The following is a 144,179-nucleotide window of genomic DNA, read 5'->3' as shown; positions in this document are numbered from 1 at the left end:
GACCAGATCTTTAGCTTACGGCAAATAATGGAGAAGTGTTATGACTGGAACAGGGAATTGTATCTATGCTTTATAGATCTAGAAAAGGCATATGACCGGGTTCCTAGGAGGAAGTTATTGTCTGTTCTACAGACAATGGAGGAATAGGAGGCAAACTTTTGCAAGCAATTAAAGGTCTTTACATGGATAGTCAGGCAGCAGTTAGAGTTGACGATAAATTGAGTTCATGGTTCAGAGTAGTTTCAGGGGTAACACAAGGCTGCAACCTGTCTCCACTGTTGTTCATATTATTTATGGATCATATATTGAAAACAATAGACTGGCTGGGTGAGATTAAGATATATGAACACAAAATAAGCAGTCTTGCATATGCGGATGACTTAGCTGTGATGGCAGATTCGATTGAAAGTTTGCAAAGTAATATTTCAGAGCTCGATCAGAAATGTAAGGACTATAGTATGAAGATTAGCATCTCCAAAACGAAAGTAATGTCAGTGGGAAAAAATATAAACGGATTGAGTGCCAAATAGGAGGAACAAAGTTAGAACAGGTGGACGGTTTCAAGTACTTAGGATGCATATTCTCACAGGATGGCAACATAGTGAAAGAACTGGAAGCGAGGTGTAGCAAAGCTAATGCAGTGAGCGCTCAGCTACGATCTACTCTCTTCTGCAAGAAGGAAGTCAGTACCAAGACTAAGTTATCTGTGCACCGTTCAATCTTTCGACCAACCTTGTTGTATGGGAGTGAAAGCTGGGTGGATTCAGGTTACCTTATCAACAAGGTTGAGGTTACGGATATGAAAGTAGCTAGGATGATTGCAGGTACTAGTAGATGGGAACAATGGCAGGAGGGTGTCCACAATGAGGAAATCAAAGAAAAACTGGGAATGAACTCTATAGATGTAGCAGTCAGGGCGAACAGGTTTAGATGGTGGGGTCATGTTACACGCATGGGACAAGCAAGGTTACCCAAGAGACTCATGGGTTCAGCAGTAGAGGGTAGGAGGAGTCGGGGCAGACCAAGGAGAAGGTACCTGGATTCGGTTAAGAATGATTTTGAAGTAATAGGTTTAACATCAGAAGAGGCACCGATGTTAGCACTGAATAGGGGTTCATGGAGGAATTTTATAAGGGAGGCTATGCTCCAGACTGAACGCTGAAAGGCATAATCAGTCTTAAATGATGATGATGATGATAATGATGATGTATTAATAATCAATTTTGTAACTATTTACAGCAGGGAATATGTTTAGCACGTTGACAACTTTCAGAACTGTTTCATTCTTCCATATAACCTAAGCTGCAGACTTATTGTAAAGATGTTTCTACACCGAACAATCGATCACTGCTAGTATCTCAGGCTTTCACGAAGTTATAAGGGGTATGCAAGATGAAACACTTGGCGAACTGTAGCGCTAGCCACTGGGAGGCGCGTGTTTTGCTGGGAATTGGATGTTTATTTTATTTATTTTTATTAACTTGACCTGATCTGATTGGGGCTATCAAGCGCTCTCTTACATCGGACGAGGGTTTCACTCGTACAGTACCTTTTTTCCCATTATAGTTTTCTAAACAATAACAATTTTAAGAACATCAGACTCTGAAAATTAAAATGATTTGAGTGTCTGAAATGGCACTTTGAGTAAAGGACGCTGACTATGAACTAATAAAGTTAATGCAGGCAGTAGATGTACTACTGCAGCTGCTGCTACTAATAGTGATAGTAGTAATAATAATAATAATAATAGTAATAATAATAAGAAAGCCAAAAATAACAATAATGATAGTGGCAAATACAAAAAGAATTTATTAGTTTACAAGATAGATATTCTCTGATATAGCGAGTTCTGGGGAAAGGATGAGCTAAGAATACTGAGAGTTGAGGAAGATCTGGTTGAAAAGAAGGATGTACGGGGTGTTCAAAAAGTCTCTCCGCAGTGTCGTATGATTGTTAGCCGCGTGTGCCGTATGCCGCAGTGAATATACCGAAATGAAACTCAGTGAAATGCAAGTTATTAATTTACTGAATATTCATTTTTACTTATAAATTTACACAATAAAAGTTGAAAGTGTTCTCCCTGTTGTTGAATACACAGGTCAATTCGTCTAATCCTGCTTCCAAACACAAGCTGTAACATTTCTTCTGTAACAGAAGCAGTGAAAGTGGATATTGCAGTTTTCAATTCATCGATGGATATTGGACTGTTTTTATAGGCAGTTGCTTTCGCTGCACCCCAGAAGAAAAAGACAGGTGGTGTTAGGTCAGGCGATCGTGGATGCCAAAGTCCCTGTGAAATTATGCGATCACCAAAAACATCAGCAAGCAGTGACATTGAAACGCGAGCTGTATGCGCGGTTTCACCATCTTGTTGAAAATAACCGTTCAGTATTTCACTTAACACAAGTTCTCCTATGAGTGGGTACAGAATATCACTGCAGTATCGTTGTGCGTTTATTGTTTCGTTGAAAAATATGGGACCCACAATCCGACTTCTAGAAATTCCTATTTTCACAGAATGAAGTGATTCCTCATGAATACACAATGGATTTGCAGTACTCCACATACGAGCATTTTGCGAGTTGATGTACCAGGATAAATGAAACCACGCCTCATCAGTGAAAAACGTTTCATTAAGAATATCCCTTCCATTTTGTTGAACGAAATTTTTGAACCATTGACAATAATGCAGTAGTCTCTTGCCATGATCAGTATTTTTCAGTTCTTGCACGACTGTCACTTTGTATGAGTAAAGTTCTAATTTTTTCCCTACAGCTGTTTGGGCAGTCCCGACACTAACATCGATTTTTTGGGCAAGTTTTCTTACTGACTTGTTCGGACTCATGAACATTTTGTCGGAAATATCGAGTAGTTTATCCTCAGACAAAACGCTAGGACGACCACTTCTCGGTGCATCTGTCACTACACCCGTACTTAGAAATTTGTTAATCAAATCTCGCACAGTATCGCGATGTGGGAGTGTTATCTCCGGGAAAACTGAATTAAATGTTTGACGAACTGAAACTGTGTATTTACAGCCAGCTTTGAACACTTGTTCGACTAAAAACACACGTTGTTCAATGTTTAGCATTTTATCAGTGACTAAAACGAAACAAACGAACAAAGGAACTAAACTTAAACGTTGACAGCAACACGGAACGACACACGCCAACGATACTACTGACGCTGGCTGAGATAAACGAAACAGTGGAATGTTGAGAGAGTCCACTTGAAGGGAAGTAACCCAGGCAGGCGATCAATCATAAGGCACTGCGGAGAGACTTTTTGAACATCCCGTACAAGGATAACGAGTGCTTGCAGGGACAATGGTAATCCTTATTGCTGCTTTAGCAGATATGTCATTAACTATCTTCAGAAGGGGGAGATGTTCTTCAGTTCTCTAATACTCGTATAATGCCTGAACTTATTCCTAAGTTAGGCTCCTGCTATTGAGAAGGACACCGTGAAAGTAGCTGAACGATGGAGTGGGATACAAAGGATTTTGCTCTGATGAGAACGAATGTATCTGCCATTCTGGTCAGAAAAGCATATTAAGGACGAGGAGGAACTTGGGGGACATTGTTCGTTGAGAAGCGGGTAATAGACAGAGGGTATGAAAATCTCTGCTCGTGTCTGCACACAGCCAAGATAACTGCGCGTATGACTGTGAAATATGATCAGATATTCGAACATCACAGATATAACGAACACAGACATTCATAACTACACTCCTGGAAATTGAAATAAGAACACCGTGAATTCATTGTCCCAGGAAGGGGAAACTTTATTGACACATTCCTGGGGTCAGATACATCACATGATCACACTGACGAACCACAGGCACATAGACACAGGCAACAGAGCATGCACAATGTCGGCACTAGTACAGTGTATATCCACCTTTCGCAGCAATGCAGGCTGCTATTCTCCCATGGAGACGATCGTAGAGATGCTGGATGTAGTCCTGTGGAACGGCTTGCCATGCCATTTCCACCTGGCGCCTCAGTTGGACCAGCGTTCGTGCTGGACGTGCAGACCGCGTGAGACGACGCTTCATCCAGTCCCAAACATTCTCAATGGGGGACAGATCCGGAGATCTTGCTGGCCAGGGTAGTTGACTTACACCTTCTAGAGCACGTTGGGTGGCACGGGATACATGCGGACGTGCATTGTCCTGTTGGAACAGCAAGTTCCCTTGCCGGTCTAGGAATGGTAGAACGATGGGTTCGATGACGGTTTGGATGTACCGTGCACTATTCAGTGTCCCCTCGACGATCACCAGTGGTGTACGGCCAGTGTAGGAGATCGCTGCCCACACCATGATGCCAGGTGTTGGCCCTGTGTGCCTCGGTCGTATGCAGTCCTGATTGTGGCGCTCACCTGCACGGCGCCAAACACGCATACGACCATCATTGGCACCAAGGCAGATGCGACTCTCATCGCTGAAGACGACACGTCTCCATTCGTCCCTCCATTCACGCCTGTCGCGACACCACTGGAGGCGGGCTGCACGATGTTGGGGCGTGAGCGGAAGACGGCCTAACGGTGTGCGGGACCGTAGCCCAGCTTCATGGAGACGGTTGCGAATGGTCCTCGCTGATACCCCAGGAGCAACAGTGTCCCTAATTTGCTGGGAAGTGGCGGTGCGGTCCCCTACGGCACTGCGTAGGATCCTACGGTCTTGGCGTGCATCCGTGCGTCGCTGCGGTCCGGTCCCAGGTCGACGGGCACGTGCACCTTCCGCCGACCACTGGCGACAACATCGATGTACTGTGGAAACCTCACGCCCCACGTGTTGAGCAATTCGGCGGTACGTCCACCCGGCCTCCCGCATGCCCACTATACGCCCTCGCTCAAAGTCCGTCAACTGCACATACGGTTCACGTCCACGCTGTCGCGGCGTGCTACCAGTGTTAAAGACTGCGATGGAGCTCCGTATGCCAAGGCAAACTGGCTGACACTGACGGCGGCGGTGCACAAATGCTGCGCAGCTAGCGCCATTCGACGGCCAACACCGCGGTTCCTGGCGTGTCCGCTGTGCCGTGCGTGTGATCATTGCTTGTACAGCCCTCTCGCAGTGTCCGGAGCAAGTATGGTGGGTCTGACACACCGGTGTCAATGTGTTCTTTTTTCCATTTCCAGGAGTGTAGTTCCAGGTGCTGTGAACTTTTCTGAGAAAGGTCTTGCAAGGTAGCCCCGCTGTAATAACTAATAGAAACTACAACTGTTTCTACTAGGTTCTTTTTCTGGTGATGTAGGACTTGGTGACATGCTGATGCCTTCTTGCACATTGCAGTTTGGCGCTCAGCCCAATTTAGATGTTCATATATTATCACTGCTAGACTCATTTCTGAGGGAGAAAATTTGATACTTGTGTCATGTAGGCTTAAAGATGGTAGATGTTTAAGATATTTGGGGCTAATGAGCCTAGAATGACCAACCAGTTCCATTGGGGTTTTGAATCAATTGAGCTTAAGCCTCCTATCCTGTACCCATCTTGATAGTGCACACAGATCGGTATTCAGATTACCTATAGCTATTTTCAGGTTTATTGGTTTTGCATTTAGATGCAACTGGAGGTCATCAGTGTACATGTGGTATTTACTCCAGGACAAATCTTATGGTAAATAATTTACGTACACCGAAAAGAGTGCAGCACCTAATACCGAAACGACACAGAGCAACTGTAGTCTGTCTGCGTCTTCCTGTCGGCACGTTCTGGATGCAACGACCCTGCGCTGGATGATTAAACGTATTGCACAGGTTGCTATCACCTTGCTACTGCCATTTCTTTTACAGGAAGATGACACTCTTTTTCAGCAGGTCAACGCACGACGTCTGCTGCGACGCAACGAGAGTTTCTGGGTGTGCGGCAACTACCCTGGCTAGCAAGGCCGCCAGACCTCTTGCCAGTGTATGGAAAAGGATGAAGTGGGAACTTACTCGTTCTTGGAAGCTGCAAGAAAAGGGTCGAATTGCAACAAAAGACGTAAGATACTTGGGACAATGTATAGTATGGTGCCATTCGGCAGCTTTATGATCATTTGCGTGTGAGAAAACACAACTGCTCTGCCACAAGACGGGTGTACTCGGGGTATTGATGCGACTGTCTGGCCCCCTTTACTGTGACATGTGTGTTTCATGTGGTCTGTATTTGTTACCGTATAGTACTACAATGATGAACTACCAGTCTCCTCACTTGTCAATAAAATGACTTTGCCCTCGAGGGTGTTGCATTTTTTTTTCTGGCACTGTATATACGTGTATGACATCTCTTTTTTACAGGGACTGATCTGTTTTTTCCAATACTGCAGTCAGATTTTGTGTAGCTCTAATAGTTTTGAAAATAACGGCAAAATTTACAAAATAATAAACAATTAATTGAAAATGACAATCATGTAAGTCTTATAAAATAAATGTTATTAGTGATGAGCATGTGTTTATTTTAATCAGACGTTCAGTTAAAATGTCCCCCACAGGTTAATTACTTAAATAACTTTAACTAGCTCAGTAAATGTGTGTAAATGAACGCTGCTATATAGATCGATCTCTTTTGTGCAATTAAATTTACAAACGTTATAAATTGTAACTTCTTTCACACATTATCTACATAGTAAATCTAGAAATGCACAGATTATCCCTTCTCTCCTCTTTGAAACGATGTATCATGCTATTTTTAAATAATAACAACAGTTTGCGCCGTACGTGCACAAATGTTTACAAAGCCAGTATCTCTTTGTGGCTACCTCTGGGCGAACATGACGTAACATCCTAGTAGCGTGCAGAAGTTGTACATGACAAGTAAGTGTCCCTCTTGATAAGTATGGAGGTGTGATTATACATGTCAATCACATCGCGATTACGGGCAGCATGGGGTTCACGCCAGAGCCTCAGGACGTGCGCTAGCAGCGCATGTCGGGTGTTTCAAGCGTCAACTTCGCGTCTCAATATCTCGGGATGTAATGGGAATTTGCGATGCAATGAACGCCATTGTGTATGTGTTTTGTCATGCTATGGTTTGCTGAAGAAAAAATATAGGAGGTCCATTTCAAAAAATCATAAGTTTGTGTTAAAAAACACATATGCTTTCGTTTTAGAATGTTTCCAAATATGTACATTCATGGGCCCCAGCCCTACATTGGTACCGGTGAAAGTCGTTTTCCAATAGATGTTATTGTTCCAGAGATATTTTGGGTGGACAAGATAGCTGGGACACCCTGTATAATCCGATGATGACCTGGTTACTACACTGCCTGACAAAAAAGTGAAGCACTCAAAATGAATGGTCGGATGTCGATGTGACTTATACATATACACACCATCAGCGGGCATGTAAATTAGTTCAGTTGTCTCTAGATCAGTTCTTTGTAACAGGTAGAACAGCATCCAGAGTATTGTTGGTGTTTAGTGTTGTTGCTAGGCCTGGTAGGGTATACACGGGCTTGAGGCCGTCAAATGTTGAGTGATCACTGAGAAGGACACGGAAATATCGCATACTCGTATGAGATAACGTTATTAAGACCTGACAGAATTTGAAATGGACCTCATTGTGGGTCCCCTGTTGGACAGCTGGTCGAATCGTCCAATATCCAGATTCGTGGGGCATTCGGATGTGACAGTGGCTCTGTGTTGGACAGCACGGGAACATGAGGGCGGGAATGCTCGTCCTCAAAGTTGCGGTTGACGATGGGTGAGCAGCCCAAGGGTGGAACGCCGTACAGCGCACCAAACGCATCGTAACTCCTCCGCATCTGCGCCTTTCATCCAAGAACACGTAACTGACTCACTGCACCCTTCTGTTTTATCCTACACCACTGGTGGACATTAGCGGCAGCTGGACGACGGAATGATCGCTCCACACGTAGGCTGCTGTTGCAGTACAACACAAACGGCTGCATTTCTATTGGTGTTGTGACTGGAAAAACTGGACTGATGATGACTGGCGTCGCATTGTGTTTAGCAAAGAATCGCCATTCTGCACTACCTCGGATGAGCGTTGTCGGCGATTGTGGCGACGACATAGGCAGAGGTCCAGTCCTTCCAATCGTTTGGAGAGGTGTAGTTGTGTTACTCCCGATGCGGTGTGGGGAACCATCGGACACATCAGGTCACGTCTGATAGTGACTGAACCAACTCTGATGGGACAGCAGGATGTCACAGGCAGCCTGTGTCCTCACGTGTTACCCGTGATGTGAAAGCACAAAGCTCGTCCAGACGTGGAATGTGTCTCTATGAACTGTCTGCGTGGCGTTGAGTTAATCCTGCCTCCTGATATGTCCCAGAGAGAACACATTCAGGGGACAGGCCGGCCGTCAACTCCGTCCCAGTGACAGTATACGTGAAATGAAGGACCAGTTACAACAGTTTGGGGTCGGTTCGCCTCAGGAGAGGATACAGCGGTTTTATGATACCGTTTCCAACCGAATCAGTGCATACATCTAGGCCAGAGGAGTAAAATGTTATACCGATAAGTGGGTTCTTTCTGCCACGTTCTTTGTAAATTTGATTCGATTTTGTAGTCACTGAAATACACTCCTGGAAATTGAAATAAGAACACCGTGAATTCATTGTCCCAGGAAGGGGAAACTTTATTGACACATTCCTGGGGTCAGATACATCACATGATCACACTGACAGAACCACAGGCACATAGACACAGGCAACAGAGCATGCACAATGTCGGCACTAGTACAGTGTATATCCACCTTTCGCAGCAATGCAGGCTGCTATTCTCCCATGGAGACGATCGTAGAGATGCTGGATGTAGTCCTGTGGAACGGCTTGCCATGCCATTTCCACCTGGCGCCTCAGTTGGACCAGCGTTCACGCTGGACGTGCAGACCGCGTGAGACGACGCTTCATCCAGTCCCAAACATGCTCAATGGGGGACAGATCCGGAGATCTTGCTGGCCAGGGTAGTTGACTTACACCTTCTAGAGCACGTTGGGTGGCACGGGATACACGCGGACGTGCATTGTCCTGTTGGAACAGCAAGTTCCCTTGCCGGTCTAGGAATGGTAGAACGATGGGTTCGATGACGGTTTGGATGTACCATGCACTATTCAGTGTCCCCTCGACGATCACCAGTGGTGTACGGCCAGTGTAGGAGATCGCTCCCCACACCATGATGCCGGGTGTTGGCCCTGTGTGCCTCGGTCGTATGCAGTCCTGATTGTGGCGCTCACCTGCACGGCGCCAAACACGCATACGACCATCATTGGCACCAAGGCAGAAGCGACTCTCATCGCTGAAGACGACACGTCTCCATTCGTCCCTCCATTCACGCCTGTCGCGACACCACTGGAGGCGGGCTGCACGATGTTGGGGCGTGAGCGGAAGACGGCCTAACGGTGTGCGGGACCGTAGCCCAGCTTCATGGAGACGGTTGCGAATGGTCCTCGCCGATACCCCAGGAGCAACAGTGTCCCTAATTTGCTGGGAGTGGCGGTGCGGTCCCCTACGGCACTGCGTAGGATCCTACGGTCTTGGCGTGCATCCGTGCGTCGCTGCGGTCCGGTCCCAGGTCGACGGGCACGTGCACCTTCCGCCGACCACTGGCGACAACATCGATGTACTGTGGAGACCTCACGCCCCACGTGTTGAGCAATTCGGCGGTACGTCCACCCGGCCTCCCGCATGCCCACTATACGCCCTCGCTCAAAGTCCGTCAACTGCACATACGGTTCACGTCCACGCTGTCGCGGCATGCTACCAGTGTTAAAGACTGCGATGGAGCTCCGTATGCCACGGCAAACTGGCTGACGCTGACGGCGGCGGTGCACAAATGCTGCGCAGCTAGCGCCATTCGACGGCCAACACCGCGGTTCCTGGTGTGTCCGCTGTGCCGTGCGTGTGATCATTGCTTGTGCAGCCCTCTCGCAGTGTCCGGAGCAAGTATGGTGGTTCTGACACACCGGTGTCAATGTGTTCTTTTTTCCATTTCCAGGAGTGTAACATGACATACCCTCTCAAACTGTGAATTTCATTTCGTTGCCTCCTCCTCTTAGAAGGGGAGGTGCTTCACTTTTTGTGTTAGGCAGTGTAAGTGGAAACCGGTAATGATACCTTTTGAACTACCTCATGCTGAAATATACAACAAATTTTTTACATGACTGTCACTGTTTAACTAAGACAGTACCTGCTCTATGTATAAAGTAAATGGTCTAGCATATTCTGCATTGAATGGTAACGGTTCATGACACTTTTTCGTTTCTGACGTTTCGTCCAGAGCTGCAGTGGACATCTTCAGGAGCTTTCCTCGTTCCGCCGAGTATTGCTGACTGACGAGTAGAATGTTCGATGTCTACGGCGCTTTTTATGTGGCAGACGTTCGTTTCACAAGATAATTGTTTTCAGAATCGATGGGCCACCTACAGAGGTAATTTTCGTTCACTGAATGGGTCATAAGACCAAAGCGTGAATTGTGTTCCATAACTTTTAATGACATAAAACTTAAAAGACGGTAATGTACCAGAATGCTGCTATAACTGTTAACTGCTAGACGTTTTACATTAGCAATAGGTCTATTACGGCATTATCGCCTTTGCTAATGTAAAACGTCTAGCAATTAACAGTCATAGCAGCATTCAGGTGCATTACCGTCTTTTATTTTATTATGTCATTACAAGATATCTACCGTGCTGCGGGCCTAAGAGAAAATAAAAATAAATTGTTCCATAACTCCTCAACAGATTGACGTCCGTGATATAGGCCTACAACTATCTGCATCTTTCGGACGCCCCGTTTTAAAAACTAGAGAGAAATGCACTTCTTCTTAATCTCATGATATCCTCAGTTACTCCAGTGAGTTCTGATAAATTCTGCCAGATGTGTAGCGAGTTCTTTCGTGTAATCTATCTAGAATCGCACAAACATCTCATGAAGACTAGGTGATTTTTCCCTGTTGATCAGGGAGGTCCACAGTAAACAGTTGTAGCCCATAGTATTTTACATCGATTTCATGGATTCTTCGACAGTACAAATAAAACACGACATCTGTTATTACAGTAATTCCAAATTAATTGCAAAACATACAAACCAAGTCAGTGTTAAATATAAAAGTGGTTCAACGCTGTGAATCACTACGTAAGTCAGAATTTACGAATTAAATCGTGCGGAGCACCACTGTCACATCCTTAATGTTTAATACTTCTAATCCTTACGGCATATAACACCTTGAACAATCAGGTTGCCCTCCATGGGGTGGGTGCACGCAACGACTGTGGTTATATTGGGTTAGATAGAGCAGCAATCAGCCGTAGAATTAAGTTGCTTTAATATGACATTTATAGTCACAATGTGATTTGCAAAAGTTATAAGTCCATCACACCGTTGTGTTTTAATGTTAACATTACATACCAGTGCGGAATTGCAGCAGTTTTTCTTGATCAAGTGAATGCTTACACAGTTCAACCATTCTTCTTCTTCTGTAGTGGTCAATCCAAGGATTGGGTTGCAACAGCTACAATGGCAGCTTGTCTCTATTCTGTGCGTCTTTCAGCTTTTCTCTTCATTTCTTTATAGGTGTATTACTGTCGTAAAATTATACGAGGGCAGTTCAATAAGTAATGCAACACATTTTTTTTCTGAAACAGGGGTTGTTTTATTCAGCATTGAAATACACCAGGTTATTCCCCAATCTTTTAGCTACACAACACTATTTTTCAACGTAATCTCCATTCAATTCTACGGCCTTACGCCACCTTGAAATGAGGGCCTGTATGCCTGCACGGTACCATTCCACTGGTCGATGTCGGAGCCAACGTCGTACTGCATCAATAACTTCTTCATCATCCGCGTAGTGCATCCCACGGATTGCGTCCTTCATTGGACCAAACATATGGAAATCCGACGGCGCGAGATCGGGGCTGTAGGGTGCATGAGGAAGAACAGTCCACTGAAGTTTTGTGAGCTCCTCACGGGTGCGAAGACTTGTGTGAGGTCTGGCGTTGTCATGAAGAAGGAGAAGTTCGTTCAGATTTTTGTGCCTACGAACACGCTGAAGTCGTTTCTTCAATTTCTGAAGAGTAGCACAATACTCTTCAGAGTTGATCGTTTGACCATGGGGAAGGACATCGAACAGAATAAACCCTTCAGCGTCCCAGAAGACTGTAACCATGACTTTACCGGCTGAGGGTATGGCTTTAAACTTTTTCTTGGTAGGGGAGTGGGTGTGGCGCCACTCCATTGATTGCCGTTTTGTTTCAGGTTCGAATTGATGAACCCATGTTTCATCGCCTGTAACAATCTTTGACAAGAAATTGTCACCCTCAGCCACATGACGAGCAAGCAATTCCGCACAGATGGTTCTCCTTTGCTCTTTATGGTGTTCGGTTAGACAACGAGGGACCCAGCAGGAACAAACCTTTGAATATCCCAACTGGTGAACAATTGTAACAGCACTACCAACAGAGATGTCAAGTTGAGCACTGAGTTGTTTGCTGGTGATCCGTCGATCATCTCGAACGAGTGTGTTCGCACGCTCCGCCATTGTGGAATATTTTCAAACATTCCCGCTTCGTCTCGTATAGTTTCATTGACTTCCGACAGGTGGCAGGGATGTACGGAGCTGTTAAAATGGCGTCTGTAACGGATGTGCGTTGCAAACAACGGGCAGTGATCGAGTTTCTTTTGGCGGAAAACCAGGGCATCTCAGATATTCATAGGCGCTTGCAGAATGTCTACGGTGATCTGGCAGTGGACAAAAGCACGGCGAGTCGTTGGGCAAAGCGTGTATCATCATCGCCGCAAGGTCAAGCAAGACTGTCTGATCTCCCGCGTGCGGGAGTAAATCAGCATACATTGCACCATTTAGATTGCCATCGATAAAATGGGGCCAATTATCCTTCCTCCCATAATGCCGCATCATACATTAACCCGCCAAAGTCGCTAATGTTCCACTTGTCGCAGCCATCGTGGAGTTTCCGTTGCCCAAAAGTGCATATTATGCAACTTTTAAGTTACTGCTGTTGGTGAATAACGCTTCGTTGCTAAATAGAACGCGTGCAAAAAATCTGTCATCGTCTCGTAATGTCTCTTGTGCCCAGTGGCAAAACTGTATACGACGTTGAAAGTCGTCGCCATGCAATTCCTGGTGCATAGAAATATGGAGAAGAAGTAAAAACTTTGAGGTTCGCCGATGACATTGTAATTCTGTCAGAGACAGCAAAGGACTTGGAAGAGCAGTTGAACGGAATGGACAGTGTCTTGAAAAGAGGATATAAGATGAACATCAACAAAGGCAAAACGAGGATAATGGAATGTAGTCAGATTAAGTCGGGTGATGCTGAGGGAATTAGATTAGGAAATGAGACACTTAAAGTAGTAAAGGAGTTTTGCTATTTAGGGAGTAAAATAACCGATGATGGTCGAAGTAGAGAGGATATAAAATTTAGACTGGCAATGGCAAGGAAAGCGTTTCTGAAGAAGAGAAATTTGTTAACATCGAGTATAGATTTAAGTGTCAGGAAGTCGTATCTGAAAGTATTTGTATGGAGTGTAGCCATGTATGGAAGTGAAACATGGACGATAACTAGTTTGGACAAGAAGAGAATAGAAGCTTTCGAAATGTGGTGCTACAGAAGAATGCTGAAGATAAGGTGGGTAGATCACGTAACTAATGAGGAGGTATTGAATAGGATTGGGGAGAAGAGAAGTTTGTGGCACAACTTGACTAGAAGAGGGGATCGGTTGGTAGGACATGTTCTGAGGCATCGAGGGATCACAAATTTAGCATTGGAGGCAGCGTGGAGGGTAAAAATCGTAGAGGGAGACCAAGAGATCAATACACTAAGCAGATTCAGAAGGATGTAGGTTGCAGTAGGTACTGGGAGATGAAGAAGCTTGCACAGGATCGAGTAGCATGGAGAGCTGCATCAAACCAGTCTCAGGACTGAAGACCACAACAACAACAACAGAAATATGGTACGGGTGCAATCGATGTTGATGTAGCATTCTCAACACCGACGTTTTTGAGATTCCCGATTCTCGAGCAATTTGTCTGATACTGATGTGCGGATTAGCCACGACAGCAGCAAAAACACCTACTTGGGAATCACCATTTGTTGCAGGTCGTGGTTGACGTTTCACATGCAGCTGAAAACTTCCAGTTTCCTTAAATGCCGTAACTATCCGGCGAACGGTTGGGACACTTGGATGATGTCGTCCAGGATACCGAGCAGCATACATAGCACACGCCCGATGGGAATTTTGATCACAATAGCCATAGATCAACACGATGTCGACCTTTTCCGCAATTGGTAAACGGTCCATTTTAACACGGGTAATGTATCACGAAGCAAATACCGTCCGCACTGGCGGAATGTTACGTGATACCACGTACTTGTACGTTTGTGACTATTACAGCGCCATCTACCACAAAGCGAAAAAAGTGGTCCAACTAAAACATTCATATTTCTTTACGTAGTACACGAATCTGTAATAAAAATGGGGGTTCCTATTTAAAAAAAAAAAGCAGTTGATATCCTTTCGACCTATGGCAGCGCCATCTAACGGGCCAATCATAGCGCCATCTGGTTTCCCCCCCTCAAGCTAGACGAGTTTCGTTCTTTGTAGTTTTTTCGTTTGATGCTTATTTCGTGAGATATTTGGCCCGGTCACTATCAATGGACCACCCTGTATAATCACGCAATGTAGCTACTGTTTCATTCTGCGAGGCCTTCGGAGTTCAATATTATCAGTACAGATCAGTCCTATTAAGTGACATCTTCGCTCATTCCAGTCCTTCAGTAGACTGAAACTGAAATTCATTCTGCATTAGTTAGTATATCAGTTCAGTTCTTTTTGCAGTTGCAATTCTCTCCTATTTTGTGTGACATAGTTCTTAGTTTCTTTAGATACCTCAGGTTGTCTACCATAACTCTGTCTTTTTACAGAATTACCATTGCTGCTTGATACTGGATATTTCATTTTCAATCAAAACGCAGACAGCAGCAGGCCATTATATGAAATTCAATTCCACCACACCACAAAGAAAAGAAGCTAATCTCAAGTCTGTTCTGTGTTAGCAGATCCCACGAACTTCGGCAATACAAAAGAAAAATCAACAATGACATTAAATTTAACAACACCAGCAACGGAACTTTTATAAAACCAGATAAAAAAGTCAATAAAACTCAGAAATTGACACCTGTCCCCGTTTCGGATGGACTTCACCTATTTTCCCAGTGTAAACCAAATTTCAAATTTTTATCTGGCCATAATTCTGAGACTAAACATTTAGCTAACTTGGTCCAACTGAAAGTATGACTCCGCATAATGACGCCAATTACTCATTTCCGTCAAATTTGGACCTGACCCCTTCTTCCCGTGTGGCCCTCAATTTGTTTTCTAAATCAACAGACTTTTTTTCAAATTCGGCCAAAGATTTCCACGGAGACTGAAGTAAAAGTTCCTTTTGTTTCGTAGATTTTGTCCGTGATTGCTGCTGTCACCGCATCCGTGATTACTTGTACAATGTCTAGCGTGCCATGGTTGGGCAGCATCCCACTTACGTGGGATCGGACGGGCAGCCCGGTTTCAGGTAGAGATGACTCACTTGCCTCAACCAAACTCGCGTCCGCAATGCCAGTATCCTTTCTTCCACTTGGCTTTTCATTCTGTTGCTGTTGACACTCGTCATATGTAGTTAAACGCGATACAAGTAGTAGGAAGAACTGTCGCTTATTACACACATACTGAACGACAGAACTCGACTGAGACACCATCAATATTGGCAAAAATTCACAAAACAAAGAAACGCACGTCACTCTATGGCCCCTGTGACTGTTTAAAAATGACAGAGTCACCTCATAATATTCACAAAATGATATACATCTGAAAGCTGCTCAAAGTATCATTAATTTTCGAGTTCCAGTTTCAGCAGACCCCAACGAGGGATAAATATTGTCTACGTAAGACTCCACCTACTAAATAAGCGTTTCCACAGCAGTGACAGATTGACAGCACTTCCCCGCAGCATGTTGCCGTTACAGTACAATTTTCAGCAGGCGCCACACAACTCTCGTGTCCTTTGTTCTCTCATAAGTCCCTTAGACGACATATTACGTTCCCTAGCAGTCGCGCCCGTGCGGATCCCGAAGACTGTAGCTTCGTCTGATCTGAGGGGCGGAAAATGAGATTTGCTTTGTCAGACATCTGCAAGGCACGACAGAAATGCGACATATTCCCAGCTCGGTTTCGCCACACGTGGCAACTCTGAGCGGGCTCGCAATATTGATGCGGTGTTGGGGATGATCCATATCAGTTTCTCATCAGCACATGTGGTAAACGAGCTCTTTGGTGTTATAGAATGTTCAATCGGTACCCAGAGACCTGTTTCATTTGGTGTAATCACAGAAACAAAAAATCACTACCAATGAAGAAACTTTATGACTAACCGCGAAATAACTGCAGCAGCAGCATTGTTCTGATTCGAAAGAAGTGCAAGATGTCCCAGGTAATAAAAATGCCTTATTACAGATATTAAGTATCTGCGTGGTGTCATTAATAACATGGTGCCAACTTAAAATCAAAACTAGTTTTTCACTCCAAAACGGGTGTCTGTTTCCGCACAAATTTTGTATTTAGGCCTATGCCTCCTTAACGCCTTACAGAAAACATCGATGTACACTACTGGCCATTAAAATTGCTACACCAAGAAGAAATGCAGATGACAAACGGATATTCATTGGACAAATATATTATACTAGAACTGACATGTGATTACACTTTCATGCAATTTGGGTGCATAGATCCTGAGAAATCAGTACCCAGAACAACCACCTCTGGCCGTAATAACAGCCTTGATACGCCTGGGCATTGAGTCAAACAGAGCTTGGATGGCGTGTACAGGTACAGCTGCCCATGCAGCTTCAACACGTTACCACAGTTCATCAAGAGTAGTGACTGGCGTATTGTGACGAGCCAGTTGCTCGGCCACCATTGACCAGACGTTTCCAATTGGTTAGAGACCTGTAGAATGTGCTGGCCAGGGCAGCAGTCGAACATTTTCTGTATCCAGAAAGGCCCGTACAGGACCTGCAACCTGCGGTCGTGCATTATCCTGCTGAAATGTTGGGTTTCGCATGGTTCGAATGAAGGGTCGTAACACATCTGAAATGTAGCGTCCACTGTTGAAAGTACCGTCAATGCGAACAAGAGGTGACAGAGACGTGTAACCAATGGCGCCCCATACCATCACGCCGGGTGATACGCCAGTATGGCAATGACGAATACACGCTTCCAATGTGCGTTCACCTCGACGACGCCAAACACGGATGCGACCATCATGATGCTGTAAACAGAACCTGGATTCATCCAAAAAATGACACTTTGCCATTCGTGCACTCAGGTTCGTCGTTGAGTCTGTGACAACAGTCTGGAACCGTGCGACCGCTACGGTTGTACGGGGACTGATGAACTCAGCAGTTAAGTCCCATAGTGCTCAGAGCCATTTGAACCATTTTTGAACTTCAAGTCGGCGTATCCCTTGAGAGTAGGAAGTAGGATACATTATGCCTAGAAAGGTAGGTCAGAATCGACTGGAAGCCATCATTCCATCATTACTGGTGATGAGTCAAGCATACATGCATACGTCAAATGCAAAAGATGAAGTGATAAAGAGAGTATATGAGGGCATAGAACAAGTAACTCAGTCCGTAAAGAGAGATACTGTATACTAATAACAAAACTGTAAAACCGTCGTGTCTGCCTGTTTCAGCACGCTAATCTCAAAAACTACCAGACGACTTGTCACAGGGTGTTCGCAGATGACTTGGGCGTAGCTAGTTGCAACGTACAGGCTTCATTTCATCAAATTTTGATCACGGAGAAAAAGATATCACAATTCAAAGTTTCATCTAAAACTGTCGTGTGTCTGTGTGCGTGTTTGAACACACTAATCTGCAAAACTAAACTATGGAAGCTCTAGGTTGGAATATCAACAATGTAAGGGAATTATAGATTGCTACTTACCGTAAAGCTGACAATTTAAGTTGTTGACATGTGCAACTAAAAAACATTCACACGTTAGCTTTCGGCCACAACCTTCGTTAGAAAAGGAAACACACACAAATTCATTCACACAAGCACACCTCTGGCATACATGACCGCCTTCTCCGGCGGCTTGGACCAGAATGGCTGAAAGCTCATGTGTAAGTGGGTTTTAGTTGTGCCTGTTAACAACTTAATGTATCATTCCAGACCGAGCTGCCGGAGACGGCGGCAACGTGTGCGTGAGGTGTGCTTACTTGTGAGTGTTTGTGTGTGCGCTACCTTTTCTGGTGAACGCTGGGGCCGAAAGACAATATGAACGTGTCTTCTAGTTGTGACTATCAGCCACTTAATGCGTTATCCTCACAGTAAGTAGCAAACTATCTTTACCTTCATTTTGAATGTACAGAACTACTAGAGAATTTCCTTGGCGTTTTCACTGGTAACTTGAACGTAGCTTGGGGAAAGGTATAGGCTTTATTTTATCAAAATCGGATCACGGAAAAAATCTTAAAAAATGTTTCAAATGTCTCTGCGCACTATGGGACTTAACTTCTGAGGTCATCAGTCCCCTAGAACTTAGAACTACTTAAACCTAACTAACCTAAGGACATCACACACATCCATGCCCGAGGCAGGATTCGAACCTGCGACCGTAGCGGTCGCGCGGTTCCAGACTGTAGCGCCTAGAACCGCTCGCGCACTTCGGCCGGCAAAAATATCTTAATTTAAGGTTTTAAGAGTCTTATTATCTTAGTAGTACACCAAAGAACCAATAGAGGGTGTTGCAAGTTATGCAGTACATCGAAGAACTAATAGATGTCACTGATAGTTTTTTATCTCAATGACAGAAGTATTTTCGAAAGTCAGTGACAGAAATAAGCGCCACAATCTTACGTTTACGAATATGAACATTGAATTAATTGGCCTGGATATACAGATTGCTGACATCGCATTGTGTATTAAAAACGTAACTAACCTGCCTTGCTACTTTCGATATGTTTAATTAATATTTGACTCCTTGGATAGGAAAAAAACGACTTTTTCCCCGCCTACCCTATCTCTGACTCCCTTCTCTCCCCTGAGTCCTTTTGCTTACCCCTCCACTGCCTTCCCCAATCCTTCTGCATCCGCCCTGCCCCCCTTTTTTGTATGTCCTCTCCCTCCATCGCCCCCCCTTTTCCTCGCCTTCCCCCTCATCCCCTCATCGGTCCGGGTCCTCCCCCCGCCCCCATCTGCCACTATACTGTCGCTAGTTGCGTTTTTTATCTAGTGCGAACAGAAACCAGACTGTCGCCGTGTTTTTTTAATTGTGCTTGCCTGTTAACTGTGTCTTTTCATCCGCATCGTCAGCGCAGTGTTTTTATATATTAAATTTCACATCTTTCCACCACTTTAGTTTTTTACTACATCACCTGTTTTTATTCTCATTATGTTTTTCAATTTTTCTGGAAGCTGTAGAGTGGCCTATTACGCTGCTGCCCCCTCGGGGGAATCGAAATGCAATATGCAATAAAGAAAAAAAAAAAGAGGTAAGGTTACTGAGAAAATGATCCTATAAAAGTTCTGTTTTTAGCACTGGAGGTGCGGAACCCTAAAAAGCGACAGTATGCAAAGACACGCACTTATAGCTAATAATCTAATAAACATGGGGGATTAGAATGGTGTCATGGTGTCGTAAGGGAAGAAGTTGAAGGTGGTGTTACCGGAGAGTATGAAATCGATAGTAAGAATGAGAGAGGAGAAAGAATAATAGGGTTCTACTGTAAACTTGAACTGGTAATAGTAAAAACACTGTTAAAAATCACAAGCAGAGGAGGTATACATGGAGAAGGCAGACAAATATTCTCAAATCAGGTACTGGGTTGTAAGGCGTACCAAGGAGCAGACATAGACTACCACCCCAACTTAGTAATGATGAAGAGTGGACTGATGTTTAAGATAATCATCCGGAACAATCAATGTGGAAAGAAGTGCGATACTGATGTGATGAGAAATGGTGATGTGCCTACGCAGTTCAGAGTTTGAAGTATTGCGACAAAATGAATGCAAGAGTAAGCAGCTCACTTGACGAGGAATGAGAATCTCTAAAAAGGGCAATCACAGAAGACGGACAGACATATATATGTGCAAGGAAGGCAACTGCAAAAAATCTTGGGTATCAAAAGATAAACTTCACTTGATCGACAGTAGAAGGAAGTACAAAAATGCTCAGGAAATGACAAGCCTACAGCAATGTAAGTCACTTAGAAATGAAATAAGTAGAAAGTGCAGGGAAGTTAAGGCAAAATACCTGCAGGAAGAAGGAGAAGAGATCGAAAAAGAAATGGTCTTCGGAAGGACAGATTCAGCATATAGGAAAGTTAAAACAATCTTTGGTGAAATGAAAAGCAAAAGTGTCAACATCAAGAGTGCAGGAGGAATTCCACTGTTAAACATAGAGGAAAAAGCATGTAGATGGAAAGAGTACTGCGAAAACCTCTACAAGAAGGAGAAACTGACTGCTGAAGTCAGAGCAAGAAAAGGATGGCGATTTGGAAGACATATGGCACCCAGTATTACAGTCGGAGTTTGACAGAGCTGTGGAAGACTCCAAACCAAGTAAGGTAGAAGGCATACATAAACCTTCCCCCAAAATTTCTAAAAACATTGAGGCACAAGCAACCAAATGACTATTCAAATTGGTGTATAGAATTTATGAGACAGAGACACTCCATCAAAGTTTCGGAAAACCATGATCCACAACAGAGCAAGAGCCGATAAGTGCAAGAATTAACGCAAAATCAGCTGAAAAGGTCATGCATGCACGTTGTTGACGAGAATCATGTCCAGAATAATGGAAAAGAAAACTGAGGGCCTCTTAGGTGACAATATGCTTCGCTTTAGGAAAAGTAAAAGTATCAGAGAGACAGTTCGAACATTCTTGATAATGGAAGCAAGACTTGAGTAAAATGAAAACACTTCCATAGGATTTGTCGACCTAGAAAAGCGCTCAACAGTGTAAAATGTTGCTAGATGTTCCAAGTTCTCAGAAAATTTCACGTTGTAGGCAAAAATGCTGAGGTCGCGAGGTTGAGCATAATTAAAAATCATTCGTTAAATTTTAGCGTTATTTTCTTAGGCGTGTCAGCCAACTAATTTTGCAGTAGTGATAATTGTTAGACCAATATCAGTATGTATAGTTACGGAAATCCTCTCTTCTTATATGATCACAGTTTCAACTAGTTGTTTCAACAGGTTGTTTCCGGATTCACCTGCCACCATCCCACGTCTTTCCTCTTCCAAACAAATCTTTACATAAACCCGAAACATTATTTATGTTCGACACCCGGCCTTCAAAATCTACAAAACTTTGTACGTTTTCCATTTTTATTTCCAGATACTTCCCACAAAAATTGTTGACTTGCGAAATCTACATAAATAAGCAGTTTTATAACTACACTCCTGGAAATGGAAAAAAGAACACATTGACACCGGTGTGTCAGACCCACCATACTTGCTCCGGACACTGCGAGAGGGCTGTACAAGCAATGATCACACGCACGGCACAGCGGACACACCAGGAACCGCGGTGTTGGCCGTCGAATGGCGCTAGCTGCGCAGCATTTGTGCACCGCCGCCGTCAGTGTCGACCAGTTTGCCGTGGCATACGGAGCTCCATCGCAGTCTTTAACACTGGTAGCATGCCGTGACAGCGTGGACGTGAACCGTATGTGCAGTTGACGGACTTTGAGCGAGGGCGTATAGGGGGCATGCGGGAGGCCGGGTGGACGTACCGCCGAATTGCTCAACACGTGGGGCGTGAGGTCTCCACAGTACATCGATGTTGTCGCCAGTGGTCGGCGGAAGGTGCACGTGCCCGTCGACCTGGGACCGGACCGCAGCGACGCACGGATGCACGCCAAGACCGTAGGATCCTACGCAGTGCCGTAGGGGACCGCACCGCCACTTCCCAGCAAATTAGGGACACTGTTGCTCCTGGGGTATCGGCGAGGACCATTCGCAACCGTCTCCATGAAGCTGGGCTACGGTCCCGCACACCGTTAGGCCGTCTTCCGCTCACGCCCCAACATCGTGCAGCCCGCCTCCAGTGGTGTCGCGACAGGCGTGAATGGAGGGACGAATGGAGACGTGTCGTCTTCAGCGATGAGAGTCGCTTCTGCCTTGGTGCCAATGATGGTCGTTTGCGTGTTTGGCGCCGTGCAGGTGAGCGCCACAATCAGGACTGCATACGACCGAGGCACACAGGGCCAACACCCGGCATCATGGTGTGGGGAGCGATCTCCTACACTGGCCGTACACCACTGGTGATCGTCGAGGGGACACTGAATAGTGCACGGTACATCCAAACCGTCATCGAACCCATCGTTCTACCATTCCTAGACCGGCAAGGGAACTTGCTGTTCCAACAGGACAATGCACGTCCGCATGTATCCCGTGCCACCCAACGTGCTCTAGAAGGTGTAAGTCAACTACCCTGGCCAGCAAGATCTCCGGATCTGTCCCCCATTGAGCATGTTTGGGACTGGATGAAGCGTCGTCTCACGCGGTCTGCACGTCCAGCACGAACGCTGGTCCAACTGAGGCGCCAGGTGGAAATGGCATGGCAAGCCGTTCCACAGGACTACATCCAGCATCTCTACGATCGTCTCCATGGGAGAATAGCAGCCTGCATTGCTGCGAAAGGTGGATATACACTGTACTAGTGCCGACATTGTGCATGCTCTGTTGCCTGTGTCTATGTGCCTGTGGTTCTGTCAGTGTGATCATGTGATGTATCTGACCCCAGGAATGTGTCAATAAAGTTTCCCCTTCCTGGGACAATGAATTTACGGTGTTCTTATTTCAATTTCCAGGAGTGTATATAAACTGAAAGAATCTGCCCAGCTCATTCTGGGTGGTAAGGATTAGATGACAAATAAGAAAACAGAAAAAGACTGAAACATTCAGGAAGTTTGTAAACGGGCCAAAAAATTCATCAATAATCAACTGAACTTAGCAACAGAACACACTCAGGTGTGTATTGTCTGCCTAAAAATGTATGGGACCGTGTGACTGAGAATTTCCAGAAACTTCTTAAGTATTATTTAGTGCAAAAAGAATTTTGCATTGTAGAGGACTTTACATGTAAATAATGGGGAATGTTTTAACATCATTACGTACCTATTATAATTACCCTATAATAAAGTGTATGGAAATAATATTTATACGTAAATATAAAATTAAAACTGAAGGAAAATTACTGTATCATATGTTTATGGACATCTTTGCTGTAGATTTGAAGAGTATTTAAATAACTTTAAGACCTGAATATAAGTATGGAGGTAAATATATGTACAAAATAACTATACATTTGGCGAAGTTTTGTGTTAAATTATAACATGTAAGTTAACTATTTTAAGACATTAGGTTAAGCTGTCTTGTTTTTTATTACAATCAACAGTGTTCAAACAAGAAGTTCACACGCACACTCTCGAGAAACTAAACCAAACTTTATTACGGTCAGATTTTACCACCGACGATTGCAGGTAAAACAACAGAACAAACGACAGTTAACTGCGCATGAATAATACAAAGTGCAATGAAATGAGGTAAGAAATTTGGTTGTCAAGCGAGTAACAGCTAGAGTCGGGAACAAATGAGAAGAAAACGTAAATGACTGCCGCTACATCTCTACATTAAAATAACTAACTATCATAAGAAATATACATACACAGAATTCCACACAAAATATGAAATGGTCAAAATTCTTTTAGCACTGATACGCACATCAACCATTTCCCTAAGCCGACAGTCTATTTCTGCAAACGTTTCCTGTCGCGGCAAGTTCATTCTGAATATCTCTCTCGCCATAAAAGTCTACCGGCATATAAACTACTGTACGCTATTTCATAGATCAAATGAACAGTTTTCTCCATACTCATGTGTGCTGCCATTTCATTGTACCAGAAGTCAACTACATAAACATCATTAGTCAACAGTTATGTGAGAGCCAAACCGTAATATTCACTTCAACAGTTTAACTACAAATACAAGAAATGATGTTAGTTGTATTTGAGCATTACCTTCTCTGAAAAGGAACCAAAACACTGCATTTGCACCTAATGGCTACAGATTACAGCTTAACCAGATGTTGGAAAAGAGTTTCGAATAGTACACTGGCGCTTTTGGATCCTGCGTATTCCACATGGTTGACGTACTGTGAATAGTTTTAGAACATGAATTAAAACCTGTAAATAAAGCGGTTCCAGAATCATGTCCAGCTAATGAATTTTTTTTTCTAGGTGTGGGAGATGTGTCCTGATGTCTAGTTGTACCTTTTTTATCTCTGTATTCGTGCCACGTCGCGTACCATGTAATGTTGATTGCAGTTAACTATCAGTTGGTAACCGTATCACGCAGTGTTTAATTTCTGGAAAAATGTCCGACGCACCTGCTTTTAGAGCTTATCATAAATATCAGTGAAGATTTAATGGCGTGATGGCATGCAGATTGCAATAATGTTCGACGTTCTTCATTAGTAGTCAATTCAAATGAGATATAATGTCCATTTGCACTTATTACTCTAATAATGCAACGCAACGTTTTGCGTGCTTTCAAATAATAAAAATTTCGAGTGTGCGCTGAAATTATACAGCAAACTGCCTCTCAACTGTTGTAAAAGTTACTGGTATCCTGTCGGTTAATTATGATTGTTCATATTTATAGCGCACGTGTAGCAGCCAGTGACAATGTGGAATACAACCATGGTCACAGCTCAGGAAGCAGTGGGGAAACCATACAGTCACAGTTGCGAGCAGAGGCATCCGAGCCTGGTGTTCGAAGTTGTGACTGTAGTCATAGGATCGAAATTAAATCACTGTAAACGTGGCGAAAGGCCTCATCTAACCAAAAGAAGAAATAATGCAATTGTTACGTAAGTCGCTATTCTGTATGTGAAAATTCACCTAAACTCTTCACTTAAAATACTCTCTGAACCTATAAATAAGGGAAGGAAATTCCGTAAAAAGATTCCTCACAGCTACAGCTCGTAAACTTCTTTACAATTCACAGTAGTAACCTTTATTTTACGAGTACGAAGTTTTGATCTGATGACGGGAGTAGTCGAAACGTAGTCAATAATGGGAACGTATTAAGCGATTCAAAATGACTTTATTCGCAAAAGAAAAAGAAAGTTCATTTCGGAGTGACTGTAGGGCCTGGAATAAGATATTTTACAAGTAGTGGAACTGTGATACTGAAGCAAGCACTGTCTTTGTTAAACTGAACTTCTTTTAATCGCTTACTATTTCGCATGATTATTCTAGCGCCTAAACCATAGGTATACAGCCAGGTGTGTGGCATTTATTTTGAACAGATCTGTCACCTCCAAGAACTATTGTGAATGTACAGCCGAGAAAATTACAGCAAGAAATAAAATTCTTAAAAAAATCATGTGCGGGAACTGGTCTCGGCACAATATATGGGTAGTGTTATCCTTAATGAAACTTGCCACGTATTGATTAACTGCATGAAAGATACACCTCTGGACAATCTGGACGAGCAGAATGCACGTCTCCCATAATATGACAAGCTGCTCATGGTTAGGCCTGGTTCGAGACATTCAGACAGACATTTGACGGACGGTATGTCATGTATGGAACTGAGAACACCTTCAGTGAACCGCAACAACTAAAGTGAAGGAGGACTCTCCATGCCACAGCTCCAGTTGGCGGACACTTCAAGACGATCGGTCTACTAAATATAAGTTTACACGGAAAACTTGGAGAATGCTTAGTCGGCTACGACGAGGGTGGCGTATTGCGTCAGGTCTGACTAATTAAGTATTTTTTGGAGTACCCTGATTCTCATTTTCACTGTAATTTACGGGAGGCAAATAAATATGCCAATGTTGAAAAACTGTGAATAGTTAATTTAAGGACATAAAAACAGAAAAATGATTTTTAATGATATTAGAGAGCCTTTGAAACTTGTACTATAGTGATTTGGCACTTGTTGTGGCTTGTGGTTAAGCACATCAGAAAAACAAATGTAGATGCACTAAGTATCAAGTCCAGTGCTACGATCACAGTGCAGTTTCAACAGTTTCGCCACTAACAAGCGGACCGTACGACCTTCCCCTCACCTATTTGATTAATATTGAGGTGTGTACGGCACGAATAGGAATTCAACATACATATGTAAACGGGAAGACACAACTCTTAACTGTTTTCGAGAAAATCGAGTTTGAAACTTTTGGGCATTCTTATGCACTTCTTATCAGTGCTAGCATTTAAAGAATTCGCAGCTGATTGAGTAAGCGCTTAGTTTTATGAGCACAGGGTCCGTGGACAAATCTGGATACCGATACTGCCAACGTGCAATATTTACATAATCCCTCGAAAACTTACTACGTGGTGCAACACGTACTCCGTGGTGCAACCCTGCGACGTTTATTTTTACATGCAGCCGAGGAATCTTATAAAACGATGACAAATGCACTTTACGTCATCGATCAGAGAGTACTTTGATATGCTTGGCAAGCTGCTTAACTATGTGATGACAGAGATCCGGTTATGAATGATAACCAAGTTTGTTTAGCAATAGTCACATCGAAAAATCATGCACACACAAAAATTCGGCTTTCATCACACGTCCTGCACGTATTATTTTCTATGTTTCTACGATCAGTATCATCCTGGTTTGTGCAGTGTTCAGTGGGTTACATATTATATTTACCACAAATGTAGATACAATGACATAACTGAAATGATACCCCACGCGGTCTGAGGCACCTTGTCACGGTCGGCGCGGCTTCCTCCATCGAAGGTTCGAGTCCTCCCTCAGGCATGGGTGCGTATGTTGTCCATAGCGTAAGTTAGTTTAAGTTACATTAAGTAGTGCGTAAGCTTAGGGACCGATGATGTAAGCAGTTTGGTTCCATAAGATCTTACCACAAATTTACACTGGCTTGATCGAAAGTTCTCGTGTGTCCCCTTTTATTTCCACTCTTCTTACCAAAAAAGTTTTTCTCCTCTTTTCAGGATAAATACAATGCAAATAATAAATGAATCATTAAATATCCATACCGAGCGAGGTGGTGCAATGGTTACCACATTGGACTCGCATTCGGGAGGACGACGGTTCAAACCTGATTTAGTTTTCCGTGATTTGCGTAAATCACTTTAGGCAAATGCTGGGATGGTTCCTTTAAAAGGACACAGCCGACTTCCCTCCCCATCCTTCCCTAATCTGATGGGACCGATGACTTCGCTGTTTGGTCCCCTTCCCCAAATAAACCAACCAACCAAATATTGATAATTTGCAGTCATACAATTAAATCTACTGTTAGAATTAAGTGGGAATAAAAAAAAAAAGAAAAAATATGGCAGCAGCGAGATTCTCTTCAGAAACCTCGCTCTTATGGATCCTACACACTTACTCTCTCGCCTGCGCGCTGTTTGAATGTTTTCGAGTTTATAATGTATAATCACGCCAAAAAATTCCAACTTCGATCTTCTCGAAAACGCTTTGGAGTTGCCTCTTCCTGTTTACCGGTTGAAGCGCTGTTCGTGCCCAAGGCACACTGCCAATACGAATAAAATCGGTGAGGTTGTGACACAACAAATCTGTGGGTCACAAATTTTTCCTTGCAATTTTTTCTTTTCGGTGGATTTTTCTATGACTCAGAATTTGTAAATAAATGTATTAATGTTTGTGTGATGAAATGGAAAATTTTCTCATTGTAAAGTTGAATAAATGTTAGTTTTAAGCAAGTGTAAGCAGACACACTGGCTTAGTCAGGACTATGGGATATTGTCAGTGAGTATAGTGAACTTGCAGTTGCATTATCGCTGAGCACTCAAGCACGCCACCAGTTGAGTTGATCCGGCCGCGGTGGTCTAGCGGTTCTGGCGCTGCAGTCCGGAACCGCGGGACTGCTACGGTCGCAGGTTCGAACCCTACCTCGGGAATGGGTGTGTGTGCTGTCCTTAGGTTAGTTAGGTTTAAGTAGTTCTAAGTTCTAGGGGGCTTATGACCTAAGATGTTGAGTCCCATAGTGCTCAGAGCCATTTTAGTTGAGTTGAGTGCAGAGAACGTAGGCGAGTATGGAGAGAGAGAGTCGGGACGAGTTGAGAAATGATCGTATTGTAGCGGTGCTGAAGTACGTAATGATTCGACGAATATTTTGTGTGAAGGAGTGACTTGTACGGCATTAGGTAGGTAGACTACAATTACTGTAAGAGGATGCTAACTAACATGAAGAGTACTATGGGCCCAATTGTATTTATTACGGAGCTAGAAAAAGAAGAGGCCACACATTGTCAAAGAACAATGCTTTACATTGAAAGGAAGACATGTCAACCTAAAGTAAGATCCATCTAATTACTTGGTCAGACTTGCATGCGTCTAGCCAGCGTCGTAGTTTATTTTTGTGTTTGAATACCACCGGGTTATTCCAAGTGTAGACTATAAATTTTCCCCAAGGCAAAATTCCTAAGTAGGATCCATTCTATCCATTACTGACGATGCGAGAAAGTCCTAATGATAGAGCAACTATTTCAGTGTTTTATGGAAGAAATAATAGTAATTAAACGTTCAATAATTTGCAAGATTAAAATTAACAGAAGTGTTCAAGTCTAGTAACCATCAATTTCAGAGACAAAGCAAAATTCAGTAAAAGATATTTTTGTGCATGTTTTCACGAATAAATAAGCTTTCATTTCACGCAACTACAATCAGTCAGAAACATATATTAACGTCTTGAGCCAATAATGGTAATTACTGCAGCGAAGTGATAAGTGTTAGCGCATAATAATGAAGGCTGAAGTTACAAGAGACAAATACGTCAGTTAAATCATATCACGATCTTTGACGATTTTTTAGAGTGGAAATTTTGACTTTGCAGATTATGTAACTGTAACTCACACGAAAGTGATTACTGAATGACTTTATATCATTACAATATTTTTCAAGCTAAATGACAACATTTAGTACTGAGCAGGTATAATTAACACCTTGATTAAAATTTCAGAAAGTAAGCATTACAGTGGGTGACGTCGCAACATTTTTGTAATTACGTAACCATCTATTCCTGATAAGATTTTGTTGTTCTTTGATTATTACTAATTGGTTTCTAAGAGCTGCTACCTGTCTGAAAGGTATTGGTTCACTGTGACGTAGCCAACTGAATTCACGCTAGAGCAATATTTATCAGTTTTGTGCTGTTTTCACCTTGCAACAAAACTAAGCATTCTTACATATGTTTTTCTACATTAACAGGCAGTGAGTGCAACGACAACAATTTTGCTCACGTAGTGAGCTGGAGACCGTTAATTTTCTTTAATTCATTGACTGAACTGATAACATTTTCGAAATTCAAGTAACTACTGTAATTCCAATCAGCCCATTTTATATTCATTAATCTTAACCTAGTTTTATTTCTTGTCATTACTACAGACAGTACTGAGCATCGGCGACGTCCTTTGGAGTAGATGCCTTTGCCACACAACAGGGAACTTCAGGTACAAAGTGCATTTAAGTCCTAATTAACTGGAAGTGTAGGGTTTGGTTATAAGGGAAAGTTCGAACGATTCCTTTGTAAGAATTGTATGAATTGTTTGATGTCTGATGGCCCCTGTTGATTACTTTGTTTACATAAATGAAGTACCTACATTTCATTACATTGCAACGTATTAAAATTGCAACAAGTGGCAAGAAGCGCACTGCATGCTTGGATATGGAAATGAGAAGGGCGTGTAGCACTCTCATGAGAGTGAGAAACGTCTACCAGTATGAGCCGAATTACATATTGGGAGTATCGAGGCGTTTTGAGATTGCAGTTTGTTGTTCTGTTATATTGTCACGTATTTTTTTTTTTACTTTATTGTTATTTTAAACCTGTATAACAGGCAGGCTGTTAGCAGCACACTACGCTGCTCTTCAGCCATAGAATATACAAGGAGCAAAAACAGTGAGAAGTCACATAAGTGACAGAACGGTGGGCAATGAAACAGGAGACACATAGAGACAGACATGGAGCCGTTCACAGTCGTCGATAATCCACACTGCTAACTGATGAGACGACACACAAACACTGAAGATGACGATGGCACTGGTGAACGATAGAGTGTGACGGTGAACACTGAGCACGAAACACGACGGCACACACGAAACACTGATGGCGGTGATCTCCGGCGAGCGAATGTCCACTTAGCGTGTGCGAGTCCGGGGACCTGCCAAGAGTGGAACAGGGGTGAGGTGGGGGAGAGGGGAGAAAAAGGATGCCAATGGCCGAGGAGACGGGGGCAGGAGGAGAGGGACAGGGGAGGAGAAGCCCGGGGGGAGGAGGGGGGAGAAAAGGAGGAGGGAGGGAAAAGGGAGAGAAGGGAGGGATGGTGCCCAGAGGAGCAAGCACAGGAGGAGGGCGGGAGGATCAAAGTTGGTAGGAGGGGTAGATGGAGGGGAGGAGGGCATCATCAGGGAGGGGGAGCTGGCGGAAGCCACCTTGGGAGAGGGTAAGGAGGGTGGAGAGATGGAGACCGGGTGGGACGTGCGAATACAGGCGCGGCAGCGGGCGGGGGTGGGAGAGGATCGGGGAGACGAGCGGGTGAGGAGGATCAAGTTTACGGGAGGTGTACAGGATCCGTATCCTTTCAAGGAAAAGGAGGAGGTGGGGGAAGGTGATGAGATCATACAGGATCCCCGTGGGGGAGGGGAGACGGATGCGATAGGCAAGGCGGAGAGCATGGCGTTCAAGGATTTGGAGGGATTTATAAAAAGGTAGGGGGGGCGGAGATCCAGGCTGCATGGGCGTAACAAAGGATAGGGCGGGTGAGGGATTTATAGGTGTGGAGGATTGTGGAGGGGTCCAGATCCCACGTACGGCCGGAAAGGAGCTTGAGGAGACGGAGGCGGGAACGTGCCTTGGCTTGGATTGTCCGAAGATGGGGAGTCCAGGAGAGGCGACGGTCGAGGGTGACGCCAAGGTACTTAAGGGTGGGAGTGAGGGCAATAGGACGGCCATAGATGGTGAGATAGAATATTGTCACGTAGAAGAAGGTGTAATTAGATGAATGACGAACACAAACTTCACTTAAGGAACGTTTATTCAGCACTTGCACATACAAGAGCGCGGAGCGAACTGCCTCCGGCCAGAACACATACAGTACATACAGGGTGGTTCATTGACCGTGACTGGGCCAAATATCTCACCAAATAAGCGTCAAACGAAGAAGCTACAAAGAATGAAACTTGTCTAGCTTGAAGGAGGAAATCAGATGGCGCTATGGTTGGCCCGCTAGATGGCGCTGCCATAGGTCAAACGGATATCAACTGCGTTTTTTTAAAAATAGGAACCCCCATTTTTTATTACATATTCGTGTAGTACGTAAAGAAATATGAATGTTTTAGTTGGACCACTTTTTTCGCTTTGTGATAGATGGCGCTGTAATAGTCACAAACATACGGCTCACAATTTTAGACGAACAAATTTTTTAAATTAAAGTACAGAATGTAGGTACCGGTACGTTTGAACATTTTATTTCGGTTGTTCCAATGTGATACATGTACCTTTGTGAACTTATCATTTCCGGGAACGCATGATGTTACAACGTGATTACTTGTAATTACCACATTAATGCAATAAGTGCTCAAAATGATGTCCACCAACCTCAATGCATTTGGCAATACGAGTAACGACATTCCTCTCAACAGCGAATAGTTCGCCTTCCGTTCGCACATGCATTGAAAATGAGCTAACGCATGTTGTCAGGCGTTGTCGGTGGATCACGATAGCAAATATCCTTCAACTTCCTCCGCAGAAAGAAATCCGGGGACTTCAGATCCGGTGAACGTGCGGGCCATGGTGTGGTGCTTCGACGATCAATCCACGTGTCATTAAATATGCTATTCAATACCGCTTCAACCGCACGCGAGCTATGTGCTGGACATCCATCGTGTTGGAAGTACATCCCCATTCTGTCATGCAGTGAAACATCTTGTAACGTCGGTAGAACATTACGTAGGAAATCAGCACACATTGCACCATTTAGATTGCCATCGATAAAATGGGGTCAATTATCCTTCCTCCCATAATGCCGCACCATATATTAACCCGCCAAGGTCGCTGATGTTCCACTTGTCGCAGCCATCGTGGATTTTCCGTTGCCCAATAGCGCATATTATGCTGGTTTACGTTACCGCTGTTGGTGAATGACGCTTCGTCGCTAAATAGGTCGTGTGCAAAATATTTGCCATCGTCCCGTAATGTCTCTTGTGCCCAGTGGCAGACTGTACACGACGTTGAAAGTCGTCGCCATGCAATTCCTGGTGCATAGAAATATGGTACAGGTGCAATAGATGCTGATGTAGCATTCTCAACACCGACGTTTTTGAGATTCCCGATTCTCGCGCAATTTGTCTGCTACTGATGTGCGGATTAGCCGCGATAGCAGCTAAAACACCTACTTGGGCATCATCATTTGTTGCAGGTCGTGGTTGACGTTTCACATGTGGCTGAACACTTCCTGTTTCCTTAAATGAGGTAACTATCTGGCGAACGGTCGGGACACTTGGATGATGTCGTCCAGGATACCGAGCAGCATACATAGCACACGCTCGTTGTGATATCGAACCTATTCTGCAATTGTTATACGGTCCATTTTGACACGGGTAATGTATCACGAAGCAAATACCGTCCGCACTGGCGGAATGTTGCGTGATACCAAGTACTTATGCGAGTGTGACTATTACAGCGCCATCTATCACAAAGCGAAAAACGTGGTTCAACTAAAACATTTATATTTCTTTACGTACTACACGAATATGTAATAAAAATGGGGGTTCATATTAAAAAAAATACGGTTGATATCAGTCTGACCTATGACAGCGCCATCTAGCGGGCTAACCATAGCGCCATCTGGTCTCCCCCTTCAAGCTACACGAGTTTCGTTCTTTGTAGTTTTTTCGTTTGATGCTTATTTCGTGAGATATTTGGCCTGTCAATTATCAATGGACCACCCTGTATACAGCTGCAGGACACTCCAGTGCAGTGATTCTTGACATTTGTGGATACTTCTAGAATGTGCTCGAACGGAATATAGAAATTAAGATTGTACAGTCCATGTGAGTTCTGAAATCACGACCCTCCATGCAACAGCTTTGTATCATAACGACTACACCACGGTGGTACTCAGCTTCTTCTGCGACAATATTAATGCTTGCTTCGGTGGCAACACAACGACTGCCATGCAAATATACAGTAGATGGCATCAGAAGTGCCATACTCGACGCCATGTATGCCCTTAACGAGGCCATGCAAATAGCGCCGAGAGGAAAGACAAATTGTTCGCAGTAAAAAATAAACTCATATGGTATGCATGGCTAGAGGGTAGGTTCAACTGCCTAATTGGAAAGACTTTGCTTATTTTTCCCGCCTGCAGCCACCCTTCTTCCTCTGAAGTATGAGATCTGTCTGGGTAAATGCATCTGTTAAGTGTGTGTGTGTGTGTGTGTGTGGAGTATTGTGTCAAATTTATGTTGGAGACAAAGAAGAAGGGAGAGGTGAAACATCGTGTCAACACACAGTGTACCGCTCTCGAATAGCACCAAGGGGGTGCCAAGGGTTAAGTGTGTGTGTGTGTGTGTGTGTGTGTGTGTGTGTGTGTGGAGTATTGTGTCAAATTTATGTTGGAGACAAAGAAGAAGGGAGAGGTGAAACATCGTGTCAACACACAGTGTACCGCTCTCGAATAGCACCAAGGGGGTGCCAAGGTTAACGTCTCTATCCACCATCAACAGTGCTGCATGTCCTCAGTTTATGGGAACTGCAGACAGGTTTGGAATTTGATCCTGGTCTTTGGCGCAAAGACTAGTGATCAGGGACGACGACACCACACCTCCTGAACCGCGAGACTGGTACGGTCGCAGGTTCGAATCCTGCCTCGGGCATGGATGTGTGTGATATCCTTAGGTTAGTTAGGGTTAAGTAGTTCTAAGTTCTAGGGGACTGACGACCACAGATGTTAAGTCCCATAGTGCTCAGAGCCATTTGAACCATTTTGAACCACTCCTCCTAACCCCTCTGATGTAAAGGCAAAGGAAAATTTGCCCACAGCGTACCTGGACACTCTCCCCATCCAAGTGCTGGCCACACTCGACGGTTCATAACTGACGAGAACCGTCGTATCCACCTCAGCCAGTCGTCGACTATGCAGCAAGACAAGTATCCACACGCATCGAGCACCACCGACTGTCTGCACGGGGACAACATTGTTGCAGCTTCCCCAAGTGAGCCAGCAGGGACACTGGGACAAGGACTGACGCCATGCTGTCTTTTCAGATCACTCCAGGTTCTGCGTACAACATCACTATAGACATATCCATGCGTGGAAATCCAAGGACAACGAACGGTATTAGATTGCATTCATCAACATCATATGGACACAGCATCTGATGTAATGGTATAGGATACAATTACGTCTACAACACTGTCACCTGCGATTCACATAGGTAGTAATTTGGGTAGCACCCATTAAATTTATGATGTGTTCATCTATCTACATGGATATTGTACACATCCCATTTAAGTGCCTGGCCGAGGGTTCATCAAACCACCTTCACCATCTAATATGGAAATTTCGTATAGCGCGTGGAAAGAAAGAACACTTATATCTTTCCGTAAGAGCTCTGATTTCCCTTAGTTTATCATGATGATCGTTTCTCCCTATAGTTCGGTGTCAACAAAACATTTTTGCATTCCGAGCAGAAAGTTGGTTCAAAATGGCTCTGAGCACTATGGGACTTAACAGCTGTGGTCATAAGTCCCCTAGAACTTAGAACTATTAGAAATACTTAAACCTAACTAACCTAAGGACATCACACACACCCATGCCCGAGGCAGGATACGAACCTGCGACCGTAGTAGTCCCGCGGTTCCGGACTGCAGCGCCAGAACCGCTAGACCACCGCGGCCGGCAGAAAGTTGGTGATTGGTATTTCGTGAGAAGATTCCGCTGCAACGAAAAACGCCTTTGTTTTAATGATGTCCATTCCAAATCCTGTATCATTTCAGTGACACTCTCACCCCTATTTCGCGATAATACAAAACGTGCTGTCCTTCTTTGAACTTTTTCTATGTACTTCGTCAATCCTATCCGGTAAGGACCCCACACCACGCAGCCGTATTCTAAAAGAGGACGGACTAGTGTAGACAGTCTCCTTAGTAGATCTTTTACATTTTAGAACTGTTACATTTTCTAAGTGTCCTGCTAATAAAACGTCTTTGGTTAGTCTTCCCCACAACGTTTTCTATGCATTCCTTCCAATTTAAAATATTAATAATTGTAATTGCTATCCATGAAGCCGAGTGGCTGTACCCTACCTTTGAGGTATCCTGGCGCCACCTTTCAATACGATAATGCAAGACTACATGTCTCCAGATGATATGCAAGACAACATGTTAGCTGTGTTGTGCTGTCTACCTCGATACGAACTGTGTTCGAGTGTTTCCGTGGCCAACACGTTCGCAATACCTCTCTCTAACTGAAAACATCAGGTCTTAGGTCGCCCAGACAAAGGGATGCCATCCATTACGATTGATGAACTATGTTATAGAGCTGAAACAGCATGGAATTGACGCACCCGTAACTGTCATCCAAGCTCAAATGGACTCTGCGGCCAGCCTTCTTAGAGCCGTTGTTGCTGGCATAGGTGAAAACTTTGTTGACTGAATTTCGTACTCAGTATACACATGTATCACCTACAAATGTAATCATATATTCGTTCTACTATACTGTGCATGCACAGTGAGAAAAATATCGTTCCTATTGCTCCAATTTTAATGGACAACTGTGTACTCTGTGATTCCGTGATGTTACAACTTTCAGAGATGATGGGGAAAGGTAAATGTGTCAACGTGAAGAAAGGGACCCTGGTCTGGAAGCGACCGGGTCAAAAATTATGAGCGAAGTTCATTTTGATACCTCTGTCAATGGGCCTCTTCTACTACAATCTCTATGCTCTCAAAATTTTGGACTGATGTAATACGAACCAATAAAAGAAAAATCGCGTAGTAAACATCGGCTCTGATTTACATACCTTAAGAGCTACGAGAATTTCTTCAGTAGAAGAGATGTGTTTCACAGAAGCAAAGATGAACAATTGCTAATGACGTACGCACTTTAGAGCCCATACTGACTGGATGTTGTTTTCTTGTTTTGTTACATACTATACTAATGGCCATTAAAATTGCTACACCAAGAAGAAATGCAGATGATAAACGGATATTCATTGGACAAATATATTATACTAGAACTGACATGTGATTACACTTTCACGCAATTTGGGTGAATAGATCATGAGAAATCAGTACCCAGAACAACCACCTCTGGCCGTAATAACGGCCTTGATACGCCTGGGCATTGAGTCAAACAGAGCTTGGATGGCGTGTACAGGTACAGCTGCCCATGCAGCTTCAACACGATACCACAGTTCATCAAGAGTAGTGACTGGCGTATTGTGACGAGCCAGTTGCTCGGCCACCATTGACCAGGCGTTCTCAATTGGTTAGAGATCTGGAGAATGTGCTGGCCAGGGCAGCAGTCGAACATTTTCTGTATCCCGAAAGGCACGTACAGGACTTGCAACATGCGGTCGTGCATTATCCTGCTGAAATGTAGGGTTTCGCAGGGATCGAATGAAGGGTAGAGCCACGGGTCGTAACATATCTGAAATGTAACGTCCACTGTTCAAAGTGCCGGGTGATACGCCAGTAAGGCGATGACGAATACAAGCTTCCAATGTGCGTACACCGCGATGTCACCAAACACGGATGCGACTATCATGATGCCGTAAACAGAACCTGGATTCATCCGAAAAAATGACGTTTTGCCATTCGTGCACCCAGGTTCGTCGTTGAGTACACCACCGACGGCGCTCCTCTTTGTGATGCAGCGTCAGCGGTAACCGCAGCCACGGTCTCCCAGCTGATAGTCCATGCTGCTGCAAACGTCGTCGAACTGTTCGTGCAGATGGTTGTTGTCTTGCAAACGTCCCCATCTGTTGACTCAGGGATCGAGACGTGGCTGCACGATAAGATGCCTGTCATCTCGAGTGCTAGTGATACGAGGCCGTTGGGATCCAGCACTGCGTTCCGTATTACCCTCCCGAACCCACCGATTCCATATTCTGCTAATAGTCATTGGACCCCGACCAACGCAAGCACCAACGTCGCGATACGATAAACCACAATCGCGGTAGCCTACAATCCGACCTTTACCAAAGTCGGAAACGTGATGGTACGCATTTCTCCTCCTTACACGAGGCATCACAACAACGTTTCAGCAGGCAACGCCGGTTAACTGCTGTTTGTGTATGAGAAATCGGTCGGAAACTTTCCTCATGTCAGCACGTTGTAGGTGTCGCCACCGGCGCCAACCTTGTGTGAATGCTCTGAAAAGCTAATCATTTGCATATCACAGCATGTTCTTCCTGTCGGTTAAATTTCGCGTCTGTAGCATGTCATCTACGTGGTGTAGCAATTTTAATGGCCGGTAGTGTACTTCCTCCTGAAAATGGGAAGTTAAGAGCTTGAAGAGGTCTAATGTCAGAGGTATCAGGAGGAGTTTTGCTTATAATGTTCGACTTGGTCTTTTGTGGGCGAATGTTCCTTACCGCAAGTTGATACGTTTACTCTGCATCATCCCTGAACGTCTGTAGTACCATCTCATAATCATTCTGTTAGCTAAGAAAGTACCCGTTGACCATCGAGTGTAGACTACATGTGCGCGGAGTATGCCTACACTGATTCTGCGTGCTATTTTCTTGCCCGGCTCTGGAAAATTAATGTAGTAATTAGAAATTAATTAGTTACTTTAAGACTGTATTTGCAAATTAATCACGGGACTAATGAATTTGTAGGCAGAGGTCACAAACCACAAAGCGGGGACTCGCGCCCCCATTAGCGCAGCTTGTAGGTCGCCACGCTGCTCTCGCCCCGGTCATTGTGTCGGCGTCACTCGCTGACAGCGACAACCGTGCAACACACCCGCCTGATGCGTTCGCCTGCTCGTGACAGTCGCAGGTAGCCCAAGTACGAGCTCAGTGGAACAGGTTTAATTACATCCATCGAACTGAAAATTTTCAACAAAATCTGGTACTTTACTTTTTCATTTACATTTTTTATTGCGTGTAGTTACCAAATTGTTTCTTTTGCAAACGTCATATTGTATACAAAGTCAATACGTATAACTTGTGTAGAACAATTCGCGTCATATTTGTGCTTAAATGCTTAAACATGTGTGGCTTCGAACCATTTCAGTGAATAAAGTCATTTATTTACAAGACAAGTTTTAATTTTGTTGCAAAGGAATCACAGCCACTGACTGTGATTTGTCATTGATTTAAATCGATTCCGGCATGCAGCCAATGTCTGTGATTCCTTTGTGTCTTTATTCATTGATCTGCTGAATCAAAAATGGTGTCTCTTCTTCTGGACATGTCCGAAGAAACAGACATTACATAAATTTTAACTTGGTTTTAAATGCATCACCAGTAAGTGCTTTTCTGATCTTGGATATTTGTTGTACCACATTGAGCCACTGATAATGGGCAGTGGTATAATATTTTTAATTTTTCCCTTTGTCTGAAGAACTATATTTATTTCTTGTATTATAATGATGGACATAATAAAATTTATCCGTGTCGCTCCTATGATTTACAAAAACTGAGCATACAGTTAGATATTTATTTTCGATGAGATTATCACGTCACGTCTCCCTGAACCCCAAACCATGTATCATACTAAGAATTGCCTTTTATAGCACAAATATTCTGTTCAAGTGGATATCAGCATCACAGCCAAACAGTTCCACCCCAAAATTTATAAACAGAAATATAGTTCCACAGTTACAGTCTTCAAGAGTTCTGTTACATCCTATTTTTGACAGATGGATAAGCAAGTATAATGTCTTGTGTATTTTATTGCATAAACACTTAACATGGTTTTCTCATCAAGGTGTGGCCGAGCAGTTCTAGGCGCTACAGTATGGACCGCTACGGTCGCAGGTTCGAATCCTGCCTCGGGCGTGGATGTTTGTGATGTCCTTAGTTAGGTTTAAGTAGTTCTAAGTTCTAGGGGACTGATGACCTCAGATGTCAAGTCCCATAGTGCTCAGAGCCATTTGAACCATTTTCTCATCGAAGATTGTCATCCGAGTGCTGACCAAGTACGAGTAATTTACAGTTTTCATTGTCTGTATACGAAATTCTACGAATATTTCCTATACATCTGTGGCATGAACTGCCTGCTTTGAACTCCGGTAACTGTGATTTTGAGGTATTAACTTTTAGGTCCGGGTTACTAAAATGTTTAGTCACTTATGATGTTTCAAGTGTTGCAAAATATATTAGCTCCTTTTAACGTCACCATAAAGCATCAGAGAGGTGTCATTAGCGTAAGTAATTATTTGGAATTAGAAGAAATAGATACGGTTCTAGCACTGACTCCTATGGCACATCTTGATTTTTTTTTTTTTATCCATGAGTCCTCACCGATAGCTGAATGGTCAGCGTGACCGAGTGCCGTCCTAGGTGCCCGGGTTTGAATCCCGTCTGTGTCGGGGATTTTCTCCGCTTAGGGACTGGGTGTTGTGTTGTCTTCATCATAATTTCATCCCCATCCGGCGCGCAGGTCGCCCAATGTTGCGTCGAATGTAATGAGACCTGCACCAAGGGGGCCGGACCTGCCCTGCAAGGGGCCTCCCGGCCAATGACGCCAAACGTTCATTTCCAATTACCAGGTGTTCGAGAGAGGTGTGTCTGATACTGAATGCCCCCAGTTCGTCTAACAGCAGTCCACGGTTGACATGATTGAATGCATTTGTTAGATCCAAAGTATGACCACAGTATTTTTCCCTTCATACAGATATCTACAAAAAAATTATGTCACAGCTGTTCTGGTATTGTGATCTTTTCGAAATTCATATTGAGTTTCTGCGTGGAGATTATTTTTAGTGAAAATGGCACTAATCAGCTCTAGCATCACTCACTCAAAAATCTTACTAAATGTACGAAATAGTAATATTGGTCTGCCGTTTAATGCTTCTTCCTTTGATTCTTTTTTATGTGTTCGTCTGTCTGTGCTTCTTTTCACTGAACTATGCAACGTGCATTCTTTGATGCTACAATTGATGAGTCGTGTAACTGGTTTAACCAAAGCGTCTGTACAATTTTGATTACTTTGTTAGAAAGAACGTCCTAACCACTTGAGCGTTTGTTTATTTTTAGCTGTCACATTATTGTGCTTATCTCTTGTTCCTTTACTTTCTCAAATCCAAACCCTTCATCTTTCGTGTAGCATGTATCGAGATGCTGTTGGATCTGACCTGAAATTATGGGTCGATAGGGAAACTAAATACTTGTAAAGATCGCTGCAAATAGTTTTTTCGTCTTGTATCAGAAGACGTTCGTGTCTGATATTTGTTACTTCACCTTTTGTGTTTGTATATGTTTTACACCGTTTGTTAATTAGTTTCCAAGAGGTATGGCTTACATTTGCTGACTGAGTCACTGATTCACTGTGGACATGTTTCCTAGGATTTAGTTCTGAATTGAAACTTTGCTTTGCCCTCATATATATTTCTATTTGAAAACATTCAGCCTAGAAGACTTTGACAGTACATGTAGGTCAGGATCGACTAATCTAGCTGGTAGTTTTTACCTGACTCTTTGCCTCACTGATTGGAAGTCAAGTACGTTATTATTGTTGTAATTAGACCACAAGAGTCAATGGAGACCGCCGTGGTAGCCACGCGGTCTCGGGAGCCTTGCCACGGTTCGCGCGCCTCCCCCAGTCGGAGGTTCGAGTCCTCCTTCCGGCATAGGTGTGTGTGTGTGTGTGTGTTGACCATAGCGTAACTTAATTTAAATCAGATTAAGTAGTGTGTAAGCCTAGGGACCGATGATGGTTCAAATGGCTCTGAGCACTATGGGACTTAACTTCTGAGGTCATCAGTCCCCCAGAACTTAGAACTACTTAAACCTAACTACCATAAGGACATCACACACATCCATGCCCGAGGCAGGATTCGAACCTGCGACCGTAGCGGTCGCACGGTTCCAGACTGTAGCGCCTAGAACCGCTCGTCCACCCCGGCCGACCTAGGGACCGATGACCTCAGCAGTTTGGGCCCATAGGAACTTAACACAAATTTCCAAATTTCCAGACTTGAATGGGATTCGCCTGTTTGTTATTTGATCTTTATAACTGGTAGACACTATAAAAATTCCCTCCAGCTACGATATTTTTGGGTGCGATTATATTCTTAGAGGTTAGGATTCACTTACGCTGGATTATTTTTGACATTTTTGTTCGACTGGAAGCGCCTGCATTGCGCCTGTGCTGGCTACACGACGTACTAATATGGGTATTTCAGCATGGGTCGATATCTATTATCTCAGAACCGCCTGTTCTACTGATCTGTAAATGTGATCATTTTATGTACTGCACATGTACCGTTGCAGCAATAAATTTTTAGTGACTTGAAAACCTGTAAAAGGGTGTACTATTTTTTGTTTACTGCAATGTATTTGACACCACATCGACAGTGATTTATTCCTTTCGTGGGTGACAACATTCGTCTCTCTGGAGATCCAGAAGTGTAGGGGTTCATGTTCACTGAGGGTATCGCTGGAATAATGTGGCTAACGTATATTTGGGGTCTTAGTCCCACCGAACACATTAGCTGTGTTGTAACTATGTGTTATAGCTAAAGCCTATACTTCAAACACCCTGACAGAACTGAAAAGTGTCTTCAGCAAAAGTGTCACAACATAAGCAAAGAATTCGCAGAGTAGCGAACCAAGTCTATGTGATGTCTCTGTTCAGCAAAGTTGCATTCAAAGTAATTAACCACTTATTCTTCTAACCTACTTCACTTACGATCTTTTCCGCTGGTATAAATATGTCTTTTTACGTCTTGTATCAAGCCGAACTGAACTGCAGAGTTCCCACTTCATATGAAGCCATATTCGCTTGTATATATCGATCCGTAACATGGTCATTGGTAGCCAAAAATAATGCGGACACAAACAAGTATTCAAAGGCTCTGATTACGTCGGCCAGTTTCATGTACGCTCCACTACAGTCAAGAATATGTACTAAGAATAAATCCACTTGGTGCAGATACTTCAGTTCCTCGTCAGTCACGTTTCACAAGGCGCTGTTTTCTGAAACATATACAGAATAAGACAGGATAATTAGCGGATGTGTAGAGACAGAAAGCGCTTTCACGGCTGCATGTCCCAAAATTGCTTCACCGAACATTTATGGCAGCTTAGGCGATCACATCTGTACAAGGCTGCCAGATTCTAATTCGTCTCCACTCCAGTTCCTCATGAATAAATGACGGTGTAGAAACCAACAGAAGAGAGGAGAATAACTCAGTTTTTCTGGTCTTCAAAATCACAGACATTCCAGTAATTATGAACAATCGTATACATTATACTCACACAAACCTTCACCTAAGGACGGTTGACCAAACGACTGGCGTGCAGTTTTCATATATTTTCATTTGTTCGCTGTCAAATCCAGCAAGTGGACGAGGTACGTTATTCTGAGTACAGTAAAATGGGGCTAATAGAAATAATGGGATGAATAGTAACGAAGCCTCCAAAACAGGTTCTATCGTATCGAAAGACAAATAGGAATATCATTCGAAGATTTATTTGTCTAGGTTGGCAGTAAATCAGTCTAATTCGGAAATTATGAAATCCAAAGTTGGCGACACTATCAGTTGATGTTTTGTTCCCTCTTTGACAAACATGAGATATAGTCCAGTTTATGACTACTTCGAATTTTATTTGAAAGTATCAAATGAACACCCACAATGAAATCCCTTTGGACCTCTGTCAAGTGTTGATAAGAGTATGTGGCATTGTGTCCTTCACAGTGATCAGTCGACATCTGACTCTGTTCATCCTCCTTATTTTTCCTCCAAGGTCTCGGAGCAATACGAATCCTCTGTGGTGTGCGTTCTATCAGGAAATTACTACTCTATGTTTATTTGCATTTGAATCATGGCATCATTATGAGGGTTTGGGCGGGTGGAAATAAGAGCACTTTTTTAAATTTTTGATTTAAATATATATATTTGACCCCGATTGTGTTGAGCAATATTTTCCGAACAAATGTCTTCTATAAGCCTTAAATTCAGCTTGTATAACATTCAGTCCAACAAGCGCCTCAGGATACGTAGGAATACCGTCCTTGAATTCTGCTTCAACGGACTTGGTACTTGTAGCGTCCACAAGAGGGAATACGTGCATTTAGACATTGCCCTAACTGATTAATATTTACACTATTCCCGCGCAAATACTTTGCAGAATCATAGTATGGAGATCGTACATACAGACGACAATCGCGTCTGAATAGCAATTGGTGTATGAGATTGCTTGTAATCCGTCGTTTTCTTCTTCTCTATGCACTCCTTCATGCTGCACAGTTAGTCCCATTCATACGAAGAATACTGCACTTTAGCCCCAACCTGTTGAACGTTTTTTACTTCTATAGCTACTTCAAAGTCACTGTTAGGTTCTAGGCGAGCATTCATGCTGTTAGATCCACTGGCAGCCAAATTATATGTCTTGGCGAATAACAGTACTCTTGTGGGACTTTACTGAGGTTCCTTGAGTTGAGGAACGTCCAGTGATTGTGACTACAGTACAGTATAGTAGAACGACAGCAGGTACAGGTGCACTGAATTTCAGCTGGCTATCTGCATTTCAGATGGAGCTCTTGCGCTCCTGAAAAGATACATAAGTATAATCGAAAATATTAGTAAAATACGAGGGTTGTCCAGAAAGTAAGTTCCGATCACTCGCGAAATGGACACCACAGTGAAAACCCAATGAAGCTTTGCACAGATGTGTTGGGTAGTGTCTCTAGTATGACCGTCGATTGCATCGATAAGCTCTTTTCAGATATGAGCGCACTGTGAGCGAGGAAAGGTGCCTAGAACAACGATGTCTGCCGCCAAGTAGGAGAGCCCGCTCAGAGGCTTCGCCTTAATGAATGCAGCCCACCTAACACAACTGCCACGCACTTCATTCTTCATGGCAATTCTCAGCCATACTCTGCAGGGGCAGTGAAGACGCTCCTACCGCCTTTTCGAGGGGAAGTGTTCGATCACCCACAACACTGCCTTAATTGGCTCGTCCTGAGTATCATCTCTGTTCACATGAAACGCTGGATCCGAAGACAACACTTGGGCGCAGGCTACACGCTGAAGACCAGCGTAGAGAATTATCGGAAAGCACAGGCGGCTGCCTTCTATGACGATGCTGTTCGAAATTGGTATAACGCTCCGACAAATGTCTAGGTCGGAGTGGCGACTATGTAGAGAAGTATCTGGAAAGTGTAGCAAACTCTGGAAAGTAAAATGTTTCTGATTTTCACTGTGGTTCCCATTTAGCGACCAATCGGAACTTACTTTCTGGACAACTCTAGTAATAGCAATAATAATAGTAACTGATGGATAAATACACTCCTGGAAATTGAAATAAGAACACCGTGAATTCATTGTCCCAGGAAGGGGAAACTTTATTGACACATTCCTGGGGTCAGATACATCACATGATCACACTGACAGAACCACAGGCACATAGACACAGGCAACAGAGCATGCACAATGTCGGCACTAGTACAGTGTATATCCACCTTTCGCAGCAATGCAGGCTGCTATTCTCCCATGGAGACGATCGTAGAGATGCTGGATGTAGTCCTGTGGAACGGCTTGCCATGCCATTTCCACCTGGCGCCTCAGATGGACCAGCGTTCGTGCTGGACGTGCAGACCGCGTGAGACGACGCTTCATCCAGTCCCAAACTTGCTCAATGGGGGACAGATCCGGAGATCTTGCTGGCCAGGGTAGTTGACTTACACCTTCTAGAGCACGTTGGGTGGCACGGGATGCATGCGGACGTGCATTGTCCTGTTGGAACAGCAAGTTCCCTTGCCGGTCTAGGAATGGTAGAACGATGGGTTCGATGACGGTTTGGATGTACCGTGCACTATTCAGTGTCCCCTCGACGATCACCAGTGGTGTACGGCCAGTGTAGGAGATCGCTCCCCACACCATGATGCCGGGTGTTGGCCCTATGTGCCTCGGTCGTATGCAGTCCTGATTGTGGCGCTCACCTGCACGGCGCCAAACACGCATACGACCATCATTGGCATCGAGGCAGAAGCGACTCTCATCGCTGAAGACGACACGTCTCCATTCGTCCCTCCATTCACGCCTGTCGCGACACCACTGGAGGCGGGCTGCACGATGTTGCGGCGTGAGCGGAAGACGGCCTAACGGTGTGCGGGACCGTAGCCCAGCTTCATGGAGACGGTTGCGAATGGTCCTCGCCGATACCCCAGGAGCAACAGTGTCCCTAATTTGTTGGGAAGTGGTGGTGCGGTCCCCTACGGCACTGCGTAGGATCCTACGGTCTTGGCGTGCATCCGTGCGTCGCTGCGGTCCGGTCTCAGGTCGACGGGCACGTGCACCTTCCGCCGACCACTGGCGACAACATCGATGTACTGTGGAGACCTCACGCCCCACGTGTTGAGCAATTCGGCGGTACGTCCACCCGGCCTCCCGCATGCCCACTATACGCCCTCGCTCAAAGTCCGTCAACTGCACATACGGTTCACGTCCACGCTGTCGCGGCATGCTACCAGTGTATGCGATGGAGCTCCGTATGGCACGGCAAACTGGCTGACACTGACGGCGGCGGTGCACAAATGCTGCGCAGCTAGCGCCATTCGACGGCCAACACCGCGGTTCCTGGTGTGTCCGCTGTGCCGTGCGTGTGATCATTGCTTGTACAGCCCTCTCGCAGTGTCCGGAGCAAGTATGGTGGGTCTGACACACCGGTGTCAATGTGTTCTGTTTTCCATTTCCAGGAGTGTACTTTCAGACTTCTTGGCCAACTTCTGGTGACAGTGCTTCACGACAATACTTTCACTACTGTGTACGAATCTCGAATGGTCCCTATTGGGTGAGAGCGAAGTGGTGAAGAGTTTAGTAGGGGGTGGGGGAGGGGGTGTGGGAGAGGGGAGGTGATGGGGGGGGGGAGGGTGTGACCTTGAATATGACATGCTTCACTTTTTTGTCAGGCAGTGAATTTAGAAAATTCTTTCAATGAATATCAACCTCCATCTCTATTTCGTACAGCCATTTTTGTATGGTCGCTTCGAAAATTAATATAAGGTTTTCCATGCTTGTTTGTGTTTCCAGTGCATGATCAGGAGTAGTTCAATAGCACAATAATGGACATCTTCGCATATTTATGCGCATACGTTACATCGATTTTGAACGGTATAGACCTATAATTATGAGAATCTGTGCAAAGTTCATTGATGAAAATGGGAACTACCTGCGCTTTTTTGCGATTGTTTGGTATTCTTCGTTGCTCCAGCAACCTATGATAAACTGCTGGTAAAAGGGGAGCTAGTAATATCGCATGATTTTTAATGTTATGTCATCAGGTCCAGACGACTTCCCATTGTCAAGGGATTACTTATCTTAGCATCTGACATTTCGGCGTTCTCACGATGTTTGAAGGCGGAACGGTGTTACAAGCTCTCCTTAGCGATAAGACGGAATTCAGTATATCAGTCTTCTGTATGTCAACTACTGTTTCCATGACACTACGGTCACTTAGTGACTGAATAGACGATTATCAGTGTATCGACTTCAAGTAAGAGCCAACTTCTCAGGTTTTCTGGTCTGATCGGTGGGCAAGATTTTACTTTACAATTGGTGAAAGCCTTTTGCATTTTTCTCCTTATGCCCATTTTGGCTTCTTTCAGCGTTTTTCTAACAAGACTTTTACTTCACTTAAATATGGGTGAAGTCCTCTTTGACTTGGTAGCAGATTTCTAACGCGTCTATTGAAGCATGGCACGTCATTCTCATTCCATAGTTAACCTGCTCAGCATATACCACTGACTGCGAAGATGTACAGTTTTTCTATATTTTACTTGGGCTTTTTGTAAGTTTAAGGAAGATTGGGGCTTGACGCCCAGTCGGCTTCGAGACGTTTATAGACGAAGCGCTGTCTGGGACTGGGGAGGCATTGGGAAGGAAATCAGCCATGTGTTTTCCAAAGGATAATATCTTCTGCATCAAAATTCTACAATGGCTCAGAATTTGATCGTTTTCTACGTGCGTTTTTATATAGTTCACCTGGCTAGACATATTTCATATGATTTTGCAGTTAAATTATTTACATTCCAGTTTTTCATTTCTTCCAGGCGCATTTTTGCTTTGGGATCACAAATACCATTCATCACTAAAATCTATGAAATAGTTGGTAAACCCACGGTCACCATTCTAATGCCTTTTGTCTATGAGGTGGATTATTGAGAAATTTGTTAATTATTCTCGCTCTGTAAAGCGGTATTTGTTCGTTTACATAACTATGACTTTTAAGAAATTTTTCTTTACCATCACTTCATATTCACAATGAATTATGTATCGAGCAGAATGAAAACAATTTAGCGTGTTATGCCAGACAAAATGTACTGACGAAGACCATCCATTATGCAGGGCGACCTATGGTTACGTGATCAAAAATGTTGCCTGATGCTGGTATGACTCTAGGTGTAGACTATCTATCGCTTGTGCCTTTGTCCCGCATTGTGCGCGGGGTTGGCGTGGTTAATTTCGGATGTGGCATGTTAATGTGAAGGGGTGGCCGGATGCCCTTCCTTCCGCCACCCCGTACCCACCGGGACGGAACCAGAGTACCCCATCTGTCCGCATCCAGTGTAAATCATGGAAAGGTGCGGATGTGTGTCAAATGTCTGTGAGTCGTGCAACTGAGGCGGGACGTGGGGACCAGCCCGGTATTTACCTAGGGGGATGTGGAAAACCGCCTAAAAACCACATCGAGGCTGGCCGACACACCGGCCTGCGTCGTTAATCCGGCGGGCGCATTCGATCCGTGGCCGGCGCGCCTACCCGAGTCCAGGAAGCAGCGCACTAGCGCTCTCGGCTAACCTGGCGGGTTTTACTCTAGGTGTAGACTCTCTTCGTGTATATTACGTTGCTTCACGAGCACACTTTTCAACAGGAGTGTTAGTACAGTCCACAGAGACTATGCCTTCACCATTTCCGACCGGATAAGCATTTTCAGTAGCCCAACCAAGAGTCTTGCCCTGTGGCTGTGTCATAATGTGCCGAAATTCTTCACATACGAGCGTGTCATAGGGCTCCTACAGATATGCTATGACACAGCCTTGACGAAGGCTCATTTCGTGAATTACGGAAAGTGACTGTCCAGACGATTCTGTTATAGATACAGAAATAGTTGCTGTTAGGTGTAGGTTTTATTTGTGCTTGTGTGTAATGAGAAATTGGGATTGTTTTGCCTTAGAGGAAAGAGGGGAACAGTTATCACGGGCCTAGTTTGGCGTAGAAACGGACGTTAAAACTGTAGGTGGGGAAGTAGATGACAAAGTTGTGTTCACTTCAGCAGCATGAGTTCGTAATTTACTTCCTCAATAGGTTTCAGGCTAGCATATTTCCAAATGGAACTCACGATTTTTGTGTATGTATTGTAGACATTTTCCTATGAATTGTAATATTTAGTCTTTAAGCGAACTAGAGAGAACAAATAATACACCACAGGAGCTAACTTCTATGCCAGAACTACGAGGGCATTCTGTAAAGTAACGTTTCTAATTTTTATATGAAAGCTAGTAAAGCTTTTTAAATACAACAAGCATTATTAACATTCTACTTTTTTATTCCTCATGTCTATATATTTACAGCCCTCTTTCGCTAGAGGGCTCAAAATTGTTGCGTGTAACACGCTGGTCTGTAATGCAACTATATTGGCGCGTGAGAAAGAGCGTGCTGTAATGGACTTTCGAATTCGAAGAGTTCGTACACATTTCGAGCACCCTCTCCTACAGCATACCCGTTTTCTCGACACACGTCATGACACCTGCAGTTGTATGAGTGGCTGCTTGTAAACAAATAAAAAAATGTGAACTTATTTACTTCAGCGTTATACAGTTGGTATTGCGGTAGTGTTGTAGATCCAGTTTTGGGGTATACTAGGTTCTTACGTAGTTTGTCATGTACTAACGCTCGTTGGACGGCTTGCAGCTACTTTTAGACACAGAAAACCTTAACTTTCGCTTCGCCCCTTGTTCGCAATTCAGAACATTTCACCATCTTGCTGTTCGAGTGTGTCGCAAGAAATGTATGGCATATTGCGAGAAGGTTTTCAAAATTGTAGTGGGAGTTCTGACGACTTCTGTTCCTTGTTTGTCTCTCTGTGTATGATGATGGAGTGGTTTGTGTGTGTGTGTGTGTGTGTGTGTGTGTGTGTGTGTGTGTGTGTGCCTGTGCGTGCTTTTACCTATTCTATGCCCTGTGTCCATTCTCTTAGAGCGGTAAAGAGTGTGTTGTTTGCAAAGAGTTATGTTTCCGTTTACTACGCTTTTCCCTCCCACTATAGCCTTTCGTATGTAATAAATAAAAAAATAACAAAAGCGTATTGCATCAAGGCGGACTTACAATCCCATACTGTTCTTTTTTGTGCAAGCACGGAACAACGGAAGAGCTTTAAGGTAAAAGGTAAAAATTATTTAGAATGTAGCTTTATAAATTTTTGGTAAGCTGAGTGAGGATAAACATTTCATTAAATTTTGCGAGCGTTAAGACCATGTTTTTATAATTTTGTATTTATTACGCAGTTATGCAGATTTTGTTCTTTCTTAGATGATATATGCACCGTGTTGCTGCTCCCTTTCCCAGCCAACTGTTAACACCAGACGCAATGAATTCAAAACTATGAGTAAGAGGCTGCTCTCTGCAAACATTTATGCGTTTCATGTACTTGAGTGAAGCAGACAAAAAGACATTTGTTTGCTACAGAACGTGGAACTACAGGGAAAAATTTGCTTTACGTTCTCTAGTGTCTTATGGTGAGACAATCGATTTCACTTTTTGTCAGATGTCCTTACAAAAATGGTTCAAATGGCTCTGAGCACTATGGGACTCAACTGCTGTGGTCATAAGTCCCCTAGAACTTAGAACTACTTAAACCTAACTAACCTAAGGACATTACACACATCCATGCCCGAGGCAGGATTCGAACCTGCGACCGTAGCGGTCGTGCGGTTCCAGACTGTAGCGCCTTTAGCCGCTCGGCCACTCCGGCCGGCGATGTCCTTAGACGTATCGTCTAAATTGAGACAAGTTTATAGCAACTGAAGACAGCGGTTGGTGCACCGAAACGTGTAATGGAAGTTTAGATATTCGGGAATCTGAACTACTAGTTTCAAAGCAACAAGGTATGAAATAAATATAATTTATTTATTGCGTGTATAGGACATGCTTTCAAAGTTTAGTAAAAATAGGAGACTATGTCAATTTTATTTAGTAAAAATAGGAGACTATGTCAATTTTATTTATAGATGTGCGATGCATGATAAATGGGTTAAGCAAACTACGTGACTTCTGTAAATTACTTACAAAATTACTTCAAGAAGGACAGGAGAGATAAATCTTAACGTCGGGACGATGCCCCAGTCATTTAAAGACAGATCGTAGTTACGTTGATCAAAGCTGATGCTATCATGTTCCTCCCTTCGCGCCAACTGAAATATAGTTTATCCATCCAGAGAGTTGCGAGTGAGTTGTTTACCTTCGTTTCATCTCTTTAGATTCTGTACTACTGCAATGATTTGAATCTAACGCTATGAATGACATAGCCGACATCAAAAATTATACTCTTCCCTCCCAACGTTTATTGCACGTAAACGTTTTACTGTTCCTTGCTTATGTATGTAAACTGCTAGGCATTAAAACTGCAAACTCATGAATGCAGTATGAAACGGCCATTAAACTGGGAAGAACTGTAAACGTGCCTGAAAAAGCAAAAGACCATTGGAAAAAATAAGAGCACGAAAAAGGCGAATATGCTCCTGTTTATTAAAAGTGTGGTGCCATATGCCTCATTCTTTTCCTCAGCACTTTTAAAAAAATTTCCACAAATTTTGGCATCTGGACATATTCTCGCTCTTTTTAGCATGCAACTGATCTCTCACTTCACTAACTGTAAGCTTTTCACATCCACTAGTCGCTCACACTCATCCATTCCAACTTTCCCATCCTCACTCACTCATTCTACCCAGCTAATTGTCATTACCTTTTTGTACCTCTTTAACTATCACTATCTCCTGTCTTACAGCAACAGTTCCCTTCGTTCTGGCCAACTACTGCTTTCTTCTCTCGCTGTCACTCTCTCCCTCTTGCTCTCTCTTACTTCTACTATCTCATTCATTCCTTCAAAATGGTTGAAATGGCTCTGAGCACTGACTTAACTTCTGAGGTCATCAGTCCCCTAGAACTTAGAACTACTTAAACCTAACTAATCTAGGGCCATCACACATTCATGCCCGAGACAGGATTCGAACCTGCGACCGTAGCGGTCGCGTGGTTCCAGACTGAAGCGCCTAGAACCGCTCGGCCACACTGGCCAGCCATTCATTCCTTCCCACTGCTGCTGTCTCTTCTCACTTTTTCTCTCTTCCTCGTCGATAGTCGTATACTGTCTCTCATTGTCATTGGCTCTCACCCATTTCCCTTTTGTCCTTCTCTGTATTCGTCTTCCAGTGGTACTGACTCCATTCTTTTCCTAACACTCTTCTGTCACTATGTTTCACTACCACTATGTCCCTCTCTTTCTGGCACACTGCCAATAGCTCCTTCGCTCTTTCTCTGCCATAACCACTGCGTACTATCTTCCAGTATTTACTATTTTTTCGTGTCTTTCCCACTGCCACTGTCTCCTTCCTTCACGCATAAAAAAACCACGATTATGTTCGCACACCCAAATCATTCGGGAAATTTGTAAAATTCTTCCGAAGGTAGAATGAGGCAACTGATGCCCCACTTCCCAGTTAAGTTTTTTAATAAACAAGAGCATATTCGCCTTTCTTGCTCTCCGACAGGAATATTTTTCCGCTGGCTCCCTTCTTCTCCCTGCTACAGCAGGTTATGTCGCTCATATGAAAAGAGCTTAATGGTTCAGTAAAATTTTGTTGGTTTACTTATGTGAAATTGACATAACGCAAAACTGTAGAATTTTACACATCAGACAGAATTTTATGTGTACAAAAACTTTGCATGAGCTTCAGTACTACAAGAACAACGTGGGGTTTTCAGAACCATTCTGATGATAATGAAGGCATATTTTTCCGTGCTACGTCACTTTACAAAATATTTTCTCGCCTGACACCGGGTATTATGTGTACAAGTAAAGTGAATTTGAAACTCTGTAACTCGGAAACGGAGAAAGATATTAAGGAAATTTTCGAGGCCGTTCGAGAGCGGTATCTTCGGTATATATACTAAAATTTACAGGCATTTGCTGTACATAGCCGTCTTGGAATCCGCAGCTCAGTTTTGGTACTCAAAAACCATGTTTTTGGGGTGCTTCACGACGATGGATACAGACTGTTGAAAACGGGAAGATGTCGCTTCTGCATAAATTCCGGGAGAATATGCCGTTAAAATATCAACAATATTCTGCTGTTATTTATTATTTAAATATAACCTCAAACAGAATTTGACGAGCGTATTTTACATTTACAAGTAGGGTAACTTTGAGCCCCTGCATGTTGCAAACGGATGAAGATATCGAAAATACTTTCAAGGTTGTTCGAGATTGAGATCTCAGGAACACATCGTAAAAATTTCAGCCATTTGCTGCCCATAGCCGTCTTGGAAGCCGCGGCTCGGTTTTGGTAGCCAAAAACCATGTTTTTTCGAGTTTTCTCAGGAACTAAATTTATAAGCCATTCAAGCCACACCATAGACCACAAGTAATGCAAAAAGAACCAACCGATTTGCGATTTTGTCTATGTGCCTAAGCTGGAGGAAATGTATAATATTCGAAATTTTCTCCCTGTACTGTAGGATAGTTGCACTAAGATGATTCCTCTGCTGATAACAAAAAGCCAAACACTTGACTCTACCTTCGTATCACCAATAGAACCCGAGGTACAAGCCCCGAAAAATCCCATTTTTATGCGCGGCGTTCTGGAACATATTAGGTAGCGCATGCATACCGATTTATATTTTAGTGCAACCGCACTACGTACATAGCGGTAAAGTTATCTACATTCTGCATATAAGCTGAGTTTTTGTAGCCGGTTTATTACTCAAAAATAGAATTTGATGTTTCTTAAGATATCGCCTTATACTTCTGGTAAGGAGGAGAAACTTCTACCAGTAAATGTCTCAGTTCCACAGGGGCAGGACCATGGCCTATCGAGATTGCAGTTTGTTTGTTGTTCCGAGATGATGTTGCTCCCATTGGGCCGGACCCTACCACTGTCATGTGAATATGGAATCGATACGTTCAGAGGGCCATATTCAATGTAATGCAGGATGTTAAAGCCCCCACGTGACTAGCGCTCGAGAGGACAGATAAAGACTACACAAAACTTTTTATTATAATGTCTAGATCGCTACACCTGCTTTTCCACCGCAGATCAAAGGATTCTTCAGGCCATGCAGTCGCTACCACGGCAACGTTTCAGTTCACTAAATCATAACTTGCTATTAGAAACCGTTAAAAGACTACGCTATCTTTCGGCAGTCCTCCTTTACAAGGAATGCGCCCACTCTAGTAGATCTGTGCTAACACATAAGGACTCCGACGGACTGCGTTTTACCGATTTTGAAATTTTGCTGTGTATCAGCGTGATTCCTATTTTCCTCGAGTCTCTTTGCAAGACTCTCTGTTCTTAATCCAAGTAAAGCTTGATGAAAAACTGACAAATTTATTTCAGCATGTGTTAACTTCTAAATTACTTTTATTCAAAGATCATTTCTCTAAGCTTTAGGATCGTGGGACGCTCGTTTTCCGCCGTTATCTGATTTTGATTAACGAGTACTCGAGTCTGCAGAACTGAAATCTAACTGCTTCTGCAGGTATGTAGGCGACACGTTTGCCGTATGAAATATTTTATACTGTTTTGCACCATCCAAAACCTATGCACTCAAATATCATATTCATTATGGACTTGGAGAAAGTTGGTTGCTGTCCCTACCTTGATGTACCGGTTAGGAGAAAATATGATTGTACTTTAACGCAGGGTGTTTAAACGACAGACTTCTCATTCACATTTACGACGTGATGCCAACAGCTGCCACGACCCAGCACACCGTGAGGGAGTGCCCAATCTTTTAATGTATCGGCTCTATTGAGTGGAAATGAAGTCCCATACTTCTTTACAGAGCGTAGGGGAACGATGCGGGAGACCCGCACCGCCTTACTAGGCAAGGTCCTAATGGAGGTGGTTTGCCGTTGCCTTCCTCCGACCGTAATGGTGATGAATGATGATGATGAAGACGACACAACAACACCCAGTCATCTCGAGGCAGGAAAAATCCCTGACCCTGCCCGGAATCGAACCCGGGACCCCGTGCTCGGGAAGCGAGAACGCTACCGCGAGACCACGAGGGGCGGACATCGGCTCTATTACTATCCCTAAAACGAAAAACCTAGTTTTTATCATCTCAATCGCACTTTTCACGAAAATGGCTGTAGTAAGCAATAAATTCGGTATTCTGCTTGGTTTCGACCCGGTGGGACGTCGAAAGGTCTCGAGACGATAGCCGTTACGATTAAAATCGGCCAGAAATAATTGAAAATGTGTTTTTCGAAGTCCATCAAGCGTAGAGTCTGCCCAGTTTCCTCTGCGAACGACTTCGGCTAGCGCAAGCGTAGACTTTATCATATACCGTGCTGTTACTAACTGACATGAATAAGTCGGTCTATCGGTGTTGTACACGCCCGGGTTCCCGGGTTCGATTCCCGGCGGGGTCAGGGATTTTCTCTGCCTCGTGATGGCTGGGTGTTGTTAGGTTTAAGTAGTTCTAAGTTCTAGGGGACTGATGACCATAGATGTTAAGTCCCATAGTGCTCAGAGCCATTTGAACCTCGGTGTTGTAGAAGTTCGCTGCAACGAACAAAAGCAATAAACGCGTGCAGTATGCAGGCGTTACCACAAGTACCGACACCATTTCTTACACGCAACGCTTCAAGCTATAGTAGGCAGCCATGCTGCTCCATTTCTGTGGAAAACCGAATGTTAGGTTGGAGAGAGTTTACAGTAAAATCTAAACCTAAATTTAGATGATGCAAAGGGATATGGAAAGTTTTTCTCGTGAGCCCGTCTCCAGAAGCAACAAGCTGACACAAGTGATCATTCCATGAAAAGTCAGGCGACTATATGGGACAAAGGGCAAGTGATATAGACATCAACAACAGCCAAGCAAATCTACAATTTTAGAGCACAGCCTTACCACGTCCATTCGATGGATTACTCTAATCCGGAAATTTTGGCCTCCTTTGTACTGCGATAGCGGTCTGAGAGAACGAGTGAGATTCGATTGCGCACCCCACAATAAATAGTGACGGTGGCTTTTGGTAGACTTCTGAACTCTGACTTTTTCTTTCTCGAAACAACAGAGATAGGAACTTGAAAATCATCGAACCATCTTCACATCCACATGTTGCAAGAAGAAAATCCTTGACTGGGATCATCTCTGATATCAGAGACCGAAATGTTCCACTGATACTTGCAAGATTAATTTTCTTTCCCCGTTAAACGTTTATATTGTTTGCCGCGACGCATCATCTACCATTATGGGCTTAAATCGTGCAGCGAGGCAATTCGGTTTGCAGTACATTCCTTACGAATGCCATTGGGTCTGTCTGTCTAAAAAAAAAGAAAAATTCCTGTCTGCGACGATTATACCTGTTTGTACACCCATGCGTTTTACAGACATTTAAGTAATGGATTCTAAGCTCAAAGCTAAAAATGTGTGGAGAATCGGGTTCTAACCCTGGTCTCTGTCTTTCTTGGAATGTGCACCACCTCTACCATCCGTGCCCGCCTTTCGGACCGACTCAAAGTTTCAATTTGTCACTAAATTCTCCTTCTTGAAAGCTGGGTTCAAATTCCGTTACGGTGCGCAGTTTAATTCTAGCCAGTCATCGCAGCAAATTTATGCTAAGAGTAAAAGAATTAATTATCATCTAAACCTTTGTTTGGAATCTTATGTGGAGAGTTGTATTAGCAAGGTAGCTCATTGCTACGGCCATCTTTAAATTTGTATACAAAAGAACCAATGAGGAAAAACAATGGGCCATCTCGATGTGGGAGTTGTTTGCAACGGGCAGAAAATGAACATCATACGGTTCACTGTTGAAAACGCAGCACACCCCTGACGAAATGTGGTTTCCCTAAATAGCTGCCGGCCGGTGTGGCCAGGCGGTTCTAGGCGCTTCAGTCTGGAACCGCGCGACCGCTACGGTCGCGGGTTCGAATCCTGCCTCGGGCATGGATGTGTGTGATATCCTTAGGTTAGTTTGCTTGAAGTAGTTCTAAGTTCTAGGGGACTGATGACCTCAGATCTTAAGTCCCATAGTGCTTAGAGCCATTTGAACCATTTTGACCCTAAATAGCTCTTGTCAAATGCCAGGATGAATTCTTTGAAACTGTACGGCTGATTTCCTTTCCCGTCCTTGAAACAAACCTATCTTGTGCTCCGCCTGTAACGACATCGATGTTCAAGTTACATAAAATTCTGATCTTTCTTCCTTCCATCCTTTTCGAAGTGAAACAAACTGACTCGGGTGCCTAATTAAACTAAACGCGTGCTAGTCGATGGCTCTAATATGCACACAACCAAAAACGAAACTAAAGTAATGACTCGCGCGAGACGTGGACATCCTGCATGCTAAATACAAAACTTGACCAAGAGTCTCTTCAAGAAGTGGACTTACTCTGCAATCTTCAAAGTAATTTAGGTAAAGAAGTAGGAGACAAGAAAGACACAACAGCACGATTTGTTAAAGGAAAAATGACTTTCCATAGGAAAAACAGCTAACATTCAAAAATATAAACCTTGAACTGCCAAAAGTTCATGGATATTATATTTGGTGCACAATTCTGCGTGTGTGCAAAACGTAGCAAGTGAAGAAGACAGAAATAAAGTCATTAGATTTTAAACTGTAATTTTACAGGAAATTATTGGAGAACCCGTGGATAGTAAGAAGTGAATAGCACTACAATGAATCAGCGAAATAGATGGATAATAAATGATAACGATAGGATCGGAGAACACATATTAGACGTAAGTCGTTGCTAAAAGCAAGTGAAAGGATGGTGAAAGGAAAGAATCGCAGTGGAGTATGTAAGGCAGATCGTTGATAATGTGGGATTTTTTTTTCCTTTATTGAGTTTCGATTCCCCCTAAAGGGGGCGGGCTGGCAGCAGCTTATTACGCCGCTCTTCAGCCTACAGAATTTGTTTTAAAAAGATGAAGATAATAAAAAAATAATAACAGTTGGCGATAAAATCGGTGACTTAAAGGTAAAATGGCAGAAAATTCTGGAGCTTAAAGCATAAAACACAGGGTGGATGATGCTAATAAAATACACAGGAAGCAGAAAAATAATAGACAGACAATTAAAAAACACGGCGACAGTCTGGGTTCTGTTCGCAAGAGATATAAAAAGCAAACCCAGCGACAGCATGATTTCTGTTCGCAACACCGTGGAAGGACGCACAACACTGAACACTCACTTAAACACTGCACTAAAAGTTGGCACAAATATGACATACCACACCCGAGAGCAGGTGGGGGGAAACTGGTCAGATGACGGGAAAAAGGGGGGGGGGGGGAAGGAGAGGAAAAGTGAAGGGGGAGGGGGGAAAGGAGCCAATGGAAGAGGAGGATCCGTAAGAGGGGTGGGGGATGCTGAGCAGACGTGCCAGGGAGTGGGGAAGGCAGAGGAGGGGAGTACAAAAGGACTCGGGGGGGGGGGGCTGATGTGGGATTATTTTTTTTTTTTTCTTTATTGATTTTCAATTCCCCCCGAAGGGGGCGGGCCAGCAGCAGCTTACTACGCTGCTCTACAGCCTACAGACTTTTTCTAAATAAAGGAAGAAGAAAGAAACAAGGAAAAACAGGCGGTAAAATGGCGATTTAAAGTGAAAAATGGCGTAAAATTGCGGAAATTTAAAACAGAAAGCAAAGGGGGTTGGCAATGTAGATAAAAGACACAGGAATCAGAAAAGTAACACAGTAGACACACAATTAAAAAACATGGCGACAGTCTGGTTTCTGTTCGCAAGTAATAAAAAGCACACCCAGCGACAGTATGATGGCTGTTCGCTACACTTCCCAAAAGACACAACACGGAGCACGCACTGGAAAAACACACTGTAAAACACTGCACGAAAAAGGCGGCACAAAGATGGCACTTCCGATCCAAGGCAGATGGGGGGGGGGGGACCTGGAGTAGGGGGAAAAACAATGAGGGAGGAGAGGAAAAAACGAAAAGGGGGGGGGTTGATGTGGGACGCAGCAGCTACTCTTTAAATGTAGAAGAGGTCTTTCAAGAGACAGCAATGGAGAACATCAATCGAACCTTGATGTTGATGACTGTAAGAACAATAATGATATTAGAGAAATAGAACAGAATAATGTAGGAACATTTTATTAGGTTAATTGAAAAGGAAATAATTCGGAGGCCTTAACACGTAAACCGCTGAAGCAATGTAATACCATTGCCCATGGAAGAAGGTGTGGTCCGCGTAAGAGCACTGAATTCCCACACACGCCGCTAGAGGGACTCGAGCTCACGTGATGACGTTGGTCAGTGCTTCGGTGAATTTATGAATTTTCTTTCTCTGCAACCGTTCCGCTGTAAGGAACACCATACGCCTCTTTGGTCTTGTTTCGAAACCTCCGTTTCTCTTTCTTTCAGCAAGACTGAATGCAGTGGACGGTCGAAGCGTACACGTGCGCGCTCTCTCGTCACGTGACTGTGTGCCCGTGTCCCTCCAGCGGCGAGTCTGGAGATCTGAGCGCTCATACAGGGACCACAGTATCTTCCATAGGCAATGGTATTGCCATTCCTTCAGCCGTTTTCTTTTTACAGCCTCCGGATAGTTTCTTTTTGAATGACCCTAATACACAACTGAGGTTTGTCACCGATATATCTCAGGGGTGTTTTTTAAGTAAGTACTGTTTTGAAATTAAAAAAAAGACGTGGTAAGATATCTCAATAATTTTATTTTTACATGAAAGCCTGTACCTTAATCTACGCACTGACGCCATTACAGTCTGATTCTTCCTTGTTTCGTTGTGTACTGAGTGTTTTCTGAAAGTATTTGTATGGAGTATAGCCGTGTATGGAAGTGAAACATGGACAATAAATAGTTTGGACAAGAAGAGAATAGAAGCTTTCGAAATGTGGTGCTACAGAATAATGCTGAAGATTAGACGGGTAGATCACATAACTAATGAGGAGGTATTGAATAGAATTGGGGAGAAGAGGAATTTGTGGCACAACTTGACAAGAAGAAGGGAGCGGTTGATAGGACATGTTCTGCGGCATCAGGGGGTCACAAATTTAGCATTGGAGGGCAGCGTGGCGGGTAAAAATCGTAGAGGTAGACCAAGAGATGAATACACTAAGCAGATTCAGAAGGGTGTAGGTTGCAGTAGGTACTGGGAGATGAAGAAGCTTGCACAGGATAGAGTGGCATGGAGAGCTGCATCAAACCAGTCTCAGGACTGAAGACCACAACAACAACTGAGTGTTTAAGATGCCTCCGATAATCGTGAGTCCCGCCGACTGTGAAGTACGGGCTGTTATAAGATTTCTTAGTGCTATAGGCCTAAAAGCGATGTGGCCGAGCAGTTCTAGGCGCTTCAGTCTGCAACCGCGCGACCGCTTCGGACAGGTTCGAATCCTGCCTCGGGCATGGATGTGTGTGATGCCCTTAGGTTAGTTAGGTTTAAGTAGTACTAAGTTCTGGGGGACTGATGACCTCAGATGTTAAGTCCCATAGTGCTCAGAATCATTTGAACCTAAAAGCGATCGATATTCATCGTGAGATCTGCGCAGTTTACGGAGAAAACATTATGAGTGTTGGAATGGTAAGAAAGTGAGCGGGAGCATTTAAAGATGGCCGCACAAATGTGCATGATGAACAACGGAGTGGGCGTCCTTCGGTCGCTAATGAAAGTTTGTTGCAGGAAGTGGACAATAAGGTGAGAGAAAACAGACGCTTTACGATTTTCTCCTTGCGGGATGACTTTCCTAATGTTTCTCTTAGTGTTTTGTATGGCATTGTGATCGACCACTTGAATTACCGAAAATTGTGCGCACGTTGGGTACCGAAAATGTTGACGGATGTGCACAAAACCAAAAGTTTAGACAGTGCATTGACTTTCCTTGAGCGGTACCACAACGACGGTGATGATTTCTTAAGCCAAATTGTTATGGGCGATGAAACATGGGTGGCCTACGTCACACCAGAGTCGAAGCAACAGTCCATGGAAGTTGAGGAAGGACATCGTTTGCTGCAAGACAATGCCCGTCCGCATGTGGCGAATCAGACCAAAGATTCATCACATCTTTTCGCTGGGAAACTCTAGATCATCCTCTGTACAGCCCTGATCTTTCGCCCAGTGACTACCCTCTGTTCCTGCACTTGAAGAGCCAGCCGCGGTGGTCTAGCGGTTCTGGCGCTGCAGTCCGGAACCGCAGGACTGCTACGGTCGCAGGTTCGAATCCTGCCTCGGGCATGGGTGTGTGTGATGTCCTTAAGTTAGTTAGGTTAAAGTAGTTCTAAGTTCTAGGGGACTTATGACCTAAGATGTTGAGTCCCATAGTGCTCAGAGCCATTTGAACCATTTGCACTTGAAGAAACACCTGTGTAGTCAGCGTCTTCAAGACGATGACGAAGTCAAAACAGTGGTGATGCAGTGGTTAACAAGTCATGCGGCAGACTTCTATGAGGAGGGCATTCAAAAACTGGTACAATGTTATGACAAGTGCCTCAATATTGATGGAAATTGTGTAGAAAAGAAGATTAAGGTACAGGATTTCATGTAAAAATAAAATTATTGATATATCTTAGCACGTCTTATTTTAATTTCAAAACGGTACTTACTTAAAAAACACGCCTCGTATTTCAAGCAGTCGTAAGCGAAGGTTGTTTAGTCACACGAGTATCTAATATTGACGACGATACGACATTGCAGTGTGTGTGATTTTCTGAACTACGATGCAATGTTCCTTCGGATATGCATGCATCTCCGAAGGAACATTTAATAAAAGGAACATTTAATAAAACACCTAGGAAAACTATATATAATTTATGTTTCGTCCTTTTAAAAATAAGCGTTCAAAAAGTTTTTTAAATTCTGAGCTTTAGTTAGGAGCTGATGTTGGTGCTGGTGCAGGGTGAGAGGGTTGAAGTAGGGGTGGAGGTGGGAGAGACTAATTAATGTCTGATTGCACTAAGGGGTAATAATATCATAAAGGTGGGAATCACTGTCGTCAACCATGTGTGTAGAACCTGCCCTCGTACATTCATTGTGTATATTCTCATACAGGGGAGACATCTTAATAGAAAGTCGCTTGACCGTTGTCGGTGGATAAAAACCTTATTTCAGTGCCTGTGTTGTTCAGAAGTACGATACAATGTTTGTTCGGATATGCACGTGCGCGTTCTAGCGAAGCAAAAGCTGCTTGTCTGAAATGGCTACAAAGTGCGCTAAAAAGCTACAAACGCGATTCAGTGTTGAGGAAGATAAAGTGTTAATTGACGCGGTGTCGGCAGATACCTGAGTATGCGAACGATATATATCTATACTTTAAAAATGCCCCGACCGGTTAGCAGTGCGGTCTAACCCACGGATTTCCGGACGGAGAAAGAATGCCTGGTCCCCGGCACGAATCCTCCCGGCGGACTTGTGTCGAGGTCCGGTGAGCCGGCCAGTCTGTGGATGGTTTTTAGGCGGTTTTCCATCTGCCTCGGCGAATGCGGGCTGGTTCCCCTATTCCGCCTCAGCTACACTATGCCGGCGATTGCTGCGCAAACAAGTTCTCCACATACGCATACACTACCATTACTCTACCACGAAAACATAGGGGCTACACTCATCTGGGGTGAGACGTTCCCTGGGGGAGGGGGGGGGGGTCCACCGGGGGCCGAACCGCATAACAACCGTGGGTTCGATATGGGTGGTGGAGGGGTGAAGTGGACTGCGGTAGTCGTCTTGGGGTTGTGGACCACTGTGGCTGCGGGGACGGAGCCTTTCCGTCGTTTCTAGGTCTCCGGTTAACATACAATACAATAGAGTGAGATTTTCACTCTGCAGCGGAGTGTGCGCTGATGTGAAACTTCCGAGCAGATTAAAACTGTATGCCGGACCGAGACTCGGACTGGGGACCTTTGCCTTTCGCGGGCAAGTGTTCTGCCAACTGAGCTACCCAAGCACGACTCACGACCCGTCCTCACAGCTTTACTTGTGCCAGTACCTCGTCTCCTACCTTCCAAACTTTACAGAAGCTCTTCTGCGAACCTTGCAGAACTAGCACTCCTGAAAGAAAGGATATTGCAGAGACATGGCTTAGCCACAGCCTGGGGGATATTTCCAGAAGAGCTTCTGTAAAGTTTGGAAGGTAGGAGACGAGGTACTGGCAGAAGTAAAGCTGTGAGGAGGGGGCGTGAGTCGTGCTTGGGTAGCTCAGTTGGCAGAGCACTTGCCCACGAAAGGGAAAGGTCCCGAGTTCGAGTCTCGGTCCGGCACACAGTTTTGATCTGCCAGTTTTACAGTACAATATACTACAATACTTGAAAAATAAAGTGAAGGAAATCATGATTTGGACAGAAGCTGGGCAAGTTATCAGCAACAGAAATAAATAACGCCACATAAAATAATGTAAAATAATTTTAATTTAGGCAGCTATTTATGGATTGAAAACCACGTTTAATCCTGAATTTGTTTATTCATATTAATCATTTTTTTAGCATTATTTATCATTTCTGCTCGTAATATTTTCAATTATGCATTTTAATAATGCATTATTCTAATATGTTCATTATAATACAGCATTGCCATCAAAATGAAAATGATCACTATTACGAATATCTAAGTAATTAACCATGTAATGTCTGATTACATAATTGAAGTAATTACATTATTAATAAGGATTATAAGAAACTGCCTTCACACAATGTTCTTCGTTTAATTGCGTTTTATTTACCTCGGAGTGACAGCCTGTTTTCCAGCAAGTGTTACTGGTGACCTGATCTCAGGTGTTCCTCCACGTTGTTCAAAAGTAATGCAAGCTGGTGATAAGTGGATTTGAGATATGTTTTGAGCCTCTCTTCGTTGTCGATTAAGTTGTTGTTAATTAATATCTTCAATACACTTTCATTCCGTCGGAACAAAATCATATTGATGACCGGTTTTCTGTCCTTCACCTAGGTCATGAGCAATAATGCTGTATTTCATCGTCCGTTGTACGTTTATCAATCAGCAAACCCAAGATTTTTGTTTCCGCCCATGGGATTTATCAATGCTGTACAATATATTGGCACTTTAGTTAAAGTGACAACACTTTGTTTAAACATTCTTTCCAGAGATCCTGCGTGTACAGGATAGTTAATGCAGTGAGGGTTTCATTTTCTGCGAAAACACAAATGCGCGACGTATCCCTGTCCTGTTCGCGCGGTGCAAAATTCCTGCTCCTAGGACAACCTGCCTTTACTTGCAGTCACGCTGACAGTCCATGTTGATGCGCCAGAAAATCAGGTGGCATCGTTCCCGGTACGGTCATAGCTCTTATCTGCCAGTTATTATATCTCTTAAAAAAAAAGTAATGTAACTATTTATTTTGAGGAAACACTCTCCTAGTAAATTCGTTTGTCCTTTGATTTATCGTGATCTGTTACTGATTTTTAGTGGAGTTAGTTTTTACTTTTAGCTTTCAAAAAAAATACAAAAGAGATATAATAAGCAAAATAATGAATTTCGTAGGTTGCCAATTACGTATTATATCTGGTTTTATCGAGCGCCAGGCTCCCTACAAATTACTGTAAATGCAATAGCGTAGTAGTACTCAGCTCTGAAATTATTACTATCACAGAAAATAGACAAGTTTTAATAAAATTATTTCACTGGATTAATCTCACAGAATATTTTTACTTAATTTCTTCCGCTCCGGCTATTAGACATAGTGCTGTGAAAAAATTTTTTTTTAAATGTACCGCGTAATGGCGGCTAATTGTTAACAGTCGGAGATTACTGTTACTCGCTCCGCAGCAGCTGGAAACATGCTAAATAATTTTCATTAAATATTCTTTTCATAAGATAAATGTGGCGTAGGTTCTTGAAATAACACGCGGAGATCACTTTATACTAATGTATTCTTACTAGGACACAGTTTACACCATTAAATATTTGCAATTACGTTACGATAGAAACAAAATGCTAGCGCCGCACAATAGCTTGCGTACCTTAATCCAGCTAACACCAGAACGAACAGAACAAAACAGACTAGACCGAAGAATGAACATTGCATTGAGTTTTATACTCTTACAGAGATGATAATACTTCTTTTAATTACTTACACATTATAATCTCATACACTAAAAATAATGTCTTTTCTGCATTTATCGATATATATTGTATATTTTACAGTTAAATCAATGATAAATCAATGTTTGCAATTCATTTTGAGTCACATACAGTCATTTTTATTTATTTTTCACCTCGATAATGGTGAATATTGAAAAAGGGACACTACACAGTCTGCCATGCTCCTGACAAGGGTTCCATCATGGAGGGTTACATACCAGCCTGGTACCAGTTACATACCACCCACAGCTTTTCAAAGCGGCCAGTGTGTCCTTTTAAGGGGGGGAGGGGGGTGATTAATATTGTCCGGTGGGCTTCTCTGAGACGTCGTACTGTAGAGCAGGATGACAACGTGCATCTAATAATGGTCAACACATCTGCCTCGAAGGCGGTTACAGTTTCAAACGATGGCGACACGGTGCAGGAAGCAGCTAGTGCAGTGTGGCGGTCCAGAAGAGCCAGTCGGCGGCAGTTAATTGCGGCGCCGGAAGCAACAACAAAGGGAGCGGCGGAGTGGCGGCAATACCGGTGGAGGGCTGTCGACGCGCTGGCCGGCTATTGGCCCCTGGAGGAGGCTGGAGGCTTCCAGAGGGCGCGTGGGACTGCCGGGCGCGTGGGCGGTGGCTGCACTGGCGCGTGGCGGCGCCTTTTAATAGACCGAGCAGGAATACACGCGGCTGCAAGTGTAGGTGTCGATCGAGAGCGCTCACCGCAAACAAAAATGTCCACAAACATTCGCTAAAAGAAATGACACGCACCTGAAGTAAGGTCGTCATCTGCTGACGTTGTCAAGAGGTTGATGACAAACACAGAGTGCAATTCGTGTATGGACGTCCTCAGAATTTTTTCCAAGAGAGTGAAAGAACCAAAACTTGTCATTTTTGTGTAACTGATCGGTGAGTTTAAGAACGTGTTGCGTCCCAATAACTTAACATGACCATTTTTCTGTAAAAGTGTCGTGTCTCAATAACTAAATTCGACAAGAAAAAAAGTACATAAAACTTTTTGTATCCCAAAAAATTGATAATAATCTGACTAGTATTTTAAAAGTAGATTACGTTGCTACCTAAACGGTAAACATACACTACTGGCTATTAAAATGGCTACACCACGAAGATGACATGCTACAAACGCGAAATTTAGCCGACAGGAAGGAGATGCTGTGATGTGCAAATGACTAGCTCAAAATGGCTCTGAGCACTATGGGACTTAACATCTCAGGTCATCAGTCCCCTAGAACTTAGAACTACTTAAATCTAACCAACCTAAGGACATCACATGCATCCATGCCCAAGGCAGGATTCGAAACTGCGACAAATGACTAGCTTTCCAGAGCATTCACACAAGGTTGACGCCGGTGGCGACACCTACAACGTGCTGACATGAGGAAAGTTTCCAACCTATTTCTCATACACAAACAGCAGCTGACCGGCGTTGCCTGGTGAAACGTTGTTGTGATGCCTCGTGTAAGCAGGAGAAATGCGTACCATCACGTTTCCGACTTTGATAAAGGTCGGATTGTAGCCTATCGCGATTGCGGTTTTGTCGTATCGCGACATTGCTGCTCGCGTTGGTCGAGATCCAATGACTGTTAGCAGAATATGGAATCGGTGGGTTCAGGAGGGTAATACGGAACGCAGTGCTGGATCCCAACGGCCTCGTATCACTAGCAGTCTAGATGAAAGGCATCTTATTCGCATGACTGTAATGGCTCGTGCAGCCACGTCCTGATCCCTGAGTCAACAGATGGGGACGTTTGCAAGACAACAACCATCCGCACGAACAGTTAGACGACGTTTGCAGCAGCATGGACCTCGGAGACCATGGCTGCGGTTACCCTTGACGCTGCATCACAGACAGGAGCGCCTGCGATGGTGTACTCAACGACGAACCTGGGTGCACGAATGGCAAATCGTCATTTTTCCGGATGAATCCAGGTTCAGTTTACAGCATCATAGTGGTCGCATCCGTGTTTGGCGACATCGCGGTGAACGCACATTGGAAGCGTGTATTCGTCATCGCCATAATGGCGTATCACCCGGTATGACGGTATGGGGTTCCATTGGTTACACGTCTCGGTTACCTCTTGTTCGCATTGACGGCACTTTGAACAGTGGAATTTACATTTCAGATGTGTTACGACCTGTGGCTCTACCTTTCATTCGATCCCTGTGAAACCCTACATTTTAGCAGGATAATGCACGACCGCATGTTGCAGGTCCTGTACGCGCCTTTCTGGATACAGAAAATGTTCGACTGCGGCCCTGGCCAGCACATTCTACAGGTCTCTCGCCAATTGAAAACGTCTGGTCAATGGTGGCCGAGCAACTGGCTCGTCACAATACACCAATCTCTACTCTTGGTGAACTGTGGTATCGTGTTGAAGCTGCATGGGCATCACGCCATCCAAGCTCTGTTTGACTCAATGCCCAGGCGCATCAAGGTCGTTATGACGGCCAGAGGTGGTTGTTCTGGGTACTGATTTCTCAGCATCTATGCACCCAAATTGCGTGAAAATGTAATGACATGTCAGTTCTAGTACAATATATTTGTCCAATGAAGATCCGTTTATCATCTGCATTTCTTCTTGGTGTAGAAGTTTTAGTGGCCAGTACTGTATTTCAATACTGTGCTCGAAATAGTTCTTTTTGTATTACTAATGTGAATGCGAATACCAATTTTTTGCCACAGCGGTATAAAGTTACTTCCCCTTATGATAAAGTGCAAGGAGCCCAGCGAGATAGGAAATCAAGCTACAAAACATTCACAAACATAATTTATTCATACTCCCGTAGTGTCAGGTTGAAAATGAGAATTAAAAATCTAAAATTGGAAAAAAGTCAGAATGGTTAGGAAAATTCTGGTGAATATTTACAAAAATGCCACATTACTACCCCGCGAACTGGAGAAGCAGAGAATAAGCTTCAAAAATATCTTATTGTACTTTAATGATATCTATAAGATTTTGTTTGCTTATGCAACCCAATGTGTGTTCAGGTTAATCGATTTATTGCATTACTTTCATTATTTCTATTTTTTAGTGTCGACTGGTGTGACTGAAGTTGAACAAAATGTGTTCTGAAGGCTACATTTTTTGGGTTGGTTAGGCAAAGTGTAGCCCATGGCCTATATATTACGTGAATGTCGGAAACCTCCCATAACCATACTGAAATTGACCGACAAAATCAGATTTTAGCAGACATGGACTGCGCCATTGTAATCCTCATCTCTCCAAATTGTCACATCCATCTTGATTGCAAATGAGAGCCGAAACTCCAGTCGTATGAAGGTAAAACTGTAATTTCCCTTGAACAGAGAATAAAACTGTAATTTCCCTTGAACAGAGTGAGAACTAACAAAATAGAAGCTACAGTGTACGATATAGCAGTGTCTGTGTTATTCAGAAATACTATGTAATATCCCTTCGGACACGCGTACATGCAGTATCGTATTTATCCGTCGATACCGGGCAAACGACTTTCAATTAGAACGTATCCCCTGTACACGAATATACAAAGGGCGTTCAAAAAGTTTTGCACAGTCGTCTCAATTTTTTTTTTTCCGTGTGGAGAATGAAATTTTTTGTAAACATATTGGAACATTTAGCTATAAACTGAGCCTACTCAATGTAGCCTACGTCAGCTGTGACGCATCTGGCCCAACGTTTTTTCCATGACGTAAATGCACTTTGCTGAAATTCTGGGGGACTGATTTTTACACTATCGCTTGACACAGAAAAATAATGTCTTTCTCACTATCAAATGTTTTACCGCGCAGGTGGGCCTTCAGACGACCAAAGAGGTAAAAGTCAGAAGGAACCAAGTCCAGACTGTAGAGGGGATGAGGAACAATTTTCCAACCCATTTTCCTGATTTTCTCCTGCGTCATAAGGGCTGTATAGGATTTGGCATTGTCATAAGCTGACCGTGAAACTGTGGACTGTGGGTCTTGATGGCACGTCGCAGCTTGTCCAGTGACGAACAATAACGTTCCCGGTTAATTGTGGAGCCAGGTTCCAAAAAGTCAACCACTCCTTTCGGCCTGCTGTTCGTGAAAGTCTTGGTTTCTGCTTCCAAGGGGAACCTGGATGACGCCACTCCACGGATTGGGCTTTGCTCTCAGGTTCGAACAAAAGCAGCAACGTTCGATCATGGGTAATGACGCCATCAAAACACTGTTTCCACTCTTCAGTAAAGGTCTTCATGAGACCCTCGCACACATTGTTTCTCATCGTTTTCATTTCTCTTGTCATTAATCTAGGCACCCAGTGTGCACAGACTTTTCTGTACCCTAGTGACTGTACTAATGGTACCATACTACCCAGTGACAAACGAGTCATTTCAGCAAGCTGTCGTGTCGTCACACATCTGTCATTTTGGATGGTCTGATAAATGGTCTCCCTGTTCACATCACTCACTGCCGTCGATGGTGTTCCGCGTCGTGGATTGTCCAGTAGCCAGAAATCACCTTCTTTAAACCTCTGCAACCACCGCCGGATCCTGCTGCGATCCACTGTGTCCTCCCCATAAACAGGGAGCACCTGTGAATCGATGTGGCAGAGTCATCGCCGGTCTTGAAGTGGGACTCCATCACCGACCGTTGTCACAACCTGATGTCTACTTCACGGTCCATTATGGCTCACCTGCAAATAAAAGAAAATACTTTTGTATACCAATTTATAGCTTATTCGAAGTATGTTCACAAAAATTTCATTCTCCTCCTGCAAAAAATAAAAAAAATTTAGAGACGACTGTGCAAAACGTTTTTGAACGCCCTTTCTACATATGAATGTATGAGTACAGGTTGTGAAACATGGCTTACGACATATGGATGTTTGGGTCTGGCCGTGAGTTGTTGTAGGGTAAGCTAATGGTAAGATGTCCGCTCGCGAGAAGCGGAAAATCCGGGTTCGAGTGCGGCACACGTCATTCCATTATACAGCTCATGGTTGTCCATATTCGCTACTGCGAATACATCTAACGTAATGTGGATGCTAATTCTGCAGTACTTCTCATCACGGATGACACATTAAAGCTGCAGTTCAGTGGAGTCGCAGACAATGATTGCTAGAAATATGAGAGATTTCTGTTATGATTAAAAACCCTGTACCCAGATTCCAGGAGGGGGCAAGTGCTCCCTTTTGCCCCATCTTGTGGACGCATACGAATGTGTGTCTCACCGTAAGCACATTTCGCTTAATATCGCTACATCTGCAGTTATACTCCGCAGGTCACCGAAGCAGAGGATACATAGTGTGTCACTATTATTTCCCACTTCCTGTTCCATTCCCAAAATCTCCGACCCAGCCGGGAATCGAATCCGGGCCGTTAGGTATGACATTCCGTCGCGCTGACCAGTCAGCTACCATAGGTGGACTACTCTCAGATGAAGACCTTGGAACAGGATAGGAATTCGTGATGAGCCGCAACAGTCAGTAGAGTGATGATCCACAAAATGAAAAGTACTATAAGACCAAAGGATCGAGCATATGGTGATTTCTAAAATACACACATTGGTCCACCTTTGGCAAACAAAACAGCTGTGATTCTGGGTGGCATAGATTCAGCGAGTCCTTGGTAGTTTTCTGTCGGTTTGTGGCACCAGATATGCATAAATAGGTCACGAAATTCCCGAAAATTTCAGACTGGAGGTCTGTGGGCGCCGAAGTGGCGCCCAATAACGTTCCACAAGTGCTTCATCGGGTTCAGATCAAGCAAATTTGATGACCAGCATGAGTCCACTGCCTTGATAGTCATACCACTGCAGGATGATCCTGGCCTTGTAACACAGATACTTATCCTCCTGGAAGAAGCCATCGGCATCGGTGAAGATAAGAAGTATGAAGAGATTCAGGTGGTCTTGTAACACCACAGCTCTTATGCTGTATGGATTTATTTTGCTTTATTTAATGTTACATTGTTGATCGTCTGTAAATGTGATTGAATCGATAACATAAAATTGTGTACTCTTTTCTTTGTTAAAAAACTTTGGTGTCGTGATTTGATTCTATGCAAAGTAGTGTATCTGTAATTTAAAGTTCTTTGTCCCATTTGGAGGGAACAGAACTTATTGTATGTAATTGTAATTTTGTGTGAATAATTTTTTGTAGAAGTGTCAATATGTGAAAATGTTCTGTTTTATTTAATGTATTTGTTTGCTGTTATGTAAATTGCTGATCCTCACTTAGGGTTCTTAGTTAGTTTGTATGTAAATGGTGTAGTGGTTCCCCTCTGGAACGGAACTGTGTAGCGCGCGCAAATTGTGGTTGGCATAGGTGGAAAAGGTGGAACTGATAGTCAGTCGGAGATGAGCCAGCAGTTCGGAGACGAGCCACGAGTACGTGCACTGCTAGTATAAAGGCGCATATTGTGATGATTCAGAGAGAGGCTTTTCCTGCTTCTTTCCAAGGCCTCGGATGGATGGACAAATAGCTGGAACTATTTTGGAATTTGTATGAATCATCGCCACGAAGAAATGACAGAGTCCAGCAATTCTGTCTGCGAATCCACCTACCAACATGCAGTTGCCACCACGTTGCGCAATCACTGTAACGTAATACTATATTGATGTACAGTGAAGGATCAGCCTAATGGATTTGTTAGTGTGCTGAAATATAAGGTAATTCATATCGGAATTTATTTACCTACCTTGATTTTACTCCTCATCATAACACCTCTCAGGGTCCTCTCCGTTTGAAGTAAAGTGATTACCGAGTGTCCTTACTGAAAGTACATTGAAGCCTTGAGCTCTGTTAAATAATGCCTCTTGAACTTATTAAAGAGAAAGTTAAAGTCAATGATAATTGCTGAAAACAATTTTCCTAGTAAAACTGCTTATCAAAGTACTGTTGCTAACGGTAAAATTAAAAGTCCTTAAGTAAAGTAAATGAACACATTGTTGCTTGTAGTAAATTCTAAAAGGAGAGTCAGTTTCTTGCAATTTTGTCAACATTGTGTTTCGTTGTAGTAAAAGTGAGAAAGCTGCAGTTGTGAAACGTTACATTCTCATGTTTGCCAAGTGTTTGTCTCTCTTGTGTATTAGAAGTGCACATTAATAATAATGTCATAAAGACCATTCACTTTGTGTAAACCCTGAAAGTAATAGTGTGTTTCGGTATCTGTTATAATTCTGAAAATAGTTCATGCTGCTCTAACTGTTAGCTTCAATCTTAAAACATATGTGCGTCAGAGTTCATTGCACTCGCGTGTTACTAAGTCTAGGTTGTGTCTGTTGTGTTGTCCATTATAGTTACTTATACCTACTTTCATAAACGAGAATGTTAATCTTTCTCTTGCCTAATTAGGCTGGCGACCGTTTCCCTTATTCTAGGAATAGTATAGCTAGGCAAAATTTTGTTTGTCACTATTCCAATATTTACGTAATTCTTACTTTCATTTCCGATAAGCCACTTCCATTAGGAACAATACGGTCAACTTAACAAAATTCCTCTCAGAGGGTAACACTGCTCTGTTGCTTTGTGCCATAGTTGCTTTTACAAAATTGTTTTATGTTACAACCTGCTTCTGGCATTGAGGTTATGGTACAGTAGTTAGCAGAGAGGGAGTGTTATACGTGGCGCCGCGTGACAGGACGTTGTTCAGTTTGCACCTACGGACGGAAAAAATTATAAGTAGTTAGCATTTTACAAACATTGAGTGAACATAAAACGTCCAGCAGCACGAACCTGTACATTAGTTGACAGAACTAGTAGTGAAAGTTCAGTTTAAATTATAAATAAAAGTTATCAGTACTTAATAATAGCTAAAATGGACAGGAAACTAGGAATAAATGTAAACACGCGAGAGCAGAATGCAACCGAGAGCAGTTCAGGCAGTACACCAACAGATGGCATGACGCGCGAGTTAAATTACGTACACTCTTTGACATAAAACTCGACCGGCGGCCGGCCGCTTCAGAGGCTAAGTCCGCGCCGATCGCGACATGGGACAAAAAACTGGCCAACTCGCTAGTTCTCTAAGTCCGATTATCTGCACAATCTGGCAACACTGTAGACTGCGGCACTTCCTGGAGGAAAACTTGTCCCAAGATAGAGAGACTGTAGGCTGATTACGCCTGTGGTCTAGCGGTAGCGTGCGTTGTTTCTGTTCATAATGTCAGTGGATCGAGAGCAGCTGGCATAAAATATTTTTATAGCCTCTTCTGTCTGAATGCTGAAGACGTGAATGTAATGGTAGCGCAGATTCAATCTATTTCGCTTTGTGACACACCGATATCAAAATTTTATCTAGTAACGATTTTGCGGCAGATTTCCTGCAGACTGTCCTCCTCTGGACGCCGTATGCGGCAAAGCTCCGGGATCCATTTGCTGGCTACTGGCAGCGGCCGTGGCGACAGCAGCGGCGCTGCACTCCCCCGTTCTTTATCGAAAGCGCCTGCTACCGCTCATCGCTTTTGATGATTTAAAACGCTTTATTATTAAATGTTGTTCCACAGAAAATTTCTACAGTTTCCATTCACGCTCAAAAGCAACGGAGACAGACGCCCTGATTGGTAGGCGGGTAATCGGCAAGAGCTGAGTATGGCCCGAAATTAATTTTATAGACTGGGACGAAATTAAACCACCTCACTACATTCGATGAATTTATAAATGCTTCATACCTCGTTTCTTTTCCTTTCAAACTTAATTATTTGTGCAACTTTTGGTCAATGTTTGGATGTTTTCGTCAAGCCAGAGTGAGCGTCTGTGGTGTAAAGTGTATTACAGTTCTTGTTTCATTCCTTATGGTAAGTCTATGCGATAAACTGTGTGAATACCTTGCAATGGATGCTCTGTAGCAGTGCAGGCACACTGCACATTTGGAGTTCCATGTATGGGTTCATGAAGTATTTATTGTTGATCGGAAGTGATAGTTAAGGTCATCAGATTTAAACCAGAAAAATTTGTCGTTTTGAAGGTTTCAGAGAACGGAAAGGAATTGCTAACGCCGGTGTTAGAAAACGTCTACAGTTAAATGCTATTGCAAAAATTTAGAAGATGGGAACTATATTAATGAACATGTGCACTTCATAAACAACCTTCTGACATGTTAGACCTATATGACGAACAAAGCTCAAATTTATATCGTTGACAGTCGGTTTGAATCTTTTCAGGACCTATTTTACAGTGAAGCACCTTGGAATTTGCAAAGCAGAAATCCATGATATTAACTTAATTTACTAAGTCGAAATCGGACGAAGATTGATGTTTAAAGGCATTCTTCAGATTTCGAATAAGAAATTTTTACTAGCAGCTTGCAACTCCATTAATTAAAATGGAAAATAAAAGGTTGTAGTCAGCGGCTTCTACCGTGATTCGAACTTATAGTACAAGCACTGCAACGCACAAGGGAACCTCTGAGCTAACGACACACTGGCGGCCAGAGACGGACTATAGTCACTGCGATGTTGCCTGAGCCTCAAAACGCAACCTTAAACACACAAACAGAGGAGGTGGAGATTACTGTTTTAAAGTCCCGTCGACAACGATGTCATTAGAGACGGAGCACAAGCTCGGATTAGGGAAGGATGGGGAAGGAAATCGGCCGTGCCCTTCCTAAGGAACCATCCCGGCATTTGCCTGAAGCGATTTAGGGAAATCATTGAAAACCTAAATCAGGATGGCCGGGCGCGGGCGGGATTGCGCCGTCGTCCTCCCGAATGCACACACAAACAGGTGTTACTTATGCGAAGAACGCCGTTCTTCGAGTCCAGAAATTAAATATACTTTCTAATTGTGTCATCTTGCAGTGGATTATATCGTACGAGTCTTCGATGTGGAAAACGAATGTCAAGTGAATTTAGCGAGGTAACGCCGACCTACACCCGGAAGTAAATGCACTATCAGAGTGTTGACAAATACTTGCTACGACGCTGCCAGTTCTCAGCTCTCTGACGAGGCAGCTCTTCAGCGAAATCTTGCCGTGATTCTCCGATACGGTTCTTCAGAGTGGAGACGCGCGCGCACGTTTGGTTTTTATGCGGCGTTCTCCCCTGATGGTTTCTGACGTCGCCTTGTGGGCTATGTATACATATGAGACATTCAATTATCATTAACCCAGAATGATACAAGTTTCAGCTTCCGGCGTGGAAGAAGGCTGTTGACGCCGACATTATATCATTTCAACGTAGGGAAAGCAAAACGGATCATTCAATGTTTCTCATTCAACATAAAGCATGTAAGGTAAATTTCCGTAACGTTCATAATCATCTAAAAATACAAACGAAGTAAAAATACACCGGAAGCTTATTCGAATTGAATATAATGTAAGATACCAAACGCTTTGCACCTCGATGTCGAATTTGTCCACTTGCAATCGTTTGCAGCGTGCACATAGAATGTCATGATTACCACGAGAATGAAGAAATATGTTGGTAAGGATGGAAGCAAGAAGAGACGCAGTCAACAAATGTTCTATTCCTCATGGCATTCATTTCATTTGACACGTAAGAAGAGGTAAAGCGGGAATTTACTTTCGTTAACACGAAAGATATGCCGCACATATTGATAACGAGGAAGTCTGCGTCTTCATACGTTTCCTCCTTGAAATCTGTATGTTCTATTATATACTAAGTAGCCCGATCATTGTTTCAGTAATGTTACCCTCTTGTTTGACCCCGTAACGATGAACAGATTCCAAATGCATGTCTCTGCGTGAAAGTAGCTGTTCGAACCCTTCCTGGGTTGTTTTTTGTGTTTTATTTCTTGGAATTCCTGAAGCAGACCACTGTGCCTTCCCCCCTCGTGGGTTAGGTCTCAAAACTAAACCGCTTTGTATCCAATGGCATAATTTATTCATACTGCATCAGCATAAGACTCTTGCGAGTGAGAGAATGACAATAACAATCGTAACAAGAACAAGCAAATAATGAATGATGTTTATTCCAACGCAGAACGAGAATGGCTTTAAATATAAAAATCTATATCTATATCCATATCTATTGATCTTTGAGTTGGCACAATGCAAATATATTCTTAGCATTTAGTTACTGAATTTAGTTGTGGACGTTTGCAGAGAAAAGGAAAAGTCGGTACTTCTCGCTAGTGTAATATAATGTGAACCAGCAACTACCCTTTCCTTAGAACACGACTCAAGCAGGTCCTCAAGTAGGCACTGCTGCATTCTGTTCCCTGACATTGCTCTGATGACGGTTAATGCAGATAGTTCCGATTATGAAATACAAAACGTATTGCAGGTTAGTTCCTAGGATAGTAACATTAAATTTGCGTTGTAGACGGCACATGAACGTGACGACTATCCATATTACTCATCAATATAAAAAGACAATATTTTGGGAATTTAGCAGGATTACTCAAAATGAATTCTGAAATTGGGTGACTGACCGCACAGGTGCTAAACGTCGTCAAGAGTATACGATGTCCTAATCGCATTAGGAATATGAAGATCGTCTTCGACAGCTCGCAACTTTCACATTGCTATCTCCACCCTACTCCAGACAGCTCTCGGTGGAGTTGCACTACGTTGCCGATGTTATGGAAGGCCTTCAAACCGAAAACAGACCACATATTGAAAAATACAAGCGAATTCTCTTGCAGCGTAAGCTTATTGTAACTAATCTAAAAATTATTGGAGAGGAACATAGTCCTATTCAAAAAAAGTAAAATGTTACACACTGTTGACGTCAAACGGACATTATCTATGTCCTGTCTTGTGTCCTACTCATCTATAATATCAAGTGTACTATGAAAATGATTATATATAATGGATTATAAGGTAATGCATTGATACCAGATGGTGGGGGCCGGCCGATGTGGCCGTGCGGTTCTAGGCGCTTCAGTCTGGAGCCGCGTGACCGCTACGGTCGCAGGTTCGAATCCTGCCTCGGGCATGGATGTGTGTGATGTCCTTAGGTTAGTTAGGTTTAAGTAGTTCTAAGTTCTAGGGGACTGATGACCTTAGAAGTTAAGTCCCATAGTGCTCAGAGCCATTTGAACCATTTGAACTATTTAACACAAAATGACATAAAAAATTTAAGTTAATCACGAGCAGCTAGTTGAGAATATGTATGAACATTAAATGACACGACGAACCGTCTTGTTCTGCATATGGATTCAAACCCAGCTCATGCAGACTAAGCAAAGATTTCGTGACTGACGGAAACTAACAGTCATTCCTGATTAGGCATACAGAGAGTGATATACCTCGATTCTAGGCAGTATCAGTTAGCAAATATCAACTTTAAATGGCACAACGCAAACATTTTTAACAGACGCGAATTCCTACCCAGCATCTATTGTCCCTGTTAACGAACTACGAGAGATGTTAAATATTGCTTCTTCACAAGTAACTTACTTGAAATGCCGTGAGATAAAGCTGTGTGTTGGACACGGATTCGAACCCGGAACCTAATCGGATTGCTATCGAAGCACAGTCAAATGTGACATATCGGAATTTCGCGGCAGTAACTAGATGTTTTAACTGAAATGACGAGACGAAACATTAATTTTTTCCTTCCCAGGACTCCAACCCGGCACCTATCGCTGTTATATTCTAGATAAAACTAACGTTAAATATGGGTTTGTTGCACCAGCAGTGACATGTGAGCATGTTTGAACTGAAATAATATGACGAAGAGTTCAGCGCTCACTGGGAATAGAGCCCCACACATATCTTTGTTGACTACAAACAAAGAGACGTCAGCTACCGAATTTTTCTCCACCAGCTGCTCAGAATAGCATCTTGAGCTTACAGTCATCTCGCAAATAGTTCTGTGTCTCACTGGGAGTTAAAAACGTCAGATATCGTTAGTGTTGACAGCGAATGAAAATACATTAAAAATCAAAATTATTATCCACCAGCAGATAGGTGTTCTCATGCTCGAGCTTCATAATACATAATTAAATCTTTAGTGCCGGGCCAGGATTCGATCCCATTCACGCATAATATGTGAAGGTGTTGAGGAATCTGCAGTTTTGAACAACAACAAATTGTAGCCGAGCTGTATTGCCACGAAGGGATCAAATTCCGCGTTAAGGGCGGTCTGAGTTGCATTCCCAGTTCAGAACCAATTTTATCGACATACAGAAGCTCAAATAAAAGATGGAATAAGTGTCCTGTGACCATACATAGCGTTTGTGTCGTCACTTGAAATAAATAACTAGTACAAGAAAGGTTACTGGTGATAGAGTTTCTACATGTCGCCACTCCAGACTTTATTGTGGTTCAACTACCGTCTACTTGGTAAAGAAGGAATATCATCTTTAATGTGAATTTTCAGACCACGCAGCCATTATATCTCCTTCACTTGGTGTAGCCAGGAGAGAATGGAATCTGTCTCTCCCTATCTAAAATCATTGACAGAAGTGGGAATCGAACCCAGACCATAGGTATAACAACCTACCATCCGTCCAACAGACCACGAAATCCTCTTCTCTGCGAGTCATTTTTCTATCGTAACGCAGTTGCGCCACGCTGGATGAGAATTCTGACACACAGGCTCCCTGTAGTAATTTGCAGCATGTTCAGTAAATTCATTTACTTGGTTGACCGAATCACCATGAACTAGCTGCCTCGGCTACCCAGTGCATACATTCGACTATTTTGTAATCACAGAAATAAAATCACGTTACTGCCACCTACACACAACTGCCAACATTGTAGGATGCAGAAGTTTAAATAGGAAGTGTTCCTTTCCACTTGAGCTATTCTGTTGCGCTATCTGTTACTAGAAAACGTCGTTCAGTCCAAAAGAAAAGCTGTAACTGTTTGTCTCTCAGAAGTCAAGACCTGGCCATATGCATAATCTCACAGTGCTGTGGAATCCAAAAGTTCTGGAGGAATACTTGCCGAGCTCTGGAGCTGTTGTAGCTACGTGTCAGCTTGTAGCATAGATAAGATGTCGCGAGTTCGAATACATTCAGTGCCACATTTTTTAAAACGCAATTCTGCTCTCTGCTGAAGTTATCAATCTAATGGAACTTTGAACATAATTCCCTTCACTTCTCAACCCAAAGTAGTCGCATGTGGAAAAAAGGACTAACTACTGTGACATTTTGTTCTATTCAGGTTTAATAGACAGCAGGCAGCAGATGCATCTCGAAGATGTGCAGGGAGAGCGCATCGTGCCATAATATGTCAGAAAAGTATTTTCTACATTAGCCGTCGTGTGGTAGTGATATTTTATTCTTCTTCAAACTTTGATTGACAGCTTTAACTCAGAACAAATTTTCTACATGCATGTAATCAATAAACTGCATGTGCATTGTCAGACTGTCATAGGTAACATCAGAGAATTCGCATATATCGTTGATGATTAATTTCTCTCTCATGTTTACTATTGTTTTAACAACACTAAAGGAAACCTTACGAAAATTGTGCACTGTATTATAAGAAATGAAATAAAACTAACCTTGATAACCTTACGGCGAAAGTATCTGTACACAAGCATGCCTCTATCGACACGAATTAGTAAAATACTACTCACTTAGATTTTGATTGGGTCTGTGTTTAATTGGTATGCTGTGTCATACTCAAGAGGTATGCAAATGTGGCATTTCATAAATATAGTTAAGTATTCCTAGAAACCCAAAATTCGCTTGTCAGCAGCGGAAAGAGGCGTTACCTGTTGTGCAGCATTGTAAGTTATTCAACATTGCACTATGAACAGAAAGCATTTTCTTGCGATTTCCTTATTGATGTTTGATCTGACTGCTTGTAGCTCTTTCACAGAAGGGATAAAAACGTTTCAGTCCGTGAGACTGGATTTGCGAAACGTAACAGACGCTGTTTCACAGGTCAGCACGTTACCACAGAGCTGGCAAGGAGGTATGGGTCTCAGCTTCCTATTACGACGGCAATAGTAACTAGAACTCGTAAACCGCTATTTAAAGGTCGAGATTAGTTGCGATTTCCACCTGCAACGACTTTCCTGGGCTGAAAATCGTAAATTTTCAATCTTTTGTTACCCCTCAAGCTATAATAACTGAGATTATTCAATGGAAATGACAGGTAAAATCAAGTGAACTTTGAGGCTTAATTCCGTGCACACCAGGAAGTAACTCGTCGATCACAGAGTTGCCAAACATACGTTGCCTTGTTGCCAAATCTCAGTTACAGTACTAGCAGGAAGAAGACGAACCGATGTGATCCTACAGCGGTCTGGGAAGTGACCATAGCTGGTGTCTCCAAGTTACTGGTTACTGGTATTGGCAAAAATTTCGGTAATTCATGACTCTTCATGGCTAATCATCAATATGATGTGATTAGATTAGATTAGATTACATTAGATTAACTCTTGTTCCATAGATCATGAATACGACATTTCGTAATGATGTGGAACGTGTCATTTTAATGAAAGATTTCTTTAAATACCATGATTCAATTTCTTTACAACAATTTTTTACACTCTCTCATTGCTTTTTATTTCTCTCTCTCTCTCCCTCTCTCCCTCTCTCTCTCTCTCTCACACACACACACACACATTCTTTTTTATTTTTATTTGTATGTTCTGCTCGACTATCGGCGAGGCAGGAAAACGCCTGTGAATGACTTTCTTAGTTTTGAGTGCACTTACGAAAGAAATATAAAAACAACAATGAGAGTTACTGATTTATGATGCTCAGTTTGCAGTCAGTTCTGAGTATTATTAGTAACTACGCTCCAGCCCCTAAACCTAGTTACAGAAAGCGAATCAGACGCATTACGTATTCCAGGCCGTAGCAGCCGCGACTTGGAGACACCAGCTATGGTCACTTCCCAGACCGCTGTAGGATCACATCGGTTCGTCTTCTTCCTGCTAGTACTGTAACTGAGATTTGGCAACAAGGCAACGTATGTTTGGCAACTCTGTGATCGACGAGTTACTTCCTGGTGTGCACGGAATTAAGCCTCAAAGTTCACTTGATTTTACCTGTCATTTCCATTGAATAATCTCAGTTATTATAGCTTGAGGGGTAACAAAAGATTGAAAATTTACGATTTTCAGCCCAGGAAAGTCGTTGCAGGTGGAAATCGCAACTAATCTCGACCTTTAAATAGCGGTTTACGAGTTCTAGTTACTATTGCCGTCGTAATAGGAAGCTGAGACCCATACCTCCTTGCCAGCTCTGTGGTAACGTGCTGACCTGTGAAACAGCGTCTGTTACGTTTCGCAAATCCAGTCTCACGGACTGAAACGTTTTTATCCCTTCTGTGAAAGAGCTACAAGCAGTCAGATCAAACATCAATAAGGAAATCGCAAGAAAATGCTTTCTGTTCATAGTGCAATGTTGAATAACTTACAATGCTGCACAACAGGTAACGCCTCTTTCCGCTGCTGACAAGCGAATTTTGGGTTTCTAGGAATACTTAACTATATTTATGAAATGCCACATTTGCATACCTCTTGAGTATGACACAGCATACCAATTAAACACAGACCCAATCAAAATCTAAGTGAGTAGTATTTTACTAATTCGTGTCGATAGAGGCATGCTTGTGTACAGATACTTTCGCCGTAAGGTTATCAAGGTTAGTTTTATTTCATTTCTTATAATACAGTGCACAATTTTCGTAAGGTTTCCTTTAGTGTTGTTAAAACAATAGTAAACATGAGAGAGAAATTAATCATCAACGATATATGCGAATTCTCTGATGTTACCTATGACAGTCTGACAATGCACATGCAGTTTATTGATTACATGCATGTAGAAAATTTGTTCTGAGTTAAAGCTGTCAATCAAAGTTTGAAGAAGAATAAAATATCACTACCACACGACGGCTAATGTAGAAAATACTTTTCTGACATATTATGGCACGATGCGCTCTCCCTGCACATCTTCGAGATGCATCTGCTGCCTGCTGTCTATTAAACCTGAATAGAACAAAATGTCACAGTAGTTAGTCCTTTTTTCCACATGCGACTACTTTGGGTTGAGAAGTGAAGGGAATTATGTTCAAAGTTCCATTAGATTGATAACTTCAGCAGAGAGCAGAATTGCGTTTTAAAAAATGTGGCACTGAATGTATTCGAACTCGCGACATCTTATCTATGCTACAAGCTGACACGTAGCTACAACAGCTCCAGAGCTCGGCAAGTATTCCTCCAGAACTTTTGGATTCCACAGCACTGTGAGATTATGCATATGGCCAGGTCTTGACTTCTGAGAGACAAACAGTTACAGCTTTTCTTTTGGACTGAACGACGTTTTCTAGTAACAGATAGCGCAACAGAATAGCTCAAGTGGAAAGGAACACTTCCTATTTAAACTTCTGCATCCTACAATGTTGGCAGTTGTGTGTAGGTGGCAGTAACGTGATTTTATTTCTGTGATTACAAAATAGTCGAATGTATGCACTGGGTAGCCGAGGCAGCTAGTTCATGGTGATTCGGTCAACCAAGTAAATGAATTTACTGAACATGCTGCAAATTACTACAGGGAGCCTGTGTGTCAGAATTCTCATCCAGCGTGGCGCAACTGCGTTACGATAGAAAAATGACTCGCAGAGAAGAGGATTTCGTGGTCTGTTGGACGGATGGTAGGTTGTTATACCTATGGTCTGGGTTCGATTCCCACTTCTGTCAATGATTTTAGATAGGGAGAGACAGATTCCATTCTCTCCTGGCTACACCAAGTGAAGGAGATATAATGGCTGCGTGGTCTGAAAATTCACATTAAAGATGATATTCCTTCTTTACCAAGTAGACGGTAGTTGAACCACAATAAAGTCTGGAGTGGCGACATGTAGAAACTCTATCACCAGTAACCTTTCTTGTACTAGTTATTTATTTCAAGTGACGACACAAACGCTATGTATGGTCACAGGACACTTATTCCATCTTTTATTTGAGCTTCTGTATGTCGATAAAATTGGTTCTGAACTGGGAATGCAACTCAGACCGCCCTTAACGCGGAATTTGATCCCTTCGTGGCAATACAGCTCGGCTACAATTTGTTGTTGTTCAAAACTGCAGATTCCTCAACACCTTCACATATTATGCGTGAATGGGATCGAATCCTGGCCCGGCACTAAAGATTTAATTATGTATTATGAAGCTCGAGCATGAGAACACCTATCTGCTGGTGGATAATAATTTTGATTTTTAATGTATTTTCATTCGCTGTCAACACTAACGATATCTGACGTTTTTAACTCCCAGTGAGACACAGAACTATTTGCGAGATGACTGTAAGCTCAAGATGCTATTCTGAGCAGCTGGTGGAGAAAAATTCGGTAGCTGACGTCTCTTTGTGTGTAGTCAACAACGATATGTGTGGGGCTCTATTCCCAGTGAGCGCTGAACTCTTCGTCATATTATTTCAGTTCAAACATGCTCACATGTCACTGCTGGTGCAACAAACCCATATTTAACGTTAGTTTTATCTAGAATATAACAGCGATAGGTGCCGGGTTGGAGTCCTGGGAAGGAAAAAATTAATGTTTCGTCTCGTCATTTCAGTTAAAACATCTAGTTACTGCCGCGAAATTCCAATATGTCACATTTGACTGTGCTTCGATAGCAATCCGATTAGGTTCCGGGTTCGAATCCGTGTCCAACACACAGCTTTACCTCACGGCATTTCAAGTAAGTTACTTGTGAAGAAGCAATATTTAACATCTCTCGTAGTTCGTTAACAGGGACAATAGATGCTGGGTAGGAATTCGCGTCTGTTAAAAATGTTTGCGTTGTGCCATTTAAAGTTGATATTTGCTAACTGATACTGCCTAGAATCGAGGTATATCACTCTCTGTATGCCTAATCAGGAATGACTGTTAGTTTCCGTCAGTCACGAAATCTTTGCTTAGTCTGCATGAGCTGGGTTTGAATCCATATGCAGAACAAGACGGTTCGTCGTGTCATTTAATGTTCATACATATTCTCAACTAGCTGCTCGTGATTAACTTAAATTTTTTATGTCATTTTGTGTTAAATAGTTCAAATGGTTCAAATGGCTCTGAGCACTATGGGACTTAACTTCTAAGGTCATCAGTCCCCTAGAACTTAGAACTACTTAAACCTAACTAACCTAAGGACATCACACACATCCATGCCCGAGGCAGGATTCGAACCTGCGACCGTAGCGGTCACGCGGTTCCAGACTGAAGCGCCTAGAACCGCACGGCCACATCGGCCGGCCCCCACCATCTGGTATCAATGCATTACCTTATAATCCATTATATATAATCATTTTCATAGTACACTTGATATTATAGATGAGTAGGACACAAGACAGGACATAGATAATGTCCGTTTGACGTCAACAGTGTGTAACATTTTACTTTTTTTGAATAGGACTATGTTCCTCTCCAATAATTTTTAGATTAGTTACAATAAGCTTACGCTGCAAGAGAATTCGCTTGTATTTTTCAATATGTGGTCTGTTGTCGGTTTGAAGGCCTTCCATAACATCGGCAACGTAGTGCAACTCCACCGAGAGCTGTCTGGAGTAGGGTGGAGATAGCAATGTGAAAGTTGCGAGCTGTCGAAGACGATCTTCATATTCCTAATGCGATTAGGACATCGTATACTCTTGACGACGTTTAGCACCTGTGCGGTCAGTCACCCAATTTCAGAATTCATTTTGAGTAATCCTGCTAAATTCCCAAAATATTGTCTTTTTATATTGATGAGTAATATGGATAGTCGTCACGTTCATGTGCCGTCTACAACGCAAATTTAATGTTACTATCCTAGGAACTAACCTGCAATACGTTTTGTATTTCATAATCGGAACTATCTGCATTAACCGTCATCAGAGCAATGTCAGGGAACAGAATGCAGCAGTGCCTACTTGAGGACCTGCTTGAGTCGTGTTCTAAGGAAAGGGTAGTTGCTGGTTCACATTATATTACACTAGCGAGAAGTACCGACTTTTCCTTTTCTCTGCAAACGTCCACAACTAAATTCAGTAACTAAATGCTAAGAATATATTTGCATTGTGCCAACTCAAAGATCAATAGATATGGATATAGATATAGATTTTTATATTTAAAGCCATTCTCGTTCTGCGTTGGAATAAACATCATTCATTATTTGCTTGTTCTTGTTACGATTGTTATTGTCATTCTCTCACTCGCAAGAGTCTTATGCTGATGCAGTATGAATAAATTATGCCATTGGATACAAAGCGGTTTAGTTTTGAGACCTAACCCACGAGGGGGGAAGGCACAGTGGTCTGCTTCAGGAGTTCCAAGAAATAAAACACAAAAAACAACCCAGGAAGGGTTCGAACAGCTACTTTCACGCAGAGACATGCATTTGGAATCTGTTCATCGTTACGGGGTCAAACAAGAGGGTAACATTACTGAAACAATGATCGGGCTACTTAGTATATAATAGAACATACAGATTTCAAGGAGGAAACGTATGAAGACGCAGACTTCCTCGTTATCAATATGTGCGGCATATCTTTCGTGTTAACGAAAGTAAATTCCCGCTTTACCTCTTCTTACGTGTCAAATGAAATGAATGCCATGAGGAATAGAACATTTGTTGACTGCGTCTCTTCTTGCTTCCATCCTTACCAACATATTTCTTCATTCTCGTGGTAATCATGACATTCTATGTGCACGCTGCAAACGATTGCAAGTGGACAAATTCGACATCGAGGTGCAAAGCGTTTGGTATCTTACATTATATTCAATTCGAATAAGCTTCCGGTGTATTTTTACTTCGTTTGTATTTTTAGATGATTATGAACGTTACGGAAATTTACCTCACATGCTTTATGTTGAATGAGAAACATTGAATGATCCGTTTTGCTTTCCCTACGTTGAAATGATATAATGTCGGCGTCAACAGCCTTCTTCCACGCCGGAAGCTGAAACTTGTATAATTCTGGATTAATGATAATTGAATGTCTCATATGTATACATAGCCCACAAGGCGACGTCAGAAACCATCAGGGGAGAACGCCGCATAAAAACCAAACGTGCGCGCGCGTCTCCACTCTGAAGAACCGTATCGGAGAATCACGGCAAGATTTCGCTGAAGAGCTGCCTCGTCAGAGAGCTGAGAACTGGCAGCGTCGTAGCAAGTATTTGTCAACACTCTGATAGTGCATTTACTTCCGGGTGTAGGTCGGCGTTACCTCGCTAAATTCACTTGACATTCGTTTTCCACATCGAAGACTCGTACGATATAATCCACTGCAAGATGACACAATTAGAAAGTATATTTAATTTCTGGACTCGAAGAACGGCGTTCTTCGCATAAGTAACACCTGTTTGTGTGTGCATTCGGGAGGACGACGGCGCAATCCCGCCCGCGCCCGGCCATCCTGATTTAGGTTTTCAATGATTTCTCTAAATCGCTTCAGGCAAATGCCGGGATGGTTCCTTAGGAAGGGCACGGCCGATTTCCTTCCCCATCCTTCCCTAATCCGAGCTTGTGTTCCGTCTCTAATGACATCGTTGTCGACGGGACTTTAAAACAGTAATCTCCACCTCCTCTGTTTGTGTGTTTAAGGTTGCGTTTTGAGGCTCAGGCAACATCGCAGTGACTATAGTCCGTCTCTGGCCGCCAGTGTGTCGTTAGCTCAGAGGTTCCCTTGTGCGTTGCAGTGCTTGTACTATAAGTTCGAATCACGGTAGAAGCCGCTGACTACAACCTTTTATTTTCCATTTTAATTAATGGAGTTGCAAGCTGCTAGTAAAAATTTCTTATTCGAAATCTGAAGAATGCCTTTAAACATCAATCTTCGTCCGATTTCGACTTAGTAAATTAAGTTAATATCATGGATTTCTGCTTTGCAAATTCCAAGGTGCTTCACTGTAAAATAGGTCCTGAAAAGATTCAAACCGACTGTCAACGATATAAATTTGAGCTTTGTTCGTCATATAGGTCTAACATGTCAGAAGGTTGTTTATGAAGTGCACATGTTCATTAATATAGTTCCCATCTTCTAAATTTTTGCAATAGCATTTAACTGTAGACGTTTTCTAACACCGGCGTTAGCAATTCCTTTCCGTTCTCTGAAACCTTCAAAACGACAAATTTTTCTGGTTTAAATCTGATGACCTTAACTATCACTTCCGATCAACAATAAATACTTCATGAACCCATACATGGAACTCCAAATGTGCAGTGTGCCTGCACTGCTACAGAGCATCCATTGCAAGGTATTCACACAGTTTATCGCATAGACTTACCATAAGGAATGAAACAAGAACTGTAATACACTTTACACCACAGACGCTCACTCTGGCTTGACGAAAACATCCAAACATTGACCAAAAGTTGCACAAATAATTAAGTTTGAAAGGAAAAGAAACGAGGTATGAAGCATTTATAAATTCATCGAATGTAGTGAGGTGGTTTAATTTCGTCCCAGTCTATAAAATTAATTTCGGGCCATACTCAGCTCTTGCCGATTACCCGCCTACCAATCAAGGCGTCTGTCTCCGTTGCTTTTGAGCGTGAATGGAAACTGTAGAAATTTTCTGTGGAACAACATTTAATAATAAAGCGTTTTAAATCATCAAAAGCGATGAGCGGTAGCAGGCGCTTTCGATAAAGAACGGGGGAGTGCAGCGCCGCTGCTGTCGCCACGGCCGCTGCCAGTAGCCAGCAAATGGATCCCGGAGCTTTGCCGCATACGGCGTCCAGAGGAGGACAGTCTGCAGGAAATCTGCCGCAAAATCGTTACTAGATAAAATTTTGATATCGGTGTGTCACAAAGCGAAATAGATTGAATCTGCGCTACCATTACATTCACGTCTTCAGCATTCAGACAGAAGAGGCTATAAAAATATTTTATGCCAGCTGCTCTCGATCCACTGACATTATGAACAGAAACAACGCACGCTACCGCTAGACCACAGTCGTAATCAGCCTACAGTCTCTCTATATTGGGACAAGTTTTCCTCCAGGAAGTGCCGCAGTCTACAGTGTTGCCAGATTGTGCAGATAATCGGACTTAGAGAATTAGCGAGTTGGCCAGTTTTTTTGTCCCATGTCGTGATTGGCGCGGACTTAGCCTCTGAAGCGGCCGGCCGCCGGTCGAGTTTTATGTCAAAGAGTGTACGTTATCACGCAGACGTTAATAAACAGATCTAAGCTATGTGTGTAGCGCGTACTAAGCAAGGCAATGTAGGCGATGTTGTCAAAGACAGTGGCTATGCTGATGAATCGAGGGATATGTTTGAATCACCAAAACCAGAAAGGGGTGTAGGATTTGAACACGAAAATGCAGTAGAATGTAAAAGTGAAAAACACTAGATCTGACTGACTTGCTTAAAATACTGTCTGCACAAAATGACAATATTAAGGCACAAATTACAGCACAAAACGCAGCACTAGGTAGTGATATTAGTAAACAAATGCAAGAGCAGGGTACCAGACTTAGTAAACAAATTGAAGAAGTCAACTCAAGGGTAGGAGCAGTGAGTAATGAAATCAAAAGTATTAAAAGCGAAATTACTGTCATCAATGGCAATATTGCCAACGTACAAGGACAAATTGATGACATTAACGAAAGATTTGAATCTGAAGTAATTAAAATTCAAGATCAAATTGAACCCTTAGTCTGTACTAAGGTTGACGAAAAGGTATTCGGTATTAAATCCGAAATACAAACCGAATGTAACGCGGAATTTGCACAGATCAAACAATCTGTAACAGAAACAAGTAGAGAATTAACCAAACAGATTGTTACTTGCGAAAAGAAGTGTGAACATAACACTTCACAAATCCAAGGCAAAGTGTATGACTTGGAAAGAAAAATACAAACCGGACCTACACATTTTACTGAAAGAATGCCTCTTAGTAAAATATTAGAGGACGAAGAGAAATTCGACCCTGCAAAGAGGCATAACGGCTGGCACCCCCTTGATTTTGTAAAGAATTGCGAAAGAAATTTTCCTGAATATTTGTCTGACCAGGAAAAAATTAATGTTGTAATCAGTGCATTAATGGGAGAAGCCAAAAGGTGGGGGTTGAATCTTGATACTAACCAGATGTCTTTTGAAACCTTTAAACAAAAATTTATTGACGAATACTGGTCAGAACAAAAACAAGACCAGTTGTGGCGTGAATTTCTAATGGCCAGACTGTATGACATCAGAGGTAAGCAAACCATGAAAGAATTCTGCGAATCGTGGTACAGAAAACTGATACATTTGAAGGCTAGAAGAACTGAAGCTGAGATCGTTTGGGTTCTTTGGCAGAAACTGCCTGAGGATTCGAAACGATATGTTGGGAGTACCCATAGAAGTTTTTCTGCTTTTTTGGTAAGGGTCGAGGATGAAGATCACTGGCGAAGAAATCGCGAATCTCGTCCCCACAATAACAACAATTATTTGCGAGAAAGTAATGACCAAAATGAACGACCTGAAAACGAAAGATATCGTGTAAACGCGATTCAAAGAGGTCGTGCGAGAGGCAGGGGAAATTATACTACGCGCGGTAGAGGATACATGACACGGAATTCTCAAACTAGAGACGAAATGGAAAACTAAAGACCGCGTGTGTTACGGGCCGGATTCACGCGGAAACCGGTTTTGGGCCCAAAGGAAAGATGCAAAATATTAGATTCGAGAAGGAAAGATGTAAACTATGGGGCAGGAAGGTTAAGGGTGCGCCTATAACAGACGGGTGCGGAGTGATACATAGTGGAGTTCCCAGTGCGAAGTCACGTGACCGTTCGTGCTCGGGCCAGCGGTTGCCGAAGCAGCATACATTGCACTTGGCAGCAGACACAAATGGTAGACGTCAGAACAAGATGGCTGCCGAAGAGAGAGACAGAAGAGACGGGATCGGACACTTCCGATGGCCGGTTTCAGTAGTAAATGAATGTAGAAATGAAAATAAAGTTAATATGTCATATGATAAAGATAACTCGGCATCGGAATCGTGCGAAAAGACTTTATTAAAGAATGAAAGGGAGACAGAAAAGGCGAGTAAAAAGGGGAATATTTGTACTGTTAATGATGTGTATGAGGTCAAAGACGTAGATGTGGGGGAGGGTATGATGAAATATGCCACGCAAAAGACGTGTGCACAGCTAATAATAGGTGAAAGTGATGTAAAGGAGGACGTTAGTAAACATGACATTAATAACAGTGCAGGTGAAATTATTGTTGATGGAGAGGTGTTTTGTGGCTCGAATGCAGAAGGGTCTGGTAGGGATTTCGCACGATTATCTGAAACTGATAATAAAGGAATCAGTGAAACGAAGGTTATCAATGTGTATGAGGAGTATACTATGTACGAAACTAAGGCTGAGATCGTTCAGAGTAATTCAACAGAAGTATCTGAGTGTCCAAATGGTGTGCATTGTGTAGAAAATGAGTCGAAAAACGAAGTGGCTGAAAAATCTAGTGATAATCTGCTCCACTGTCTAAAAGTTGTTTTCCTGCTAGAATCTGATGACGAAAATGAAATCAGTGATAGTTCAGATGATGAGGGGTATATGAATACAGGTAAGAATGAATATACTAACTTTCTCTGTTGTTCAAAAGTCGAGTACTTAAGTAAATCTGATGGTGAGGAAAAGAGTAGTGATGACTCCAGTGAAGATGAATTCTCAGGTGTAAATGAAAGTGAATATACTTTTACTGAAAGAGGGTATGAGAAAATTAGTGACATTTTTCCAAGGCAAGATACAGAAAGTGAAACTGTGCCAAAACCGAATGAATTATTCAGTAATGTAACACAGGGGCATAATTTGCAGGAACCTCCAGATGATACTATACTGGGGCAAGCCTTAACAAATGTAAGAAATAGATTTACAGATACCAAAAGAACCACCTGATAAAATAATAGCAGAACAGGAAATGTTGTACCTTGCTAAAGACTTTGAAATTCCAAAACCCAAAAAGCCACCTGATGAAACAAAACGTTGGCAAGATCTGAATGGGTTAGTGAAAGATGTAGACGATAGCAGGCCTAAAAAGCCACCAGACTTAAATGACTAATTTATGAAACATAAAAGACTGCCTGATTAATAAAAAGACTGGGGGCAGGATGTATGTGTATATATTGTTAATTTAATGCATGACTTTATTATTATTATTATATCTGAGTGTTACCTGAAAGTGGATTATTGTTTTGTTGATCTTGAGGCCTGTGGCAGTTTGTTGCTTATTTATTGTAGTGTACTGTTTAACTTTGCTTAGAAACTGTTTATTTTCAATTGAATACTTACTGTTGCCAGTCTAATTATAAAGGCAGGGCCATGTAGTGTGAGAAACCTGAGAACTTTATGACTAATGATGCTTATGGTAACTTTATATAAGTGCAATGAACTCCAAATGACAATAATTAATTTCTAATATACTTAAAGATCAGAAAGGGATTATGTTTGCACCATGTTGAGTATTTAAAAATACATGTCCTCTGATGGGGTTTGTTTAACCCTCAGGGGGCAATGCACTCTTTGAATTGTCAGGTGCCTGACGAGCACCAGGGACCCGAGTTGTTGTCAGCACTACTTCCATTTCTTTTCGTGCTGCCAACCTTCCTCTTCATCATTCAGAACTTTTACTATCTTCTTTCCTTCTTCTCTATCAGAGTGTATTGAATAGTGTGGAAATAATGTAGAATACTATGTATTGTTTGTGGACAAATAAATGGATAAATAATATGGGTACACTAGAAAATGACCAAGATTAATGAAAGTATGGTGGGTATTGTTAAAGAGAAAATGTAATGAAAAAGTAATTGGAAAGAGAAATATGGATGAGAAAAGGTAAGAATATTGAAAATAAAAGGTAAATGAATGCCATAATATAATTAAATGTAAATGTTTTTGAAAAGGAAAGGGGCAAATATGGTGTTGAAAAACTGTATATTTGTTTAAAAACTGAGGAGATGAACCTGGCTAATGTATGTGAAATAGGTGTGTGAGGTATGTGTTTAGTGCCAGCAAAAGGGTTGGCAGAAACCACTTGCAATAGGATATGAAATTATTGTCCTGATCTTGATGTATGTAATGACCTAACTGTGTGCGGAAAAGCAATGACAAATGAGTAGTAAAAATACTTAATCCTGACTTGATCCTAAATATGACATTTAATTTTTCTCGATTAATGTATATGTTACCCGATTGTGTCATTTGAAAAGAAATGATTTTGTTGCCAGTGTCTAATTACTGTTTCAAAGTTACAGGTTTCATGTTTTATACCACTAATGCAAATTTTACCAAAAGTGTGACAGAAGATGAAGAAACCTAAAGATGATGACAATAAACTGCTCAAAAATATGTTGTTGGGCAGCAAAACATGACAAAAGAATAAGAATGCTGTGATCCTGAAGTTGAGGACTACCATATATGCTATGTGAGCAGTAGCCAAAGAACTTGCCATTGTGGGGCAAGAAGTTGATAAGTGTACACGAACTGCCAAACCTAGAGGATGGGGCAGTGTGTTAACTTAAAAAGGTGTTTTTTCTTTTTTTTTAGTGTTCTTTATCTAAATTGTGTAGTTGTGCCTAAATGTGTATGTAAAAAGACTGCTAAACCAATAATGGGCAGAATGTGTAACATGGACTGCTAGTGCTGAGGCAAGCAGTGAATTAAGTTAGGTTTTTTGAGCAATATGTTATAAACTGACTATTCTTATTGAAGTCAGTGAAAAGTTATTATAAAATATATATGCAACTTATTTAAATGGATGTAGATGTTTTTGAGACTAAGTTTTCTTGGATAACTTAAAGTTTTGGACTGCCTTGTTTTAAAACACAGCAGTGATGATTAAAGATAGGCTCTGAATATGTTAGTGTGTTTATGTGCAACAAATATTTTGGACTGCTATTAATGAAGAGCAGCTTTAAAGTTAATTAATTTGAAAAAACCTTGCAAAGTTACTTTGGTATTTAAGGAGTCAGTTGGAAAAGGTTTCCATAGCTGTTTGTGTAAATTTTTTGTACATATGTGGATGCAAACTGATATTTTCAATATTTCATTAACTGTTGAACCTTGTAAAATGTACCGTGATCATAAATATGCTTGTGTGTCTGTGAAATTTTACATTCCTTTAAAATTATTGAGAGACAAACTTCTGTTTTGCTAAGCTAAAATGTTTTGTGTTGTTGTATATGTGTATTTTCTTTATTTTATTTGAAGGCTATACCATATTCTACTAATATGCAGATTAATTTTGTACTGATTGCCTATTAATTGAACTGTGCGCATATGGAAAGAACATGCTTGAAGATATCTTGTGTAATGATGCAAAATTAGTTTCCTTAAACTAGTGTGAATATGAAAATTTCTGTAAATGTCTTATTTTGAAAATCTTTTGGAAGAAATGTATGCAAATTTCTTAGGGTATATACTGTATATTTGTAATGTGTGTGTGTGTTTTTTTTTCCAACTGAAGTTGGATGGAATAAATTTTTTTTTGCAGCCAGCACCACTTAGGTGTTATAGATGTTTCCTTGAAGTATCCCTTACAGGAAACTTCAACGAAACATGGGGCATGTGTAACACCACAGCTCTTATGCTGTATGGATTTATTTTGCTTTATTTAATGTTACATTGTTGATCGTCTGTAAATGTGATTGAATCGATAACATAAAATTGTGTACTCTTTTCTTTGTTAAAAAACTTTGGTGTCGTGATTTGATTCTATGCAAAGTAGTGTATCTGTAATTTAAAGTTCTTTGTCCCATTTGGAGGGAACAGAACTTATTGTATGTAATTGTAATTTTGTGTGAATAATTTTTTGTAGAAGTGTCAATATGTGAAAATGTTCTGTTTTATTTAATGTATTTGTTTGCTGTTATGTAAATTGCTGATCCTCACTTAGGGTTCTTAGTTAGTTTGTATGTAAATGGTGTAGTGGTTCCCCTCTGGAATGGAACTGTGTAGCGCGCGCAAATTGTGGTTGGCATAGGTGGAAAAGGTGGAACTGATAGTCAGTCGGAGATGAGCCAGCAGTTCGGAGACGAGCCACGAGTACGTGCACTGCTAGTATAAAGGCGCATATTGTGATGATTCAGAGAGAGGCTTTTCCTGCTTCTTTCCAAGGCCTCGGATGGATGGACAAATAGCTGGAACTATTTTGGAATTTGTATGAATCATCGCCACGAAGAAATGACAGAGTCCAGCAATTCTGTCTGCGAATCCACCTACCAACATGCAGTTGCCACCACGTTGCGCAATCACTGTAACGTAATACTATATTGATGTACAGTGAAGGATCAGCCTAATGGATTTGTTAGTGTGCTGAAATATAAGGTAATTCATATCGGAATTTATTTACCTACCTTGATTTTACTCCTCATCATAACACCTCTCAGGGTCCTCTCCGTTTGAAGTAAAGTGATTACCGAGTGTCCTTACTGAAAGTACATTGAAGCCTTGAGCTCTGTTAAATAATGCCTCTTGAACTTATTAAAGAGAAAGTTAAAGTCAATGATAATTGCTGAAAACAATTTTCCTAGTAAAACTGCTTATCAAAGTACTGTTGCTAACGGTAAAATTAAAAGTCCTTAAGTAAAGTAAATGAACACATTGTTGCTTGTAGTAAATTCTAAAAGGAGAGTCAGTTTCTTGCAATTTTGTCAACATTGTGTTTCGTTGTAGTAAAAGTGAGAAAGCTGCAGTTGTGAAATGTTACATTCTCATGTTTGCCAAGTGTTTGTCTCTCTTGTGTATTAGAAGTGCACATTAATAATAATGTCATAAAGACCATTCACTTTGTGTAAACCCTGAAAGTAATAGTGTGTTTCGGTATCTGTTATAATTCTGAAAATAGTTCATGCTGCTCTAACTGTTAGCTTCAATCTTAAAACATATGTGCGTCAGAGTTCATTGCACTCGCGTGTTACTAAGTCTAGGTTGTGTCTGTTGTGTTGTCCATTATAGTTACTTATACCTACTTTCATAAACGAGAATGTTAATCTTTCTCTTGCCTAATTAGGCTGGCGACCGTTTCCCTTATTCTAGGAATAGTATAGCTAGGCAAAATTTTGTTTGTCATTATTCCAATATTTACGTAATTCTTACTTTCATTTCCGATAAGCCACTTCCATTAGGAACAATACGGTCAACTTAACAAAATTCCTCTCAGAGGGTAACACTGCTCTGTTGCTTTGTGCCATAGTTGCTTTTACAAAATTGTTTTATGTTACAACCTGCTTCTGGCATTGAGGTTATGGTACAGTAGTTAGCAGAGAGGGAGTGTTATAGTCTGCATTAATGTGGCCCACGGCATAATACTGTCCCAACTGACCTGAGCCTGCGAAGCGGTGCATGTTGTAAGTTAGGGATGTGCACCTTCGTTGACGCTCATGCCTCATTTATATGTTTGTTTAAGCTCGGGAGCTGTATCGTCACCACATGACGACACCCTTCCTAGCGCATAAAGCTAAAACTATAGCGTTTGTGACGACAATGTTCACGGGATAACGCACCGATTTGAATAACAGCTGATACGAGGCGCCGTTCTCCGCTTCTCTGTGTTCATTTAAGATCTCTGCGATCGACTGTTATCACGTGGCTGCGGTTTTCCTCTTTAATCGCTTTTCGTGTATTCAAACGCACGACGCTGTGGGGAGAGGGCTGGTTTTAGTCTGTTGGTTGGCGCTCCATGGTGCAGTCTGGTTGTCGGCGGTTGCTCTTTGCGCATGCTCTGCCTCTTTCTGCCGGCCGGTGTGGCCGAGCGGTTATAGGCGGTTCAGTCTGGAACCACGCGACCGCTACGGACGCAGGTTCGAATCCTGCCTCGGGCATGGATGTGTGTGATGTCTTCAGGTTAGTTAGGTTTAAGTAGTTCTACGTCTAGGGGACTGATGATCTCAGATGTTAAGTCCCATAGTGCTCAGAGCCATTTGAACCATTTTTTGGAAAGTAGACGTGCGTGCGTTCGGGAGTGTGTACTGCGTCTATAATCCGTTCATCATAAGAATAGACCTGATGTAAACAAACACAAACGCGATGATTGGTCAGAAGCCGTAGTAGACGTACACTGGTATTGTTAAGCTCTTCGAAGAAAGTGCCGCGCGGAGTGGCCGTGCGGTTTGAGGCGCCATGTTACGGACTGCGCGGCCCCTCCCACCGGAGGTTCGAGTCCTCCCTCGGCCATGGGTGTGTGTGCTCCCTCGCCCATGGGTGTGTGTGTTGTTCTTACTATAAGTTAGTTTATGTAGTGTGTAAGTCTAGGGACAGATGACCTCAGCAGTTTGTTGCCTTAGGAATTCACACACATTTAAAGTATCTCCTACTTACGTATTAGATGTATTATTACTAAGTTACGTTAAATGAAACTTTAAGATATTCCTAATCACGCTTTAGCTACGTAGTTTTTATTTCAAAAACATGTACAGTCACAGCTTTCACAGCGTTGTGCTCTGACTGTCGCGCTGTTAATGCGCAGTATGAAAATGGCTGAGGCTGCTTTCTGGTCTGTAGTGAAACATGCGTGTGGAATACGGTTAAAAAGTGCCCCAAAATAGGCTGTTCTTAACGTTTTTCGCAAATTTAAGGAGATAATCGGCTTTGAAGTTTTTCCAGCGACTGTATATAACAGCTGATTCACGATTCCACATCGTCTGTCTAGCGCAGTCGCTAGTGTAACAGAATATTAATCAAATGGTCCGTTGGTTCAAATCTCATTGGAATCAGTTTTCTTTCTCGTTCAATTTGAAATACCTACATCTCGTAATTATTAAACTTATAATCTATTTTTAAGAATAATGCACTTCTTATTGTTTCTAATTATATATTGGATGCGAAATTCCTGTTTTCATTTCAAATACAAATTCTTAATTATCGATGTTTTAAGAAAGACAAACCAATTTAATTTTTATGGCACAAACGAAAAACCAGATCCTCTTTATTTGGACTATGTCTATCGTTTTATACCACAGATGTAGTAAGTGTCGTAGAAACATTAATAACAATCATTTTCACACCATAGAGCACATCATATAAATGCTGCATTTTTGCATTTGCTACTATTACAATATGAACCCAACAGTACTGATCTGGAGCCAAGTTGCGGGATTTGGCCCGAGAGGTAACAAGACTGTTAAGCTGCCAGACATACTGAAACTAACGTTTTTACATGTCCCTGCCGAACGCTGGCGGAATATAGAATGGCTCGTCACAAAAGAAGGAGAGAAAAAGTGGCGCCTGGTTGGCTTCGCGGATTCTGTTGTTGATAGGCTCGTTATCAATGTAACAGGTGACACTTCCAGAACTGACACGTATTTCTCGGATTCGGAGAAGGAAGGAGCTAGGAGATTACCAGACGACTGACTGTAATTAATACCTTCAGTGGCTTAAATATTCAACAGTACAGTGAAATCCCTGGAGTATGCTTTTGCACTACAAACAACTCGCTCAGAATAACCCTATGGTTAAGTTAGAAATTTTCATCACTTTTGTTTGTAATTAGAATACTATGTCAGGTGAGAACGAGTGCATTTCACGCTTTCCGTTTGGTCAACTAAGAAGCGCGCGGTAGTGATGGTGTTTCTCTGAATATTATTTCATTCTCGTTAAACACTGAATGCCATCGTTTCTTTGCTCGTCCCTTTTTACGTCTGAACTGCAACTGCTCACATCAGTGCAGGTTAGTTGGACTGCTGGCTGACCAGTGCAAGTTTAATGCTCTACTAAAGCTGTTGTCCCGTATTATCGCTCAGTCTATGTGCGTGTAACACAACATAAAATGTATCCTTATAATCGTACTTGACTGTACTGGCCACAGCTTGGCTTCCACCCCACGTGAGTAGTGGACCATTGCCATTTGTGGTGCAATTTGTTAGTGTGGGTTGCCTACATCAGGGGCAAGAACGCACTCAGGGGAAAACCTTGTTCTCCTTTGATTGACAGGTACCTAACCTACTGTTCTCCTTTGATTGACAACCTTCTGCTCCCCCACACCCTCCCACTCCCCTCCCCCTCAGCAAACCTCCAACCACACCCCCTCATTGCTACAGGTACACTTTCAGGTCTGAGTTATTGGAATAGCCCCTCTCACTCTAATCAATTTGATTGACTACTTAATTAAATTGATGAGTTAATTAACATCTTTCCGCCTGGTAACCCCCCTTCCCTCCCATCCCCCTCTCAGTAATAGGCCAGAAAGAGACTAGGTTGATTGGTTATTTGGAGGGAATTCGATTGCAGTGTAAGTGGTCACTCAGCCACCGTTAATTATTTTTACCTGTTTGTACTGCTATTTTATTTTTAGTTTTATCTCCCTGTTTTGATGTGCTGTGTCCAATCTTGCCATTTGAACGATACCAATTCTCTCACAATTTGGCTCTGAATTGAACTTTTGGGAACGGGCGCTGATAACCTCGCTGTTGTGCGCCCTAAAACACTAATCATCATCATCATCATCATCATCATCGATTGCAGTGTATGGAATATTGTTTAAACAATTTAGACAATGTATAGAATATTGTTTAGTTACTTATGGCACTGTATGTAATATCATTTATTTATTTAAATAATTTTTCAGGAAATCGATCACCACCCCCACCACCCCATCCGTATCCCCCTAGCCTCCTCCCCTCTCCGCCTCACCGCCTCTGCCAGCAAACTGGCGGCCCTGGAGTGGAGAGGAGGGAATTCACGAAGGGAAATTGAAGGGTATATTGTTTTCTATAAAAGAAATCAGTTTCAGGATTTCGATTTCTCTTGTGCATCATTATCTGGTGTTTGGAAAGATGCAGGTCTTGTGAGAAGTAATTACATCGATCGCATTTTTTTTTATTTCGATTGTGTAAGAAATACCGTCATGAAACACACATCACATGTAATCACACACAGTTAAAAATCTTTCGAACCCGAGGCACTCACCGCCCGCCATCGCCTGTCCACTGGACCACACTGGATGCCACTGCACACGCTCCCAGGAGTCGGAATGCACTGGCGGCCCTTGCGAAGTGACAACGCGACTCTCAGCTTCCGATCCACGCACGGGTATCAGTTCAGGTCACACAAGGGTGAGGCGGCGGCTTCCCTTTCATACTTGACATCTGAGAAATTCCTGTCGAAATATATGTTCACCTAGGCAATGATGCTGGCGCAATGATGCAGAGCTCCAGGTCCAGCGCTGTAGAAATCTGTTCGAATGCGTCCCAGAATAGCTCAGGGTGCATTGTTCCGAGCAATCCAAATGCGCCCCACAAGCCACCACTGGACGCAATCTAGCGCCAGAGGGCGAGTCATCGCTGCCGCCTACAGCAAGCAGGTGACAGTCATGTCTACAGTTGGAGTTCTTTGAGTGTTATACTGACTTCACATGGCTAAGTAAATGAGAGTCACATCACCCTCTGGGCCGCGCACTTGTGTTTACCATTGCTGGTGTGAAACCTATCTACCTGTGGACACTGACGTCACAGGTTGCGCTATAGAAATCTGTTCCAATGCTTCCCAGAACAGTACAGCCTGCATTGTTCCTAACAATCCTAACAGGACATGCAAGCTGCATCTAGAAGTGTACGTGTGCTTACCTGCCCAGCTTGGCTGACGCATCGCTGCGAAATGTTCGCATAGCGACTCACCATCTAAAAGGTTTTCAAAGTTATATGGATGACACATGGATATGTAAAATAAGAGCCAAGTCGACCTCTCGGAAATTGTAAAGTGCTGCAAATATAGTTAATGATCGCTTTTGTAAGAGCTTTCGTGATGTCGCAGCTCATCTGCATGGAAATTCTTGTCCTGACAGAACCCATTTACGAAAATAGTGCAGAATAAGGCCGAATGCATCCTTCCTGATGGTCCTAACGAGGCACGCCGTCCATCACCCTTCCAGGAAATCGTTAAGCCCTGCTTTCAACAAACATCTCCGAAACACCAATGTTCTCATCGCTATGTAGAGGCTCCTATGCCCCAGCACAAAGGATGTCTTATGGATGAATGGAGCATTCTGATTGCCTGTTACCGAATTTACCCGCGAAATTACAGATGCTGTCGGTGTGGAAGCATTGCCCGCCTTTTTTTCTGCAGATGAGACTTTCAGTGGCAAAAAACCTTTTTTATACAGATCGCCATATTGCACTGACAGTTAAATCCTGCAGAAGTGATCTACAGATCGTCAAATAAATCCAAGGTCTTCACCGTGCCGCTGTGCAGCGCCGACGGAGGAAACTACCACCGTAAACGCAGCCCACGACCGCAGCCGCGGAAGAGAGAGGCGAACTGGCCGTGAAAACCCCACATCCTGGGAGAACGCTATCAATACTCCCAGCGCAAACATTCATCGTATTGGATCTTACCAAATTTCCACATGAGTAGACACATGACACACGCGGTCCTGAATACAATGCAGCCCAAACTGGATATTAATTCACTATTCACCCATCCAGGGGGAGCCACGAACCAAATCATCATAAGTCGAAAGCTTTCTCAAACTCTCTGAACCGGTGTACAAACGATGGTATGCTTGCTGCTGTGCTTTCTATGGCCATCTCCAGGCTTAAAAGAATATTAGGAACAAGGCACATCTTTATCAGTGTAACTACAATTAAATACTAGGATTGCTGCCACAGTCCAACGCCGAGCGATGTACTGGATATGTCTCCTTTTTATGACCATGGTTATGGAAAGAATCTCAGTATCTATAGCACACATAATTTTCCACATAAAAAAATAATTTTTCATTCCCTTTCGCCTATTGATGTGCTGAATCTATACGTTCCACACAATAGGACACAAAGTAGCGACCATCAGATACTCGTACATATACTGTGAAGACTGTAGCAGAAAGGCTGGGTCGGTTCCCATCATACCATATTTTTTTGATATCAAGCACATAGCAGTATGCTACCGATCTCTTGCACAGTATAATTCCGAAGATACAGACTGGAAGTTATTCCTCTAGAACCCCAAAACTTTAGCGAGGTGGAGCGTATTTTCAACCACAGAGTAAATAGAAACCTATCCCGCCTGCTAAGATCTTTACGTGAAAACTCGAAAAAATAGATGAAACTGATAATTCCACTCGTGAGTACCGATGTCAGTTGTATAGAAGCTTCTAAATCATCCTTATAATTTACAAAGTCAACGAAGGTGTGTCTCAAAACCAGGAAACGTGTCTTTCATCCTTCTTTCACCTGCTGGATATGCACACCACAACCGATGTACTCTCAGTTAAATAAAGATGGGAAATGTGAAGAAGCAATCAGTCAGTCAATTTACATGGGAGGGAATAATGGTCCAGTGCAAACACACGTCCATACTGAATCTTCTCAGATTTCCACGGGATAACGAAAGCTATCCAACACATACTAAGTGTTGGTTCGCTATTCGGTCGTCTAGAGGACGACACCATTAAGTCAGCTGCATTCCTGCATCCCAACAGGCCTCACCATTCGGACAGCTCCTAGTGTTAGCTGGAAACGTGAATCGTTCCCGCCACAGGTCACCGCTGGCGCGCCATGCACCCCTAAACAGAATATCCTAGGAAACCAGTCACAAACATATTTGATCGCTATACTTACAATTAAATGTTACAATCGCGGTCTCAGTTGAATGACATTCGACAATGAGTGAAGTATCGGAAATACACCATGCTGACGGCTGCAGCCCTGGAAATAGTAATATCTGTACCGTTCTTATGACTTGACATATTTTTCCCTTTCCTATCACAGTATTCCACGTCATATCCATACCTTCCTTACGACCTGAAATAGTCGTTCCCTTTACACAATGGTAGCACTCTGTAAGGGGTCCGTAGGCCCTTACTATAACTTTGCACTCGGCACATGTCGATAGGGCCAACAATCGATTGTGACGTGTTGCGAGAGCGAGTGTCGAGATGTGCCAGAGTGGTTGGCAGGAATGGTGTGTGTGTGGAGGCCATTACTGGAACACAAAACATAAAAAGGAGACAGCCACTGCCTTCGTCATACATATCTAATTACGGCTAATCTCATCACAGGCTTTCTTCGTTTGCCATTATCGTCACACGCTAATCCATCACTGCAGTCCATTTGTAAGGGATTTGTTCCTGTGTGGTCCAGTGGACAGGCTATGGTGGGTGGTGAGTGCCTCGGGTTCGAAAGATTTTTAACTGTGTGTGATTACATGTGATGTTTGTTTCATGAAGGTATTTCTTACACAATCGGATTAAAAAAAGAAATGCGATCGATGTAATTACTTCTCACAAGACCTGCATCTTTCCAAACTCCAGAGAATGATGCGCAAGAGAAATCGAAATCCTGAAACTGATTTCCTTTATAAAAATACTTGATAAGCCTGATGCTCATGGTGAATCTATCACTCTTCCCCTACTACTAAGTATAACAGTTCTCCAATAAATGATTGCTGACGATACAAAATAATACTGAGAGAAAATCAGCGATGGGTGGACATGTCCCATAAGTTTTCATGCGAGTTGTAACATCTCCGTTTTCATCCCGACCTGATCTGATCGAATAGCAGCCCAATATTTATTATTAACATGACCGTGAACCTAATGGGGCTGGTAATCGGAATTGACTGCTACGGAAGTTGTGACTTTCCAGTTCGTCCTGTTCAATGCTATAATACTGAATGTATGGTAATAAGGAACACCAACACAGTCTTACTAATTACGAACTTCTCAAAACACAAAAAGGAGACAGCCACTGCCTTCGTCATACATATCTAATTACGGCTAATCTCAGCACAGGCTTTCTTCATTTGCCATTATCGTCACACGCTAATCCATCACTGCATCCAACACTGCAGTCCAAGGTTAGGCCGGCGCGGTAGACGCGAAACCAAATATCGGCACTAGTAACGTCACTGATCACTTTTATAAAGATACTTCATCACTTTCCCAGTATTTATTTATTATTTATGGGTCTAACCACGGTGATGGTGACACCCTTCTCGGTTAAAAATGGCCCCACACACACACCATTCCTGCCAACCACTCTGGCACATCTCGACACTCGCTCTCGCAACACGTCACAATCGATTGTTCGCCCTATCGACCTGTGCCGAGTGCAAAGTTATAGTAAGGGCCTACGGTCCCCTTACAGAGTGCTACCACTGTGTAAAGGGAGCGACTATTTCATGTCGTAAGGAAGGTATGGATTTGACGTGGAATACTGTGATAGGAAAGGGAAAAATATGTCAAGTCATAAGAATAGCTGAATAACATGGTTTTTCCTGACAAATACAACAACACTGCATATAGATTGTGACCTTAGGAGTGTATATTATCAGACCAGCAGTGTGGTTACACGTCGCCGACGGTGCATCCTCGTAATAAAATTACCTAATTTTGAAAGTGACTCGACTCGACATTCGCTCTCGCAACACGTCACAATCGATTGTTCGCCCTATCGAACTGTGCCGAGTGCAAAGTTATAGTAAGGGCCTAATGACCCCTTACACCACTGTGTCTCAGAAAGAGAGGCGTAATCATCTTACGAACAACCAGATGTTGAAAAGCGTGATCGCTACAACTCCTGTATATTACTGTCACAAGCGCTCTTGGTTCTACAGGTGCACACAAATATCCATGTTCAAAGCTATACTGGCTTTATAAATCGGCCTATGGCATTATAGCTGAATAACATGGTTTTTCCAGACAAATACCACAACACTGCATATAGATTGTGACCGTAGGAGTGTATATTATCAGACCAGCAGTGTGGTTACACGTCGCCGACGGTGCATCCTCGTAATAAAATTACCTAATTTTGAAAGTGACTCGACTAAGGAGCGTGGTATGAAACCAGTTTTTGCAACTCCCTCAACGCCGCTAGATATTTCTCCAGTATTTGTAATGCATCCTGTCTCAATGCCATGTCAGAGGTTCTGCAATATACTCAATGAGTTATAGATGATGGTTGATTCAGAAGGATCACAAACAGTAGTAGATGGTGTGCTGATTGAGTTTGTAAGAAATGTACACTAGCTTTTCAGATCTCTAATAAAATGCTTTCGATAGAAATGATATCTATGATTTGGAATCAAGTCTTTCATTCAACCACATACCTGCGTTGTTCAATAACATATGCCATCGCCGTTATTTAGGTTTATTTCTAGGCAACCAGTTTCGACGATACACTACATCATCTTCAGGCCTGCTTCAATCGAGTAACCGTTGAGTTACAAAATACAGCAGCACTTTTAACTGGTTTCGTAAGGGTTATTTTGGGCATGCGTGGTCGTTGGACAGCTGCAACAGTTTGTGACAGTTGTTCAACGAGCACGCATACACGTAATAATCGTTACGAGACCAGTTAAAAGTATTGCTATATTTTCACGAAGGTTACACGATTGAAGCGGGCCTGAAAATGATGTAGTGTATCGTCCAAACTAGTAGCCTAAAAATAAACCTAAATAACGGAGATTGGTATTGTTTTATTGCATATTGACCACCTGTAGGCCCATCCTCCAGCCAGAAGATGGAGTTACATTCATTTACCTGCGTTGTATGCGATAAAAGAAGTCTTTTATTGATTACAGCCACTAGTGACTCATATCTCGTATCTCAAAATGAGTCACCTTTCTCGAACCTGCCTTCTACAGTAAAATTCCAATGCGGTTTTAGGTAGTCACTATGCATCTGGCAATTGTCCCTCAGAGTCTGCACTACCATCCCTGCAGCTTTGCGCAAGTGATCGTTCTAATGTAAGTTGGAACTGAGTCGAAGGCAGAGAAAGCTATATCTATCACCTTCTGCAACCCATGTAGAAACAGGCTAAGCTGTGTTACTGCAACAGGACTGTGTTTTGACCGTTCAATGGAAATGGGAACATGTTGTCATAGCTCAGGCACCTATGCATGATTTGTAAGGTCAGTGCCAAACGAAGCCTGCTCCTGCAACACGAGGTAGTATAAAAGACAGTACGGGAACTGGTGGAAGGATGTGGATTTTGCTACTACATTGTGGTGCTTCTCCAAATAACCAATAGGTACTACAGATCTGCGTCCATCACATCCCATTCACGTCTATCACCCCAACATTCTATCATCGTTCTTCTGTACCATCCAACAGAGAATAATTACGATGTATATCCAATAGAGAACGCAATGAGATTTTTACCACATCTCTCTCCTCCCATATATCGAAAACAAATACCACATACATGCTGGTATCGAGAAAATGTGACGATCCTATTAAATATACAAGTATTGATCCACTGCACAGACCAGTTTAAAGTTTAATCATCAGCACTGCAGGAGGATGTTTGTATCGCATAGACTGCAGTGTAAGTCGCAAGACACAATCCCTGTGACCCTGTGTCGTTGTTGAGAAACATGGTTTTTATCTGCTGTAACACGCTTTGTACACTGCCATTCAGTTTGTTTTACCGCCACGACTTTGAGGTCTATGTAAGGTTCTAAACTAACATTAAGACGTTCTGATCCATTGGCACTCGCAGAAAACTAGATGTCACATGGTAAAAGTCATGTTGTTACTGCTGCTACCATAACACACCACACACACTGGATGATTTTAAATAAAAGACAGTTACAACATAAGGAAACTGGAAGAGTTTGGCAGCATTGTGGAGCGTTTCGAAACTACAGTCCAAACGTGATTGACGACCTCTACTTTTAAACTCATCCGTCACAGTGACAGAATAGCTGATAGCTCTGCATTCCATTTCGACTGATTGCTCATATTGCAGTCATGTACACAATCACCTGTTCGGTGGTAGCCATCCCCGGAAGGTGTTGCCCATCCACCAGGTTAATTAATTGAACAATTTAATTAAGTAGTCAATCAAATTGATAAAGGTGAGAGGGGCTATTCCAATAACTCAGACCTGAAAGTGTATCTGTAGCAGCAAGGGGGGAGAAGGTGGATTGGAGGTTTCCTGAGGGGGGGAGGGGAGTGGGAGGGAGTGCGGGAGCAGCAGGTTGAGGATCTGTCAATAAAAGTAGAACAATAGGTTAAGTACCTGTCAATCAAAGGGGAACAATAGGTTTGCCCCTGAGTGCGTTCCTGCCCCTGATGTAGGCAACCCACACTAACAAATTGCACCACAAACAGCTATGGTTCACTACTCACCTGAAACGAAGTCGAATGAGATTCAAGCAAATGAACACACTTGATATATTGGCAAGGAGTGATATCTATGTGCATGTCTGTGCACTCCAAAATAACTACAGGTTCGATTTTCTGGCACTTCTTCCTGGCTTTTACTATTATGTGTAATCCACCTATAGTATTTTGTAAATTTATGAGATTGTTTTTCTTCTTGTATGTAATTATTATTTAGGATTATAAGATGGAGTATGTGTTCTGCAGCGTTCTCATGGTGAATTTTTATGTATCATGGTTCCTGTGCAAAGAGAGAGTGAACTGTTGTTGTAGATTGCAAGAGATTTAATTTGGCTGCAAAGAGTAATTCTATTCATGTTTTGAAATTTTTGTAATGTTTTACGGATTGTATTACTGTGGATACTGCCCAGATGCTGTGTTGTTTTATGTTGTTCTTTCAGTGGAATAATCAGCGGTGCACGTCGTCTGTTGTAGCTGCTCGTTTGACTGGAGGACGACGCCTTGGTGGCAGCTACTTTGAATTGTAACCGAAAGCGTGTTAGCTGTGTTTGTCTGTGGACTCCAGTTCTTCAGCGAATTTAAGTTGGGTATTGTATTATTTGTTCCTGGTGATGCCGAGGCGTTTGTCTTTCCTTCTTCGCCATTCTTTTCAGCATTCATTCAGGCTGGATCTGAGTTGTACTTTCTACGCACCTTTGATGTGCCATTAGTTGTCACTGAAATTTTTTAATACCTGAAAGATGTATTTAATTCTATTGGGTTTTTAATGCCTTATGCAGAAAGACAAATTTTGAGTTGTTTCTGTTGTTATATCTTAAAAGTTTTTCTCAGTAACCCATTTATTGTTTGTATGGTTCTCAAGATTTAAATAAAGAGGGTTTTAAGATTATTTATTGTGTGGGGTGGGCTTTGACGCCCATAGGCATTTCGTCTGTTTAGTGATGTTCCAAGTTCTAGGGAAATTACGTATATTTTTCTGGGGTAACAGCAGATTGCTGTTGTCATGCAATTTTTAAATAAAATCTGTTGGAAATTACAAGACAGAATATGTGTTTGATTGGTAATTATCGCCTTATCTTTATTGAGTTGAAATATCCATGAGTGTGTGTCCCACATCTCAACAACCTTTTCAGGACACGCCAGTTTAAAATTATTTTAATAGTTTGTAGTTGTGATGAAATATGAATCTACAGCTATTTGAAAATGGTAGAGCAAGAAGGAGTATTTATTGCATCTACTCGCTAAGGATGAACCTAATTACACTCGAAATCAATGGAAAAATCAGTATCGTCAGTATTAATGAGAAGCATCCATCGCTGGGATATGTTATCACTTGAACTGTTATAGTGGCAACCGGAGAATGATGTGTAGTGAAAGATTAAGTTGGAAAACCAGTGGAGAATTGAAAGTGTAGTAAATTTAGTTGCTATAGGAAGGTTGAGTCTGAGCACTGTAAGGAAATGTATTTACTAAAACAATGAAAGAAGTGAAATGGTAGGTGATGCTATCCTTTGAAAGCAACATTTTCCCACTTAAATGTGAGGAACTTTAACGTTCGTAAAGTAGATAGAAATGTTTTCGTTTGTGGCAAGAGGGTCGGATTTTGCAGCAAAGCGTGTTGTCTCTGATAAGTATTGCTTACCCATGATGAATTGTCACAAACTAAACCGTTGAAATAAAGGATAGTCAAATAATATAGGGGAAAGGAGGTTACAGCGTTTTGTTCAGCCGTTCTTTTGAATGATGGATTATCTGGACGCGCCCTTCGATCTGGTGTAACAAGGCACGTAATTCATCTGACCAGGTCAACACGTTTCCATTGACCCACTGTTCTATCTCGACGATCCAGTCCGACAGTAATCATAATTGACGACGTCGTTGGGTCGACATGGGAACACGCAAGGGTCGTCTACTGTAGAGCCCCGTGAGAACTTCTTCATTCTAGGATTTCTTTGGTTCTGTTTACTGTTGTCTGGAGTGCATGGCAAGTAATGAAACAGAAACTTCCCTAATATTGCTCTTATCGGAAATGATGACGTTCATGTAAGGTATACTAACAAAGTAATTTATCTTTTGAATTGCAGCTGAATTTAATGAGGAAAGATTTTAAAAGTTGCCACAATGTGGTACGACTCCAATGAAATGTGTATAAGATTTCGAAGATGTAATTTTTGGTGTAACTAAATCAAAACCCTTCAATGCATATTACACTCACTGGCATTGAAATTATTACTAATATTCACCAAATAAGTACGAGAGGCATCACAGTGGCTTTGGAATACCACAGTACGATGTAGCGTGATGTAAACGAATTCCACACAAGATGTATCTCTCAGGTTCAGAATTTACACTTGGTTTGCCAATGAAATTTTCCTTACTGTTTCTTGATTGGTTATAAGTAGTAGAACAGACTATGTTCTGCCCCACTGACGTCAACCAAGATGGCGGCCGTGACGTCAGCTGATGACACAAGTACCATTATCCAAGATGGCGGCCGTGACATCAGCTGATGATGGGAGTACCATTATCCAATATGGCGGCGATGACGTCATCCAAGAGGGCTGGCTGTGGACTTGACAACAGTGCATGGCATCATCCAAGATGGCGACTGTGCCGTCAGCAAATGGTGCGAGTACCATTAACCGAGATAGCGGCTTTTGGCGGGAAAGTTCCATGATCCCCTGCCATGACCCCCTGGTGGGAAGTTTGAATTTTGGCGGGAAATTGAATTATGTGCTCTTACAGGTCCCCCGGCCCCCTTTTCCGACTTTTTGCATAATTATGCGTCATCCTCTTGGAAAATGGGCGGGAATTTCGAATTTTGGAGAGAATTTTGCTCTAAGAGTTTACTCCTGTAGCTGAGGGGAGTTAGTATGGAGTTGCTTCCACTAGAGGCTGCTCATGATGCCGTTAAATTCGAATATATTTTGTTTAAATTTGTATAAATGTGTTTAAATTTGTTGAAGTTTGTTTAATGCTATTATCTGCCTACAGCTGTAGCGGCTTAGTTTGGTGTTACCACCACAAGAGGCTGAGATATCAGTGCTTGTTGAGCTGTTGGTGTTCGATTAAAGAGATGTTGGTGCCAGAAAGGGTGAGTTTAATAACTGCATTACAGGCACTCATTCAGCCGATGAGTGCATCTACAGCTCACTGGATGAAGAGTGGAAGGGAGCATTAATGCCTGAACATATGAAGAGGAAGAATACGGTCCCGCAAATAAATGCTTTGCATTTAAGATGCATTATATGATGCACGTAAACTTCTGTATCTACTGGAATTGTCTGTCACTTCTAAAACCTATGTATAAGCTCCCACCACACAAGAGACAACTGATTCTGATCCATCAGACCAAAGAACTGAGCTAGTTAGCGAGTTCACTACTAGAGGGCGCCACGATAGGTCACGTGATCGTGCAGTTCAGTCCATAGGAGCACAGAATCATGATGCACGTCTGTCCCAGCCTCCTTATCCCCCCCAAGCAGGTCTGGAGGGGAAAACTGGTGGGAAAAGGAAGCAGCCTGTTCTGGGCTGCTGGAGAGAGGAAGGAGTATACTTTATTTATTTTTTGAACAATTTATTTAGGGACGGATTTCACCTAGTTTATTTATTACAGAAAATAGATCTTACGCTCTCCAAATGTCGAATATTTGGGATGGAGGTGACTGCATACAATCGTGTACAGTGCTGTACTACACCTCCTGATCAGTGGATTTGGGCTAGGTGTTGGCAGCTGTACTACATTTACAAGCAATTTTATAACACAGAACGAGAGGTTACGACATGATTGCATGGATGGAACTGACATAAAATCGATAGAATTGCGAAAAATCTATTGAGAATACGTATAAACTGAGCGAATTTACACCAAAATACAGGGTAATTGAGGAAGTACTTGGGTAGCTTCTGGTTGGCGCAGAACAATTTGTACATGGGAACAAGTATGTGACAGCAAGAGGAATTCCAGAAAACGTCAGAATGGAAGCGAAGGGAACCAGTGAAGCTGTCAATTTTTTTCCGTCGAGGTCACATTATATTTTGTGTCTACTGAGGTAACAGTGACACATGACAGTTGACTACTGTATTTACGCTTTTCAGGAAGACAGAGAACCATCCACCTCTAAACTTACATGCATCTGCGTTAAAGGACAGCAGAGAGTGGATGGGGTCATCGATTGAGATGGGCTGTAACGAGGTACGATTTAATGGTAGACTGATGATACATTCTAAGTAGGGAGAAGTTACTGCAGCTCAATTTTTCCGCTGTTCTGTCAGGATGCATCAGTTGCGTGACATAGCAAGCGTTCAAATCGTATACAACCACGTGTTTTGTATGTGTTTTAGACCACTGTCTGCTTGGAATCGTTAACGGCAAACCTGTCGGTCATCGGAGAACTCCCATCTCACGTGTGATGAAATGTGACACATTCCTCTAAACGAACTGTGATTTATACAATGTACTCCATCCCCATGTCGCATCTTGGTTGAAAAATTGAGATTTCAGCTTCATAACTAAGATGATTCTAAGTTAGCGATAGGTGTTGTGAGGCACTGCAATCCCAATGTATACATTTGCCTGACAGATGCGCTGTTTACAGAGTTAGTGGCGGAATGACATGTAATTTCACATGTCTGATGCTGCTACTATGCGTTTATCTGTTTCCTTTTAAGAGGTAGTCGCCATTACTAACGATGACTTTTATATAGGATTGATGCAAACATAGTATAATTTCTGAACCGTGATCAAATGCGAACAGTGGACGCTATACACCTCTGGAGAACTATATTGTGCATGTATCATACAGACCCACTGTTTTAAGAAAGTAGTATTTTTATTTTACAGTTTGTTACCATAGTTTATCGTAGAGAAACCTGCAAGATATGTATGCCATGCACTGGAATATAAATTTCTTACATTGGAGTATTAACAGCGCTGCATGCCAAACAACTGATAGGTTGGAAAATCAAGCGATCTTACATTATAGACTGTTTTAAGTGCGTATGCTTATGTTCTGTCTTACCAATACCTTCCACATACTGATCCTAGACTCTAGAACAATACTTTAAAATTGATAGCATAGTTGATTTACATAAAAATGCTTCGAACTCCATCCGTCTGGAGCTCCATCATGCAAAAAAAAAAAAAAAAAAAAAAGTACCTGTTTCTTGTTGTTCTTAACCGTCTGCTGTTATTTAATAACACTTTCAAATCTCCAGAATGAGATTTTCACTCTGCAGCGGAGTGTGCGCTGATATGAAACTTCCTGACAGATTAAAACTGTGTGCCCGACCGAGACTCGAACTCGGGACCTTTGCCTTTCGCGGGCAAGTGCTCTACCACCTGAGCTACCGAAGCACGACTCACGGCCGGTCCTCACAGCTTTACTTCTGCCAGTATCTCGTCTCCTACCCTCCAAACTTTACAGAAGCTCTCCTGCGAACCTTGCAGAACTAGCACTCCTGAAAGAAAGGATATAGCGGAGACATGGCTTAGCCACAGCCTGGGGGATGTTTCCAGAATGAGATTTTCACTCTGCAGCGGAGTGTACGCTGATATGAAACTTCCTTGCAGATTAAAACTGTGGCTAAGCCATGTCTCCGCAATATCCTTTCTTTCAGGAGTGCTAGTTCTGCAAGGTTCGCAGGAGAGCTTCTGTAAAGTTTGGAATGTAGGAGACGAGATACTGGCAGAAGTAAAGCTGTGAGGACCGGCCGTGAGTCGTGCTTCGATGGCTCAGATGGTAGAGCACTTGCCCGCGAAAGGCAAAGGTCCTGAGTTCGAGTCTCGGTCGGGTGCAGTTTTAATCTGCCAGGAAGTTTCACTTTCAAATCTTTTACTATACGTCGATAAGGAGTGCTATCCTCCTCGACATGGGCGCATCTGGACAAATCTTCTGCACTTGGACGGGCGAGGACTTAGCAGGCTTCATTCATTCACGAGGCATGGAATGAAGCTGTCTACGTCTGGTCGGTTGCAGATTAAATCGGTAACGGTGCCTCTGGGCGGGTTGGTCAATGACAGTGGAGTGGGTCTTTCAGTATCTAATTTTATCCAGTTCCACCTGTAGGAGGTTCGAGTCCTCCCTCGGATATGGGTGTGTGTGTTGTTCTTATCATAAGTTAATATATGTGGTGTGTAAGTCTAGGGACCGATGACGTAAGCAGTTTGGTCCCTTTGACATCTCATTTTATCCTCAGATTGCCAGAATGCTCTGTGAATTCCTTCCGCATAGAGATAGATAATAAATTATAAACTATGTTCAAAGTGCTAGAAATATGTAGAGCGCTGTCTCATATACTTTGATGACGTATGTGTTCGAAAATTAACAATGAATGGACGTACTGCACAGTCATCTATCTCCATTCACAATGATACGTGCAAAGTGGAGAAAGAGTGGTTTAGCTATGTTACTGAAATTGAGAAACATGTTGTTGCATCATTGATTGGTGTTGAAATTACAGTAAAAATTTTCAAATGGCTCTGAGCACTATGGGACTTAACATCTACGGTCATCAGCCCCTAGAACTTAGAACTACTTAAACCTAACTACGCTAAGGACATCACACAACACCCAGTCATCACGAGGCAAAGAAAATCCCTGACCCCGCCGGGAATCAAACCCGGGAACCCGGGCGTGGGAAGCGAGAACGCTACCGCACGACCACGAGCTGCGGACAAATTACAGTAAAAATACTAAAATTGTTCGCACTATCAACTGTGATGTTTATTATTTCAGTATATCGACGGTATCTTTTCCATCCCACCTGCCCAGCGGCACACTGTTGGTTACCACACAATGATTGACTGACAATGCTTGTTTGAGTTGGAGAAAAAATTTTGTGGAGTGGCAACCCCTTCTGGGGATGGCTAGCACCGAACAAGTAATTCCTTACATGATTGCAATATGAGGAATCAGTCGAAATGGAATGCAGAGCCGTCAGCTATTCCGTTACTGTGACAGAGAAGTTTAAGTGTAGAGGTCGTTTATCACCTTCAGACTGCAGTTTGGAAATTCTCCACAACATGGCAAAACTGTTCCAATATCCTTGTGTTGTAACTGACTTTTATTTAAAATCATTTAGTGTGTGTGTGTGATGCGTTATGGTAGCAGCAGTAACAGCATGATTTACACCGTGCGAGTCTAGTTTCCTGCGAGAGGCCATAGATCAGAACATGTTAATGTCAGTTTAGAACCTGACACAGACCTCGAAGTTGTGGTGGAGAAACAAAATGTATGGCAGTGTGCAAGGCGTGTTGGAGCCGAAAGAAAACAATGTTTCAAACATGACACAGGGTCACATGGAGCGTCTCTTGCGACTTACAGTATAATCTGCGGGATACGATCATCCTCCTACAGCACTGGTGATGAAACTTTAAACTGGTCTGTGCAGTTGATCAATACCTGCATATTTAATAGGATCATCACATGTGCTCAGTGCCAGCGTACATGCAGTATTTGTTTTAGATATATTGGAGAAGAGAGATTTGGTAAAAATCTTATTGTGTTCTCTATCGGATGAAGATAGTGGAGCCGCTATAGTTCGCAATTTTTCTCGGTTGGATGGTACAGAATGACAAGGATAGCATGTTGGGATGACAGATGTGAATTGGCCTTGTGGGATGCGGATCTGTAGTACTTGTATGTAGTTTGGGGTCTCACCACATTGCAGTAGCAAAATTCCTCGTCCTTCTCCCAGTTCTTATTTCGATCGAATGGTCAAAACACAGTCCTGTCACAGTAACACAGCTTAGCCTGTTTCTACACGGGACGCAGAAGGTGGTAGATATAGTTTTCTCTGACTTAGTTCCAACTTAGATTGGAAGGATCACTTGCGCAAAACAGCAGAGTCTGAGGGGGCAGTTGCAGGTTGCATAGGGACTACCTAAACCGAGGTTGGAATTTTACTGTAGCAGATAGGTTCGAGAAAGGTGACTCGTTTTGAGACAAGAGAGTGTCAGAACTATTATTGACTAGTGGCTGTAATCATTAAAGGATTTCTCCTTAGGATCCAACCCAGGTATGTGCTTGAATGGAAAGACTTGATTCCTAATCCCAGACAGCATTTCTACCAAAAGCATAGCACTAGAGATTTGAAACGTTAGTGTACATTTCTTACGACCTCAATCAGCACACCATCTACTACTGTTTGTGATCCTTCTCAATCAACCATCACCTATATCCCAGTCGATATATCACTGAACCTCTGACATGCCATCCAGACAGAATGCGATAGAAATACTGGAGAAATATCTAGCAGTGGTGGCGTGAGGGAGTTGCTAATACTGGTTTCATACCACGATCATACCTCGGTTGAATGAGTGCATGTAATACAGCTATTAAAAATCCCCCTGTCTAGCACCAACATCTCGCTAACTGATCACTGACAGCTCAAAAAGCACTGATATCTCAGCCTCTTGTGGTGGTAACACCAAACTAAGCCGCTACTGCTGTAAGTAGATAATAGGTATAAACAAATTTCAACAAATTTAACAAATTTATACAAATTAATACAAATTTAAACAAATTATATTCGAACTGAATGGCATCATGAGGAGCCTCTAATGGAGGCAACACCATACTAACTCCCCTCAACTGCAGGAGTAAGTTCTTAGAGCAAAATTCCCTCCAAAATTCGAGATTCTCCCCCTCCCATTTTCCAAAGGATGACCCAGCATCACGCAAAAAAGTTGGAAAGGGGGTGGGGGACCCATAGAAGCACATAATTCAATTTCTTGCCAAAATTCAAACTTCCACCCAGTGGAGAGGGGGTGTGGTAATAGGGCATGGTACTTTCCTGCCAAAAGTCTCCATCTTGGATAACGGTACTCGTGTCATTAGCTGATGTCACGGCCGCCATCTTGTTTAACGCTACTCGCGTCATCAACTGACGTCGCTGCTGCCATCTTGGATGACGTCACTGGGGCAGAACGTATTTTGTTCTACTACTGACGTAACCAGCTAGCTTAATGGCGGACACAATATGACGTGCATATTTTACCAGCACATTGTGACAAATAACACGTAACTGGGCATGCAAGTTCGATAATCATGCAAAAGGCAAGAATAACACTCACAGACACAAAACTACAGATTTATATGTAGCAAAATATGAAGTTAAAATTTCTGTATCACTGCAAATAAATACATGGCACATGTAAATACTACAAGAATGAAAGCAGTGCCAATAGATAAAGTATTCTGCTATGGAAAATCATTAAATAAAATAAACTAATTTTGGGTTAAGCTTTGAGATCATGGAAACTATTATTTAAAATGCTTGGTGGTTCACGTAAGTGAAAAAGATGGTTACGAATAGAAACAGTACAAAGAACTTCAGCACATAGTGACATGTTTATTACAAAATTCTTGCTGACTTTTAACCGAGATTTGAGGGCTTACTCTCATTTTGAACGTCCAATGAACCGTCACTTGGTTGAGGAAATAGGCATGTCTTCGACCCACGTTGATGGTCCATAAACCAATAGTGCAATCCTTATTAATAACTGCTGCTGTGCAATGTCGGCGACGTAAACGGAACCTCCTTCACCCTGAGAAATCGTGATGTTTACTGACGTCACTGTGTTTATCAATGATTTTTCGCTTTCATTCGAACTTTATAGTCCTCAAGTTAGTTTAAAGTTAGAAGCATTTTATGTATCACTGTCCACGCCGTGCAACAGGAAACAAGCAAATTAATTAATTGATTAATGGAAAGTGGCCAGCTTGGTATAACTGTCCCTGTTGATAGCTTTACCTAGTTTAAGTTCCGGTGCAACAATTTACACCGATAATCACTTTAGCTTGTGCATCCATTCAGTGCACAGTCCGTTCGACGCGGCGCAAACACTCCACTCGACAAGCACGGGACTCCACAGTGTGTACGTTGCATTTTCAAATCCTGTGAAATGCCAGTTCACAATATTATACTCTTCAACATGTTTACATTTTAATTTCACCGTCCGTTGTATGCATCGAAGCACTTCATGCCATGTACTGCAGAAACACAGTATAAAACTACACTGCGAATACGCACTTCTCTGTCTCGTTTACGGCACGACAATCTCCTCTATCCACTTCTCTCCAGACACCTTGCCGTTTATATCTGGCGACCTCTCGATATATTTCTCAAGCACGATCATTCTCACTTAACATTACGCAGATTACGATGTTCAAGATTTTAAGGGCAACTACGGTTTTATACTATTATGATAGAAATATTTTAAAACACAGGTTAGTAAATATGTAGGTACATAACGTCAAAGGAATGGAAAATAACAATTTCATAAAGGGTAACTACAGATAGCATGTTGGATCGAAGATGCAAAATTTATACCATTGCAGTTCTCTCCTGAGAGCAAAGAAAAAGGGGAAATAAAAAATACGTTGTACTTTAGTACTCGCAGTATCGTCACAGACACTTACTGTTTTCATCGTGTTGAGTACTGACAGTTACACAATGAAAGTTGATAGAATTAATGCAAGCAACTGGCATAGAATATTTATAAACTACCTCGAGAATCAGAGATTGGATTCTGAATGTGATGTATCTCAACTGTTGTTCCTGACCTTTTGTCATCGGTTCAATAATTTATATCGCCCACAATCCGAACAACGTCCGTATGAGCTTAAACCTGTGTATTGAATGAACAATAATTTAAACTGTAAGCCGAGGACTGATGACTAACAAGTAGCCTTATTTGAGGAACCATGCAATAGGTATTCATCTGAAGAAATGTAGATAACTCACGGTAACCCTAAACATGAAACTCGGTTGGGACTTGTAATTTTCCAAAATTCTATTCCAGTATCAAGCAAAATGTTGCTACAACCTGATATATTCTCTAATTCTCATACATGTCTGTAATCATCATCCTTCTGCAAATGATAATGTGTTACGCTTTATTCTTTACGGTTTATTGTTATTTACTTCTGCTTGCCAGTAAACACCGCACCACGTCAGGCTGTACGAGACAGTTCCGTGGACCAGATATCGAGTGAATATGCTCGTATAGTTAACGACCAAGTAAGTCTACGTGTGTGGTTTTGTTCAAAGTCACGCATTCCCCAAGGCAAACATAGAAGCACAACACACAAACAACTTAAATGTGAAAACACTGCAATGAAGAATTACATAATCTACAGACAAATGGCGTAAATTACATTCCTCCCCACACTACGTTGAAATGACGAATTGAAGAACGGTGAAACTAGGTCGCAGACCCCAACATCGTAGCATCTGAAGCAGTTGTAATGACCAGCGTGGTTCCAAAGGACTGCCGCTTCGGCCTAGAACAATGACATTATCATGCAGATCCCTTTATACGGTATTATCAGTTTTGTATCGTATCCAAAGGGCGCGCCAGGTGAACAAACGGCGAGGCTCACTCTGCAGACCAAACTACTTGTTATTCACGATCCAGACTGTACCCTGTAATTCTTTTGTTCACTCACAGTGGACAAGACAGCACATTCGCCGAACCATATACAGTTTTTAGCTGACGATATTGGATATAGCTATTCGCCAAACACGCAGAGCTACCTCGAGAAACATCTATTTACGCGGGCTGCTTCGAGGACGATACCTCCGATCTTCTTCGGCTAACATTTACAGGGGTACTGTAAATGATACATTTTTTTCAAAGATCAATGTTTTCCATAGTATTACCTGCAATGATATGACTGATGCATAAATATACTCACGCTCATAAATTAAGGATAACTGCAAAATGTGGTGCCACACAACATGGCACTAGACAGAACTGGCGCTAATAGCATAGGCACATAGGGAACACACACGACACAGATCTGTAAGTCCACGGTATTGGTGATAAGTTGAGAAATCCGTCCCGAAACACATGTGCTACAAAACGCCACTGTTTCCTGTGCATTTACCCCAACATCAATATGGGATATGATCACCATGCACACGCACACAGACCGCACAACGGGTTGGCTTACTCTGGGTCAGATGGTCGGGCAGCTGCTGGGGCATAGCCTCCCATTCTTGCACCAGTGCCTGTCGGAGCTCCTGAAGTGTCGTAGGGGTTTGAAGACATGCAGCGATACGTCGACTGAGAGCATCCCAGACGTGCTCAATGGGGTTTAGGTCTGGAGAACAGGCAAACCCCTCTTTTCACCTCATATCTTCTGTTTCAAGGTACTCCTCCACCTTGGCAGCTCTGTGGGGTCGTGTGTTATCATCCATCAGGAGGAAGGTGGGACCCACTGCACCCCTGAAAAGGCGGACATACTGGTGCAAAATTACGTCCCGATACACCTGGCCTGTTACATGCAGGGGTGTATGTGCACCAATCATAATCCCACCCCACACTATCAAACGACGATCTCCATACAAGTCCCTTTCAAGGACATTAAGGGGTTTGAGTCTGGTTCCTGGTTCACGCCATAGGAAAACCCGGTGAGAATAGACTTTACCTAGACTCGTCCGTGAACATAACCTGGGATCACTGTTCCACTGACCATGTACTTTGTTCTTGACACCAGGCTTTACGGGGTCTTCTGCGACCAGGGATCAGTGAAATGTACCTTGCAGGTCTCCAGGAGAATAAACCATGCCTGTTCAGTCGTCTGTAGATTGTGTGTCTGGAGACAACTGTTCCAATGGCTGCGGTAAGGTCCCGAGCAAGGCTACCTGCAGTACTCCTTGGCAGTCTGCGGGCACTGATGGTGAGATATCGGTCTTCTTCTTGTGTTGTTGTACACTGTGGATGACCCGTACTGTAGCGCCTGGACACGTTTGCTGTCTACTGGAATCGTTGCCATAATCTTGAGATCACACTTTGTGGCACACGGAGGGCCCGTGCTACTACCTGCTGTGTTTGACCAGCCTGCAGTCGCCCTAGTATTGTACCTCTCCTAACGTCATCAGTATGTGTTCTTTGAGCCATTTTCAACACACAGTCACCACGTCTGAAAACGTCTGCACACTTACTCGCTGTACCGTACTCTGACTTGCACCAACCTCTGTGTATGTGGACTGCTGCCAGCGCCACAGTGCGACGTCTGTCAAACGCACCCCACGGTCATATCCTGAGGTGATCTAAACCCGCAAAACGCCTATCAGGGCGTTGTTTCACCATGTATCAGCATCATCCTTAGTTTATGAGCGTGAGTGTAGAACGGTAAATTCACTGAGTTTGCATTGTGCCCACCAGTTGGCGTCACGAGCGCAGTAAGCGGAAAAAATGGCGACAAGGCAAGAAAAGACTTTTCTTATACTGGAATATGCTAGATCTTTATCTGTTGTTAAGACTGAGGCGGGTATTCAGGTGTTGTGGAAACGAACCGTCATGTAAACACAGCATTGTGCGTTGGTATCGACAGTTCAGGGGCACTAGACCTCTCTGTAAACAAAATGGTACCGGTCGACCAAGAATGCCGGATGCAACTGTGGAGAGTGCGAGAGCAAGTTTCGTACGCAGTTCAAAAAAAGCAACGGTCCACACAAGCCAAGAACTCGGAATACCACAGCAAACTGTGTAGTCGATTTTTCGACGGCAGTTACATTTCAGACCGTACCGTCAACAGCTCGTGCAACAATTAAAACAGTAAGTCACGGCCAGCGCTTTCAATTCTGCATTCACAATGCAAGACGCTCTTGAAGATGAACATGTCTCCTCGAAAGCTGATACTCAGGAACGAAGCAACCTTCCATTTGTATGGAAAGGTTAATCGACACTATGTGAGAGTATGGGACACTGAAACTCCTCATTAAATTGTGGCGTGTGAACGAGATTCGCCGAAGGTTAAGGTTTTCTGGGGAATGTCACAGGCGAACTTTTCTTCTGTGAGAACTCTGTAGCGTTTACCTCTGACCTCGATGTGTTGCAGTTGTGGTTGTTTTCACAAATAACTGCTGATTCCGAGAATTTAAAGGTTCACGAAGACTGGGCGCCCCATCATTCGAGTATCATTCGTCGCTACCTACACGACAAACATCCGCGTCCCTGGATTGGGCGCACTGAAGATTATACGTCACTGTTCCCTTGGTCCCTTCGGTCACCTGACTTAACACTTTGTGATTTCTTCCTTTGGGGATAAACTAAGGACACCCACTGCCAAGAACTGTGGAACAGCTTCAGAGAACGCATCAGTGCTACTGTGATGGCCATAGACAGGATGTAGAATGAAGGCTTTCACGACCGGTTGACATGGCTGTTGATATACTTTCCGGGATGTGAGGTCGTGGTCCAAGAACTTTTCTGCTCCTTACGTTTCGTCCAGGACTGCGCTGGACTTCCTCAGAGGCGCTGCTCGGCAAGACTCAGCGGAACAGCGGCTCTGAGGAAGTCCAGTGCAGTCCTGGACGAAACGTAAGGAACAGAAAAGTTCTTGGACCACGACCTCACATCCCGGAAAGTATATCAACAGCCATAGACAGGATGTTGCTGCATAAGACGCGGAGGTAACTTGTCTACCGCTTGGAGGTGTGTCGTGTGATCACAGCGGCACTCATAGAACATTTGTAGAGTCCACAATGCGAAATTGGTGAGTTTACGGTTTTAGTCATGCAAAATTCGTAACTGAACATGTAATGCGTTGGGAAATATAGAGTTTTGCAAACGAATGAATCATTTAAAATGGTCCGGTATTTTAGGCAAAACAGCACAGGAAAACACAATGCGTGGACCATGCATTGCGTGGAAGGTGCTGGACAAGCGAAAGAGGTCCTCAGATTCTGAATTGGAAATTAATATGTGGAAATACACTCCTGGAAATGGAAAAAAGAACACATTGACACCGGTGTGTCAGACCCACCATACTTGCTCCGGACACTGCGAGAGGGCTGTACAAGCAATGACCACACGCACGGCACAGCGGGCACACCAGGAACCGCGGTGTTGGCCGTCGAATGGCGCTAGCTGCGCAGCATTTGTGCACCGCTGCCGTCAGTGTCAGCCAGTTTGCCGTGGCATACGGAGCTCCATCGCAGTCTTTAACACTGGTAGCATGCCGCGACAGCGTGGACGTGAACCGTATGTGCAGCTGACGGACTTTGAGCGAGGGCGTATAGTGGGCATGCGGGAGGCCGGGTGGACGTACCGCCGAATTGCTCAACACGTGGGGCGTGAGGTCTCCACAGTACATCGGTGTTGTCGCCAGTGGTCGGCGGAAGGTGCACGTGCCCGTCGACCTGGGACCGGACCGCAGCGACGCACGGATGCACGCCAAGACCGTAGGATCCTACGCAGTGCCGTTGGGGACCGCACCGCCACTTCCCAGCAAATTAGGGACACTGTTGCTCCTGGGGTATCGGCGAGGACCATTCGCAACCGTCTCCATGAAGCTGGGCTACGGTCCCGCACACCGTTAGGCCGTCTTCCGCTCACGCCCCAACATCGTGCAGCCCGCCTCCAGTGGTGTCGCGACAGGCGTGAATGGAGGGACGAATGGAGACGTGTCGTCTTCAGCGATGAGAGTCGCTTCTGCCTTGGTGCCAATGATGGTCGTATGCGTGTTTGGCGCCGTGCGGGTGAGCGCCACAATCAGGACTGCATACGACCGAGGCACACAGGGCCAACACCCGGCATCATGGTGTGGGGAGCGATCTCCTACACTGGCCGTACACCACTGGTGATCGTCGAGGGGACACTGAATAGTGCACGGTACATCCAAACCGTCATCGAACCCATCGTTCTACCATTCCTAGACCGGCAAGGGAACTTGCTGTTCCAACAGGACAATGCACGTCCGCATGTATCCCGTGCCACCCAACGTGCTCTAGAAGGTGTAAGTCAACTACCCTGGCCAGCAAGATCTCCGGATCTGTCCCCCATTGAGCATGTTTGGGACTGGATGAGGCGTCGTCTCACGCGGTCTGCACGTCCAGCACGAACGCTGGTCCAACTGAGGGCGCCAGGTGGAAATGGCATGGCAAGCCGTTCCACAGGACTACATCCAGCATCTCTACGATCGTCTCCATGGGAGAATAGCAGCCTGCATTGCTGCGAAAGGTGGATATACACTGTACTAGTGCCGACATTGTGCATGCTCTGTTGCCTGTGTCTATGTGCCTGTGGTTCTGTCAGTGTGATCATGTGATGTATCTGACCCCAGGAATGTGTCAATAAAGTTTCCCCTTCCTGGGACAATGAATTCACGGTGTTCTTATTTCAATTTCCAGGAGTGTAGATTAATACGAGAATAATGGAAAAACTCTTAAATTTGAACATTCTTGTCTTAAAAGTTCTTCTGTATTTTGCACCGCTTCGGTGATATCGAGAATCTCTTGCTGGTGAAGCGCACTATACGACATGTCACCCAAACGAAGCGAGCTGTTGCCGAAATTTGCTACACCACGAAGATGACCCGCTACAGACGCGAAATTCAACCGACGGGAAGAAGGTGCTGTGATATGCAAATGATTAGCTTTTCAGAGCATTCCCACAAGGTTGGCGCCGATGGCGACACTTACAACGTGCTGACATGGGGAAAGTTTCCAACCGATTCCTCATGCACAAACAGCAGTTGATCGGCGTTGCCTGGTGAAACGTATGTTGTGATGCCTCGTGTAAGGAGGAGAAACGCGTACCATCACGTTTCCGACTTTGATAAGGGTCGGATTGTAGCCTATCGCGATTGCGGTTTATCGTATCGCGACATTTCTGCTCGCGTTGGTCGATATTCAATGACTGTTAGCAGAATATGGAATCGGTGGGTTCAGGAGGGTAACAAGCAACGTCATGCTGGATCCCAACGGCCTCGTATCACTAGCAGTCGAGATGACAGGCATCTTATCCGCAACGCTGTAACGGATCGTGCATCCACGTCTCGATACCTGAGTCAACAGATGGGGACGTTTGCAAGACAACAACCATCTGCAGGAACAGTTCGACGACGTTTGCAGCAGCATGGACTATCAACTCGGAGACCATGGCTGCGGTTACCCTTGACGCTGCCTGCGATGGTGTACTCAACGACGAACCTGGGTGCACGAATGGCAAAACGTCATTTTTTTCTGATGAATCCAGGTTCTGTTTACAGCATCCGTGTTTGACGACATCGCGGTGAACGCACATTGGAAGCGTGTATTCGTCATCGCCATACTGGCGTATCACCCGGCGTGATGGTTTGGGGTGCCATTGGTTACACGTCTCGGTCACCTCTTGTTCGCATTGACGGCACTTTGAACAGTGGACGTTACACTTCAGATACTTTACGACCCGTGGCTTTACCCTTCATTCGATCCCTGCGTAACCCTACATTTCAGCAGCCCTGCAGCCAGGCGACTAGCCCGAGTTTTAGTGTTCTCATAAAGATAAGTCATTTTAGATTATAAAACATATAGTTTCGAACTGATTACGTGGTAAATAGGCGTATTAGTGTGCCTTTTAAGTGTACCATTAAAGGTTTCATTTTTCTTTACGTAATATAGCAGGAAACGCGAAAGGATCGTACAGTCATATTTTCTGTTTACGTTTGGCCGCAGCAAATCTGTAGAATTTCGTTTAGTTGTTCTTTGCTCTCTCCAGCAATTTAACTTAGCGCACCTCTTCATTATTTAACTAGCACTTCCGGAAAGTAGCGTAAAGTTTAAGTTGTTGTTTCAGAAACTTTGCACTGTTGTTTTTGGTTACACACAGTTGCGTGTAGGCCAAATTTGTGGAACCATATTTTCGTGTTTATCTGTAATTTAACTGACTTATTCTTAATAAACTACTACGTTTATCATGAGTGAAAAGTGCTTGACTTGCCGTAGAATTGTTAGGTCGGGGCTTTGGTGTGATGGGTGCTGTAGTTTTTTGCATGTGGGTGACTGTAGTGGCGTGGGAATAGGGGAAGTAAATGAGACTCATCAGTGGTTTTATAGGATTTGTAGTAGAGATAGGAAGATACTGGAACAGGAGGGGAAAATTGCTGCCCTTCAGGCTGAGTTAGACAAGGCCAGGGGAGATCTTGACAAGTTAAGGAGGGAGAAGGGTAAAGAGAGGTGGGAAGTGGCAACAGGCAACAGGAGGAACAGGCCTAGAACTTTGTCTGACAGCTTCGTGGTGAATGTGGAAAATACATTTGACCTGTTGCTTCAGTTAGAAGCTGGTGAGTCTCAAGCAGTTGCAGGTGTAGACAGGGCACAATAAACTTTCAGCAGCAAATCGAAAAGCAAGAACGTATGGAAATCAGTAAAGAGAAAGAAAGTGTTGTTGTTAGGTAGTTCCCATGGAAGAGGTGTTGGTCAACTTTTGCAGGATGAACTAGGATCAGAATACCAGGTTACCAATTTTCTTAAACCTAATGCTGGTCTGGAGCAGGTGACAGAGGATTTAGGATCACTTTGCAAAGATTTCACTAAGGAAGACACTGTGGTTATAGTAGGTGGGGCAGGTAACAGTATTGACAGAGATCCTGGGTACAGTATAGAGAGTGACCTGGCAAAGACTGCATCAGCATCGAAGCATACTAGTGTCGAGTTTGTACATGTTCTTGGGCGCCATGACCGCCCACATTTGAACTCTTCTATCCAGAGAGTTAATTTGGAGCTAGAACGGCTGCTTATGTTGGGTGCAGGGTCACACATTGGTGTGGTTCCTTTTGGTTCTCACAATAGGTGTGATTATATTAGGCATGGCCTTCATCTCAACAGGAAAGGCAAGCGTAAATTGGCTGGGAAAATAGAAGGAAAGTTAAAGGGGGGAGGTACTGTCATGAGTGGTAAAACACCAGTGGTTATAGGGCTCAGAAAAGACCCTTCTTTAGGGTAGGGAGGACAGAAAGAAACTAAATTTTAAGAGGGGTTAGAACTGAGACAAACCTTCAGTTTGAGAAAGAAACCAAAAAACATAATTCTAGCTTATTACATCAGCATAACCACCTATTGGTTAAGAGTTTTCAACAGTCAGCAGATATTTTAACTCTACCCAATTTTAACTCAGTCAATGTAACATGTCATCTATCTTTATTGCGTTAAAATGTTCGAGGACTGAGAAATAAAATTAATGAATCAACTATCTGCATGGATGAATTAGAGTCTTCAAACCCAGCTGACATAATCTGCCTCTCTGAACATCATGTCACCACTGGGATGGAACTTTTAAGTGTTACAGAGTTTAGGTTAGCATCTCACTTTTGTAGATCAGAAATGGAGAAAGGAGGAGTTGCCACATTCATCAGGAACTGTCATAAATTTAAGAACATAGACATTCATAAATTTTGCCTAGAACAGCATATGGAAGCATGTGCAACAGAAGTAGAATTTCACAAAAAATCATTCATAATATTAAGTGTATATCGAGCACCTGTAGGTAACTTTAATCTGTTCGTAAACCACCTTGAAGCTGTACTGGCCCATTTAACAACCAAAAACAAAGAAATAGTGGTTGCTGGTGATTTCAATGTAGATTTCCTTAAAGACTCTCCAAATAAGAACTTATTTGAGTTAGTAACACTATCATTCAACTTAATTCCCACTGTAAAGTTCCCCACTAGGGTAACCAATTTCTCACAAACAGCCATTGATAATATCTTTATAGAAAAGTCCAATGAACAAAATTATATTACAAAATCAATAATCAATGGGCTCTCAGACCATGACATGCAGTTCCTTCTGTTAAATGTTAATACTGAACAGGATACAAAAGCTGTTAAATCTGAGCTCAAGAGGGTAATCAATAAGCCAAAAATTGATTATTTTAGGACCGTCCTCAGAGACAGTCACTGGACTGATATTTACAGTGCTCATGGCATGAATGAAAAATGTAACTCTTTTGCTAATAAAGTGCTTACCTTATTCGAACACTGTTTTCCCCAAAACTTTCCAAGGTTAGAGCAAAGTCTACAAAGAAGCCATGGATTACTCAAGGAATAGGGGTATCTTGTAAAACAAAAACAAAACTATATCTGTCAATCCGAAACAGTTCCGATGTTGATCACAAGAAATACTACAAAATATTGAAGACTGTAATATGGACATCAAAGCAAATATATTACAAGGAAAAGATAGTCATATCAGATAACAAAATAAAGACTATATGGGATATAGTGAAGGAGGAGACCGGTAGAACCAGACATGAGGAGGAACAAATAGCATCTAGAGTAAATGATACATTGGTGACAGATGTGTATAGTGTTGCAGAACTTTTAACAAACATTTTTTAACTGTTACTGAAAAGATGGGGTTGTCAGGTTCGGTAGATGCTGCTATGGAATACCTCAGACCAGACATTTCGAGTAACTTACATAATATGAATTTGACCCTTACTACCCCACAAGAAATAAAGTCCGTCATAAAATCTTTAAAATCAAAAACATCTAGTGGGTATGATGAAATATCAACAAAGTTAATTAAAGAACATGATTCTGAGCTAAGTAACATATTAAGCTATCTGAGTAATGAGTCGTTTATCAGTGGAATATTTCCTGAATGGTTGAAATATGCTGACGTTAAGACACTGTTTAAGAAGGGAGGTAAAGAAATAGCATCAAATTTCCATCCAAATTCACTGTTGCCAGCATTCTCAAAAATTTTAGAAAAAGTAATGTACATTCGGCTCCATAACCATCTTATCTAAAATAACATACTGTCAGAGTCACAGTTTGGACTTCTAAAGGGTTCTGATATTGAGAAGGCTATCTATACTTACAGTGAAAATGTGCTTAATTCATTAGACAAAAAATTGCAGGCAACTGGTATATTTTGTGATCTGTCAAAGGCATTTGACTGTATAAATCACAATATCCTTTTAAATAAATTAGAATATTATAGTGTAACAGGAAATGCTGCAAAATGGTTCAAATCTTATATCTCTGGCAGGAAACAAAGGGTGATATTAGGAAAGAAACATGTATCAAGCTATCAGGCATCATCCAACTGGGAACTAATTACATGTGGGGTTCCACAAGGTTCCATTTTAGGGCCCTTACTTTTTCTTGTGTATATCAATGACCTTTCATCAGTAACATTACCAGATTCCAAGTTCGTTTTGTTTGCTGATGATACAAAGATTGCAATAAATAGCAAATCAAGTGTAGTCTTAGCAAGATCAGCTAATAAAATATTTGTGGACATTAATCACTGGTTCCTAGCCATTCTTTGTCACTAAACTTTGAAAAAACACACTACATGCAGTTCAGAACTTGTAAGGGTGTCCCGTGAGTATATGCCTAACATACGATGACAAGCAGATAGAAGAAGTGGACAGTATTAAATTCTTGGGATTACAGCTTGATAATAAATTCAACTGGGAGGAGCACACCATAGAACTGCTGAAGCATCTTAACAAATCTCTATTTGCAATGCAAATTGTGTCAGACATAGGGGATATAAAAATGACAAAGCTGGCATACAATGCTTACTTTCATTCCATAATGTCATATGGGATTATTTTTTGGGGTAATTCATCAAGCCAAGCTAAAGTTTTCCAGGCACAAAAACGTGCAGTAAGAGTTATATGTGGTGTGAACTCAAGAACATCCTGCAGAACCCTTTTTAGGGAACTAGGGATACTAACTACTGCTTCCCAATATATTTATTCCTTAATGAAATTTGGCATTAAAAATATATCACTTTTTCAAACAAACAGCTCAATTCATGGAATCAATACTAGAAATAAGAATAACCTTCACAAGGATTTAAAGTCACTTAGTCTTGTACAAAACGGTGTGCATTATTCAGGAACGCACATTTTCAGTAACTTGCCAGCAGCCATAAAAAGCTTAACAACCAATAAAATTAAGTTTAAGAGAAGCCTAGAGGACTTATTGGTGGCCAACTCCTTCTACTCCATTGATGAATATCTCAGTAGAACCAATTGATTTGTATGTGTGTGTATATATATAAGTACAATATAACTTCTGCACAGTTTCAGTGCAGTAATGTGTTCATTGTAAATGTGTGTGTGTGTGTGTGTGTGTGTAAGTACAATCTAACTTCTGCACCATTTCAGTGCAGTAATGTGTTCATTGTAAATAAGTATAGTTGTATTACACATTTATTACCTTATAAATAAATAATAAAACTTTTTTATTTTGAATTCAGTGCATTAGTATTTGTAAAATGACTCTTTCATATACTGCTCATTAAAAAATGACGATCATTTCACTTGGGACCTGTGGAATGGTACAGTAGCTTATTTGTTTTAGTTGTAAATATTTGCCATGTATTGTTGTTTTTCTGACATGTTCTACATTCTGGAGGACCTCCTCACTATGGATCAAATGGAATGAAAGTAAATCTAATCTAATCTAATCAGCAGGATAATGCACGACCGCATGTTGCAAGTCCTGTACGGGCCTTTCTAGATACAGAAAATGCTCGACTGCTGCCCTGGCGAGCACATTCTCCAGATCTCTCACCAATTGAAAACGTCTGGTCAATGGTGGCCGAGCAACTGGCTCGTCACAATACGCCAGTAACTACTCTTGATGAACTGTGGTATCGTGCTGAAGCTGCGTGGGCAGCTGTACCTTTACATCCCATCCAAGCTCTGTTTGACTCAATGCCCAGACATATAAAGGCCGTTATTACGGCCAGAGGTGGTTGTTCTGGGTACTGATTTCTCAGGATCCATGCACCCAAATTGCGTGAATATATAATCACATGTCAGTTCTAGTATAATATATTTGTCCAATGAATACCCGTTTATCATCTGCATTTCTTCTTGGTATAGCAATTTTAAAGGCCGGTAGTGTACTTCCTTCACTTCATCTGCTATGCGCTTCCCAACTCTGATATTAAGTCTGACGAATAGCTTCGTTTCTCTTACTTCCCAGTACTTTCATGGGTTCGCGCTCAGTTCGTATTCTGTGCTCACTACACTGTTTAATGCACTCGAACAGTCCTGTCCTCCGCTTTCACAGAGGAAAGCATTATCGTCAACAAATCTTAAGACATATCCTGTAATCCAGAATTTTAACTGCATTGTCGAACCATTCTTTTATTTCCTTCTGAGCTTCGATACAGGGGTTGACAGCAAAGACCACATCTCTACCTTACACACCGAATGAGGTCGCTCAGTGGTTAGCACATTGGACTCGAATTCCGGGAGACGACGGTTCAAATCCGCGTGCGGCCATCCTGATTTACGTTTGTCGTGACTTTCCTAAATAGCTTCAGGCAAATGATTCGTTTGAAAGGGCATGGCCGACTTCCTTCCCCATCTTTCCCTAATCCGAGTTCATGCTTCGTCTCTAATGACCTCGTTATCGACGGGACGTTGAACACTCTTCACGTCCTCTTTCACGTCCTACAGTACACCATTATTAATCTGAACAGTTCTCTTGTCTTCCATTGTTATTTTTCCCTATCGACTCTTGTAGTATATTATCCCTATTTCCCTATAGAGTAAGATATAGGTAAGTGGAAAAAGGCTAACAAATAACTCAGCTATTCAATTGTGTACTCCACAGGCCACCTTACAGTGTGCAGTTCAGGATATTCTGTTACCACTGTTACCCCGCCCCCCTCCTCGCCCCCCCCCCCCCCCTACCTTCTTCGCTGCTCGATTTGTGAAGAGTGTGGAGGAAGGCTGACTGTTGGGAACGCTCCATATAAGCTCTCATTTCTCTGATTTTCTCGTCGTGGTCAATTATCACACAAAGAAGTAATAAAACGAAGTAAATGAATAATAATGTAGGTAGAAATTACGTAAATGTCACAATGGGTATATCATAAAAGTGAAGGAAAGACTGTTTAACATCATACAAATACAGCCCAAAATTTAATTAAAAATCAGTGTATTTCACGTAATTATGTTAAAGTACTTCAAATCGATAGAGTCATATTTCCGTATCCAGTGCCCATAACATGAGTAATAAACGCAATCAGTAAACTAAAAAATAAGTTATCTTGTGGTGCTGACGGTGTCCTTCATAGTTAATAAACGAAATCAAGCAAAATTATCTCTCAGTTTACCATTATTATTAATAGGTTATTTGCTACAGGAAAATTTCTAAAAATCCTAAAACAATAAATAGCAAATCTAGTAAACTAAAAAGATACACAATACGTGCAAAACTATAATTTATTTCACTTTCTTAAATAATTTAAAAAGTTATACAAGAAAGATCATCCAACATTCAGAATAAAAGCGAAATACTTTTTAATGCTCAAAACCACAAATTGCTGCTAAGGAAATTGTACAGATGTGGGTATTGTGGAATTACCTACAAATGACTTCAGTTATATGTATTTGGAAGTCTGCAAGTAGTAGAAATATGTCATGAAAAAAAATTGTCTGTAATATATAGAAAAATTTGTTGCGAGGACCCCTAAACTCATTGTTAGCTCCTCTGTTTTTATGAACTTTTATAAATTGTTTGCCATATCGCTTGCGAGCAGCAGAGCCAGTGTTGCTTGCATATGGTGTTAACCTTTTTATTAAAGCATACAATGGAGGCGATTTACTACAAAAGGTCTCTGTGACAACAGAAGAAACAGAAAGATAGTTTCGTGACAGTTACGTCTTTGCAAATGCAAAGGAAAACGTGTCGATGAACTTTTGAGTTACACCTGAAGTGTTGAGTACTATTGACAAGGGATTTCAGATCGATTCCATATTTCTGGATTTCCGGAAGGCTTTTGATACTGTACCACACAGGCGGCTTGTCGTGAAATTGCGTGCTTATGAAATATCGTCTCAGTTATGTGACTGGATTTGTGATTTCCTATCAGAGAGGTCACAGTTCGCAGTAGTTGACGGAAAGTCATCGAGTACAACAGAAATGATTTCTGGCGTTCCCCAAGGTAGTTATTCTAAATTTGCAGGCTGGATGCCCTTATTCCGCCTTAGCTACACTATGTCGGCGATTGCTGTGCAAACAAGTTCTCCACGCAAACATAGGGGTTTCACTCGTCTGGTGTGAGACGTTCCCTGGGGGGTCCACCGGGGGCCCAAACGCACAATAACCCTGGGTTCGGTGTGGGGTGGCGGAGGGGTGAAGTGGACTGCGGTAGTCGTCGTGGGGTTGCGGACCACTGCGGCTGCGGTGGGGACGGAGCCTCTCCGTCGTTTCTACGTCCCCGGTTAACATAACATAACATTCTTAATTTACTATAAAACTTGATAGGTAACTGTTCTGGAGACATAGCACACCTGAGAATGTTCGTGGTACTCGAAAGAAAATTATATGTAAAAATAATCAAATCGAACTGACATTAATGTTGATTCCAGAGCTGTACTTAGATGTCACCGTTTTCCCATCCACTCCCAACAAATAGGACTGAAAGTGTCTAACGTCCCTACGTCCCTATTATTTTTCCTTGATATTAAACCGGAGATGCACTACGTTCAATTGAAATTTGTGCACCCATACTCATCCGTATCACAACGAGTGCTCGAATGCTTCCTTTCTTTCTGATAGTAAATCATATCTGTACAAATTTTTATAGAAATGCTTCAGGTGTAGTAGGGTGAATATAATGTGGACTGTTACCAATCAGCCCATCATCTCCGAAAGAGATGAATTCAACCCTGACATAGAACTAGTTCGATTTCGATTATTTTTTACATACCCTTTCACTTCGACAGCCCATCCATTAGCATGCTAAGGTTATTGTACCCCAACATAACATTTTTCGGTGCAGTAAATCATGCTTGTAACAAGTTTGTTTGAAATTGCCCTGGACATTCCACATTTTATTTTTATTTATTTTTTTGTTATATTTGGCCACTTTTCGACTCCCAGTCTCCCAGATAGGAATACTCGGTGTGACTAACCACCACTCTAATTCTGTTTTGTGTTTAGCCTAATTTAAATTGAAACTGACAGAGCATCTTATTTTGGGAGCATCTGTGAAATAATAAGAGAAAGACACAGCAGTCTCTCCCCTCCCCCCCCCCCTTTTATATGCTCATATTGCTGCAGTCTGTAGACCTGACTTTACAATCTTAGAGCTTAGTGAGATATTCATAACGGTGAATGCACAATTCGATTTTATATGGTATGAATTATGAAGTGGTCAAATTTGTGAAAGTTTACCATTACCGTAGTTCTTAACACAATTGTGTGACAACAGGTACATCTGAAATATTTGTTGAAATAGTTTCAGATAGTGTATTTATCTGAATTTCAGTTTATTGTAAATTATACTGAAGCGATGTACTAGGCACTGATGTAAATCAATTATATAACAATGAAAATATTGTTATTGTTTTTAAAATCTTAGAAATGCGTGGCTAGTTAAAAGCTGAAAGGCGCCTCTTACATGCCACTTCCAATTTGTCAACGGTTTTCATTCTGTAACTTGCGAACTTTTCTTTGCTGATACCTTGCAAAGAAGTTTCTATAACATGTATGGATATATATAGTCCGCCCCAATAGCTGAGTGGTCAGCGACACAGATTGCCGTCCTACGGGCCAGGGTTCGATTCCCGGCTGGGTCGGTGGTTTTCTCCGCTCAGGTGTTAGGTGTTGTGTTGTCTCCATCATCATTTCCTCCCGATCCGGCGCGCAGGTCGCCCAGTCCGGCTTCGAATATAACAAGACCTGAGAACATTTCATTTATTCATTTATCTGAAGTGACTGCTCATTGCGAAGATTTTGCTGTCAGTTCATTCTTGTGGGGTTCGTATTCCAAGGCCAAGTTCAACTAATTACGCGTGCTAAACTTGCTACAATGTTAGAAAATTTCTATTTGTTTGTGGATTGATTGAGCTTGAACTTGTTCCAGAGGAACGTACTTATTACTCAATGAGAAGCTTTATGGAATCAGTTCGATCACTCTACTTACCAATTTGGCTCCTTTTATGTTTTTTTTAAGGAGTTGTGCATCCATTTGTGAGTCTTTGTCATTTCCTGAACTCTCAGTTCGTGTGCGTCGGAAGCAAGTTGCTTGTGTTCGACGTTCAGTTCTAAAATGGTTTCCCACTTATTTATAATACTAAATAATCGGTTATTTGCGCGTAATTCCAGCTGTGAATGTAGGTCTTAACGACAATTACTGAATGAAGAAAAGCTGTGACTGAGACTGTAAAGTGCACATATTCCACAAGCTATATTACAGAGAATGTTGGGTCGATTTGTCCAGTATTACTTAATAAGTCACGCATTTTCAAACCTTTTGAACTGCATATTATTCAATTGATTTCGATTTGTTTTCAGTTGTTCACTTTTCTTTTTGACTACTGCAGTTACAGAGAGACGCCTCGATTCCCAGTACACAGTGGTTGACTATAAGTTCGTCACTACTACACTTGGGAATTTTGGTAGCAACGGACCTGTGAACATCCTACTGACTGATGTTCAGCCGCCGGCCGCGGTGGTCTCGCGGTTAAGGCGCTCAGTCCGGAACCGCGCGACTGCTGCGGTCGCAGGTTTGAATCCTGCCTCGGGCATGGATGTGTGTGATGTCCTTAGGTTAGTTAGGTTTGAGTAGTTCTAAGTTACAGGGGACTGATGACCACAGATGTTAAGTCCCATAGTGCTCAGAGCCATTTGAACCATTTTTGATGTTCAGCTATTTATATTATTCTTGCCTTTCATTAAGTTACACAAATTATGTAAGTGTGAGCTACTCTATTAATTTACTTTTTCATTATCGAAGTCACATAGCATTACGAAACTGATTAGCTAGTTCATGGGTTTGATTATAGCAAGGCAAAGTTTCATGAAATACGGCCTTAACTGTTCTACTTGTAGCTCAGTTACTCAAAGGAGTAGTCCACTTACGAAGTGAGGGTGACAGCTAGCTATATTTGGTGGTAGGGGGGAGTGTGGAGGCAATGTCAATCGAAGTCGAGTCCACACTTACTGCAAGATTTCCAAAGGCACATGAGATGAAGAAGTGCTTAATGGCTGGAAACTGCTTTATGAACAGAAGGCAACTCGATGTCGCTGTCGGCAGTCGTTGTCTCTTCTGGCAGTGGGAACTGGCTGAGGATGTGCGGTGGACAGGTTTCAGACACCAACGAAGCGGAACAAGGGCACAATCCGGGTAAGTGCTGCTCCTGCTACTGCCGCCGTTCGACCCCTGGATAGGTCCCCAGGGTGCCAGGAACGGCACTTTGTTCCACCTGAGGCTGTTTTGCAAGCATTCGGGATTATCTCCGAAAGCCGGCTGCCACAGCGAGTGCTACCAGTTTTGATTGCTCCTTGGGAGTAGAGGCATCTGTGGTGTCGGAGTTTAATGCTGTTATGTAACAGCCAACCCTAAGGTTCAAATGGTTCAAATGGCTCTGAGCACTATGGGACTTAACATCTATGGTCAATTAGTCCCCTAGAACTTAGAACTACTTAAAACTAACTAAGCTAAGGACATCACACAACACGCCAACCCTAAGGCATAACTTTATTGACCGTACCTCTATCATTGTATTTTTCCGAAGGTTCATGGAATTCTACTCTGCGTCACTTACCCTAGTGAGGTTACCACAATTTTTTATAGTATCAGGAACAAATAAATCTAGATCATGTTTTATAAATGTGATTTACACTGTTTTATTCATAAATTAACCATATTTAATAGACAGATAGAATAAAATCTTTCAAATTATGAAGGTAGCAGGGATAAGAAACAGAGTGTGAAAGGAAACCAGATTGTAGTTATAGGAGTCGAAGGACATGAAAGGGAAGCTGTAGTATATCCCCGATATTATTCAACTGTACGTTGAGCAAGTTGCGAAGGAAACCAAAGGGAAATATGGAAAGGAATTTAAAATTCAGAGGAAGGAATATAACCAGTAACGTTTCTACTGTGACACTGCAATTCTGCAACAAACGGCAATGGACGAGGAAGATCAGTTGAAAGAAACAGATGATAACTTGAAAAGAAATTATGTGATGAACATCAACAAAAAGTAAAATAAGGGTAACGGAATGTAGTATAAATAAATCATAGGAAACTGGATTAAGCACTGAGACATTAAAAACAGTAGCCAGAGTTTTGATATTTGGATAGTAAAAGAAGTGACGATGGCCAAAATGGACAGGGTATCAAATGTAGATTGGAAATTGTAAGAAAAGCGTTTATGAAAAAGATAGATTTGTTAACATTAGATGTAAATTTAAATGTTAGGAAGCCTTTTCCGAATATGTATGTATGGAGCGTAGCATTGTATGAGAGTGAAACTTGGTCCATAAAAAGTTCAGAAAAGAAGTCGGTAGAGGCTATTGCAATGTGTTCCACAGAAGAATGTTGTAGATGAGCAGATCGCGTAACTATTTTGGAAGTACTGAATCGAGTTGAGGAAAAAGAAATTTGCCTCACAACCTGACTAAAAGAAGGGATCGGGACACATCAAGAGGCATCATGGAATTGTCAACTGATAATGAATGGAAGTGTGAGGGTAAACATTTTTGAGGGAGAAATAGATATGTGCTACTGTAGTTATGCAGGGATGAAGGGTCTTGCACAGTAGAGGATTCAAATAAGACATTTATTAGCTGTAATATATATGAGGTTAAATTTTTCCACTGAACACCTACGATGTCTATACGTTGTTGATCCGCTACGTGGAGGCTTTTCTCCATAATTGTTAACGATACATGTCGGTACGCTTCGTGTCTACAGTTTTGTGTTAAGAATCTACGTCTACATCTACATGGATACTCTGCAAATCACATTTAAGTGCCTGGCAAAGGATTCATCGGACCACCTTCGCGATACTCTATTATTCCAATCTCGCATAGTGCGTGGAAAGAATTAATATCTATAGCTTTCCGTACGATTTATGATTTCCCTTATTTTATCGTGGTGATCGTTTCTTCCTTTGTAGGTCGGTGTCAACAAAATATTTGCACATTCGAAAGAGAAAGTTGGTGATTGTAATTTCGTGAGAAGATTCCACCGCAACAAAAAACGCCTTTCTTTTAATGATGTCCAGCCCAAATCCTATATCATTTCAGTGACACTCTCTCCCATATTTCGCGATAAGTACGTGCTGCCCGTCTTTGAACTTTTTCGATGTGCTCCTTCAATCCTATCTCGGAAAGATCCCACACCCAGCAGCAGTATTCTAAAAGAGAACGAACAAGCATAGTGTAGGCAGTGTCCTTAGTAGATCTGTAACAATATCTAAGTGTCCTGCCAATAAAACGCAGCCTTTGGTTAGCCTTCCCCACAACATTTTCTGTGTGTTCCTTCCAATTTAAGTTCTTCGTAATTGTAATTCCTAGGTATTTAGTTGAATTTACGGCCTTTAGATTTGACTGATTTATCGTGTAACGAAATTAACGAATTCTTTTAGCGCTCACATGGATGACCTCACACTTTTCGATATTTAGGGCCACCTGCCAGTTTTTACACCATTCCGATATTTTTTCTAAATCGTCTTGCAATTTGTTTTGATATCCTGATGACTATTAGTCGATAAAAGACAGCGTCATATGCAAACAACCTAAGATGGCTGCTCAGATTGTCTCCCAAATCGTTTATATAGATAAGAAACACCAAAGGCCCTATAACACTACCTTGGGAAACGCCAGAGATCATTTATGTTTTACTTCATTACTTGCCGTCAGTTACTACGAACTGTGATCTCTCTGACAGGAAATCACGATATTCCATAAGCACACAATTTCACTACAAGCCGCTTGTGCGCTACAGTGTCGAAAGCCTTCCGGAAATCCAGAAATACGGAATCGATCTGAAATCCCTTGTCAATAGCACCCAACACTTCAAGCGAATAAAGATCTGGTCGTGTTTCACAAGAACGATGTTTTCTAAACCCATGTTGACTGCGTGTCAATAGACGGTTTCCTTCGAGGTAATTCATAATGTTCGAACAGAGTATATGTTCCAAAATCCTGCTGTAGATCGAAGTTAATGATATGGGCCTGCTATTTACTGGATTACTCCTACTACCTTGCTTGAATATTGGTGTGACCTGTGCAGCTTTTCAGTCTTTGGGTGCGGATCTTTAATCGAGCGAATGGTTGAATATTACAGGGTGTTTCAAAAATGACCGGTATATTTGAAACGGCAATAAAAACTAAACGAGCAGCGATAGAAATACACCGTTTGTTGCTATATGCTTGGGACAACAGTACATTTTCAGGCAGACAAACTTTCGAAATTACAGTAGTTACAATTTTGAACAACAGATGGCGCTGCGGTCTGGGAAACTCTATAGTACGATATTTTCCACATATCCACCATGCGTAGCAATAATATGGCGTAGTCTCTGAATGAAATTACCCGAAACCTTTGACAACGTGTCTGGCGGAATGGCTTCACATGCAGATGAGATGTACTGCTTCAGCTGTTCAATTGTTTCTGGATTCTGGCGGTACACCTGGTCTTTCAAGTGTCCCCACAGAAAGAAGTCACAGGGGTTCATGTCTGGCGAATAGGGAGGCCAATCCACGCCGCCTCCTGTATGTTTCGGGTAACCCAAAGCAATCACACGAACATCGAAATATTCATTCAGGAAATTAAAGACGTCGGCCGTGTGATGTGGCCGGGCACCATCTTGCATAAACCACGAGGTGTTCGCAGTGTCGTCTAAGGCAGTTTGTACCGCCACAAATTCACGAAGAATGTCCAGATAGCGTGATGCAGTAATCGTTTCGGATCTGAAAAATGGGCCAATGATTCCTTTGGAAGAAATGGCGGCCCAGACGAGTACTTTTTGAGGATGCAGGGACGATGGGACTGCAACATGGGGCTTTTCGGTTCCCCATATGCGCCAGTTCTATTTATTGACGAAGCCGTTCAGGTAAAAATAAGCTTCGTCAGTAAACCAAATGCTGCCCACATGCATATCGCCGTCATCAATCCTGTGCACTATATCGTTAGCGAATGTCTCTCGTGCAGCAATGGTAGCGGCGCTGAGGGGTTGCCGCGTTTGAATTTTGTATGGATAGAGGTGTAAACTCTGGCGCATAAGACGATACATGGACGTTGGCGTCATTTGGACCGCAGCTGCAACACGGCGAACGGAAACCTGAGGTCGCTGTCGGATCACCTGCTGCACTAGCTGCGCGTTGCCCTCTGTGGTTGCCGTATGCGGTCGCCCTACCTTTCCAGCACGTTCATCCGTCACGTTCCCAGTCCGTTGAAATTTTTCAAAGAGATCCTTTATTGTATCGCTTTTTGGTCCTTTGGTTACATTAAACCTCCGTTGAAAACTTCGTCTTGTTGCAACAACACTGTGTTCTAGGCGGTGGAATTCCAACACCAGAAAAATCCTCTGTTCTAAGGAATAAACCATGTTGTCTACAGCACACTTGGACGTTGTGAACAGCACACGCTTACAGCAGAAAGACGACGTACAGAATGGCGCACCCACAGACTGCGTTGTCTTCTATATCTTTCGCATCACTTGCAGCGCCATCTGTTGTTGAAAATTGTAACTACTGTAATTTCGAAAGTTTGTCCGCCTGAAAATGTACTGTTGTCCCAAGCATATTGCAACAAACGGTGTCGTTCTATCGCTGCTCGTTTAGTTTTTATTGCCGTTTCAAATATACCGGTCATTTTTGAAACACCCTGTATTAGTAAGTCTGGAACTAATGAATCAGTATACTCTGAAAGGAACCTAATTGTTATAAACTATGGAGCAGAATACTTGCTTTTATTAAGTGACTTAAGTTGCCTCACTACTCCGAGAATATTTACTTCTACGTTACTCATGTTGGCAGCTATTCTTGATTCGAATTCTGGAATATATATTTCGTCTTCTTTTGTGAAGGCATTTCGGAAGGTTGTGTTTAGTAACTCTGCTTTGGCAGCACTGTCTTCGATAGTATGCCCATTGCTACCACGCAGAGAAGGTACTGATTTTTTCTTGCCGCTAACATACATCACATACGACCAGAATTTCTTTGGATTTTCAGCCAGGCTTCGAGACAAAGCATCTCGCATTGACGTCCGCGCTAAATTTCAAGCTTCTGTAAAAGATCGCCAAACTTGTCGATTTTGCGTCTGTTTTAATTTGGCATGTTTGTTTCGTTGTTTCTGCAACAGTGTTCTAATCTATTTTGTGTACCAATGAGGATCAGCTCCGTCGTTAGTTAATTTATTTGGTATAAATCTCTCAACTGCTACCGATAGTATTTCTTTCTGGTGCCAACGTCAGTGATATAACAGCTGTAGCACTATAGAAGTGCAGCGAGCTCGTGTTTTGTGTGTCAACTACAAAATAAATAGCCTACGAGTCTGTTTGAATATTAAATACTCTATGACATTCTTCGTTGTGTAATTTACACCATAGCTGCTGATCATCAGCGCACGTGGATGCCTACAGTGGCATCATTGTGTAGCAGACAGATAACATTCCCTCTCTAACGTCCCTCCTCAGAGTGGCGGCAAAGTTCTCCTACCTACTTCCACACACCTCTGAGATCGAAGCGCAACTTAGCACCGACAACTTATATTGACTTCTGTCGATATCTAAACAGCGGAACTGTTGCCAATGAGGTTACTAAAACTTAAAATAAAATAAACATGGCTTCTACAAAAAACTTGAAGGCTTTTAATGATTTAGACTTAGATTGCCTCAGAGTTTCATCCGTAGTCCTTAACAATAGCATACTGAATTCATAAGTTGGACCTATTCCCGACAGCGTACCAACACCCAGTGATCGTGTGGTTGTCACTGACCAATCACCGAGGTGTGTTCGTTTATACGATGGTTAAACGACGAATAGAGTCCGAAGAAATTTTAAAACGTTTCGTCACACTGATAGCTAGAAGGGAGTTGCTGTACTTAGCATGACTGAGGTTGTGACGATTATCCAGTTCAACTGAAGTGATATTTCACGGTAAGTTTCTTCATTTATATTTTGGAAAAGTAAAGCGTTATTAAACCACCGTAAAAATGCTCCTGTCGCAGCACAAAGAAAGACGAATGTGTTCCTCTTTAAAAGACTCTGACGAAAGTGGGGAACCAGCTACCTCTATCCTCATTCCGCCTCCTTGAGCACAAATTTTTTCATGCGAACATATTCGCGCTCTTTTAACGCAGAACATTCTAAATCCTTTTACCCGGTTCCTCTTTGTAATTATTACCTTCACACTCAGCATCTTCCTCTCACTGACACTGTCTGTATTTGTCTCTCTCCCACTGTATCCTGCTTCTTCCACTGATCTACAGCACACGCAGTTGGAATTGTCTCCTCTCTCGCCTACACTGTCTCCTTTTGTCTATCTTTCTCACTGCCATTGTTTCCACCACACTCAAAAATTCTGATGGTTCAACTTACTTTATCCCCTATGCACAAGTGTTTAAAATTTCGGCCCAAAATTCATCCTGCATTACACACGCGTTAAAGGTCGCCGGTCTTGGAGGGCCCAGACTCTGCGAGCCAATGTAGGGTCTCCTCTCATCTACATTTTTAATTTCAACTGCCCCCTCTCTCATTTGCTCCTACCGCTTCTGTCGCCACCTATCTCCCTTTCTCTTTTACTAGCACTGACCACACTCTCGGTACCGATCGCGGTGAGCACGCGGTTTTAGGCGCTGCAGTCCGGAACCGCGCGACTGCTACGGTCGCAGGTTCGAATCCTGCCTCGGGCATGGATGTGTGTGATGTCCTTAGGTTAGTTCGGTTTAAGTAGTTCTAAGTTCTAGGGGACTGATGACCTTAGATGTTAAGTCCCATAGTGCTCAGAGCCATCTGAGCCATCTGCTTCGTCTTCGACTCCCACTGCTATTTTCATTCGTCTCTCTTTCCATGCTCTTTGAAAGAGGAACGTATTCAGACATTTTGCCTTCCGACAGGAGCATTTTTCCGCTGGTTCCTTTTATTTTATCTGCTACGGCAGGAAATCTTTTTATACAACACGAATTCTATGGGTCAGTAAGATTTTGACAGTTTATTTATTTATAATGACACATGAATATCAAGAGCTCAGATCGAAACCCAATTCTAAGCAAACAAGGGAAAGCACAAAGGTGGAAGGAGTATATAGGGGGTCTATACAAGGACGATGTTCTTGTGGACAATATTATGGAAATGGAAGAGGATATAGATGAAGACGAAATATGAGATATGATTCTGCGTGAAGAGTTTGGTTCAAATGGCTCTGTGCACTATGGGACTTAACTTCTGAGGTCATCAGTCCCCTAGAACTTAGATCTACTTAAACCTAACTAATCTTAGGACATCAGATACATCCCTGCCCGAGGCAGGATTCGAACCTTGGACTGTAGCGGTCGGGCGGTTCCAGACTGTAGCGCCTAGAACGGCTCGGTCACTCCGGCCGGCGAAGAGTTTGACAGAGCACTGAAAGACCTAAGTCGAAACAAGGCCCCGGGAGTAGACAACATTCCATTAGAACCACTGACAGCCTTGCGAGAGCCAGGCCTAACAGACCTCTACCATCTAGTGAGAAAGATGTATGAGACAGGCGAAATTCCCTCAGACTTCAAGAAGAATATAATCATTCCAATCCCAAAGAAAGCAGGTGTTGACAGATGTGAAAATTACCGAACTATCAGTTTAATAAGTCACGGCTGCAAAATACTAACACGAATTCTTTACAGACGAATGGAGAAACTGGTAAAAACTGACCTCGGGGAGGTTCAGTTTGGATTCCGTAGAAATATGGGAAAACGTGAGGCAATACTGACCCTGCGACTTATCTTAGAAGCTAGATTAAGAAAACGCAAACCTACATAACTAGCAGTTGTAGACTTTGAGAAAGCTTCTGACAATGTTGACTGGAATACTCTCATTCCATTTCTGAAGGTGGCAGGGGTAAAATACAGGGAGCGAATGGCTATGTACAATTTGTACAGAAACCAGATGGCAGTTATAATAGTAGAGGGGCATGAAAGGGAAGCAGTGGTTGGGAAGGCAGTGAGACAGGGTTGTAGCCTCTCTCCGATGTTATTCAATCTGTATATTGAGCAAGCAAAAAAAAAAGAAAAATTCGGAGTAGGAATTAAAATTCATGGAGAAGAAATAAAAACTTTGAGGTTCGCCAATGACATTGTAATGCTGTCAGAGACAGCAAAGGACCTTGGAGAGCAGCTGAACGGAATGGACAGTGTCTTGAAAGAAAGATATAAGATGAACATCAACAAAAGCACAAGGAGGATAATGGAACGTAGTCGAATTAAACCAGGTGATGCTGAAGGAATTAGATTAGGAAATGAGATGCTAAAATCAGTAAATGAGTTTACTATTTGGGGAGCAAAATAACTGATGATGGTCGAAGTATGCAGGATATAAAATGTAGACGTGCAATGACGAGGAAAGCATTTCTGATGAAGAGAAATTTGTTAACATCGAGTATTGACTTAAGTGTCAGGAAGTCGTTTCTGAAAGCATTTGTATGGATTGTAGCCATATATGGAAGTGAAACGTGGACGATAAATAGTTTCGACAAGAAGAGAATAAAAGATTTCGAAATGTGGTGCTACAGAAGAATGCTGAAGATTAGATGGGTAGATCAGATAACTAATGAGGAGGTACTGAACAGAATTAGAGAGAAGAGACATCTGTGGCACAACTTGACTAGAAGAAGGGATCGGTTGATAGGGCATATTCTGAGGTATCATGGGATCACCAATTTACTATTGAAGGGCAGATTGTAGTGTAAAAATCGTAGAGGGAGACCAAGAGATGAATACACAAAACAGATTCAGAAGGATGTAGGTTGCAGTAGGTACTGGGAGATGAAGAAGCTTGCAGAGGATAGAGTAGCACGGAGAGCAGCATCAAACTAGTTTCTGGACTGAAGACCACAACAGCAACAATGACGCATATACCTTGACACAAATAAACGAGGAATAAGTACGCATAATACGGGGTGAACATTACTAAAACCGAGAAACTTTAGGGACATCTTATGGATGGAAATGGAGCAAAAAAGGTCCTATGAACACGTCTCCTGAAATGAACGGAGTGCGTGCAACGACTTGTACAGAGCTGCTTCGCATACACGCCACAATCGATGTTCAAGGTGACCGCCAGGGGATGCAGTATCATGCAGGATATTGAAGATCGTACCTTGGCATACACCATGTTGGCAGGCCACGTGTCTGGATCTTGTGCTAGGCTTCATCTCAGTATCCTGTAGAACCTGGTCCTCCAGAGCTGGTGTACGCACAGTTCGCTGTTTCCCTGCACGTTTGTCTATCTGATTGTATCTCAAAAAAGGCTTCAATTGTTGTGTGATGTGGTTGGTGTCTGTGAGGGTTGTTGTTCTGGTTCAGTCGTGCTGCCTCTCGACCGTTTCCATCTGCTTGGCCGTACAAAAACACCTTCTCGGCTTGTTTCCGGCATGAATACCAAACCATTCTGCTCGTTACAGTACGCTGCGTCAATCACACAGCTTGCACTACAAGAGGAATCTACTGCACGTGATCAGAGGAACTGTCATTCCTCAGCGCCATCTACCGCGGCGACGATATCTTTCCGGACACATGTTCATAGGACCTCTTTCCCTCAATTTCCAGTCAGGAATCGGTTCCTGCAGTTTGTCGGTTCTATTAATGTTCATCCTGTATAAGGTTAATACAAAATTCTTTGCTTAACGTTTTTTTCCTGGATACTTTGCTCATCGATCGCAGTTCATCGAAAATCCCAGTCTTATGATTTGTTTCTTAAAAGTGTAAAGAAGGTTATTTGATATATTTTACTGAATACGCAATCTTTCTAGTTTTACGAGGGCTGTTCGGAAAGTAAGGAACGATAGACCGCGAAATGGAAACCACAGTGAAAATCAAAACTGTTTTATTTGTAACAATTAGCTACAACTTCCAGCTACTTATCTCCGTAGCCGCTGATACGACTTAGACGTTTCTCGTAGTGTTGTACCAACTTTCCAATACCCTCATAATAGAAGGCAGCCGCCAGTGCTTATAATAGAATGCTGCCGCCGGTGCTTTCCGCCAATTCTCTACTCTGGCCTACAGCTCGTTGTCTGTGCCAAGATGTTGTCTTCATAGCCATAGTAGTTCATGTGAGCAGGGATGAAACTCTGAGGGAAACAATTACGGGCTGTATTGTGGGAAATCAATCATTTCCAATTGAAAACGATGCAGGAGCATCTTCATTTTCCCTTCAGAATACCGCTGAGAATTGTCTTGAAGAAGAAGACGCACAACAGTTATGTAATGTTGGCTGCATAGCTTCAGGCGCAATTTCTCACCAGGCCCTCGTACTTGGCGGGAGACACTATTGCTCTAGGTGTCTTTATGTGCTCCTTGTGTGCTCAGAACTAAAAAGAACGACGTAACGCGATCGACGGGCATACTATAGACACTGCCCAACACACGTGTGCAAAACTTCACCGGATTTTCAATGTGGTTTCCATTTCGCGACCGATCGTTCCTTACTTTCCGAATAACCCTCGTACATAATTTTTGGCAGTAATTTTTTCTTTCCAGGATTGTTAAGATCCTTTTTAGCGCATTTCTGTAACGGAAGTACTACTTTGGCATATTTGTATAGGCGTGAGAAGCTCATCATACAGATACAGCGCGTGGTGAGAAACTGCTAGTTCAAATGGTTCAAATGGCTCTGAACACTATGGGACTTAACTTCTGAGGTCATCAGTCCCCTAGAACTTAGAACTACTTAAACCTAACTAACCTAAGGACATCACACACTTGCATGCCCGAGGCAGGATTCGAACCTGCGGCCGTAGCGGTCGCGTGGTTCCAGACTGTAGCGCCTAGAACCGCTCGGCCATTTCGGCCGGCAGAAACTGCTGATTAAATTTATAGTTTATTATAGTTTAGTGACCTCAGGAGCCTTGCGATTATCATACGACCCTTGTTATGTGTTCATTACATGAGTTAAATCTACATTTACACCTCAGATCGCCGGCCGGAGTGGCCGAGCGGTTAAAGGCGCTACAGTCTGGAACCGCACGACCGCTACGGTCGCAGGTTCGAATCCTGCCTCGGGCATGGATGTGTGTGATGTCCTTAGGTTAGTTAGGTTTAAGTAGTTCTAAGTTCTAGGGGCCTTAT

The sequence above is a fragment of the Schistocerca cancellata genome, chromosome 3, assembly GCF_023864275.1.
Source record: "Schistocerca cancellata isolate TAMUIC-IGC-003103 chromosome 3, iqSchCanc2.1, whole genome shotgun sequence".
Taxonomy (NCBI): Eukaryota; Metazoa; Arthropoda; class Insecta; order Orthoptera; family Acrididae; genus Schistocerca; species Schistocerca cancellata.
This window is presented reverse-complemented; position numbering follows the sequence as displayed.